At 46.8% G+C, this 119,383-nt stretch overlaps 8 protein-coding genes across 12 annotated transcripts; 3 read left to right on the top strand and 5 right to left on the bottom strand.

Annotated features, from left to right (window-relative positions):
* The first annotated feature begins 1,268 nt into the window (after nucleotides 1-1,268).
* On the top strand, nucleotides 1,269-6,663 carry LOC118080154 (vomeronasal type-2 receptor 26-like). The gene is made up of 5 exons (XM_060272211.1): nucleotides 1,269-1,550; nucleotides 1,650-1,819; nucleotides 3,798-4,008; nucleotides 4,751-4,877; nucleotides 5,765-6,663. The coding sequence occupies exons 1-5, from the start codon at nucleotides 1,269-1,271 to the stop codon at nucleotides 6,661-6,663; spliced, it is 1,689 nt and encodes a 562-aa protein (XP_060128194.1).
* A 7,048-nt stretch (nucleotides 6,664-13,711) lies between these two features.
* On the bottom strand, nucleotides 13,712-17,460 carry LOC118080151 (vomeronasal type-2 receptor 26-like; the record flags this gene model as incomplete). Its single annotated transcript, XM_060272210.1, has 2 exons — nucleotides 13,712-13,750; nucleotides 16,993-17,460. Coding segments are annotated over 2 exons (507 nt in total), but the record flags the coding sequence as incomplete, so codon positions are not given.
* An 18,347-nt stretch (nucleotides 17,461-35,807) lies between these two features.
* Nucleotides 35,808-53,650, bottom strand: LOC132591784 (vomeronasal type-2 receptor 26-like). Its single transcript, XM_060272209.1, has 5 exons — nucleotides 53,594-53,650; nucleotides 40,995-41,237; nucleotides 40,726-40,895; nucleotides 37,280-37,389; nucleotides 35,808-36,706 (listed from the first exon to the last, which is right to left on the bottom strand). Exons 1-5 carry the CDS (start codon nucleotides 53,648-53,650, stop codon nucleotides 35,808-35,810), a joined length of 1,479 nt encoding a protein of 492 aa, XP_060128192.1.
* On the top strand, nucleotides 48,601-58,817 carry LOC118080150 (oocyte zinc finger protein XlCOF6-like). The gene is made up of 2 exons (XM_035105080.2): nucleotides 48,601-48,663; nucleotides 55,827-58,817. Exon 2 carries the CDS (start codon nucleotides 55,860-55,862, stop codon nucleotides 57,423-57,425), a length of 1,566 nt encoding a protein of 521 aa, XP_034960971.2. The 5' UTR covers nucleotides 48,601-48,663; nucleotides 55,827-55,859; the 3' UTR covers nucleotides 57,426-58,817.
* Nucleotides 58,818-60,176: 1,359 nt separating this feature from the next.
* LOC132591201 (oocyte zinc finger protein XlCOF6-like) lies at nucleotides 60,177-79,533 on the top strand. 2 transcript variants are annotated; one of them, XM_060268533.1, is made up of 2 exons: nucleotides 60,177-62,636; nucleotides 73,564-79,533. In XM_060268533.1, the coding sequence occupies exon 2, from the start codon at nucleotides 73,677-73,679 to the stop codon at nucleotides 76,068-76,070; it is 2,394 nt and encodes a 797-aa protein (XP_060124516.1). In that variant the 5' UTR covers nucleotides 60,177-62,636; nucleotides 73,564-73,676; the 3' UTR covers nucleotides 76,071-79,533. The 2 variants fall into 2 exon arrangements, with proteins under 2 accessions (XP_060124516.1, XP_060124512.1); XM_060268529.1 differs by lacking the exon at nucleotides 60,177-62,636 and adding an exon at nucleotides 66,150-66,211.
* Nucleotides 79,395-89,114, bottom strand: LOC118080149 (vomeronasal type-2 receptor 26-like). The gene is made up of 6 exons (XM_035105079.2): nucleotides 88,897-89,114; nucleotides 86,818-87,112; nucleotides 85,716-86,537; nucleotides 84,273-84,500; nucleotides 82,754-82,880; nucleotides 79,395-80,293 (listed from the first exon to the last, which is right to left on the bottom strand). Exons 1-6 carry the CDS (start codon nucleotides 89,112-89,114, stop codon nucleotides 79,395-79,397), a joined length of 2,589 nt encoding a protein of 862 aa, XP_034960970.2.
* Nucleotides 89,115-94,365: 5,251 nt separating this feature from the next.
* Nucleotides 94,366-105,601, bottom strand: LOC118081126 (tigger transposable element-derived protein 1-like). Of its 4 annotated transcripts, XM_060268455.1 has the most exons (6): nucleotides 105,489-105,601; nucleotides 102,984-103,420; nucleotides 102,259-102,382; nucleotides 101,526-101,611; nucleotides 101,236-101,362; nucleotides 94,366-98,227 (listed from the first exon to the last, which is right to left on the bottom strand). In XM_060268455.1, the coding sequence occupies exons 2-6, from the start codon at nucleotides 103,383-103,385 to the stop codon at nucleotides 95,940-95,942; spliced, it is 3,027 nt and encodes a 1,008-aa protein (XP_060124438.1). In that variant the 5' UTR covers nucleotides 103,386-103,420; nucleotides 105,489-105,601; the 3' UTR covers nucleotides 94,366-95,939. The 4 variants fall into 4 exon arrangements, with proteins under 4 accessions (XP_060124438.1, XP_060124428.1, XP_060124431.1 ...); XM_060268445.1 differs by lacking the exon at nucleotides 105,489-105,601 and having other exon boundaries at nucleotides 102,984-104,358; XM_060268448.1 differs by lacking the exon at nucleotides 105,489-105,601 and having other exon boundaries at nucleotides 94,366-98,224; nucleotides 102,984-104,358.
* A 3,666-nt stretch (nucleotides 105,602-109,267) lies between these two features.
* On the bottom strand, nucleotides 109,268-118,664 carry LOC118081189 (zinc finger protein 154). The gene is made up of 6 exons (XM_035107490.2): nucleotides 118,536-118,664; nucleotides 115,217-115,897; nucleotides 114,640-114,754; nucleotides 114,430-114,509; nucleotides 112,662-112,788; nucleotides 109,268-111,659 (listed from the first exon to the last, which is right to left on the bottom strand). The coding sequence occupies exons 2-6, from the start codon at nucleotides 115,697-115,699 to the stop codon at nucleotides 110,455-110,457; spliced, it is 2,010 nt and encodes a 669-aa protein (XP_034963381.2). The 5' UTR covers nucleotides 115,700-115,897; nucleotides 118,536-118,664; the 3' UTR covers nucleotides 109,268-110,454.
* Nucleotides 118,665-119,383: the final 719 nt, after the last annotated feature.

Raw genomic sequence — 119,383 nt, 5'->3', positions numbered from 1 at the left:
GCTTAATCAAAGCACTAGCACTTTTTTGACATCGTATCCAGATCCTGCAAGGAGCTACAACATCCAAAACGTCTTTGCAATTTTCCTTAAGATTGGAGCGCAAGTACACGAAAAGGCTGCTCTGATGTTTAAAATCTCAACACTGGAAAATGTAATCCGGGGTGGTTAGCCAGAAGCCATAAGAAGTGATAACAATAGTAAAAAACCCTTTCACTCTAACAATTCTGTTAGCAGTTAGGCAGCGGCCTCTTTACTGGCCACACACACAGAGAGAATATCTCCCTGACCACTAGTCACTGGCTATGCTGCCTGGGGGCTGTTGGAAACTGGAGTCCTGCCACATATAGAGGGCCACAGGTTCCCCACACACCTGTCCTGTTTCCCCTTGTCATCCCTGCTGTGTTGCTTGCTCAAAGGAATCTGATCAGGGATGAAAAGGATGCGTTGAGGTGAGGGAAGAAGATGCCAGGACTGGATGTGGTGGTGGTGGGGATAGACTTGTAGGCTGAGCTCTCCATTTCAGCAACTGGGCATATATGCAGGAAGACAAGGAGACCCCCAAAGCAACTGCAACCTTGGCTACAAGGCCCCCCACATTTCACGAACCTTCAAAAAATAATGTCTTCATTCAGTTTTTTTAAAAAGCTGTGTGTTTTTCTTTTTCTTTTAAAAAAATATTTATTGAAATTTTGTAACACAAAATACAAAAACATACAAAATACAAACCACAAAAAACTACACAATACAAAACTACAAAAATATCAAAATACAAAAATACATACAAAACAAAAACTCTTACATTACAATCTTAATTATAATCTAATTCTGATGGCTTCCTCATTCCTCTTACTGTGTTTCAATATAATTCACCTTTAGTAATTTCTTATTCTTATACAACATCTAATTTTATTTAAAACAATCTTAATTCTATATTGATTATATCTTTAAATTTTACCATCTCTACCATTTCTTTTTTTAAACTCACTTAAACCTATTTCTAACAATACTTAATTCTCAACATTGTACTATCTACAACCTAAAGCTGTATGTTTTTCTGCTTCTGCAATGAAGAGAGTACACCTTACCATTTTTATTCTGAAGCGTGATGAAATCGATTTTCACCTTAAAGCAAGAATAGGACTCTTCTCACCCTTCACCAGAAACATACAAGTTGTTCTTTGGTTATCAAATCATAGTTTTTTTCATTAAATGGTGAAGCAGTTTCACATTGTTATTATTAATCTGTTTATTGCAGTGTGTCAGATAGGATGTACTGGCACATCTTATCCTTCCTGTTCACTATCCAGGAGATCAACCGTGACCCTGGACTCTTACCCAACATCACCCTGGGCTACAACCTCTATGAGAACTTTTTCGATGCAAGGATGACTTCCGATGTCATGCTAGACCTGCTTTCGGGTGGGGAAAGCAACATCCCAAACTATACCTGTGGAAAAGGGAATAATAACCTACTGGCTGTTCTTGAAGGAGCCAGTTCTGTAATCTCAAAACAGATTTCGACCATGTCAAGCATCTACAAAATTCCACAGGTATGAAGGACAGTATAAAACCCCACTTTTTCTCCAAGGGAGTCAAGATTCTTATATTGAGACCAAAACAAATCACTAATCTCTCCCTTCTCTCACTAGACCAGCCATGGCTTTAATGCTCAGGCTATGGATGATAAATCCCAGTTCCCTTTTGTCTACCGGATGCTCCCCAAAGAAGATACTCAGTCCCAGGGGATTGTCAAGCTGCTCCTGCATTTTGGGTGGATGTGGGTTGGCCTCTTTGCTCCAGAAAATGAGAATGGAGAAAGGTTTGTGGGTGCCCTGACATCTCTGATGATCCACAGTGGAATCTGTGTCGCCTTCACACATAGGATAGCAGAAAGCAATCCATATCGATCACTTGTGCCAAATGTGCCAGTTATGATATGGAGACAAGTCAATGTATTTCTTTACTATGAGAACACTTACTTGGGATGGATACCAATCATGGCCCTACAACAAAGCTACAATAAAGAAGGTGGGGCAAGAGTTTGGATCACAACAGATTTTCAGGACATCAACTTTAATTTGCTTATGGGTTCAGAGTTTTTCCAGCCCATCCATGGTTCCTTCTCCTTTGTAATGAAGACCAAAAAAAGAACCATACATGGCTACTATACGCCATCTTCATATCTCCTTTATTGGTTTTGGAGGAAAGCATTTAATTGCTTATATTCAAAGCATACCTTGTCTGTGAAAGGTCGGACAAGATGCACCGAGAAGGAGAAGCTGGAGACTCTGCCCCAGGAAGAGCTGGAGAGATCTCTGTCCCAAGACAGCTACAGCACTTACTTCCATGTCCAAGTTGTTGCACACGCTTTACATGCTGCATGTTCATCGAGATCAAAACGGATGCCGAGGATGAGTGGAACAGACAGTTTGGGATGTCAACGTCTACAGCCATGGCAGGTATTTCCTTTCCCTTTTTGCAAACTTCAACCCATCTTCCCAACTGTGGAATAAAAATCTAGTAGCGAGACAAATAATTTGTCCTTTACTGAGGCAAATCCAATTGATGAGGTTCTTGTGCAGATGAACATTTCTTCCCACCATGGGGATTTCATAAGAAGACCCTCCCACTTTCTGATGGTTTACTCCTTAGTGCTCTGAGAGAAACCCAGACATCTTGGCTGAAGTTGGGCTGTCTTCATCTCCTCCTCTGCCTCTGCTGGCCTTTGGTCTGCCCGACAATGCTGACGTGTACTGTCATTGAACCTTTTCTATTTTCATGTTTATATGCTTGTGTGTGTGTGTGTGTGTGTGTGTGTGTGTGTGTGTGTGTGTGTAAACACTGGTTGGTTTATAATATATCAACAGAACAGAATTATAAAAAGTGCTGAAAGTTTCAAAACAGTACCAACCAACTGTGCATAGTATAAAACAGAAGACGAAAAGAATAGCCATAGCAGGGACCTTTTCCTCATGCTGAAAATGTTTATTGAAAGCAAAGATGTTAAATATTTGGAACTCTCTAACTTTGTGTCCAATTATTTAACACCTTTGCTTTCAATAAACATTTTCAGCATGAGGAAAAGGTCCCTGCTATGGCTATTCTTTTCATTTTCTGTTTCATAATTGGAACTTTCTAACTGGGACGCGGGTCTGGGACGCGGGTCTGGGATGCGGGTGACGCTGTGGTCTAAACCACTGAGCCTAGGGCTTGCCGATCGGAAGGTCAGCGGTTCAAATGCCCATGACGGGATGAGCTCCCATTACTCGGTCCCAGCTCCTGCCAACCTAGCACTTTGAAAGCATGTCAAAGTGCAAGTAGATAAATAAGTACTGCTACAATGGGAAGGTAAGTGGCGTTACTGTGTGCTGCTCTGGTTCGCCAGAAGCGGCTTAGTCATGCTGGCCACATGACCCGGAAAAACTGTCTGCGGACAAACATCGGCTCCCTCGGCCAGTAAAGTGAGATGAGTGCTGCAACCCCAGAGTCGTTAACAACTGGACTTAACTGTCAGGGGTCCTTTACCTTTACCTTTTTAAACTTTGTGTCTATGTGCAGAAATTAGCACCAGGGGTGTAACCAGGCAGTGATTGTTTCTGTTCTTCTACAATGTTTCATTTCTACTAAGATGTATACTGGGATGGAATGACTGGCTCTCAAATTGATCTAGGTCAGTGGTTCCCACTTGGAGTCCCTGTAACCCACCCAGGAAGTCTGTGGCACCATTCACATAATAAAAGCAGTCTGCCCGCCTGTGACTCCCAGCAACTTTCATTCCAGCTTCCTCCCTTCTTAAGAGCAATCCAGTTTTCTAATACCTCCATGGGTGGAATGCATTTGGATGAGAATGGGGTGCTGCCAGGCAACTATGACATTGTAAACTGGGTGATGTTTCCCAACGAGTCTCGTGCCAGAGTGAAAGTTGGGAGTATCGAAAGAGAGACATCCGCTGACACAAAGTTCACTATCAACCCAGATGCTATTTTGTGGCCCCAGAGGTTTAACCAGGTGGGGGTACACTTTTTCTGTATGGTATCTGTTGATATACATTAATTTCTGAATACACAGAACTTGGATTACACTCCTTTGCCCAGTGAAGGGGTGGGAGCTGACATCCAAGGGTGTCCCCCTCATACCGTGAGCCCCATATCCATGAAGTGGACATGGAATAGCCACATTCCATTTTGAAATCCGGAAATTTGGGGTTGACAGTGACACCATATATAGGAATAGAAAGGAGGAACAATGGGGATAAATACAAGAGATATGTGCAAGGATATACTAAAGGTTTTATGTCTATGGCAGCTTTTGAGTGATCTTGGTTTACTGAATGAGAAGGGACTAATGGGATAAAATGTAAGAATGTAATAGATAAAAGCTAGAGAATAGAGGAATGAAGTTGGGTACATTGAAAGTAAAAATTAAAATATGCAAAGGGATTAGACAGGAAGTCAGGTAGGAGGATTTTTGTTAGTAATCTTTTCTGGTAATTTTTGTTAAGAATTGAACAGAATTTGGTAAAAGAATATGGATAAAGTTTTTGTTTACAAGTATAAGTATGTAAGAAAGACAAACACGGGTTTTTCATTTTTTCATTATGTTTATTATTATTTATTTACTTTTTGAAAAAACAGCTGGAATTTCAGGGTTAGTGGTCCATGAGATGCTGTTGGCTCCATTCCAAACTCTATCAACCACTTCCATAGACAGAATTTGTCCCCTTGATGCACCTTCCTCTCTTTGTGTGTAGACTGTGCCTTGCTCCAGATGCACCGATAGCTGCCACCCTGGATATTTCAAGGTGATTCAAGAAGGAGAGCCGGTTTGCTGCTATGCTTGTTCTCCATGTGCAGATGGGACCATCTCCACTCAGAAAGGTGGGTGAGGGCATTCATGGCTGAAGGTACACTCAGACATTTTCTGTTGAGATCCGAGAGCAATTTCTCAACAGGAATCTAGGGTTGGATCTAGACATATTAAAAAAAAGTTGCGGGAAAACGTATTGTAAACATAATGGGAAATCACTCTACAGCAGAGGCAAGGAACCTTTTTCAGCTGTGGGCCGGTCCACCATCCCTCAGACCATGTGGGGGCCGGATTATATTTTGAAAAAAATATGAATGAATTCCTATGCCCCACAAATAACCCAGAGATGCATTTTAAATAAAAGCACACATTCTACTCATGTAAAAACACCAGGTAGACCCCACAAATAACCCAGAGATGCATTTAAATAAAAGGACACATTCTACTTATGTAAAAACATGGTGATTCCTGGACCGTCCGCAGGCCGGATTGTCAAGTCGATTGGGCCGCATCTGGCCCACGGGCCTTAGATTGCCTACCCCTGCCCTACAGTGTCATCTGGTGTCACAATGTTATAAAGCATTTTTAATGTTTTTATTTTTAACCACTGCAGCTGAGTCCCTAGTTTGGCTTCAGAGTTTGTCATCATCTCCCACAAAACAAAATACCTTAACTGCCAAAGCTGAAGGTACATAAATGTGTCTTCACCAGGCAAAGAGAGCGGGACAATGAAGAAGGCAGGGACACCTCTGGAGGGAAGTCATTGCCTCCCAGTTTACCTACATCCCAAGGGAATGAAAAGTGAGGAAAATTTTGTATACACAGATAAAACTATATCTTTCACATTGTAATTTCCTAACTTCCAGAAGATCAGCACCCCCCCTCAAAAAAAAGTATTAGAAGCTACGTGATTATGGATGCAAGGAATACTAAAGCCGCTCTTTTTCTCAATTCTCAGATGCAACACACTGCACCAAATGTCCAGAAGATCAGTATCCAAACAAGGACCAAGATCAATGTATTCCCAAGATTATCAACTTCCTAGACTACGAAGAGTATTGGGGAATCCTCTTGGCTTCCCTTGCTCTCTTCTTATCCTTAAGCACAGGCTTTGTGTTAGGAATCTTCATTAAATACAAAGAAACTCCCATAGTCAAAGCCAACAATCGGGACCTCTCCTACATCCTCCTCATCTCTTTATTGCTCTCCTTTTTGTCCTCCTTCCTCTTCATTGGACGGCCAAGGAAAGTGACCTGCCTTCTCCGACAGACAACCTTCAGCCTCATCTTCTCAGTTGCCGTCTCTTCTGTCTTGGCAAAAACCATCACGGTGGTGCTGGCCTTCCTGGCTACTAAGCCAGGGAACAGGGTGAGGAGATGGCTGGGGAAGAGCTTGGCCCACTCCATTGTAATTTCCTGCTCTAGTGTCCAAGTTCTTATCTGCATCACCTGGCTGGGACTTTCTCCTCCATTCCCAGAATTTGACAAGAGCTCCCAGCTTGGAGAGATCATTGTCCAATGCAACGAAGGCTCTGTTGCCATGTTTTACACTGCCCTCGGCTACATGGGCTTCCTGGCTGCCATCTGCTTCACGGTGGCTTTTCTAGCCAGGAAGCTGCCTGGGGCTTTCAATGAAGCCAAGCTGATCACCTTCAGCATGCTGGTCTTCTGCAGTGTTTGGGTGTCCTTTGTGCCCACTTACTTGAGCACCAAGGGGAAATACATGGTAGCCGTGCAGGTCTTTTCCATCTTAGTCTCCTGTGCTGGGCTTTTGGGCTGCATCTTCATGCCCAAGTGCTACATTATTTTACTGAGGCATGATCTGAACACAAAGGAGCATCTGACTACAAAACACTAAAGACAACATTGGATCTGTAATAGGGTGGAACTCTAATAAATAGTTTGAAGCAGTCCCCTGCAGAATTGAACTCCAGTGTGGTGTAGTGGTTAAGAGCAGTAGACTCGTAATCTGGGGAACCGGGTTCGCATCCCCGCTCTTCCACATGCAGCTGCTGGGTGACCTTGGGCTAGTCACACTTCTCTGAAGTCTCTCAGCCCCACTCACCTCACAGAGTGTTTGTTGTGGGGGAGAAAGGGAATGGAGAATGTTAGCTGCTTTGAGACTCCTTAGGGTAATGATAAAGCGGGATATCAAATCCAAACTCTCTCTCTCTCTCTCTCTCTTGTACAGGTTTGGAAGAAGACAGAGTATCTCCTTCCCCTGTCACCTTCTCAACCATCTATTTAATTAGGCTTAATTTGGGGCTAGATCCAGGGGGGTATGCCCCGAATTGGCCTGGATTGGGTGGAGGAGGAGCTGTATGCTACCTCTTAGTATAAGTGAAATACTTACTAAAATACTTCCTACAGCAGAATCTGGATCAGAACCATGGCTTCCTGTTGGGACGAAAAACCATTTCTGGATAGGATCCATTCTACAAATCTGTTATGGTGCAGAAATATGGGGATTTCTAAAATGAAAGAAATAAAGAAAAAAGAACTTGGAAATACCCTGGAATAAATATAGTTGTGTTAATTTTTTGTTAGGGATCAGATCTCCCTCCACCACTGAAAAACGGATTGTTTTGCTTTCAAAGTGGCAATATTAAGGAGAAAAGTTTGTGGGGTTTATGTTAGATTCTTCAGAGGAGCAAACCCTTCCCTGAGATAATTCCTGGTTTCAATATTTATTTTAACTGTGTAATGCATTTTATTCTGTTTTAATTTTTTGTCTCTTGTAACGGCTTCAGCCACACAAATAAATAATATACATATTTATATTTGGATGGGAACCAAGGCTTGTGGCCTTCTAATTCACTTCTTTTTCCACAGCAGAATTAATTACTTATTTCAAACTTCCATACGTCATACTATTTTGTTCTCTTTGGAATGGTTCTAATTGTTTAATTATTGTAACAGTTTGTTATTGTTGTTTTAATTATTGTAATCCATCCTGGAGCTTTATGACAAAGAGCAAGTGAAAAATCTTAAAGAAATAAGTAAAAATACAGAGAGTGTGAAATTATTTGTCCGTCTTTTGGTTTGTATTCAAAGCATCGTCCATAATTTTCAGCAGGCAGTGTAGAGTTCTAGTGTTTCTCCAAGAAGTTCAGAACTTGATTTAATTCTAGCTTCTCTCTACTGAAAAACCAAAATAAACACATCAGTCTGTCCTCACATGCTCCAAGCTTTTTATTATTCCAGGAATCTTTTCTTGTGCCTGCCGCTTCCCTGAAATACTTTTTGAGAAGTAATTTGAATGGCAGACAGCGTCCTTAATATCTTTGTAGCAAAGATATTGGCTTACTAAAGGACAATGATGATTTTGCTACCATTGGTATTTTTTTATCTGTGGCCAGCAGGTGTTGCATGGCGCACAGCAAGTAGGCAGAGCAGGCTGGGCAACATCAAGAGGACTCTGTCTTCCTTGAATGGTGGTGCAGAGGCAGAAGACCATGGCTGCGTCGAGCCCAGCGCCAGATGCTTGGCAGTCACTTGCCCCACACTTAGCCTAGCCAACAGCCAGGCAGCCACAGAGTGTAAAGAGGCAATGCCCAAGCCTAAAGTTCCAGCGCAATATCTCAAAGTCTTATTCTTAGAGTTATAAGTCACTGAAGAAGAGGTAAGGTAAAGGTAAAGGGACCCCTGGTACAAAGAGTTACAAAGCAGTGACAGTAAGAGCTGTTCGGCAGTGAAATTTGCTGCCAAGGAGTGTGGTGGAGTCTCCTTCTTTGGAGGTATTAAGCAGAGGCTTGACAGGCATATAGAATCATAGAATCAAAGAGTTGGAAGAGACCACAAGGGCCATCCAGTCCAACCCCCTGCCAGCAGGAAACACCATCAAAGCATTCTTGACATATGCCTGTCAAGCCTCTGCTTAAAGACCTCCAAAGAAGGAGACTCCACCACACTCCTTGGTAGCAAATTCCACTGCCGAACAGCTCTTACTGTCAGGAAGTTCTTCCTAATGTTTAGGTGGAATCTTCTTTCTTGTAGCTTGAATCCATTGCTCCGTGTCCGCTTCTCTGGAGCAGCAGAAAACAACCTTTCTCCCTCCTCTATATGACATCCTTTTATATATTTGAACATGGCTATCATATCACCCCTTAACCTTCTCTTATGTCAGGAATGCTTTGATGGTGTTTCCTGCTTGGAAGGGGGTTGGACTGGATGGCATTCTATGATTATAAGCACAATTTATTCATTGCAAAACAAAAGCAACCTTTTAAAAAAAACTTTCCACTGATAAAATAAGTTAATACAAAAATGATCTACAAATCTTTCCCCCCAAAAAACCTCCTAGAGTTCAGAAGCTATCCTTACACCTGTTCCTAACAAATGGAGCTAAACTACTTGAATCATATAGAAGACTTTGCTAAACCAAGATGCTGAGATATGGTCCTCTGTAATTGCTAAGCTGTTGAGTTATACTATACAGAAATATGTATATCCACACAAAACCAGCTTTATAAGAATATAGGAAACTGTGAGAGAACAAAAAAAGATTTATCGACTGCTTCAGATTCAGTGAATTTAACATTTTAGAATATTTGAGTTGTGGAGAGTAGGCAAAAAAAGGCAAGTTGATAGTTAATAATGTCCTGACGGAGAATTATGAAACAACTAAAGGAACAAAATAAGGTTGCCTATTGTCACCTTTGTTGTTTATAATAGTTTTAGAAGTATTGGCACAAAGAATAAGATGTAATCAAGACATTAAAGGTATCTTCTTTTTTGGAGATCACTCGTAGCTGAGTAAAATTGTCTCGCATAAACACGGTTTTAACAATGAGTCCATAAGTAAGAGTGAGACAGAGGCAATATAAATTTAAAGCATTTGCAGACGATGTGGTGATATACAACAACAACAACAACAACAACAACAATTTATTATACATCTGGCTGGTTTTGGTTTTCCCCAGCCACTCTGTAGAACAGGGGTGTCAAACTCAAATTCATCGGGGGCCGCATCAGCAGTTTGGTCACCCTCAAAGGGCCGGTTGTATCTGTAGGACTATGTGTCCACTCTTTATTATCATAAATTATTGTCACTGCATTCAATTATTACTGTTTTTTGTAATAATGTAAGTACGGTAGTAACTAGCTCTGAAAGCAGAAACATAGTCAGAATAATGGCAAGTAGATATTCAAATGTACAATTATTGTACAATTTATTGAAAAATGATTTTTGGTAACTGCACTGGGTGGTGGAGGCTCGCTAGGGTTTCATGCAGGAGCTTTGCAGAGCTACTGGTACCTGGAGATGCTGGGGTCCTTCTGCATGCAGGACAGATGTTCTGCCAGTGAGCCACCACCCTTCACCAAAGGGACTGGCTGAGGTTGACTCACTGGAGCTGCTCTCCTGGTTCCAGGGTTTAAGGGCCAGAAGTATAAAGCAGCATCCTATGTTTCTGAGGAGAGGGAGGGGAGGGAGGGAGGAAGAAAAGAGGGAGTGGGAGGGAGAGAGGAAGGAAGGAAGGAAGGAAGGAAAGGGGAGAGAAAGAAGAGTAGGAAATAAGGAAGGGAATAAAGAAGGAAAGAAAAGAAAGAGGGAGAGAAGACGGAAAGGGAGAAATAAGGAAGGAAGTAGAGGGAAAGAAAGAATAAGAATGGGGGAGAGGAAGAAAGATGGGAAGGGCAGAAGGAAGGAAGGAAGGAAGAAAAGAGGGAGCAGGAGGGAGAGAGGAAGGAAAGAGGTGAGAGAAAGAAGAGTAGGAAAGAAGGAATAAAGAAGGAAAGAAAAAGAGGGAGAGAAGACAGAGATAAAGAAGGAAGGAGAGGGAAAGAAAGAATAAGAACGAGAGAGAGGAAGAAAGAAAGGGAAGGGGGGGTCGCCGCCTTGATTCAGCGCCAGAAAAGAGCGCGAAGGGACCCAGGGGCAAAAAGCATTTCCCGTGCAGCGTGAGGCAGCAGATGTCCGTTTTAGGAGAAGTGCATAAAGCCTCAGAGTTGCACGTTCGTGAGGCTGAGCCGCTGCTGAGCTCACGTTCATGAGGCTGAGCCACGGCAGGAGGAGGAGGTGAGGCAAGAGGAGGAGGAGGAGGAGGAGGCTTGCCGGGTCAGTGCCCGGCAGCGCCGTGCGGAGAGTCCCGAGCCTCTGGGACGCAGCAGTGCTCTGTAGCACTTTGAATCCTCCTCCTCCTCCACGCGGCGCTGCTGGGTGCTTTGTCTGTGCTTCAGCAGCAGCAGCAGCAGCAGCCGTTTCCAGGCACCGAGCCGTGGCAGGAGGAGGATTCAAAGTGCTACAGAGCACTGCTGCATCGCAGAGGCTCGGGACTCTCCATGCGCCGCTGCTCCGGCCACCTTTCTACCCCCCCGCCCGGCCCCAGCTCTTTGTCGGCGCTTTGTCAGCGTGGCGCTTCAGCAGCAAGGTCCCGCTGCTGGGTCCCGCTGGCTGGGGCGCTCGGCGGGCCACATGACGAGGTCTGGCAGGCCGGATTTGGCCCCCGGGCCTTGTGTTTGACACCCGTGCTGTAGAAGAACCAATAGAGTCAATCCCAAAAGTATCACAAGAGATAAAATGTTTTTGGTGAGGAAGCAGGTCTTAAGTTTAATAAACATAAAACTATTGGTTAACAATATAAATGATGAGAGGAAAAAATAAATTACAAGACCTGTCTGCTGGGAGCTATAATCAAACAAAATCTGGAGGACACCATATTAGTGCCCCTCTATCTACAATAACCGCAACAGGGTGAGCTCCCATGGCTTGTTCCCTGCTCTAGGCCTGGGCTGGGTGGCGCGGGGTGCCAGGGCGCCTGGCCATCAGGGGCGCTGAAGGGGCGCCGAACGGGCTGGCTGGTGTCTGGGAGCAGCCGCTGCTGGTGCCCATGGCGGTGGCAGCCAGCTTCCTCTCCTCCTCTTCTTGCCCATGAAGGAGAATCAGCGAGACTTCTGCCTAGAGTGGCACCATGCGTCTGCTGCCACTCTAGACAGGAGTCTCACTGATTCTGCTTAATGGCAAGAAGAGGAGGAGAGGAAGCTCAATGGCCACGCTGGGAGCAGCTGCTGCTGGCGCCCACGGTATCCTGGTATCCTGCCATTCACTCTCCTCTTTCCCCATTGCTTTTCTCTTTCCTCCTACCCAGGCAGGTCCGTTCAGTTCCTCTGGGGCCACTTGCATGCATTCTGACACCACACCCGGGTCACCCCTAAGACGCCCCAACCCCATGCAGGCTGTGGCCGCTGAATTGGGGGGGGCATGCCAGTTGTTGGGCATCACATGTAGGGAAAGGGCTGAGACACTGACCCCTTCCTTGTGGCCTTCCCTTTGGGGCACCTGGTTGTCCATTTTGAGAAGAAGATGCTGGAGTTTCAGGGCCCTTCACCTGATGCAGTTTCAGGGCTCTTCTGATGTCAATCATGTTCAGCCAAACTCAACTTTCTCCCTCCTTGCACCTTGTCAGTCTCTTGAGTCAACATGTTTTTCTCCTGCTCTGCACCTGCTCCTAGAGACCTTTCTCCCCCTTACAATTATCTGAACCACAGAGATCTATTCTTATCCCCCATGAACACCCTTCAAATGTTGCCTTTGGGAACAATAACACAAACATCAAGATCAAGAGCAGCAGGAGGTTATTTCCTCCACCATGCCTGAAAAGTTTGATATATAAAATATATTGTGTGCCACAGAGTCCTTGCAGTCAAGATAGAAGTCAGGTGAGGGTTGCAGGAGATAAGTCCTTGTGAAACTTAATCAGAACGTAGGAAGCTGCCTTCTAGCTTAGTACTATCTACTACTGACTGGTAGCAGCTCTCCAAGTAGAGGACATCCTTAGCCCTACCTGGAACAGTTAGGAGAGGTTGAACCTACCTGGCACTTTGGGGTGCAAAAAAATGCTCTACCACTCAGCTATACCCTTTCCTCTTTGTATCTGAAGCCAGAGCTGGACACATCTTTACAAGAGTTTAGGCTTCTTCTACTTAGCTGGCGGGGACGCAGGTGGCGCTGTGGTCTAAACCACTGAGCCGTTTGGATCCCTGCAACAGGGTGAGCTTCCATTGCTCGGTCCCAGCTCCTGCCACCTAGCAGTTTGAAAGCATGTCAAAGTGCAAGTAGATAAATAGGTACCGCTCCGGCGGGAAGGTAAACGGCGTTTCCATGTGCTACTCTGGTTTCACCAGAAGCGGCTTAGTCATGCTGGCCACATGACCTGGAAAAACTATCTGCGGACAAACGTCAGCTCCCTCGGTCAGTAAATCGAGATGAGCGCCACAACCCCAGAGTCATTCGTGACTGGACTTAACCGTCAGGGGTCCCTTTACCTTTACCTTACTTAGCTGGCTATGGAGTTGAGAGGAACAGTCAATAGGGAACAGCAGGAGGGATTCAGAATAACACTGTTCTTGGTGTTCCCTCTTGTAACCTGCGGGATGCAGCAGAAGGCAAAATGCTCACTGAATGTGACCAGCAATTTCAATTATGCTGTGAATTATTACAGGCCAGGAAACCATCTTATTAGTGGAATCATATCTTCAAAATACATTGGAAATCGTTTGCCCATCACCTTCTCCTGGGCCCCCTTTAACTGGGTTGATGCGTGAGTAATGTATTGTGGTTCTGCTACAATCCAGTTCCCTTGATGCACCTGGGTGGGTCTCTTCTCGAGGTCTATGGGGTCCTGGAGGTCTATGGGTTGTGCCTGTTGCAGGTTTTCTGTAGTTAGTAGGGTTGCCAGACTCAATAGTGGACAGGACTTCTGTGCCTTTAATTGCCCTGCTCTCTGGTAACCTTAAAGAGAAACCAGCAGACCCTTTGCTTGGAAAGGCACAGAAGTCCTGTCCACTATTGAGTCTGGCAACCCTAGTAGTTAGCCAAATGAAATTCATTCTCTCATTGTGTCTGATGGAACCTTAGAGCATTTCTTGGCATGAAAACTCTCAACCAAATAAAATCCTCTAGAAGTTTATGAATTAGTGCCCCAGGACTGAGCCACTATCCTCACCTGGAGAAGAATGAGAGATTGGTTCGCTGACTCATAAAATTGAATGTTGAAAGGCAGGCTTGTCCTTTATGTTGTTGTTGCTTAGTCGTTTAGTTGTGTCCGACTCTTCGTGACCCCCCATGTACCAGAGCACGCCAGGCACTCCTGTCTTCCACTGCCTCCCGCAGTTTGGTCAAACTCATGTTTGTAGCTTCAAGAACACTGTCCAACCATCTCGTCCTCTGTCGTCTCCTTCTTGTGCCCTCCATCTAGAACCGTAGAATTTTGGAGTTGGAAGGGAAACCTGAGGATCCTCTAGTCCATCCTGAGGACTGGGAAACTTCACCCATTTCGCTAAGATTCCTGCATTGTACGGGGTGGGACTAGATGTCCCTCAGGGTCCAACCTTACAGTTTACTATCATTATTTTTAAACTACAGCATTTTTTTCATTTTAAAAGATCAGTGTAATTGAACAACACATAATAATAATAATAAACGTGATCCACCTGGAGAAGGAACTGGCAAGCCACTCCAGTATCCCTGCCAAGAAAACTCCATGGACAAAGACAATAATAATAATAATAATAATAATAATAATAATAATAATAATAATAATACACTAAATCATTATAAGAGTTAACATTTCCAATTCCATTTATACTTAACTAATGTCTAGGTGATATTATTATCCAAAAACATATATTGATTCTTCACTTACTATATTTGGCATAAATGCCTTCCAACTCTACAACTCCTTCTGATAATTTTATAATGGCCCTGTAGCGGATCCCACCTCAAGCCTCCCACTAATAAAGCCGCATTATGTCCCTGCTAACGACCCCCAATTAAATATAGCGGAACCCATTCAATGAATTTCTGCCATTGACCACAGCCTGTCTTGGGTGAGGGGAAACAGTGATTTAGAGTCTTGGGCAGAAGCTGAACAGAGAATAAAAGTCCTATTTTCCAAGAAAAAGCTGGTGTCAGGAGGAGACGGGTTCTTTCAAGCAGAAGTCAACTTATTGCTCCAACTTGGAGGCTGTCAGGGCATTAATTGCAGAAGTCCAGGTGCAGCTTTTCTTCGTTGTTCCCTTTCAGTTCGATGTTCCACTTTCCAGACATGGGGGTCCAATGTTTCCCTCACTTTCTGCCCTCCCCTCTTCCCTCTCCTTCCTGGACTGAGTTGTGACAGGTGTCACTCACCATTCAAGGCTCTGGTGGATTTAGACTTGAGGGGCCCTTTTTTCCCTCCGCTCCCCCCTCTCTCAGCCCCTCCGGAGGGAGGGATTCCCAGTCAGCCCCACAGACCCAGGGGGTCCCCTTCTTCTGGGTTGGGGTGTGTGCGTCTCCTTTCCCTCGAATCTCTCTCTGCCTCCCCACAGCTTCTCCCCTTGAACTCCCGCCTGACTCCTTCCTCTGGCCAGAGAGATTCTCCTCCCCACCTTCCCCTCCAAGGTCCCCCCTCAGACCACCCCTCTCCCCATCCCCCCTTTCTCCCTCCCTCAGAAAAGAAGCCTTTCATTTTCCCTCCAAAAGGGCTGGCTCCGCCCCCGCTGGCTTGGCAGCCAATCAGAGCGAGGCTCCAGCTCCCTGGGGGAATTTCGGAGGGACTAAATCCGCTGACTGGTCTGGCTCTGCTGTCCATCACAGGCCCAAACAAGGGGGGCATTCAGCAGGTATCAGTATCTATAGTTGAAACAAAAAATAAAATTAAAAAATTCCTTCCAGTAGCGCCTTAGAGACTGACCAACTAAGTTTGTCATTTGTATGAGCTTTCATCAGCATAAGCTTAGTTGGTCTCTAAGGTGCTGCTGGAAGGAATTTTTTTATTTTATTTTTTGTGTCGACTATGTCAGAAGGTTACCTACCTGTAACCAATATCCATAGATCATAGATCTTTAAATTACCTATCTATTTTAAACTCTTAGGGTTTAAGGTCATTTGAAACAACTGTGCTGGGTGCCAGAGCCCCCCAAGGCCTAGGTGTAGTGTAGTGGGCATAGCTGCCAAGTCTCCCGTATTCCCCGGGAAACCCCCGTTTTTCTAGCTGTTCTCAGCTGAAAAAAACGGATTTTTTTGTTTTCCCCCGGTTTATTCTGGTGCGGTGGCCATTTTGGAACTGGGCGGAGCATGCTCAGAAGCGACTTTTGATGCAGCTCTGCCCAGTTCCAAAATGGCTGCAGTGTGACTTCTGGCGCGGTGGCCATTTTGGAACTGGGCAAAGCAGCATCAAAAGTCACTTCTGAGCATGCTCCGCCCAGTTCCAAAATGGCGACAGCGCTAATTCCAGTCTGCTACTTCCGGTCCGGTCCCTTATTTCTCCCACAGAAACGTGGTAGGTATGGTAGTGGGTCTTCAGTGATTTCAGCTCAGTGCAAATAAGAAACAGGAGGCGAGGATCTGGTACAACATCTCTTTACTTCAAAGAACAGGTAAGAGCCAGAACGCAGGGAATAGGGAAAACTGGGGCTTGTATAGTAACAGAGAACTAGCAGGGGAAAGATACATTTTGGCGGGAACCAATGGCAAGGATTCCCTCCAGCAGAAACCAATCCGGCAGTGGATCCAAATCCTGCGCTCTGAACCAGCAAATGATAGACATTCCCGCTGGGACTTGTACATTCAAATAAACTCTGTAATACACTACAATAAACTCTATATTACAGTACATACTTGGCTGTGCTATTACTTTAATACACAACACCCCCCCACACACTTAGTGAGAATTGCACACGAAGTCTTTCAGGGACTGTGGCTTCCTGCGACTTCTACTAGATCGTCTCACTTCAGGTGTTGTGACACTAGGGGTTTGAGGCTGAGGGGTCTCCTCAGGAGTATCGGCTACAGCTGTCCCTCCTAAAGCCCCCCCCCCAACTCATTATCTTCTGCCAGCTCAGTATTCCCAGCAGGGAGCACACCTTCTGACTGCCCTGGTGGGTCATGAATCAGTGCAGGCATCTCCACCTGACTCGGGGACAGCAACTCTTCATTTAATGTGGGGTGTTTGGTCCCTCGTCATCACTCCTGCTGGGTATCCTGTGCCTCAGCTAATCCACATGCCTACGCCAGACCTGACCCTCTCTCTCTCTCTGTTTATATTTTTGCCATCAGGTACTCCTTCGTGTTCAGTTCGGGCTTCAGAATAATAATGTAGCACATGGGTATGAAGATACATCCCAAAAGCCCAGCACTAGAGGCCAAGATAGAGAAGACTTGCACAGCTACCATGTATTTCCCCTTGGTGCTCAGGTAGGTGGGCACAAAGGACACCCAAACACTGCAGAAGACCAGCATGCTGAAGGTGATCAGCTTGGCTTCATTGAAGGCCCCAGGCAATTTCCTTGCTAGGAAAGCCACCGTGAAGCAGATGGCAGCCAGGAAGCCCATGTAGCCAAGGGCAGAATAAAACATAGTAACAGACCCTTCGTTGCATTGCAAGATGATCTCTCCAGGTAGGGAGCTCATGTCAGAGTCCGGGAATGGGGGAGAAAGTCCTAGCCAGGTGATGCAAATGACAACTTGGACAGTGGAACAGGAAATGACAATGGAGTTGGCCAGACTCTTCCCCAGCCATTTCCTCAGCCTGTTCCCAGGTTGGGTGGCCAAGAAGGCCAACACCACAGTGATGGTTTTTGCCAACACAGAAGAGATGGCAGATGAGAAAACAATGGTGAAGACCATTTGTCGGAGAAGACAGGTGACTTTCCTTGGCTGGCCGATGAAGAGGAAAGAGGACAAAAAGCAGAGCAGGAGGGAGAAGAGGAGGATGTAGGAGAGGTCCCGGTTGTTGGCTTTGACTATGGGAGTTTCATTGTATTTCATGAAGATTCCCAAAACAAAGCCTGTGGTTGAGGAAAAGAGTATGGCAAAGGAAGCCAGGAGTTTCCCCAAAAAATCTTCATAGGACAAGAAGGTGATTGCTTTGGGGACACATTGATCTTGCTCCTTGTTTGGATGCTGATCTTCTGGACATTTGGTGCATTCGTTGGCATCTGCACAGAGAAAAAGAGACTTCAGTATGCTAACAGTCTTACCCCCAGAACAGTCTGAATGCTGTTAACATTGTGAGGAATGGTTGGCATATGAGATCAAGAAAGGACACTGTGTTCACTGGTAGAGAAGTTTCAATCCATGGTTTCTTTCCACTGATGTTGTGTCTTACCTTCCTGAGTGGAGACTGTCCCTTCTGAGCAGGGAGCACAGTCATAGCAGCACGGAGGCTTCCCTTCCTGAATCTTCTTGGCATATCCAGGGCAACAACTCTTTGTGCATCTTGCATGAGGTGTGGTCTGGAAATCAATAGAAGGAGGAGCATCAAGGCTCTAGGAAATGGATTGTTCAGTATTGGAAGGATCCCCGGAATAACACTAACACTGAAACATTAAAAGCATCTTTACTTCCAATGGCCCAAAGTGAGCTCAGGCCCCAATTAGGAGTGATTTCTTTTTAGCTTTTTGTAGAGCAGCATAGCTGTGAAATCTCTTTAGTGTTTCTGCTTCTTCCCTTTAACATTGATAAACTGCACTTTTCTATACATACTGTCAGGGGACGCCCAGCACAGGGAGCCTCCGTCCACCCTCCACACCAGCACCTCGACCAGTGAGATCAGCAGCAGCGGGTCAGGTGGGGGAAATGAGGAAGTTAGCGGGGTGGAGCAGTTAAGGCTCAGCGATGTAGGAGAGCCCCTGCACCGCCCTGATCAACAGGTGGAGGGGAACAGGCAGCCGCTTCTGATTTAAGGTGCGCGCCGAAGCGTAAGGTCAGGGGGGGCATTTTGGGGTTCCCAAGCTCTTATGCTAGATGCGTAACAGGAGGCGTCCACTCCCAGATTCCGCGAGTGACTGAGAGGTCATGTTTTTGCTATCTCTGCACTGTAAATACTATGCAAAATAGAACTCTTAAAGACAGAGCAGACTAGGATGTTGTTACTCAAGAGTAGCCGCAACAGCACCCTTACACATACAGACAATCCAGGTAGCATGGAGGAGCCTAACGGCAATGCTAGGATAAAAATAAGAACAAACATGAGAATTGAACCAGCCATCATAAAAAAATTCCTACAAAGTGCTGCACTAAAACAACTCCTGGTACAGTTACCATCACATCCGCTATGTGTTTGTGCAGTTGTGAAATAAGTCCGGACTGACTGATTTCTGCTTTGCTCCAAAGGCTAAATGGCATTGTTGAGGTTGGCATGAAGGCGGCACCCTGTTTGCTCGTGAGGCATATCTGCACTTCCAATTTTCATTTTAGGAAGCTTTCCCAACTAGATTAATAAATATTTGTTACAGCTGTTCGTTTTGCAATTCATTTTGTAAGCCTCTTATTCATTGTCAGATTTTGTAAGCCTCTTATTCATTGTCAGATTTTATACGTGCTTATTCAACAGTGAGATCCATTAAGCTCATTGTTATTTAGCGCCAAGGAAGTGTTAATGACTGCAATAAAAGCCTCATAAGTAATGTTCAACAAGCTGTTAGGATGTAGAATATACCATAGATATTAACATTTATCCTACCTTCTTACACAGTGTGGGCCATACTATTGATTCTGGGTTAATGGTGAACTTTAAATTTGAGGACTTCTGTCTCTCTATGCTCCCAATTTTCACACCAGCATGAGAATTATTAGGAAACAGCACCCAATTCACAATATCAAAGTCAATGGCCAGTGCCTCATTCTCATCCAAGTGCTGTGAATCAGTTGAAGTATTAGAAGACAGATGGACTTCTTTCAAGAATGAATGAAGCTAGAACAAAAGAGAAAGCCATGTTGGGTGGCATATATTGATTTTAAAGATATTTGGAGGTGGAAATCATTGGTTGGATATTCATTCACTTGTTATATGGGGACATGGCTGCTGTGCGCACATGAGAAGAAAATGAGCTGTCCCAGTTTTCCCAAGACACCTGTAGAGTATGTTATATTCCTATTTTGATTATTCCAGCGTTTGAAAATAAATCACAATCTTCAAAAAGCGAGAGGCCATTTCTGTAACCTACCCCCCACTCTTTAACCCATATCTAATTCTACCCTTCCTTCCCCACCCATCACACTTTATGTCAGCGCAACTTAGTAGGTTTGATAGAAAATACAAGGTGAGAGACATAGGGCAACCCAAATTAGATAAGCAAGATGGCTAGCCTAAAAGCAATTACATTAAATGTGAGGGGGTTGGGAAACCCCATCATAAGAAAATGCATCACCTCGTATGCAAACACCATGAAACCACACATTCCTTTCCTACAGGAAATACACAACCCACCCAAAGGAAGCAAATTCCTGAGTGATCCCTGCTTCAGTCAACAATGGATTGCACCAGGTTCAGGAAAGGCCCGCAGAGTAGCCATAATACTCAGTAGAGACCTGAAGTTCAAAGCCACGAGACAGTGCTAAAACACAAAAGATGCAGATTCATTTTCGCTAAAGGGACACTAGATGGCAAAGCTAAACTGTCAATTGGCTCCATATATGCCCTAAACTCAAAACAACTCGAGTTCATCCAGAAAACTCTAAACAAGTTCCTCTCCTTCTCCAAAGGGGAAGCAGTCCTTGGAGTGTGACCTCAACCTAAATATGAGAAGCATCTTCCTGAAAGACACCCACCCTACAACACCATGGGCAACCTTCCTCTGAAGGCAACCCCAAACAATTAGGGACTCTTACAAATGGCTCTTCTCGGGAGAAAAGCAATGACAAACCTAGACAGCATCTTAAAAAGCAGAGACATCACCTTGCCTACAAAGGTCCGTATAGTTAGAGCTATGGTTTTCCCAGTAGTGATGTATGGAAGTGAGAGCTGGACCATAAAGAAGGCTGATCGCCGAAGAATTGATGCTTTTGAATTATGGTGCTGGAGGAGACTCTTGAGAGTCCCATGGACTGCAAGAAGATCAAACCTATCCATTCTTAAGGAAATCAGCCCTGAGTGCTCCCTGGAAGGACAGATCGTGAAGCTGAGGCTCCAATACTTTGGCCACCTCATGAGAAGAGAAGAATCCTTGGAAAAGACCCTGATGTTGGGAAAGATGGAGGGCACTAGGAGAAGGGGACGACAGAGGACAAGATGGTTGGACAGTGTTCTCGCAGCTACGAACATGAGTTTGACCAAACTGCGGGAGGCAGTGCAAGACAGGAGTGCCTGGCGTGCTATGGTCCATGGGGTCACGAAGAGTCGGACACGACTAAACGACTAAACAACAACAACAAATGGCTAAAAAACACAGGGGTCTCTATGACATATGGGGTGAAGAAAACCTGGGATACACCGGCTACACATTCCATTCCAGGCACCACAGCACAGTCCAGACTAGATAGCATTCTGCTCACACCAGCATTGATCCCCTTGGTTGAATCAACAAACAAGTAGAAGTTAGGAGAAGAAACACAAACCACCCCATCATGGTCCTTCAGTCCCGTCCCAAACACAAATAAGCTAATTAGAGGGATTAGAGGGACTCTCACAAAAACTCTCCAAAACTACTTGAAAGAAAATGATGTAGATAGACAATATAACAACCCCCCTCCTTTGAGATGAAATGAAAGCGATCACAAGAGGAGCTTGCATAAAAGAGAAAGCATCCCTTAAAAAAACAAACCTCTTAAAAAATGAGCAAAATAGAACAAGACATCACGGCCCTCTCATCACGCTACAAAAGGAGGAACACTAGAAAGGAGCTAGAAAACGCCTTAAACTTATAGAACAAAAAAGGAGGGTACTAGACTCACTAGAAATCAACAACAACAAAAAAGATCAACATGTTATATGCAAAACAAGAATACACTGTATCACCAAAAAAGACGGCAACATAACATTCTCCCCCAAAGAAATAACTCAATAATCCATGGAATTTTACTCCAACCTATACACCTCTCACACAACCCGCCCAAGGAGGATATCCGAAGATTCCTAGCAGGACTGAGCATGACAACCTTAACTGACGAGGAACAGGAATTCATGGACAGTCCTATCACCCCGGAGGAAATGGATACGATCCTCAAAAACCTTGTGGTCAAAGCATTCTTGACATATGCCTGTCAAGCCTCTGCTTAAAGACCTCCAAAGAAGGAGACTCCACCACACTCCTTGGCAGCAAATTCCACTGCCGAACAGCTCTTACTGTCAGGAAGTTCTTCCTAATGTTTAGGTGGAATCTTCTTTCTTGTAGCTTGAATCCATTGCTCCGTGTCTGCTTCTTTGGAGCAGCAGAAGACAACCTTTCTCCCTCTTCTAGATGACATCCTTTTATATGGCTATCATATCACCCCTTAATCTTCTCTTCTCCAGGCTAAACATACCCAGCTCCCTAAGCTGTTCCTCATAAGGCATTGTTTCCAGGCCTTTGATCTAGATGCTATACTCCTCTTGATGCAGCCCAGAATTGCATTGGCTTTTTTAGCTGCTGCATCACACTGTTGACATGTACTGCTCTCAAGCCAGATATCCCCCCATCCTGTATTTGTGCCTTTCATTTCAAAAACAGCCTGTTACTGTCACGGCTAAAAATTGGACAAACGGTATCAAAAAAGTATGGGAAACAGCCTTACTAGAAAAACTAACCAATAAGCTGAAACTGACACGGGGACAAATAGAAGAAGACACCTTCACCCCAGTATGGTTCCCCTTTATCACATACATAGCCCAACAAGAGAATGACAAGAATCCGCTGACAGCATACAAATTACTCTGGCTAACATGATCAAAAAATACACACACACCCCACTCACACACAAAACCAAATCTCACTGCACAATCAACCACACCTAAGCCGTGCCCAACCTCTCTCACACCATTCCTCCTCCCCCTATTTCCCCCTCTTTTCTTCCTAAACTAACCCTGTATGTAACACTAATGTCTCACACCAAATGAAACCAATCTGTGCAAGCAGAACCTGAAAAAAGACAATGCATGTATTTTTGTAAACTAATAAATGTAAACTAATAAATTGAAGCTGAGGCTCCAATACTTTGGCCACCTCATGAGAAGAGAAGAATCCTTGGAAAAGACCCTGATGTTGGGAAAGATTGAGGGCACTAGGAGAAGGGGACGTCAGAGGACAAGATGGTTGGACAGTGTTCTCGAAGCTACGAACATGAGTTTGACCAAACTGCGGGAGGCAGTGCAAGACAGGAGTGCCTGGCGTGCTATGGTCCATGGGGTCACGAAGAGTCGGACACGACTAAACGACTAAACAACAACAATAAATTGTGTGTGTGTGTGTGTGTGTGTGTGTGTGTGTGTGTGTGTTGAGTGGCCATACCTGCCATGGTTGTAGACTTTGAAGTTTCCTCTCATCTCCTGCACCCACCATCAACCTCCGCTTTGATCTGAATGAATAGGCTGCATTCAAGGCCTGAGCCACAACTTGGACACTGTAGTAAGTGATATAACTGTCTTGGGAGTGGATTCCTTCAATCTCCTCCTGGGGCAGCAGCATCTGATTCTCCTTCTCCCAGCATCTTTCCCAACCTCTCACAGATAAGGCATGCTTTGAATCTGAACATACAAATGCTTCCAGCCAATGAGCAGAAGCTATTGGCTCATAGTGGTTCTTTTTTGCCCCTTTTAGGGACTTCGTTACAAATGACAAAAAACCATGGGCATATCGGAAGGCTTCCGTCTCATAAAACAAGATGTTGTCCTGAAGATCACCTGTGGTGATCCAGACTTTCCCCCTGGTTTGTGTCCTTTCAAAGAAAGATTGTACCTCTATGACAACAAAAAATCCATACTGAGAGTCTGCATAGTAAACAAATACATTGACTTGTCTCCATATGGCAGATGGTTCATGGGGAAACCACAAGGACGTTTCCCGTTGTACTCTTTCAGTGAAGGCAACACAAATTTCCCTTTTGCTCATCAGAGGTGTCAATGTGCTCAGGAACCTTTCTCCATTGTCATTGTCTGAAGCAAAGAGGCCGACCCATGTCCATCTGAAGTGCAGAAGGAGTTGGACCACCCCCTGGTACTGAGCTTCTTCATTTGGGACCATCAAGTTGACAAAAGGGGACTGTCTTTTATCATGAAGAACAAAGCCAGAACTGAGCTGGTGAGAGAAGAGAGACTGATGCTTTGCTTTCCAGGACAAATATTGGATGACAAATTTAATTATCAACCTCAAACTTATTTGAAATAAATAAATTTATTTGTATTTTTTGCAATGTATAAACCACTTAAAAGCTTAGCAATTACACAGGACCATATCTTAGCATCAAAGGAGGTGTTCTATATTATTCAGCTGGTTTAGGTCCATTTGTTAGGAATAGATATAATTATAGCTTCTGAACGCTAGGAGGTTTTTTTTGAGGGGTGGAAGATTTGTAGATCCTTGTTGTATTAACTTGTTATCAGTGTAAAGTTTATAAAGGGACATAATCATAAGTCATAGGGTGGATTTCAGTTTTAGTCATCTTTGTTAATGGGCATGAAGCAAATAGAGAAAATCTCAATGGAAATATGAATTGTGGACATGAGAATAGAAAGTGAGGTCCTTATCAGTAGGATTTTAGAATCTCCAAATATCTATTAAGCTATTTTCTTCCATTATTCTTTAAAGGTCTTGGCTAGATTGCCTTTTTTGAGATATGTCAATCGTAGATGAAATCATACCATTATGATTATATTATCATCCAAGTATTATTTCACCTTTAGCATGGTTTTTTATTACACTATTTGTAGATTTCACAAGGAAAAAGATCAGTTATTTATTGGTGCGTAAATGCACATTAAAGAATATTTATATAGAAGCAGTTGTACATTTAGCATTATGTCCCTTTATTACTATCATTTTGCTCAATTTATTTATTAAAATGGTTATAGTATCCTCAGCATAATTTATTGTTTCATGAGATGGCAAAGCCCATTCTTACTTGTGGGATTTTGTAAATTCCCAATATGCTGGCAATGTGCATGGAGATGTCGGATTCACCCCGTTCAAGAACAGCCAGTAACCTTTTCTGCCTTCCACAGGTGTAGTTTGGAATATTGATTTTCCCACCAGCAAGCAGATCTGTCAGAGCATCAGAAGTGGTTCTTCCATCAAAATAGGTCTCATACATGCTGTAGCCCAGGGTGATGTTGGGTAGGAGCCTGGGGTTATGATTGACATCCTGAACGGCCAGCAAGAAGCTGAGAATTTGCCATCCCCTCTTATTCACAGAACTGCAAAAAGAATTATGCCACATAGTGACATTTGATTCAGTGAAATTGAAAGTCACATTCTTTTTTGTATAAATCAAACCCAATGGGAAAGGAGCCCAGTCAGCAGAGAACAGTAGGACAATGTCCATGATATCTTTGCAGGAGAGGGGAATGGAGAAAAAAGCAGGACACAAATTAGGGGTTTGGGCTGGATGTTCATCAGTATGCAAATTATACCCAGCTCTACCTCTCATTTAAATCAGAACCAGTAAAAGCGGTGAATGTCCTGTGTGAGTGTCTAGAAGCAGTTGGAGGATGGATGGTGGCTAACAGATTGACGTTGAAATAAATAAATTTTGTCCAGTAGCACCTTAAAGGTAAATGCAAAGGGACCCCTTGACCATTAGGTCCAGTCATGACCGACTCTGGGGTTGCAGCACTCATCTCGCTTTATTGGCCGTGGGAGCCGGTATACAGCTTCCAGGTCATGTGGCCAGCATGATTAAGCCACTTCTGGCAAACCAGAAGTAAATGCTGTTTACCTTCCCGCTGTTTACCTATTTATCTATTTGCACTTTTGACGTGCTTTCAAACTGCTAGGTTGGCAGGAGCTGGGACCGAGCAATGGGAGCTCACCCCGTTGCAGGAATTCGAACCGCCGACCTTCTGATCAGCAAGCTCAGTGGTTTAACCCACAGTTGATAGAAATAAATAAATTTTGTCCAGTAGCACCTTTGAGACTAACTAAGTTTGTTCTGCGTATAAGCTTTTGTGTGCATGCACGAAAGAAAAAGTTTGCACGCACACAAAAGCTTATACCCAGTACAAACTTAGTTGGTCTCTAAGGTGCTACTGGACAAAATTTATTTATTTCTATCAACTGTGTCAGACCAACACAGCTACCTACCTGAATCTAGATTGAGGTTGGATCCTGACAAGACAGAAGTACTGTTTTGGTGGGGACAGCGGGAGGGCAGTTGTGGGGAACTCTCTGGTCCTGAATGGAGTATTTGTGTCGCTGAAGGACCAGGTGCGCAGCCTGGGAGTCATTTTGGACTCACAGCTGTCCATGGAGGCGCAGGTCCATTTTGTGTCCAGGGCAGCTGTCTACCATCTCCATCTAGTACGCTGGCTGAAAACTTGCCCTTAGACTGCCTCAGCAGAGTGGTGCATGCTCTGGTTATCTCCCGCTACATGGAGCTACCTTTGAAGGTGACTCAGAAACTGCAACTAATCCAAAAAGTGACAAAGGGTGAACTCTCTCAAAATGAACATTATCCCCATATTTATTTATATCCTGAGAAGACTTCCAGTTTTAATATCCCAAACATATTTCCAAAATATAAATTTCCTGGTTAGGAAATGTCTTTGGAGGTCAAATGTACTCAGAATATCATTGCAGAAAGTGCCATTACAAATTAAGGAAGGTGGCTTTGGAATTCCAAATCTGGAATTATATTATCATGCTTATTGATTGACAAGTATCAGACACTGGAGACCTGCTGGTGGTCTTAATCTCCCGAGTTGGGCAACTTTAGAGAATACATATGTACAGTAAAGCCTTTGGTTAGGTGGGCAGTACTGGGATACATTTCCACATGTTAACCTTACCCTGTGGGGAAATCCTACTTTATACATGTATCTTTTTACAAATGAAAAGCTTCCATTTTTTTTTGTTTCAATCTCTCACACTCAGCAGCTTTTCACAGCTTGTAATCCACCACCCCATGAGGGCAGGGAGGAAGCCCAGCTCCGCTTTGTCCAGTGATCAGTAGCTACCACTGTCTCTAAGGTCTTCTCCAGGCATTCTATATCTCACAAACATTGCTTCCCATAAAAGGGTTGGCATATTTGGAATCAAAGCATGAGAAGAGCACCTGCCTAAGCATAAGAGAGAGTTAGATTTTTTTTCAGTTGCATAGATTGCTTTGTGCCTGGGGAAAATAATTGTGCATTGAAAATTGTGCTCCCCATCTATCATTGCACTGAGCTATAAACAACAAGCTTGTCTTTCAACTTCCACTTTTCTGAATGAGAGAACCAATCTCTCATTCATCTCTAGGTGAGGGTAGTGGCTCAGTCCTGGGACACTAATTCGTAAATTTCTAGAGGATTTTATTGGGTTGAAAGTTGGAGGAATTCACAGTTTTCGTGCCAAAAAATGCTCCCGGGTTCCATGAGACACAATGAGAGAATGAATGTCAATTTGCTGACTACTGAAGACCTGCAACAGCCACACCCCATATACCTCCATAAACCTCCAGGACCCCATAGTCCTCCAGGAGAGACCCACCCTAACTTCAGTCGCTTTCATCTCAGAGGGGCTGACCCACGTGCATCAAGAGAACGCGAGTGTAGAAGAAACACATCAACACATTACTCACGTATCAACAGAGTTAAAGGGGGTGCTGTAGAAGGTAAAGGGCAAACGATCTCCAAGGAATCTTGAAGATAAGATTCCACTAATGAGATGGTTTCCTGGCCTGTAAAAATTCACAGCATAATTGAAATCCCTGATCAGATTCAGTGAGCATTTCGCCTTCTGCTGCATCCCACAGGTTACAAGAGGGAGCAACAAGAGCAGTGTTATCATTCTGAATCCACCTGCTACACTTCCTTTCTGACTGCTCCTCTCAACTCCACAGCCAGCTCAGAAGAAGCCTAAACTCTTGCAAATAACCTCCTGCTCCTCTTGATTTGAAGGGTATGCATGGGGGACAAAATAGATCACTGTGGTTCTGATAATTATAAGGGGAAGAAAGGTCTCCTCTAGGAGCAGGTGCAGAGCAGGAGAAAAACATGTTGACTCAAGAGACTGACAAGTTTCTAGGAGGGAGAAAGTTGAGTTTGGCTGAACATGATTGACATCAGAAGAGCCCTGAAACTCATAGCTGCCAAGTTCTCCCTTTTTTAAAGGGAAATTCCCTTATGAATAGGCTTCCTCGCGAGAAAAGGGAAAACTTGGCAGCTATGTTGAAACTGGATCAGGTGAAGGGCCCTGAAACTCCAGCATCTTCTTCTCAAAATGGACAGCCAGTTGCCCCAAAGGGAGCCCCACAAGGAAGGAGTCAGTGCAGCAGCTCATATTCATAAGGGCTAGTAGCTGTTTATAGCCTTATCCATCTCCATGATGTTGCCTAAATCTCTATTTTTCTTTTAAACAAAATTCACAGACCACTTTATTGTAGATAGAAGATTACATAACAAACCACAAAAATAAAAAAATAAAAAATCTAGGGAGAAGACAATATAAAAACTGATGTATTTAGAAATCCAAAATATTGTTAAGTAAAAAATGAAGCTAAAGATAGACTAAAGAACAACTCAACTTCTACACTGAACAGTTATCCCTCAATAAAAATTGTTTTCCCAGGCACTGAAAAGAATACAGTGAAGCTGTCATTGTGTGGCACCAGCAGTGCTTTTCTCTGGGCGGACTCAACGGTACACAGTAGTGGCACCTCCCCCAAAAAAATATTCAAGGTGTGGCATGAAGTAACACCTTACCTTCCAAGTCCCGGACTGCAGAATCCAGGACCGGCAGCTGCGTGACACCGGAAGTTGCGTCGACGCAACTTCCGGTGTCGCTCCGCCCATCTATGGGCACCAAAAATGGCCGCCACCGCCACCGCCACCGGAAGTCGCGTCTATGCCCTTCTGGACATGCGTAGATGTGACTTTTGAAGCCGCCGGCGGCCATTTTTGGTGCCCATAGAAGGGCAAACCGGAAAGAAAAAAATGGCCGCCGGCAGGAGAAAAGAACGGAGAAAAACGGGAGACGAAGTGATACGGGGGACCACCGGGAAAAGGTAAGTAAAAACGGGGGTTTCCCGGGGAAAACGGGGTACTTGGCAGCTATGAGTAACACTTCATGGTGAGTACCAGCAACTTTTTCTTTTCTTTTTCTTTTTCAAAAAACACTAGGCACCAGCAATTGTGCCAGTTTTTCAACCTAAAGCAGATAAGTGGACACATATGGAATAAGGCAATTCCTCCAACCAACTCTTCCCAAGCTGTTAGGAGCTTTGGTAAAACCTTGAACTTGGCTCAGTAACAAAGGAGCCACCACTGAAGATCTCGGAGCAGGGTTGTGATCTGCTGATGAAGTCCCAGTCCAGCGCAGTGACAACCTCTGCATGGCTGTGGTCCTCCAACACCAGGCCAGAGACCCCAACTGCCGAGTGTTGTACCTGGGTGTGTAGACCATAAGGTGTGAGTCTATGCTTTCTCAGGTAGAGGCCTATTCTCCCCAAGATACATCACTGTGAGAAATGAGTCATAAAAGTCTTTCTGTTATAAAGGTTCTTAAAAATCATTTCTCTGAGTCTCTTTTCCCTGCTAAAGAGATAATGAGGGACGCTGAGAAATGTTTTGACAGCCAGTATCCTTGTTTACATAAGCCACCTGGTAGAAACTTCTCCTTTCCAGAATGTTTTGTTCCTAAGTTGGTAGGACGCCCGGGACTTTATGATGAGGAGAAGGACATTCTTGGAAATAGGCTTTGGGTAAATATAAATGTCTGTACGTGTCTCTTGCCTTTTAGCCAGGGCTAATAATAATAATAATAATAATAATAATAATAATAATAATAATAATTTATTATTTATACCCCGCCCATCTGGCCGGGTTCCCCCAGCCACTCTGGGCGGCTTCCAACAAAATATTAAAATACATAAATCCATCAAACATTAAAAGTTTATGCTTTGAATGTATCAATTAACCATTTTGTCTTTCTGTATTGATTATTGTATTGCTTTTTCTGTATACCAATGATTGTCTGTAACTGTATTGGAAATAGGGATGTACCTAGGTTGGAGCTTTACCTAGCTTGTCTCTATAGAGGTTGAACGCTGGACGTGAGCTTATACAGAGAAAGGAGGGGTTTGGAAACCCAAGGAAACTGAATGCTGATAACTAGGACAGAGGTTTCAGTATGTGTGGTATAAAGGTTGTACCTCTTGCAAATTCACTATGCCTAATAAGGATAGGATGCGCTCATCCTGTGTGGCCATTCCGGATGCCCCATATTTGGTTCAAGGTGGAAAAGCGGAAGGCTCATGCCTGAAAATCATTGGTTCTTCTTTGTTTGAAACTGACCAATCTAATGAATTGTTTTATGATGTAAGGTTTATTCCTAAGGTATAAAATTTGATGCAAAACTGTGTTCTGGGCCAGCTCTTTGGAAAACCAAAGCTGAGTCAAATATTGTTTATTGCAAGCCTGCAATGAATAATTTTTTTCACTTTCAAATACTCCACGTCTCTGAGCGTCCTTCGCAGCTGCCTAACTTTTCAATCCCGAGCTCAGATACAACACTAAGAGTGATTTCAGTGGATGGAGTGGAAGTGACTTTGCCTTGTGCCAATGTGAAGCATTGGGACAGACACAAGGTGTGCTCATGTCAGCCTGTCTCTCATTTTTAAGTAGGGCAGAGTTCTTATTTTAAATCCTTACTCCCAACCAAGCTTTTTCATTTTTCCAAATGTTTTTAATGTTTACCATTCTAGAACAGGGGTCACTAACTGACGCACAGTGTAAATAAGTAACACAGTCTTTTTCAGTAGAAGAATAAAGCTTTACTGAGTTAAAATAAACTCGTTTGCGAATTACAGCATAGTGGACAGAAGATTAAACTAGCTTCAGAGCATACACAGAGTTACTGAGTCACACGGAGCCTCAATTGAGAGCACAGGCTTCGCAGAGCACAGGCTCCACCACACACACACACACACACAAGAGAGAGAGAGAGAGAGAGAGAGAGAGAGAGAGAGAGAGAGAGAGAGAGAGAGAGAGAGACTGAGTCTGCCTGCAAGCATTTACAATCCTTATACAGAGAAAGAGTCATCTTCAAGATGAGTCACAGTGATTCAGCATGCTAAATGATTCTGCAGCTTTTCAGCATTTCACAACATTTCTAGACTCCTTTACTGCTTCCTTTATGGCTTCTGCTCTCAAATACATTTGTCACATGACACTCCCCTAAAGGTTTGAAGAGCAGAAGTATATAAAGATAAAAAATTAATTTATTCACATACTTTATCCACAAGATTCAGTCTTACAATTAAATTAACATGTTGCACTCTATCTGAAGAAGTGTGCATGCACACGAAAGCTCATACCAAAATAAAAACTTAGTTGGTCTTTAAGGTGCTACTGAAGGATTTTTTTTATTTTTCTAGGAAAAGCTTTAGTAAATGAATCTGAAAGATTTTCCTGTGATTGACAATAAACAAGCTTAAAAACCTTGTGTTGTACATAATGTTTAATGTTGAAAAACTTTATTACCACGTTTTACACGTGCTGTAGTGTTCCCTGAACTAGCAATTGCAAATACAAGCCTGATTATCCTCATAGATTGTCACAGGCAATAGCACTCCATTCCCTAGGTCATTCAGTACCTGCATATACCATGTGATAACGCAGAATTTTTTTTTCAAATTATTTTTATTAGCATTTTAAACTTAAAATTCCCATTTGTTTCTTCATCTTATATCATAATATCATAATATCATAAAAACAAACATCAAAAAAGGGAAAGAGAGAGGGGAAAAAACAAAGAACAAAGGCAAAAAAAAAAGAAAAAAGAAAAAAAGAAGAACAAAAAAGCAAAAGACCAATCTAATATTCATACCGGTAACACTTTCATAGCTTTGACTTCCCCGCTCCCCCCATCCCGAGCCTAATTTTAGCCCCTAATTGGCAATTTTCCTGTTAAACAATTCTAAAAATCTAACATTATACCAAACATCAAAATTCCATATAACACATGAAAATTTCTTCTTACTCTGATTATTAATCCTCTAATTATTCCCCTTTAGCCTCTTAATTTTGCTAAAAATATTCTAACTTTTAAAATCTAAAATTCTTTCACCCCATTTCATAATTAGAACCTAAAATCCCCTCTCCTCCACCGGATGACAGTCCCCTGGATATCCCAACCAACTCCTGCGTACAATCCATTTCCAAACCATTTAATCAGTCCTTAAAATACGATAAACCTCTCATCCCACTCCATCTCTCACCCACTCCAGCCCAGCTTCTTCATTCCACCGGCCCATCTGCCAACCCCAGTCCAATTTTCCTTTCTCTTTGACGTCCCAATTGGCATAATCTTCGCCTGGTTCTTGCCTCCCCTCTCTCACTAGGGAGGTTCGAGTCCAGGCCATTTCTTTAGTCTTTGACACAGCTTGATTGTTTCCAGGAACTTGCTCTCCCTCTCTCACTGAGAGAAACAGTTCCTGGGCATCTCTATACAGTGTAGCTCTTTTTTTGCAACCTACGTCCCTGCAGTCTCTCCCACCGGTTGCACTTCGTTCAGTGTCTGGAGCTCCTCTTGGAGTTCTTCTCTCGAAAGATTAATGTTATTACTTTCAGTTGTTTCAGTCTGTGTCACAATGTCATCAGAAAGAGGTCGGTGTAGTGTTACAATGCATAACTTTGTGAGTCTTGCATATTCTTTAACTCCCGTCATCATCTCTTGGACTTTTCCCCACACACTTTGCATCATTTTCTCACACATCATGCCCGATTATTTTGACTAGCTCAGTCCTTTGTCTTCTCAAGTTGCAATATGGCGCATGGGCTGTTGTGACCAAGAGGAAATCCTTACTAGCTGGCCAGTACATCCAGGTTTCTGCCACCCCGCTACCGGAGAGCTCGTTCTTTTTTAAACCCAAGTTTTGCAGAGATCCAAACTGAACAGTCACTCACCTCCCTTTGGCTCCGCTACCACCAGGGAGGTATTTAAATGAATTTTTTGCAAAGTCCAAAGTCCCGTTCCAGCACTATGGCTGCAGGCTCGGCAATTGCAGATTAATTTCTCGGTGGGGGGGGGAACGACCTCCGTTTGCTTTTAAATTCCCCTCCTGAGTCCAAATTTCTTCCAAATTAAAAGATTTCCTTACTTACAAATCCAGATCATTGCTTTGAAGGTATCTAGCGCGCGTTGTTGCCGGCTCGGAGCTTAACGCCTCAGAGGTAGCGAATTGACCCAAGGCTCCGTCCCGCTCTGCCTGCGCACATCACCCCCTCGAAAAAGGAGGTTGTCGGGCGGCGAACGGGGCTTGAAGGAGCTCAGCTGGGTATCCAGGTCCCCAAAAAGCCAAATTTGGGGGTTCTCAGGGTGGCTGCTTCGCTCGAACGGCTCTACCCCCCCTCTGGGGCGCCAGGAACCTCGGAGCCCGAATATTCCCCGCCGGCTTTCAATGGCAGCTAGACCAGAAGTCCGATAACGCAGAAAATTTTGTTTCATATGTAGATGTGGCAACAAAACCTTGCTTTTTGGATTTCCAACCAATTAGTGAATTTCTGAACATGACCACTAGACCAACTGCTTGTTGATTTTCTAGTTGATGGACAATTTGTGAAATCACTGTCCACAAACACCTGTAAATCACTAGAATTAGATGCAGATAATTTTATACACTAGTTTTGCGTACCTTTCAGGTATCTAAGTATTCTTTGAACAGCATCCCAATAATTTATGCTAGGGTTACTCACTTTCCTGCTTTATGCTTTGAATACAAACCAAAAGAAGGACAAATAATTTCACACTGTATATTTTTATTTCTTTTTAAAAGATTTATTATCTGCTCTTTACCATAAAGTGTCAGGATGGATTACAACAATATATAATTGAAACAACAACAAACTGTTTCAATAATTAAACAATTAGAACCACTCCTGGGGTGCTCCAGTCTGAGTTTTTAACGGACTATGGTATGGGCCTGTCAGAGAAAGAGTGACGAGGCTTGGTGCTTGTGGTCAGCTGAAGGAGTGCTCAGGTAGGAGTATTCTCTTGGATCTAGACCTCCATCTGTCAGTCTTGTTGGGGCGAGTGAGTGTTCATTCTTTCCAGAACTAACTGAAAGTTTTGGAAAGTTCCAGAACACATTTTAGATTTATCTGGCAGGAGAAGAAACCAAGAATAGTTATAACGGATACTTAGAAGTGAGGTGGATTCTCACTGCCAGATTTCTGTTAGTACTATGAGGCAGCATGCCTCCGCTGACTAAAGGAGTGGATAATATTGAAAGCACTAATCTATTGGATTTAGAAGGTCATGAGAATAGGTTTTGTTGGAACGCTTATTTATGACTGGATATGGAACAACTGATTAGTTCAAAATTGGGAAAGGAGTACAACAAGGCTGTATATTGTCTCCCTGCTTATTTAACTTCTATGCAGAATTCATCATGCAAAAGGCTGGGCTGGATGAATCCCAAGCCGGAATTAAGATTGTCGGAAGAAATAACAACTTCAGATATGCAGATGGCACAACTTTGATGGCAGAAAGTGAAGAGGAATTAAAGAACCTTTTAATAAGGGTGAAAGAGGAGAGCACAAAATATGGCCTGAAGCTCAACAGCAAAAAAACTAAGTTCATGGCCACTGGTCCCATTACCTCCTGGCAAATAGAAAGGGAAGAAATGGAGGCAGTGAGAGATTTTACTTTCTTGGGCGCCATGATCACTGCAGATGGTGACAGCAGTCATGAAATTAAAAGACGCCTGCTTCTTGGGAGGAAAGCAATGACAAACCTAGATGGCATATTTAAAAGCAGAGACATCACCTTGTCGACAAAGGTCTGTATAGTTAAAGCTATGGTTTTCCCAGTAGTGATGTATGGAAGTGTGAGCTGGACCATAAAGAAGGCTGATCGCCGAAGAATTGATGCTTTTGAATTATGGTGCTGGAGGAGACTCTTGAGAGTCCCATGGACTGCAAGAAGATCAAACCTATCCATTCTGAAGGAAATCAGCCCTGAGTGCTCACTGGAAGGACAGATCGTGAAGCTGAGGCTCCAATACTTTGGCCACCTCATGAGAAGAGAAGAATCCTTGGAAAAGAACTTGATGTTGGGAAAGATTGAGGGCACAAGGAGAAGGGGATGACAGAGGACGAGATGGTTGGACAGTGTTCTCGAAGCTACGAACATGAGTTTGACCAAACTGCGGGAGGCAGTGCAAGACAGGAGTGCCTGGCGTGCTATGGTCCATGGGGTCACGAAGAGTCGGACACGACTAAACGACTAAACAACAACAACAATAGGTGCGGAACTACCTAAAGAAAATAAAAGACTGTTTATGTATTCAATGACAGAAGCAAGGAACTGCAGAACCACTCCAAAAACTGCAGAACCACTCCAAATAGAACAGAATAGTATGATGTATGGAAGTTTGAAATAAGTAACTATTGTGCTGTGGAAAAAGAAGCGAATTAGAAAGCCACACGCCTTGGATCCTATCCAAATATGAATATGAATATTATTTATTTGTATAGCTGAAGCCGTTTCAAGAAAGAAAAACTTAAAACACAATAAAATGCATTACACAGTTAAAATAATTATTGAAACCAGGAATTCTCTCAGGGAAGAGTTTGATCCCCTGAAGAATCTAACTTATCAACACCACAAACATTTCTCCTTAATATTGTCACTCAGATGGCAAAACAGGTCATTTTTGGGAGGTGGAGGGAGGTATGATGCCTAATAAAAAGTTAACACAACTCTATTTATTCTGGGGAATTTCTGTATTCTTTTTTCTTTATTTCTTTCATTTTAGAAATCCCCATATTTCTGCACCATAACATACTTGTGGAATGGATCCCATCCAGAAATGGTTTTTGTCCCAACAGGAAGCCATGGTTCTGGTTCAGATTCTGCTGAGGAAGTATTTATTAGTAAGTATTTTAGTAAGTATTTTACTTACTACTAAGGAGTAGTGCACAGCTCCTCCTCTACCCAACCCAGGCCAATTCGGGACATACCCCCCTGGATCTAGCCCCAAATTAAGCCTAATTAAATATATGGTTGAGAAGGTGACAGGAGGAGATACTCTGTTGCCTTCCAACACCTGAACAAGAGAGTTCAATTGGGCAGGGGGCTGCTTCAAACTCTTTATTAGAGTTCTGCCCTATTACAGATCCGATGTTGTCCTTAGTGTTTTGTTGTCAGATGCTCCTTCGTGTTCAGATCAGGCCTCAGTAAAATAATGTAGCATTTGGGCATGAAGATGCATCCCAGAAGCCCAGCACTGGAGACCAAGATGGAGAAGACCTGCACGGCTACCATGAATTTCCCCTTGGTGCTCAGGTAGGTGGGCACAAAGGACACCCAAACACTGCAGAAGACCAGCATGCTGAAGGTGATCAGCTTGGCTTCATTGAAGGCCCCAGGCAGCTTCCTGGCTAGAAAAGCCACCGTGAAGCAGATGGCAGCCAGGAAGCCCATGTAGCCAAGGGCAGTGTAAAACATGGCAACAGAGCCTTCGTTGCATTGGACAATGATCTCTCCAAGCTGGGAGCTCTTGTCAAATTCTGGGAATGGAGGAGAAAGTCCCAGCCAGGTGATGCAGATGACAACTTGGACACTGGAGCAGGAAATGACAATGGAGTGGGCCAAGTTCTTCCCCAGCCATCTCCTCACCCTGTTCCCTGGCTTAGTGGCCAGGAAGGCCAGCACCACAGTGATGGTTTTTGCTAAGACAGAAGAGACAGCAACTGAGAAGGTGATGTTGAAGACTGTTTGTCGGAGAAGGCAGGTCACTTTCCTTGGCTGGCCAATGAAGAGGAAGGAGGACAAAAAGCAGAGCAATAGAGAGATGAGGAGGATGTAGGAGAGGTCCCGGTTGTTGGCTTTGACTATGGGAGTTTCTAGGAATTTAATGAAGATTGTCAACACAAATGCTGCCACTAATGACAAGAAGAGGGAAAGGGAAGCCAAGAGGATTCCCCAATACTCTTCATAGTCTAGGAAGTTGATAATCTTGGGAATACATTGATCTTGGTCCTTGTTTGGATGCTGATCTTCTGGACATTTGGTACAGTGTGTTGCATCTGAGAATGAGAAAAAGAGTGCCTTTAGTATTCCTTGCATCTATAATGTTTTGTTAGTGTACTTATTTAATTTTCACTGTTGCATCCCTCCTTTCCTCCAAGGACATAGAGTTGACACACAAGATTTTTCTCACTTTTCATCCCCTTGGGATGTAGGTAAAGCTGAGCTGCAATGACCTCCCTCCAGAGGTATCTCAGAGGTATCTTCATTGTCCGGCTCTCTTTGCCTGGTTAAAACACATTTCTGTACCTTCACCTTGGCAGTGAAGGTGTGTTTTGTTTTGTTTTGTTTTTTGTTTTGTGGGAGATGAGTACAAACTCTGAAGCCGAACCAGGGACTCAGCTACAGTAGTAACATAACAAATAAAAAAGTGTTTTAAATGTGTTATAACACTGTGACACCAGATGGCACTGTAGAGTTCTGTCTTTTGGCAATGTGATTTCCCATTATGATGTTTACAACACGTTTTCCTGAAACTTTTTTTTTTTTTATGTCTAGATCCAGCCCTAGATTCCTGTTTAGAAATTGCTCTTGGATCTCAACAGAAAATGTCTGAGTGTATCTTCACCCACCTTTCTGAGTGGATATGGTCCCTTCTGCACATGGAGAACAAGCATAGCAGCAAACCGGCTCTCCTTCTTGAATCACCTTGAAATATCCAGGGTGGCAGCTATCGGTGCATCTGGAGCAAGGCACAGTCTAAGCACAAAGAGAGGAAGGTGCATCAAGGGGACAATTTCTGTCTATGGAAGTGGTTGATAGAGTTTGGAATGGAGCCAACAGCATCTCATGGACCACTAACCCTGCCAGGACTTTTGGTACGTTCCTCAAAAAAAACCTCTTTGGTGTGTCTCCTTGTTTGTTTCAACATTCATTCTCCTCCTTTCTATTCATATATATGGTGTCACTGTCAACCCCAAATTTCCGGATTTCAAAATGGAATGTGGCTATTCCATGTCCATGGATATGGGGCTCACGGTATGAGGGGGACACCCTTGGATATCAGCTCCCACCCCTTCACTGGGCAAAGGAGTGTAGTCCAAGTTCTGTGTAAATTATTAAGATTAAGATTAAGATATCTTTATTGTCATTGTCCCCTTGCGGAAACAACGAAATTACTCAGTTGCTACATCCACTCAGATAAAGCATTCCACATAATCCAAAATTACTACAAAACCTAATTAAAAACAGCAAATATAATACAAAATAACAAGTAAAATAAGATGACTTCAAAGTCCAGGCTTTCCATTTAAGGCCAAAATCGCTCTGGAGAAGAAACTGTTCCTGAGATGGCTTGTTCTTGCCTGCATTGTTCTGTATCTCCGTCCCGATGGCAGGAGCTCAAAGAAATGGTGACCAGGGTGCGTTGGATCTCTTGATATGTCTAGTGCTTTTCTATGGCACCTGGTGGTGTAGATTTGTTCTAAGGTGGAGAGTGAGCAGCCAATAATGCTTTCTGCTGTTTTAATAATTCTGGACAGCCCTGCTCTATCCTGAGAAGTACAGCTTCCATACCACACACATAAACCATACTTATTCCAGAAATTAATGTATATCAACAGATACCATACAGAAAAAGTGTCCCCCACCTGGTTAAACCTTTGGGGCCACAAAATAGCATCTGGGTTGATAGTGAACTTTGTGTCGACGGATGTCTCTCTCTCGATACTCCCAACTTTCACTCTGGCACGAGACTCGTTGGGAAACATCACCCAGTTGACAATGTCATAGTTGCCTGGCAGCTCCCCATTCTCATCCAAATGCATTCCACCCATGGAGGTATTAGAAAACTGGGTTGCTCTTAAGTAGGGATGAAGCTGGAATGAAACATATATATGGTGCCACAGACTCCAGTTACAGTTACAGGGACCCCCAGTGGGAACCACTGACCTACCGTAGTTCAATTTGAGAGCCAGTCATTCCATCCCAGTATACATCTTAGTAGAAGTGAAACATTGTAGAAGAACAGAAACAGTGCCAATTGTGACAAACACTGCCTTGTTACACCCATGGTGCTAATTTCTGCACAAGGTTAAAAAATGTAAAGGTAAAGGACCCCTGACAGTTAAGTCCAGTCGTGAACGACTCTGGGGTTGCAACACTCATTTTGCTTTACTGGCCGAGGGAGCCGATGTTTGCCCGCAGACAGTTTTTCCTGGTCATGTGGCCAGCATGACTAAGCTGCTTCTGGCGAAAACAAAGCAGTGCACAGAAATGCCGTTTACCTTCCTGCCGGAGTGGTACATATTCATCTACTTGCACTTTGACGTGCTTTTGAACTGCTAGGTTGGCAGGAGCTGGGACAGAGCAATGGGAGCTCACCCCGTCTGGGGATTTGAACCACTGACAGTGGAATTTGCTGCCAAGGAGTGTGGTGGGGTCTCCTTCGTTGGAGGTCTTTAAGCAGAGGCTTGACAGCCATATGTCAGGAATGCTTTGATGGAGTTTCCTGCTTGGCAGGGGGTTGGACTGGATGGCCCTTGTGGTCTCTTCCAACTCTATGATTCTATGATTCTATGACCTTCCAATCGGCAAGCCCTAGGCTCAATGGTTTTAGACCATAGCGCCACCCACATCCCAGACACAAAGTTAGGAAGTTCCAATTATTAAACAGAAAATGAAAAGAATAGCCATAACAGGGACCTTTTCCTCATGCTGAAAATGTTATTGAAAGCAAAGCTGTTAAATAATTGGACACAAAGTTAGAAAGTTCCAATTATTTTAAACATTTTCAGCACGAGAAAAAGGTCCCTGCTCTGGTTATTCTTTTTGTCTTCTGTTTTATACTGTACACAGTTGGTTGGTACTGTTTTGAAACTTTCAGCACTTTATATAATTCTGTTCTGTTGATATATTATAAACCAAGCAGCTTTCTCTCTCTCTCTCTCTCTCTCTCTCTCTCTCTCTCTCTCTCTCTCTCTCTCTCTCTCTCTCTCTCTCTCTCTCTCTCTCACACACACACACACACACACACACACAGAGAGAGAGAGAGAAGCATATAAACATTAAAATAGAAAAGGCTCAATTAGAAAACATCTCAGCATCATGGGGCCGACCTGTGTGACCAGGAGGCTTGTGTCCCTGCTCCATCTGTGTTGCAGCTGCTCACCGAAGGCCAGCAGAGGCAGAGGAGGAGATGAGGACAGACCAACTTCAGCCAAGATGTCTGGGTTTCTCTCAGAGCACTAAGGAGTAAACCATCGGAAAGTGGGAGGGTCTTCTTATGAAATCCCCATGGTGGGAAGAAATGTTGATCTGCACAAGAACCTCATCAATTGGATTTGCTTCAGAAAAGGACAAATTCTTTGTCTCGCTACTAGATTTTATTCCACAGTTGGGAAGATGGATTGAAGTTTGCAAAAAGGTTAAAGGAAATACCTGCCATGGCTGTAGACTTTGACATCCCAAACTGTCTGTTCCACTCATCCTCAGCATCCGTTTTGATCTCGATGAACATGCAGCATGTAAAGCGTGTGCAACAACATGGACATGGAAGTATGTGCTGTAGCTGTCTTGGGACAGAGATCTCTCCAGCTCTTCCTGGGGCAGAGTCTCCAGCTTCTCCTTCTGGGCGCATCTTGTCCGCCCTTTCACAGACAAGGTATGCTTTGAATATAAGCAATAAAATGCTTTCCTCCAAAACCAATAAAGGAGATATGAAGATGGTGTATAGTAATCACGTCTGGTCATTTTTTTGGTGTTCATTATAAATGAGAAGGAACCATGGATGTTCTGGAAATCCTTTGGATCCGAATGCAAATTCATGTTGATGTCCTGAAAATCTGTTGTGATCCAAACTCTTACCCCAACTTCTCCCATGATTATATTTTGTAGTGCCATGATTGGTCCCCATCCTGTGTAAGTGTTCTGATAGTAAACAAATACACTGACTTGTCTCCATATGATAAATGGCACCTTTGGTGAGAGTGATTGATACGGATTGCTTTCTGCTAGTCTATGTGTGAAGGCGACACAGATTCCACTGTGGATCATCAGAGATGTCAGGGCACCCACAAACCTTTCTCCATTCTCATTGTCTGAAGCATAGAGGCCAACCCACGTCCATCCAAAATGCAGGAGCAGCTTGACAATCCCCTGGGATTGAGTATCTTCTTTGGGGAGCATCCGGTAGACAAAAGGGAACTGGGATTTATCATCCATAGCCTGAGCATTAAAACCATGGCTGGTCTAGTGAGAGAAGGGAGAGATTAGTGATTTGTTTTGGTCTCAATATAAGAATCTTGACTCCCTTGGAGAAAAAGTGGGGTTTTATACTATCCTTCATACCTGTGGAATTTTGTAGATGCTTGACATGGTCGAAATCTGTTTTGAGATTACAGAATTGGCTCCTTCAAGAACAGCCAGCAGGTTATTATTCCCTTTTCCACAGGTATAGTTTGGGATGTTGCTTTCCCCACCCGAAAGCAGGTCTAGCATGACATCGGAAGTCATCCTTGCATCAAAATAGTTCTCATAGAGGTTGTAGCCCAGGGTGATGTTGGGTAAGAGCCTGGGGTCACCGTTGATCTCCTGGATGGTGAACAGGAAAGACAAGATGTGCCAGTAGTGTCTAGCTGATGGCAATAAACTGCAACAAACAGATTAATAAAACAATTTGAAACTGTTCTTCACCATTTAATGAAAATAACTCTGATTTGATCACCAAAGAATAGCTGTTATGTTTGTCGTGAGGGGTGTTTCAAGGTGAAAATCCATTTCCTGCTTCAGAATAAAAATGGTGCTATGCAAGTATTAGAAGTCACCCCAGAATTGGACTTACTAAACATCTTCCAATAAAATAATGCTCACCTACACCACAAAGAACTCATAATCCACCTACTTTCAGCAGCCAGAAACGCCATTACCAGACACTGGAAGAGACCTGTCAAGAATAAGCATGGACCAATGGCACCAAGTAATATGGAAAACAGCCTTACTAGAAAAACTAACCAATGAACTGAAACTGACATGGGGACAAATAGAAGTATTCTATCCACTGTATTCTGCTCTGGTCAGACCTCACCTGGAGTACTGTGTCCAGTTCTGGGCACCACAGTTCAAGAAGGATACTGACAAGCTGGAATGTGTCCAGAAGAGGGCATCCAAAATGGTCAAAGGCCTGGAAATGATGCCTTATGAGGAACGGCTTAGGGAGCTGGGTATGTTTAGCCTGGAGAAGAGAAGGTTAAGGGGTGATATGATAGCCATGTTCAAATATATAAAAGGATGTCATATAGAGGAGGGAGAAAGGTTGTTTTCTGCTGCTCCAGAGAAGCGGACACGGAGCAACGGATTCAAACTACAAGAAAGAAGATTCCACCTAAACATTAGGAATAACTTCCTGACAGTAAGAGCTGTTCGGCAGTGGAATTTGCTACCAAGGAGTGTGGTGGAGTCTCCTTCTTTGGAGGTCTTTAAGCAGAGGCTTGACAGGCATATGTCAAGAATGCTTTGATGGTGTTTCCTGCTTGGCAGGGGGTTGGACAGGATGGCCCTTGTGGTCTCTTCCAACTCTTTGATTCTATGATTCTAAGACCGCTTCAGCCTGGTATGGCTCCCCTTCATCACATACACAGCCCAACAGGACAACGACAAGAATCCACCAACAGCATATGAATCAGTATGGCTAATCTGATTCTAAAACACCCACCCCACTCGCACATGGAAACAAAATTCACCACAGCCAATCACAAACAAGCAACCCCACCCTAGGCCAACCCCACCTTCTCTCACCACCAAAGGAACACAAGCGAATAGCAAAGAGAACCTGCAGAAGCAATGCTGACACAAAGCACCACACATACATTAAGTGAAATAGAAACACCGTCACCTGACCCCAACCCCACTCACCATGGCCCCTCCCCCTCCCCTTTCTTCCTAATGTAACACTAATGTCTCAACAAATGAATCTTACCTGTAGAAAATGTAACTTGAAAAAAGAGACATTGCTCATACTTTTGTAAACCAAGAAATCTTTAATAAAAAATACATTTTAAAAAAAGGAATAAAAATTGTGAGGTGTACTCTCTCCATTGCAGAAGCAGAAAAACTCACAGCTTTCAAAAAACAAAACTGAATGAAGACATTATTTTTTGAAGGTTTGTGAAATGTGGGGGGCCTTGTTGCCAAGGTTGCAGTTGCTTTGGGGGTCTCCTTGTCTTCCTGCATATATGCCCAGTTGCTGAAATGGAGAGCTCAGCCTACAAGTCTATCCCCACCACCACCACCACCACATCCAGTCCTGGCATCTTCTTCCCTCACCTCATCGCATCCTTTCAATCCCTGACCAGATTCCTTTGAGCAAGCAACACAGCAGGGATGACAAGGGGAAACAGGACAGGTGTGTGGGGAACCTGTGGCCCTCCATATGTGGCAGGACTCCAATTCCCATCAACTGCCAGGTGGTGTATCATGATAAATGTTAATGTTAAAAGCATAAGTAACGAATATGGAAATGGAAATTTCTTTTCTTTTCTTTTTATTTGGATGAAATTTATGCAGATATAAAGCCATGATAAACGTTAATGTCAAAGGCATAAATCAGGCACCCCCAAACTTCGGCCCTCTAGATGTTTTGGACTACAATTCCCATCATCCCTGACCACTGTTCCTGTTAGCTAGGGATCATGGGAGTTGTAGGCTAAAACATCTGGAGGGCCGCAGTTTAGGGGTGCCTGGCATAAATAATGAATATATGAAAAATGGGAAAAAAACTTAATAATAATTATTGCGAAAAAACCAAACTGCCAGGTGGTTTAGCCAGTGACCAGGCGTCAGGGAGATGGAGTCCAGCAACATCATGATGGTCCCAGCCATGAATCATAGAGTCAATTTCCCTAATAAGTAAGGAGTGGGACTCTCTCTCTCTCTCTCTCTCTCTCTCTCTCTCTCTCTCTCTCTCTCTCTCTCTGTGTGTGTGTGTGTGTGTGTGTGTGTGTAAAGAAGCGTAAGAGACATCAGAATACAGTTACTTACTCATCAAACCTAGTAAATGGGGGCTGAGAAAAAACATATGGAAGTTGATCGAAGAATTGTTTTGGAGAGATCACCCCACTAACGAGGAAGTCTCCAGGCCGGAAGTAATTCTGTGCTCCCTTTTCTTCCCTGATCAGATTCAGGGGGCATTTTGCCTTTGGGTTTCCAAAGAGCCCATGAGGCATCAATAGGAGCAGCAGCAGCAGAAGAAGAAGAAGCAGAAGCAGGGATCCCATTCTGGCTGTAGCTCCTGCACCTCTCCTGTGAGCTTGTGCAAGGGGAAATCTCATGCAAGACCAAAGCTACAGTGTCGTCACCCATAGAGCTAGTGGCCACTGATGACTTCAGAGCTTTTAAAGACCACACACACATCTCCCCCACTTTCACCTGCTCTAAATCTTGACTCACTCTGCCTCTGACACAGATATTCTTCCCCCAGGAATGATGCAATGAGTAACCTCATGTTGGGCCTTGATTCTGAAGCCTGGGCAACATCCAGAAATCTCTCTTGGGATTCGGCTATAGAAAATCACCATGATTTCCGTAATTACAATAGGAAGAAAACTCATCTCTGCAACATCCTGGAGGCGTTGTGTGGTTTGAGGGGAAGCGTCAGAGCTGGAGAAAAACATGTTTGTGAAGGATGGCAGATGCAACTCTACATCTGACACCAGCCATGTGTTTGTGTGCAAGAGAGAGTTTGGCCTGAACTTTTTTGACAATACTGTAGTATTAAAAGAGCCCTACAAATGGCTCCCACGGCCTGTAAAGTGAGATGAGTGCCACAACCCCAGAGTTGTCCACAACTGGACCTAACGGCATAGCTGCCAAGTACCCCGTTTTCCCCGGGAAACCCCTGTTTTTACTTACCTTTTCCCAGCAGTCCCCCGTATCACTTCGTCTCCCGTTTTTCTCCATTATTTTTTCCTGCCGGCGGCCATTCCCCCCTCCCCTGATTTGCCCATCTATGGGCACCAAAAATGGCCGCCGGCGGCTTCGAAAGTCGCGTCTGCACATGTCCGGAAGTGCGTAGACATGACTTCTGGTGTCGGCGGCCATTTTTGGTGCCCATAGATGGGCAAAGCGACACTGGAAGTTGCGTCTATGCAACTTCCGGTGTCACGTGGCTGCCAGTCCCGGATTCTGCAGTCCGGGACTTGGCAGGTATGCCTAACGGTCAGGGGTCCCTTTACCTTTTTTACAAATGGGTCAGTCCAAACAGCCAGTGGACAAATGGGGCACTGCTAACGTGTCTGGACTCTGGTGGCCATCCAACCTTTTCTTTGAAACCTCAAATGAAGGAGAGTCTGTAGTAGTGAAATACAGAGAATCATACCATGCTCAGAAGGATTTGGTTGGTAACTGGAGGTGAAATCTAATCCTGCAATAAAATTATAGCAGATCACGAGGAAGCTCCTTTGTTTAAACTGGTAGTCAGTACACAGGCTTTCCACTGTGGCAATTTTAGAGCAATCACATGGGTTGGTGCCTTAAAAGGAAAATGGGGTGAGGTAAGCCCAGTGTTTGAATTGGATAGGAAATTTAAACTTAATTGAATTTGTGGAATGTGCTTTATTGATGTATAAAATGCTATGGAATGTGTTAGAATGGGGCCAGAGAATTTGGAAAGAAATTCCTCCTGGTCATTTCTGTAGAAAAATAAAATAAAATAAAATAAATTACAAGAAGACTCCTTCTCCATTCAATGACTCATGTGAGTATTTGCTATATCCATGAGACAGGGCAAGCTTTGTTTCTAACAAGTGCACCTCCTTCAAAGAAGTACCTGCTACTGCCAAAAAGCTCTTACTGGCAGAAAGCTACTCCTGATGTTTAGTCGAAAATTTATTTTTCATAGCTTGAAGCCATTGGTTCAGGTCCTACACTCCAGAGTGGGAGAAACCAGCTGGCTCCATCTTCCATGTGGCAGCTCTTTAGATATTTAATTAAATGTAATGAAAATCATGGTTGAATATAAACCATCAGTTAAACAAATACATATCGCTAGGAAGCAATATGTATGGATCGCCTTAACATTAAATGGCGCAGCTCAGGAAAACTGGGGGGAGAGGACTAAAATTAAGGAAGCAAAGCAACGTTCTTAGTGGGAGACATTTCTTGGAGGAAATGGCTCTCAGTGGCTAATAGCCCAGATGGCTTTTCTCTGCCTCCACAGCTGGAGGTGCTAATGCTTTCAAATGCCAGTTGCTGGAACCACAGGAGGGGAGTGTTGCTCTTGCGCTCAGATCTTGCTTGCGGGGGGGGGGGGGTTTCCCACAGGCATCTGGCTGGCCACTTTGAGAACAGGATTCTGCAGTAGATGGGCCATTAGACTGATCCAGCAGGCTCTTATGATGTTTCCCTTGCTTTGGTTCTGCATTTGTAGGTCTGTGAACATTTGCTGTGAAAGGATGTGAATGCTTATTGGCTTTTTGGTGCAAAATCAAAGAAATGCTTTTTGGAAATCTGTGCGTCTATTAATGAATAACTGGCCTTTGCCCCTCTCTGTCGCCCTGGATTCCACACAAACCTCATTTTTACCTGCAACACTGGGTTGGAATCTCACAGCCACTCCTAAAATCAAGAGAAGGCCTGGCGGGTGGAGTTCCTGCCCCACACATTGACAGCACTCTCCCCTGGACCTTCTGAGATCCTTCCAACTGCTAATGTGGAGGGTTCAACCCAGGGTCTTGCGCAGGAGAATTCACAGCCCCTATTCTCAAGGCTTGGAGTGTGAAAAGAGCTTCAGCTCAAGCCTTCCTTCACTTCGAAAAATACACACAGGGAAGACAAAACAATACAAATGGCAGCAAATCATGATTGTCCTTTAGAAAGCCAATCAGCTTGTGAAATACACCAAACAGCCCAATAATATATAAACCTTTATTGCAAAGATTAATTAAAGATGCTGTCTGCCATCCAGGTTACTTCTCAAAAACTATTTCTGGGAAACGAAAGGCTGAAAATGATGGTTGATACTTTGAATGCACACAAAAAGAAAGACAAATGATTCCACACTCACTATATTGTTTATTTCTTTAAGATTTCTCACCTGCTCTATACCATAAAGCCGCAGGATGGATTACAATGATATATAATTAAAATAATAATAATAATTTATTACAGTATTTATACCCCGCCCATCTGGCTGGGTCTCCCCCGCCACTAAACATTAAAATACATTAAATATCACAGATTAAAAACTTCCCTAAACAGGGCTGCCTTTAGGTATTTAGGTAGTTGTTTATCTCTCTGACCTCTGATGGGAGGGCATTCCACAGGGTGGGTGCCACTACCGAGAAGGCCCTCTGCCCGGCTCCCTGTAACTTTGCTTCTCACAGTGAGGGAACCGCCAGAAGCCCCTCGGTGCTGGATCTCAGTTTGGCAGGTCCCAAACTTAAGGGTCAACTTTCTACAAACCCACAAGCTGCCTGGAGGCAGGAGCCACCTCTGAGCATTGAGGCAGCCAACAGGAAGTTTCCTTTGAACGTCATAGGGGCACATGGACCTGGTGTGGCCACTTCTCAGGGCTCTTTCCAGGAACGGTTGAACTCATCCATTCACAAGTGCTCTCAACGGGGTGGGGAAGGGAGGGAGAGGCCCAAAGTCTCAGCCTCCTCCACACCCCCAGGGGTTTAGCCTGGATCTGGACCGCACCACTTCAGCCTGCAAGGAAGACCCTGTTTTCTGGGACACATTGATTCCACCACTTGGGGAGGCAAACCAAGTCAGTGGGGAGATGTCCAGCCAGGGCCCTCCTCCCTTGGGAAAATGGGTGCACTGGAGAGCAGTCCATCCTGTGAGCTGCCTCCCCTGCAGTCTGAGGCGGGACAGATCCTGCCCAGCCATAGAGATCCACTGCTCAGGAAAATGAGGACCGAGAATTTGGGCGCAACTTGCCCTATTAATACTCCCATGAGATTTCCTGTAACAGGAATAGCAGCTCCGCTGGGGCACGTCCTTGCATAACAAAACGAGTAACAGAATGAATTTCAACAGGGACAAATGTCAGGCCCTGCACTTAGGCAGGAAGAACCACCTGCACAAAGAGAGGATGGGGGACACCTGGCTTCCTAGCAGGACAGGTGAAAAGGATCTAGGGGTCTTGGTGGACCACTAGCTTAACATGAGTCCACAGGGTGAAGCAGCAACAACGAAAAGATAACTCTATTCTAGGCTGTAGGGTCTGACTCCAACCAATGGCTTCAAGTTGCAAGAAAGGAGATTCTGACAAACATTTGGAAAGCCTCTCTGACAGCAAGAGCTGCTTGGCAGGGGAACAGACTCCCATGAGAGGTTTTTCAGCAGAGGTTGGGGGGCCATCTGTCCTGGATGCTTTAGCTGAGATTCCTGCCTTGCAGGGGGTTGGTCTAGATGACTCTTCAGGCCCTTCCGGTTCTCAGATTCTGTGATGCTATGGCTCTTCAAAGGGGCAGTGGGGAGAAGGGGGAGAGCCCTGGATCTGGAGGTCGCCAGCCCATGGAGAGGAGGGGCGGTGGAATATCTCTTTGTTACGAATGGGGGGGGGCATTGTATTTCGTAAGTTACTATTCCAAGCCTCAAACGCGCATAACAACTCCAGTCTACTTTGCAGGGCTGTTGTAACGGGGACACCCTACGCCACGTTGGGAAATGGGTGGGGAAATGACCGGATCCCCATCTCCCCCCTCCCGGCAAGGGATTAAAAGAGATGAAGGGGGAATGTAACCTTCGTGAACCAGAGGACTTTTTCGGAGGTTGGGGGGGGGGGTCCTCATTCTCTGCCGCCTCCGGGGATCGAACCTGGGAGATTATCAGGAAAGAAACAGGATATTCAGAGCTTGTTTGGAAGGAGGAGAATTTGTGTCTTCTGGGAGGGAGGCGTCACTCATCCCCCCCCCAAGGGTCAGTGAGCTCCGCTTCCTAGAGAGGCTGGGAGGGGGAGGGGCGCCATTCACATTCCCGGAAGAGGAGCAGGTCTGCAGAGGAGGAAGAAAAAGAGGTGCAAAATATATTTATATATTGTTGGGGGCGGGGAGAAGGATGCGCTTTTTCTCCCCCTGAATCGGCAAACAGGGCAGCTGGGAAGGGAGGGCAGGATTGAGGGCGATGGGGAGGGATAAAAGGAAAGTATGCGAGTACTCCCCCTCCCCCTCCCTTCTGTGGAAGGGCTGAGACTTGAACCGAGGCCTCAATTCCGCGCCCCTCTGCGAATTCCGGGTTCCCCCTGGCAGAAATCCCTGGGGCGCTTTTGACCCCCACTGGGTGACAAGACGCGGCTTGGTGGGTCCCTTTTGTCTAGAGATGGGGAGTCCATGGAAGGGTTAAAGGAGGCGAGAGAGGCCTGGATAGAGACCCCCCCGTCTCCCTCCTCTCCCCCCTCCCTGCTCTTCTTGCGAGGCCCCTCCGGATGGAGAGGTGGCGGCGCTTGGGAGAGATTTGGCAGGCAGGGCGAAGGGTTAGCTGACATGGGGTGGCCTCTGGGCGAAGGAGAGACTCGGGGGTGGAGGGCTGAGGGAGGAAAGGAAGCATCCCTGGGGGAGGAATCGAAGCCATCTTGGAGAAAGAGAGAGAGACTTGGGGGCTGCCTGCCTTGACTTCGCCCTCCTGCCCAGGAATCTGCCATGACTTCAAGTCGACCAGGGAGAGATCCCTGAACAGGAGGCCTGATCCACCCACCCTCTCCTCCCTTGAAGCTCAGTCCTTGCCCTGCCATAAGTCCCAGATCAGCTGCTGCATGGGGCGCTGGGGGCTGTTATAGCGAGTCAAACCATTGGGGGGGGGGAGAGGAAAGGGAGGAAGCCCACTTTATTATTTCCGCCCTTTGAGGCTTTTGTCTTAGGAACTACAGTCTCGCCCACATTCCTGTGTTTCACTGGAGAAGCACCTAAAGGGTTCCTACCCAGAGATTGTTGTTGTTGTTTAGTCGTTTAGTCGTGTCCGACTCTTCGTGACCCCATGGACCAGAGCACGCCAGGCACTCCTGTCTTCCACTGCCTCCCGCAGTTTGGTCAAACTCATGTTCATAGCTTCGAGAACACTGTCCAACCATCTTGTCCTCTGTCGTCCCCTTCTCCTTGTGCCCTCAATCTTTCCCAACATCAGGGTCTTTTCCAGGGAGTCTTCTCATGAGGTGGCCAAAGTAGTGGAGCCTCAGCTTCAGGATCTGTCCTTCCAGTGAGCACTCAGGGCTGATTTCATTCAGAATGGAGAGGTTTGATCTTCTTGCAGTCCATGGGACTCTCAAGAGTCTCCTCCAGCACCAGAATTCAAAAGCATCAATTCTTTGGTGATCAGAGATACCTGTACCCAACTCCTCCCCATTCCACCAGCTTTCCATTATTCTCACTATTATCATTATGTTCCTGATAAGGGTGACACTTCAAGGTCTTCTTTGTTATGTTTCCTGTATTTTGGGGGCAGAGAGAAGGCTGTTCTCAGGACCTGCTCCACCGTGAGGGAGACTGAGGCAGCCCCCTCAGGCAGCAGATGCAGAGAGCGGCAAGGAGGGGACTGAGCTTGCCCCAGAGTCTTGCCCCTGGAAGAAGGCAGGTCTGTGATGAAGTCCATGGACACTACTTCCCATGGCCTGTGCGGTGTGGCTAATGGCTCCAGCAACCCTGCTGGTGCTGCTCTGACCACCTTTGCTCGCTGGCAGGTGTTACAGCCCCTTACATAGTCCCGAACATCCTCCCGCACCCCTGGCCACCAGAAGTGTCTCATGACTAGGTGAGTGGTTTTGTCCCTTCCAAAATGACCCGCCGTTGGGTTGTCGTGCATCTGCTTGAGGACCTTACCTCTGAGCTGGTTGGTGGGCAGGTACAGCGCTCCCCTGTAAAAAAGCAGTCCCCTCCTTTCCTCAAAGTCTGTTGCCTGCTCCCTCCCCCCTCGCAGCTCTCTGAAGATGCGGGTGGCGAACTCATCTGCTGCCGTCAGTGCTGCGAGTTCTGCCTCGCTCACCACTGCTGCTCCGCAGGACCATGCCGATGGGGGAAACACGTGTCGGGGTGCTAGTGGTAACTCCTCCTCCATGTACTCTGGTTTGCGGGAGAGGGCATCCGCCCTGACATTCTGCTCCCCCGGTATGTAGTGGATGGAGAAGTTGAAGTGCGAGAAGAACTCTGCCCACCGTATCTGCCGCTGGTTGAGCACCCTGACCGTTCTCCAGAACTCCAGGTTCTTGTGGTCCGTGCACACCTGAATGGGGTGCTTGGCGCCCACCAGGAAGTGTCTCCCGTGTTTGAACGCAGGCTGGATCGCCAAAAGTTCCTTATCAAACACCGTGTAGTTGCGCTCTGGCTGTGTCAGCTTTCTGGAGAAAAAGGCACAGGGTCTCCACTCTCTGTTGGCATCCAATTGCAGTAAGATCGCGCCCACCGCTCGGGCCGAAGCGTCTGTCTCGACTCGTAGGGGCGCGTGCTGTACCACGTGGAACAGGTTCTTGTCTGGGGCGAACACCCTCTTGAGGTCCTCGAACGCTGCTTGCGCCTCCGGTGTCCACCTGAACTTCTGCTTGCCTCTCAGGCAGTCCGTGATGGGAGCCGTAACGCGCGAGAAGTTCTTGATGAACTTCCTGTAGAAGTTGGCGAAGCCTAGTAGGCGTTGGGCATCTTTGCGCGTCCTGGGGCTGTGCCAGTCCAGGATGGCCTGCACCTTGTCCTTGTCCATGGCTAGCCCCTTGTCTGACAGCTTGTAGCCCAGGAAGTCCACCTCCTTGGTGTGAAACTTGCACTTCTCCAGCTTCACATACAGGTGGTGCTCCTTCAGGCGCTGCAACACCTCCCTGACATCCTTCACGTGCTGTACTGGGTCATTGGAGTAAATAAGGATGTCATCTAGGAAGACCAAGCAGTTCTTGAAGAGGAGGGACCCCAGGACGTGGTGCATGAAGGCCTGGAAGCATGCTGAGCCCCCTTGCAAACCGAAGGGCATCACCAGATATTCAAAAGAGCCCAGCAGTGTGAACATCGTGGTCTTCCACTCATCGCCTTCCCGGATCCTGATCAAGTTGTACGCCCCCCTCAGGTCAAGCTTGGTGAAGATCTTGCCCCTGCGTGCCGCTGTCAGCAAATCGTCCACTCTGGGCATTGGGAAAGCCACCGGTTCCGTCATGCTGTTGAGCCTTCTGAAATCAACCACCAGACGGCGCTGTTGCGTGTCTTTCTTGTCCACCCAGAAGACCGGGCTGCCCCCTGCTGCCTTGCTTTCTCTGATGAACCCCCTCTTGAGGTTCTTGTCGATGAAAGCGCGCAGATCCTCCAGTTCCTGATCTGACATGGAGTACAGCTTGGCTGGGGGTAGCGTGGCTCCTGGCACCAGGTTGATCTGGCAGTCAAAGGACCTGTGGGGAGGTAGGTGGTCGGATTCCGCTTCGCTGAAGACCTCCTGCAGGTCCCAGTACGGTTTGGGTATTGCCTCACCCCCCTTGACATGCATGGTGGCCACCGTGGCTATCGGAGGCCCCTCCCCTGGTTGGTGCTGCATGCAATGTTCCAGACAAAAGTCCGATCCAAACGTGATGCATCTCTGGTGCCAACTGATGGAGGGGTCATGGCGCGCCAGCCAGCTCATGCCCAAGACGATGGGGGGGGTCTGAGATGGTGGTGACGTTGAATGCCAGTGTCTCTGAGTGTCGTCCCACTGTCATTCTCATGGGGGGGTCTGGTGGGTGATGGCCCCTCCCAGCAACTCCCTGCCGTCAATGGTGGAGACGTGCAGGGGAAAATCCAGCTGCAGAAGTTGGATCTGGTGCGCTTCTGCAAAGTTCCTCAAAAAGAAGTTCGCCGAAGCCCCCGAGTCGATTAAAGCTAAGACCGTCAGGGGATACCCATTAGGGAGCGTTAGCGTCACTTCTAGAACCACCCCTGCTCTGGGGGGTGGGGGTGGGCTGGTGCTGCTCCTCGCTGTGCGGGTGGGTGGGTTGGGGCTGTTGTCTGCTGATTGCGCCTGGCTGCTGCCCCTTGTCTCCTGCAGCCAGGCTGCCTCGTTTCCCTGCTGTGGTGCTGCGTCAGTGGGGGAGGGCACAACCGTTCCCGCCTTTCCTTGCCACTCCCTGCGATGTGGGCAGTCTCTGACGAGATGCTGAGGGGAGTTGCAGAGAAAGCAGTTTCTGCCCCTTCCCTCCTTGCGTCTTGGCGCCGCTGGGGTTTGAAAAGCCCCCCCCCGCGCACGCTATCAATTTGCATGGGTTCCTGGTCTGGGCTGGCCCCAGGCGTGGCCTGGGAGGGCTGTTGGGGGAGTGGCTTCTCCTGTGACCGTGGGAACCAAGCCCGCTTTGCGCGCGTTGTCTGCTTGTCGTTCCACCGGGATTCCTGTCTCACCCCCACCGCCAGAGCCGCTTTGCTAAGCTCATCCATATTATTGGGCTTTGGACCTCTCAAGAGCTCATCCTTGACATCCTCATGCAACCCCAAATAGAACGCAGCTTCCATCGGAGGCGTGTGAAGATCCCACCCCAGTCTGTGCACCAGCATGGTGAATTTAGACCAATATTCGCGAACTGTCATTTTTCCCTGGCGCAAATTATGCAGTTCCTCTTTGGTATGGTCCAGATGGCTATCACTCGAATACATTACTTTTAAAGCTTCTAGAAACAGTTTGACATTCTTCATGCACGGATTTTTTGCCGCTATTAACGGTCTAAGCCACTCCCTGGCTGCCCCGGTAAGGTGTTCCACTATAAACACTACTCTGTGCGCATCATCAGGGAACTCATCATGGTGCAGTTCGAGGGCATACAAGATCTCAGTCTCAAAGCCATGATACTCCCTCGGATCTCCGTTGAACTTGCTTACTAGGGTCCCCGCTCTCCTTCCTGGCAGCACTTGGAGTTGGGGCCCCCCTCCTCCCTTGTTTTTCTCTGCATCCAACTTGTTCTGGAGGTCTACCGCTACCGCCCGTAACTGCTGCTCTTTCTCCTGTAGCGCTCTCACCTGTTCAGCAAGGTTCTGCCTGTCCTCCTTGACCTTCTCCGTTTCTTCTTTAGCCATCTTTAATTCTCCCTGTGCCTGCAACGCCAGTTGCTGCAGGTCCTGCTGGGCTTTCTCCGCGATCTGCCGCCATTTCTCCGCTTCTGGCGCGCTCATCCCGGCAACTCCAAAGTAGCCCAAAAAAAGATTCGGAGGTTGCTGTCACAGTGGCCTGGGTGGGCTACTTCAGAGTAACGACTCCACACGGCTCTGCATTTTATCTTTTTATTGGTGCTGCGTATTTACAGTGCTAAAGGCAGTACTATTTACAGAGACACATCTTATCCGCTTGAGTCAGAACCTCCGAATGGCGTTTGGCGCGTTTTTCTCCAACATAACAACTTGGGGAGACCCAGCCTCTTCCCCCTACGTTTTCTGCGCAATTCCGGAGTTGGGGGGATAGGTCTGCCCCCCTTGCTTCCCCCTTCCTGTCCCACCTGGGACGATGGCTCCGCTACCTTGCCTGAGCCTCGGACACCACTTCCTGCTTCCCCACTTGAGTCGGAACTCTCCCTGCTTTCCCCGGCGCTCGGGGATGGGCTGGAACTCAGGAGGGGAGGGACTTCGCGATATCCCCTGTCCCTCACAGGTGGGTTCCTGTGTTCCCCCCTCAAGAGCCTGCATTATTATTATTGCAATTGTTGTTATTTATTTATTCAACCTATTAGTTGTTGTTCTTGTTCCTGTTGTTGTTATGTTCCACGGTGATACTCTAAGGTCATTATCATTATCATTATGTTCCTGATAAGGGTGACACTTCAAGGTCTTCTTTGTTATGTTTCCTGTATTTTGGGGGCAGAGAGAAGGCTGTTTTCAGGGCCTGCTCCACCGTGAGGGAGACTGAGGCAGCCCCCTCAGGCAGCAGATGCAGAGAGCGGCAAGGAGGGGACTGAGCTGAGTGCCATTTGGCCTGCCCTGATTTCACCCTCTATCCTCTCATCCAGTGGAAGGTGCTGTCTCATTGCCAGTGTCCTAGACAAAATCCAGCAGCCTCGGGAAGTCAGTGGTGCAGGATGATTTAGGAATGTGTGCAGTTGGACTGTATCAGGAAGATACTGGAGATCATGGAAGAAGGAGGAAGTGAAATACAGATATTCAGCATTTTCAGAAGAGGGGGAAGAAGGGGAAAGTGCATCGCACTAGATAAGACTCCCATCATCCCTGGCCATATGCCCTCTTTCTTTGGGATGATAGCACTTTGTGCCCAACCACATCTGGAGGGCCAGAGATGTCTCACCTCAGCATACAAGGTTTCCCCTACGGCAGTGATGTCCAAACTTTTTTTCAAAGAGGGCCAGATTTGATGAAGTGAAGGGCCCTGAGGGCCGATCAAAGGGCCAACCAAAGTTGTTGACCTTTTTTTAGACTTTTACCACAGGAAATAAGCTGCCACAGGGGCCGAATTAGGCCCCCGAAGTTGGAACTGGATCTTAAGGGATCTTATAAATCCAAGGTGTCCACACTCAGCAGCGTAGAAACCCCTGCCGGCACCTGGGGAAGAGCTTTTTAAAGGAAAGTATTCATCCCCAAAGTTGCTTGCTTAAGAAGGTACAGTGGGTTCCGCCAACCTGCAGCACCAGAGCTGCCCCTCCCCCCGCCCTGCCTTGTTCTGCTGCTGCCCACACTAAAGGTGTATCTGGATGAAATCCCAAAAGATTTCTGGCTCCTATTCAAAAGAGGTCCAGTTGATACTCCAGAAGAACGTTTGGCTAAGATTATGAATCACAATTGTAGATGAGAAATACTTCCTTTCTCCAGAGTCATCGTCTTTCTTTTCTTTCCCACAATCGGTGTTATTCACCTTTAATTTTCACCTTTTCCAGTGTCGTGCATGTTTTTATCTTGTGATATTCAGATGAAGAGAGGTATACAAATTTAATAAATAATTCCCAGTAGGAGCAGAGATAGTATATCCAGAAGCCCTTGGCCACCCACTGCAAAGGAGGAAGCAGCTGGAGCCTGAATCCTGGGAAGGCCAAATTAAAACATGCAACCCAATTATTATTTGCTATAATTATATGCCACCTGATCTCGCACCCGCCTCCTGACACTGGACTATCTTACTGGAGATTCCCTAGTCCAGTGTCAGGAGGCAGGTGCAACTGGGAACATATGAGGACAGGAGAAAATGTACAAGATGTCAAAATAAGAGCAGGTCCTAATGGATGTGTGTAATATTCCTTTGTTCTCTTCCTAGATTTCCTCCCCGTCGAAAGAAGAAAATGGAATAATGGAGAAACTATTTAAATTCATGGAGTTTGGAAAGAGAGAGGAGAAGCAATTTGAAAGTATGGAGTATGGGAAGAGCTTTACTGAAAGTGGAGCACTAAGGAAACACCAACAGACTGACACTGGGGAGAAACCATTTAAATGCATGGAGTGTGGAAAGAGCTTTGGTTGGAGTTCAAACCTTCGTATACACAAACACACTCACACAGGGGAGAAACCATATAAATGTATGGCGTGTGGAAAAAGCTTCAGTCAGATTGGACACCTTAAAAACCATCAACGGACCCACACAGGGGAAAAACCATATCAATGTATGGAGTGTGGAAAGAGCTTCACTGATAGTGGAACATTTGGAAAACATCAACGGACCCACACAGGCGAGAAACCTTTCGAATGCATGGAGTGTGGAAAGAGTTTCAGTCAGCGTGGAAACCTTAGAAGCCATCAACGGTTTCACACAGGGGAGAAACCATTTAAATGTATTGAGTGTGGAAAGAGCTTCAGTCAGAGTGGAAAGCTGAAGTTACATCATCGAACTCACACAGGAGAGAAACCATTTAAATGTATGCTGTGTGGTAAGAGCTTCACTGATAACCGAGGACTTAGAATCCATCATCGATCACACACAAGGGAAACACCATATAAATGTATGGATTGTGGAAAGAACTTCACTTATAGTGGAACACTAAGAAAACATCAACGGACTCACACAGGGGAGAAACCATTTAAATGCATGGAATGTGGAAAGAGCTTTATTAATGGTAGAGCACTTACTATCCATCATCAGACTCACACAGGGGAAAAACCATTTGAATGTATGGAGTGTGGAAAGAGCTTCAGTGACAGTGGAACACTTCGAAAACATCAACAGACTCACACTGGGGAGAAACCATTTAATTGCCTGGAGTGTGGTAAGAGCTTCACTGATCGTAGAACACTTAGAATCCACCATCGAAATCACACAGGGGAAAAACCATATAAATGTATGGAATGTGGAAAGAGCTTTACTTATCGTGGAGCAGTGAGAAGACATCAACGGACTCACACAGGGGAGAAACCATTTAAATGCATGGAATGTGGAAAGAGCTTTAGTGATAGTAGAGCAGTGAGAATCCATCATCGAACACACACAGGGGAAAAACCATTTGAATGTATTGAGTGTGGAAAGCGCTTCACTTGTACTGGAACACTTAGAAATCATCAACGGACTCACACTGGGGAAAAACCATTTAAATGCATGGAATGTGGAAAGTGCTTCAGTCACAGTGGACTCCTGAATTCACATAATCAAACTCACACGGGGGAGAAACCATTCAAATGCACGGAGTGCGGAAAGAGCTTCAGTCGCAGTGGAGACCTTAGAAAACATCAATGGACTCACACAGGGGAGAAACCATTTAAATGTAAGGAGTGTGGAAAGGGCTTCACTATTATTGGAGACCTTAGAAGACATCAACGGACTCACACAGGGGAGAAACCATTTAAATGCATGGAGTGTGGAAAGAGATTCAGTCAGAGTGGACACCTTAGAAGACATCAACGGAGTCACACGGGATTAACCATTTAAATTTATGCAGTGTTGAAAGAGTTTCTTTCAGAGTGGAGCCCTAAATTCACACACAGGACACTTAGAAGACATCAACAGACTCACTCGGGGACAAGCAAATAAATGCATGGCGTGTGGAAAGAGCAATAATAATAATAATAATAATAATAATAATAATAATAATTTATTATTTATACCCCGCCCATCTGGCTGGGTTCCCCCAGCCACAATAGAAGTGGAAACCTTAGCAAATACCAGCGAACTCAAAAAGGGAAACCACTTACTTATATGGAACGTACTTATATGGAACTTCAGCCCTGATGTTCTTACAAAACATCAATGGACTCGCAAGGAGGAAAAGCTTTAAGAGTTGAAACCCTACAATCCACAATCCACAAACTGAAAAATCATAAACAGTTTGAATGGAATGAGTGCGGGAAGTGCTTCCAGTGCTTTACAGATACCGTATATATAATTTTATTTATATGCTAGCTGGCCCAGCCACGCGTTGCTGTGGGTCATTCCTGTGATTCCCCCCCACCCTGTCCCAATCCATGACGTATCCCGCCCCTCCTCCCTCCAACCCCCTGGCTCATCCCTGTGTTTTGGTAGGATACCCTTCCCTCTGTTTTCCCCGGGGAGTGTTGTCCCCTCCCCCCTGTATCTCCATACATTGGCCCCTGCGCACGCATCGTGAACATTTTTATATATTTAGATTTAAAATTTTTGAAATAAGAACATGAGAAACAGAAGTTATTATTGTTTAATTTTATTTTTTGGGTTGTCATTTATTTTGGTGGGTATTGTATGATTTGGGCGTTGTTGTGTGTTTTGGGGGCTTTTGTGGGTTTTTTAAAAATTTTATTTGGATTTTCTAATTTTGGAGTAGGTGACCTAGAGAACTACTTTAATAATCCCGACCGGGGGGTGGGGTGGAATCAAATAGTGAAGACTCACAGCCCCATAGCAACAGAAGGTGAGTTCTGAAGTGCCCGAGCTGTTCAGTTCCATTAAAAATCCATTATCCCCCCCCGGGGCCTAGTGGGGGCCTGGCGGCCTGGTAGGGGCCTACATAAAACAAAGGCCGTGCTGCAGTCTGCGATCCGGGCGCTCACCCTCCCCCCCCCGGGCCTAGTGGGGGCCTAGCAGCCTGGCAGGGGCCTAGGGGTCTGGTAATGGCCGCCTTGGTGGTTTCAGTTGCTTGGTTGATGATGTCATTATTTGGCACCACCCTTCAGAGCTTTTGCTGGTAACAGCGTGCAATCTGCCTTTCTATTGGATGCTGCTGGAGTCTTCAGAGCTTTTGCTGGTGATGTCTAATTAGTGCACCACATTTTTTTTTACGTTTAATCACTATTTAAGGTATGAAAGCTGTGCTTTTTGGGGGAGGGAATTATGCCAGATCAGGGGCGTACCCAGGATCAAAACTGGGGGGGGGGCAAGCCATGGTCGTTCAGGGGCGGGGACAAGGCACAGGAGGGGAGGGGCCACAAAGTGGGAATGTGGGCGGGGCTACAGGGCCAGCGGGCCCGACGACTCTGCGGCGGCGGCTGCAGCCGCTAAATGAACTCCCTAAACTCTCTCACATGAAATCCCCCTGCTCTGAAGCAGGGCCATCTCTAGGCCCGGGTCCGGTGGCGCGGGGCGCCAGGCCACCAGGGGCGCCGCTGTGCCCGCTGAGAGGCGCGGCGGAGGCCGCCCCAGGCGCGCCTCTCAGCTGTTCATCGGCTTCAGGCTGCTTTCCGGAGGCGTGCGGGCCTGGGGCCGCCGCGCACAGGGGCATCGCAACAGGGGGCGGGCAGCACCCCCTGGCCCAGGGCAGGCCCTACGGCCAGGCTGGGTTGCGCAGGGCTTCGGCCCTCCAGGCGGCAGCCGCGCAGTGAGCTGTGCCCGCCGTGCCGGGAAACGGGGCGGGGTGGGGGCACCAGAGGGATCCGTCACACCACGGTGCCAGGGCACCAGGTATGCTTAAGACAGCCCTGCTCTGAAAACACCGCTCCCATCCATTTACGGCTAGCCACCCCCCTGAAAAACCCCTTTGGGCCCCGCTTTCCCTCCTCCAGGTCCCCCCCGAAGCCTTGCCAGTTCCCACCCTATATATCTGGGATGGGGAAGGAGCTCAGAGGTCTGCTAGTCCTGGGGGGCCATCCCCCCGTGGCCTGGGAGGATACTGGGGACCCCCCCCCGCCAAGCTGAGACCCTCAAAGAAGAAGAAGCTGCCACCGCCGCCTCCCCATCGCAAGGGAGCAAAAGATGGGAAAGGTGGGGTGGCGCAGTGCAGGCAAGTGAGTGAGCCCCCAGCTGCGACCTGGCGGCGGCTCCCCCGCCCTCAACGCCCCTCTCTCAGCAGGGGCAGCAAGGGAGAGCGGCTGGGGGGGCGCATTGCAAAGAAGGAAACAGCAGCCAATGCCCGGAGAGGGCAATGCACGCAGGAGGAAGCGGAGAGCTGTGCTGCCCCCCAAGGCAGCTCCTTTCCTATTGCCGGGGGTGGGGGGCAGCGAGGAAGGGTCACTGCCGCTGGGCTACTCCTGCCGCTGGCAATCCGGCGCAAACGCCCCCATGCAGCTTCCTTGCAGCAGCCATGACCACCGCCTTCGGGCGCCACCCCCCACTCCTCCTTTGCGGGCTTCTGCCCGCCGAGGCTGAACTGGCTCCTGTCGGTGCACTTCCTCTCCCGGCCCAGGAGGAGTCTCAGTAGCAACTCCTAACTCAGGGGGGGTAGGGGGGTGCAGAGGGGGGAAGGGGGCGATTCCCAGCCCGCGGCGCCGACGGTCGCAGTGCAGCCTACCGGGAGGCAGAGCGCGGCAGCAGCTGCAACCATTGCAGGGACCCGCATCTCCTTCGCTTGCCAGCCCAGCAGAACTCTTAGGAAGGAGAGGTTGCCGCCCGGCAGGGCTTTCCATTGGGAGGCGCGAAGGCTTTAGTGGGCGGGAATTGGTGCAAATATAGGCAGGGCGGGCACCAGCAGCGTGCACAAGCAGCGTTTCCTCCCCCTCTCCCCTCCCGTGTCAACAAGCGAGGCGCCTGCGCAGGGTATTTGCTTCCCTAGTCGGGCCCGCAGTTTGGTCTTCTAGGGGGGCAGCTGCACCCCCTTGCTGGGTACACCCATGTGCCAGATCCCTCACTGATGGGCAAGGTACACTTTGTCCTAATTTGATGCAATTTGGTTCAGCAGTTACGGAGAAAGGCTGTGACCTCTGCGCGCGCAATGCCTACATTTTTATATATATAGATAATTTTATAATTTTATTTACAAATTGCGTTTGAAAATGGAAGCATTCACTTCCAGGTTGTTGGTGTTTGAAAGCCTTGCAGAATTTTAAGCATAACCTTTCTAGCATGTGAAATGAGCGCAATTGTGCGGTAGTTGGAGCATTCTTTGGCACTGCCCTTCTTTGGGATTGGGATGTAGACTGATCTTCAATCCTCTGGCCACTGCTGAGTTTTCCAAACTTGCTGGCATACTGGGTGTAGCACCTTAACAGCATCATCTTTTAAATTTTTAAATAGTTCAGCTGGAATATCATCACTTCCACTGGCCTTGTTATTAGCAGTGCTTTCCAAGGCCCATTTGACTTCACTCTGCAAGATGTCTGGCTCAAGGTCAGCAACCACACTACCTGGGGTGTATGAGACCTCCATATCTTTCTGGTATAATTCCTCTGTGTATTGTTGCCACCTCTTCTTGATGTCTTGTGCTTCTGTTAGGTCCTTACCACTTTTGTCCTTTATTATGGTAATCTTTGTAGGACATGTTCCTTTCCTATCTCCAATTTTCTTGAACAGATCTCTGGTTTTCCCCATTCTATTGTTTTCCTCTATTTCTTTGCATTGCTCATTTAAGAAGACCCTCTTGTCTCTCCTTGCTATTTTTTGGAAATCTGCATTCAGTTTCCTGTATCTTTCCCTATTTCCCTTGCATTTTGCTTGCCTCCTCTCCCCCGCTATTTGTAAGGCCTCGTTGGACAGCCATTTTGCTTTCTTCCATTTCCTTTTCCTTTGAAAAACAATTTTTGGAATTACTTTTGGACTTTAGAGATAAGATGCGTAAGCACAATGGAAAAGTACCAATCCCAACAGGGAATGAAGAGAACAAAGTTGAAATACCATCAGACTTGAATCATGAAATACTTAAAGAAGAAGAAGAGGCATGGATCATTGTTCCTCCAGTGGGAGGGGGGGAACAGGATCCATGTTTGAACCAAAAGACCTTCAGAGAAGAACCAGCATGGAAAGATGCCCGTCCAGTGAGAGGGTGGGGGCAGGATGCATGCTGGGGACAGAGTTTGAGGGGAACAAATTATGGAAGAGGGTTGAAATGTGGAAATACAATTGGATGGTCTTCATGGGGTCACAAAGGGTCGGACATGACTAAACGACTAAACAACACAACAACAACAGTTGGATGGTATTGTGCAACAGTTAAAGAATTGGGGAGACAGCAGGGGACGAAGAGGGTAGAGCAGTGGTTGGAATGGGTCAGAGTGGGAGTGGGGTGAAAGCTTTCAATATATGATTTTCTCTGATTGATTAAGATGGTTCGAATCTGGAATGATTTAAGGAGCTAGCTGTGTCTTCTGGAGACACTGATTCCAAAGGGGGGGTGTGTGAACTAGATTTAAATGTTTACTTGTGATTAGATGAAATAGTATCTGTTTATATGGATATTTTTGGGAATGAAATAAGGGCTTTGGGGAGAAATAAAAGTTAAAGGGATTAGTTGTTATGTTTTTTTAGAATTAGGTTAATTGATCTGGGAATGATATTTGCAGGTGAATATGAAATTAGAAATGATTTAAGTATAGGTTAAGATGTATTACGAAATTGTTCAAGGTTAAGGAAAAAATATGTTGAATGATATAAGATATAATGAGAAATTGTTTAAGGTTTCTAAAAATATATTAGAATGATTCAAGATATAAATGAAAACTGCTTAGTTTGGTTATAAAAATGAACTCACTGAGGGAGATGTGAGGAAGTCTACAATGTTAATAAACTAGATTTTAAATTATTTTTCCCCCTTTTATTTTCTATGTCCTGTAATTTTTCTTTATTGTTTCATTTTTTCTGTTTTGTATTTTTGTATTTTGATTTATTTGAAAATGAATAAAAAGGATACTGACAAGCTGGAAGGATACTGACAAACAAGAAGGATACTGACAAGCTGGAATGTGTCCAGAGGAGGGCAACCAAAATGGTCAAAGGCCGTATGTTTAGCCTGGAGAAGAGAAGGTAAGGGGTGATATGATAGCCATGTTCAAATATATAAAAGGATGTCATACAGAAGAGGGTGAAAGGTTGTTTTCTGCAGCTCCACAGAAGCGGACATGGAGCAATGGATTCAAACTACAAGAAAGAAGATTCCACCTAAACATTAGGAAAAACTTCCTGAGAGTAAGAGCTGTTCGGCAGTGGAATTTGCTGCCAAGGAGTGTGGTGGAGTCTGCTTCTTTGGAGGTCTTTAAGTGGAGGCTTGACAGCCATCTGTCAGGAATGCTTTGATGGTGTTTCCTACTTGGCAGGGGGTTGGACGATGGCCCTTGTGGTCTCTTCCAACTCTATGATTCTATGACCTCATGCGGCCTGATGAAGATTTATTATTATTCTTCCTGCGGGCATTTTAATTGAAGTTTGTTTTGATAGATGTACCTTCTTGCGTTTTTTCCTATTGACTCTTTTTTAACTGCTTATCTCACCAGCTCAGTTCTGGCTTTGTTCTTCATGATAAAAAACAGTCCCCTTTTGTCAACTTGATGGTCCCAAATGAAGAAGCTCATAACCAGGGGTTGGTCCAGCTCCTCCTGCACTTCAGATGGACATGGGTGGGCCTCTTTGCTTCAGACAATGACAATCAAGAAAGGTTCCTGAGCACCTTAAATGGGCCCTCAGAGTCCCCCTTCAGACCCCCCTGTAGGCCCCACTTTGGCTGAGTCTCTTAAATGGGCCCTCAGAGTCCCCCTTCAGACTCCTCTGTAGGCCCCACTGTGGTTTAGGTGGTGAGCTGGGGGGTGGGCGATTGATGGGGGTGGGCGATTGATGGGGAGGGCTCGATTGTGTAGGGGCCTTAACCTCGGAGGGCAGGGATCATGAATCAGGCGAGATGAGCGGAGGGTGTGGATTGTGGATCGGGTAGGAATCTGAAGGCCGAGACCTATGGGGGGGGATCTATTGGGAGTGGGGGGGGTGATGAGTTACACCGGCAAAGGGCCCCCAGACGTTTCATGATCTTTTGACCCAGTACCTCCCTCACCTCTATTCTTCTTTGCTGCCACCAACCAGTAAGTCTGTGTACTGGTACACATATATTGGAATCCAGTCAGGTATAAGGTGAACCAAACAATTAAGTTTATTTAGGTGATGATCTTACAAGCATATAAATGCTTCACGGTTTCTCAGGTACTTTTGCTTAAACTTAACTTTTAGTATTAGTTCCCCACTTTCCTCCCTGACTGTAGTTCCCTTATTAATTCTCTCTCAGATTCAGCACAACAGCTCACCTCACTAGCTTCTCTAACCCTCTCTATCTCAAATCCTCTCCACCTCTCTCATCAACTCCACTCCTCTCATCCCTGCCTGCTTCTCCGTAGATCCCCCTACTTCTGCCTGGAGAGCTCCTATTGGCTATTCACCTCCCTTACAACTTAACTCTTGCTGGTCCCCTAGAGGTGAAACGCCATAGGGAGTCTCTGGGGTAGTTACCTCCATGGCGGGAGGGTATCCTTGGGGATCGGGGTACTGTTGGGATGGGCTGGTCTCTGGCAGAGGTCTGGTCTGTTTCCCGGGGTGGTGGGGTGAATGGAGAGTGGCCGTTATCTTGCCAGTAGGTTGGATGTTGTTTGGTGGGGTGGATGGGGAGTGGGCAGGATTTTGCCACTATGTTGGATGTTGTTTGTTGGATGTCCACTGGAGGGGGCAATTTTTTAACCACAAATCCAGGTTTTTACCTGTGTTAGGTGTGTCAGCTGGTCAGTGTAAGTGCATGTTTACCTGCTCTCATGTGACTCTGAAGTTGTGGCCAAATTTCAGGGCGATTGGGTAAGTGCTTGTGGGAGAAAAGTGGGGAATAACACACATGCACCTTCACCATTTTTATACTGTATATGATAGATTGTGTTGCAATACCTCCTCATTCCTGGCTATGTCAAGGAGGAAGTGTTCAGATAAACATTATCTCTGGGGGCATCAGAAATAAATGGGCTGTTTAGCGGCATAACCAGGAAGGACTCGCCTCCTAGTTGCACATCTTGCCCTATGGATGTCTATAGTGTGCGTTTGGCAGGTCCCAAACTTAAGGGTAAACTTTCTACAAATCCACAAGCTGCCTGGAGGCCGACAGGAAGCTTCCTTTGAACGTCATAGGGGCACATGGACCTGGTGTGGCCACTTCTCAGGGCTCTTTCCAGGAACGGTTGAACCCATCATTCACAAGTGAGGCCTCCACACCCCCAGGGGTTTAGCCTGGATCTGGACTGCACCACTTCAGCCTGCAAAGAAGACCCTGTTTTCTGGGACACATTGGTTCCACCACTTGGGGAAGCAAACCAAGTCAGGCAGGACCCTCCTCCCTTGGGAAAAGGCGTGCACTGGAGAGCAGTCCATCCTGTGAGCTGCCTCCCCTGCAGTCTGAGGCGGGACAGATCCTGCCCAGCCATAGATCCACCGCTTGGGAAAATGAAGACTGAGAATTTGGGTGCAACTTGCGCTGTTAGTTTTCCCCTGATATTTCCTGTAACAGGAATAGCAGCTCTGCTGGGGCACCTCCTTGCATAACAAAATGAATTTCAACAGAGAGAAATGTCAGGCCCTGCACTTAGGCAGGAAGAACCACCTGCACAAAGAGAGGATGGGGGACACCTGGCTTACTAGCAGGACATGTGAAAAGGATCTAGGGGTCTTGGTGGACCACTGGCTTAACATGAGTCCACAGGGTGAAGCAGCAACAAAAAAAGATAACTCTATTTTATTATTATTATTATTATTATTATTATTAATTATTGAATTTATATACCGGCCTATACCTGGAGGTCTCAGAGCGGTTCACAGAATAAAATCAAAATATAAAACCACAAAATACACAAGCAAAATAAAAACAACAACCCAACCCCCCCCCCCGAAAAAAAAACATTTTACAAGGGCACAGGATGTCAATCAAATCAACCAAAGGCCTAGTTAAATGAGCAGAGGTTGGGGGGCCATCTGTCCTGGATGCTTTAGCTGAGATTCCTGCCTTGCAGGGGGTTGGTCTAGATGACTCTCCAGGCCCTTCCAGTTCTCAGATTCTGTGATGCTATGGTTCTGTATGTTATAATGTCAAGGGATAACACCATTTAGGGTTGTCGTAAATTCCTATTCCAAGCCTCAAACGCGCATAACAAGTCCAGTCTACTTTGCAGGGCTGTTGTAACGGGGACACCCTACGCCACGTTGGGAAATGGGTGTGGAAATGACCGGATCCCCATGTCCCCCCTCCCGGCAAGGGTTTAAAAGAGATGAAGGGGGAATGTAACCTTCGTGCCCCGGATGACTTTTTCGGAGGTTGGGGGGGGGGGTCTCTTTCCCTGCCGCCTCCGGGGATCGAACCTGGGAGATTATCAGGAAAGAAAAAGGATATTTAGAGCTTGTTTGGAAGGAGGAGAATTTGTGTCTTCTGGGAGGGAGGCGTCACTCATTCCTCCCCCCAAGGGTCAGTGAGCTCCACTTCCTAGAGAGGCAGGAAAGATTGGAGGGGGGAGCCAAGGGGGGAGGGGGAGGGGACGCCATTCACATTCCCAGAAGAGGAGCAGCTCTGCAGAGGAGGAAGAAAAAAGGTGCAAAAAATTTTGGGGGGGTGGGGGGAGATTTGAGGTTGTGGGGAGGGGGAGAAGGATGCGTTTTTCCTCCACCTGAATCTGCAAACAGGGCAGCTGGGAAGGGACTCGGGAGGGCAGACTTTTGGGCGAGGGGCGGATGAGAGGGAGTAAGGGAGTGCGGGGGAGTCGAGCGGAGGAGGGGCTGATTTGGGCCCTGCTGGGATAAAGGAGCCCCTCCCCCAGAGGGGGCGCATTCTTGGAGAGCCCCCAGCCCTTTAGATTGCGGCGGGAAGGGAAATAGGAGTAGAATAGCGAGCAAGGGAGGGGGAGCAGAGAGGACAAAGAGGTAGAGCTGCAGGGGGGGGAAGGGGGCGATGGGCGAGGAGAGAAAGGGACAGAGACCCCCACCCAAGAACAACTCCTTCCTGGGCGCTATCTGCAGAGGCCCCGATCCATGCAATCCTGCTGCAGATGGGGACCCTCCTTTCGCAGGGTTCGCATTGCAAGCCCCACCCCCAAAAAGAAATCCGCCTTCCTGCCTTTTACTATGGGAATTGCAGCGGGGTGGGGGTGCAGGGGGGGCCTTTCTGCAGAGGGAGCACCGGCAGGGTTTGCATTGCAAGATGCTCAGCTGTCAAGAGATGCTCAGCTCCCCTGCCCACCCCCAGGCGCCTTTGAGGGAATAGAAATGGGAAGCCCCACGAGGACCCCCATCCCCAAACTGAGGCCTCAATTCCGCGCCCCTCTGCATGTTCTGGGTTCCCCCTGGCAGGAATCCCTGGGGCGCTCCTGGCTCTGCCCGGGTACCAAGGCAAGGCTTGGTGGGTCCCTTTTATCTAGAGCAGGGGTGCCTGAACTTTTTTCAAAGAGGGCCAGATTTAATGAAGTGAACATGCATGAGGGCCGACCAAAGTTGTTGACCTTTTTTTACGATTTTACCCCAAAGTTGTAGACCTTTTTTAGAACGCAGAGAGAGTATGCAGATAGATTAGGTCCCCCAAACGCACTTTGGACATGCCTGGTCTAGAGAGGGAGTCCATGGAAGGGTTAATGGAGGCGAGATAGGGCTGGATAGAGACCCCCCCCCCTGCTCTCCCTCCTCTCCCCCTCCTTGCTCATCTGGCGAGGCCCCTCTGGATGGAGAGGTGGGAGTGCTTGGGAGCAATTTGGCACGAATGGTGAGCCTGCCAGGGAGGGCTCTGGGCAAAGGGGACCCTCAGGGGCGGAGGGAGGAGGGCAGAGGAAGTTAGGGGGTTGAGGGAGGGAGGGAAGCATCCCTGGGTGAGGAATCAAAGCCATCTTGGTGAAAGAGAGAGAGATTTGGGGGCTGCCTGCCTTGACTTCTCCCTCCTGCCCAGGAATCTCCTTGGGAGAGATCAGGGAGAGATCCCTGAACAGGAGGCCTGATCCACCCACCCTCTCCTCCCTTGAAGCTCAGTCCTTGCCCTGCCATAAGTCCCAGGTCAGCTCCTGCATGGGGTGCTGGGGGCTGTTATAGTGAGTCTAACCATTGGGAGAAAGAGGAAAGGGAGGAAGCCCACTTTATTATTTCCATCCTTTGAGGCTTTTGTCTTGTCAACTAACGTCTCACCCACATGCCTGTGTCTCTGTGGAGAAACATCTAAAGGGTTCCTAAAGGTAAAAGTAAAGGTAAAGTGACCCCTGACCATTCGGTCCAGTTGTGACCGACTCTGGGGTTGCAGCGCTCATTTGGCAGGAGCTGGGACCGAGCAACGGGAGATAACCCCATTGCAGGGATTTGAACCGCCGACCTTCTGATCCGCAAGCCCTAGGCTCTGTGGTTTATCCCACAGTGCCACCCGCATCCCTAAAGGGTTCCTACCCAGAGATACCTGTGCCCCACTCCTCTCAATTCCACCAGGTTTCCATTATTCCCACTATATCAGTTCTCACATCTGTGCGTACTTAACCCGAAGTATGAGTGTAATTGGTTCTGGAAGTCTGTACTTAACCTGAAGCGTACTTAACCTGAAGTGAACTTTCCCATTGAAAGTAATGGAAAGTGAATTAATCCATTCCAGATGGGTCTGCGCCGTTCGCAAACGGAGGTGGTTGTAAACCGAGGTATGAATGTATGGTTCTCCCAAAATGGTCAATATGCACCTCCTGAGGTCAAAGGGGAGTGTGCAGGTGATTAATAAAGATCTAGAGGTCAAAGGGGACAAAATATGGCCCAAAGGGTGGAGGATTATACTGCAGAGTATGAATAACTTCATGGTGACCTTAGGAACCTGATCAATAGTGGACAGGTTCATGGACATAGAGCAGCTCCCTTCCTCCCCCCAAATTTTTTTATTCCTTTTATAATAAGACATAATACAATAAAGACAGAAACTAAACAAATACATAACAGAAACATTTAACAAAATACAGACAAACATACAGTATTTTTTGCTCCATAGGACGCGCTTAGTTTTTAGAGGAGGAAAACAGGGGGGGGGAATATTCTGAATCAAATGTGGTACTAAACTATTTAATAAACAACCGGTACCATATATCAGCATAATATTTTAACACGTTTAAAAGGAATCTTATACGCTAGTCTTTTCTGCTTTATCATCCTTATCAGAATAGGGGAGGTTTTCTGCAGGAAAATATAGTGATATTACATATATTATAGCATATACATCATTTTGCTTCCTTGAATTGTCCTAGGCATAGCAGCCAACTCCTAGAGGCCTAGGTGCCTTCACCCTCCCCGCCAATTAAATACCGTATTTGAGAAAGTCACCCCCCATGTTGAGGGCATGTGCGGCGGGGCTTACCTGCCCGCTCCAATATTTTATTAAAGTTGGAAGAGGGGGGGGGAGGGAGGGAGGACTCACATTTGTGGGTGATGCTGTGACGCTGGAACTTCAGAGCAGCAGGAGGAGATCCCTGTAGAGGACAGGATCCCTGTAAGCAGCTCTCTCTCGCTCTCTGCTTGGTTCACAGAGAAGTGGGAGGAGGGGCAGAGGGGGACACCACCACTTTTGGAAACATTAATGTGCCTATCAAAGCTACAGCCCCGCCCCCCTTTCCTTTTTCAATTCCTTGTAGTAACTTTGCAGAGCCACCTCAGCCAAATGGAACGTCCGCACACCTCTTTAAACAGCCAATAGAACTCCTAATGCTCTCATTAGCAACTGATAGAACAAGAGGGTAAAGTGAGATGTCAGATCTTGCCTGAAAGGGGATACAAACGTATTGATCTGAAAATAAATAAAACTCTGAACCTCAAGGAAAACTTGTTGCGATTGGGTTATAAACTGTATGCATTTTTGTCTTGATTATTGGACACTGTATCCCTTCATTCCACTTTTTAAACTTCTGTCTCCCACAGTATGTGTTGTTGTTTAGTCTTTGTAACTTTCTCTGTACACCCACCAACTGGCCACCCCAATTTGTTTACATAAGAACTCACAGATCTGATACAGGAAAAGGGATTTTATTACTGAACAAATAAAGCTAGAGAAGTTGAGAGAATGGGAAATCTACATGCAAATGTTCAGTTAACCCTCTCTCCTCCCCTGCGTTGGATCCCCTTAAACTCTTTGTGTCCCGGTTCCCCACATGCCCATAATGCCGCTGCTGCTTGTGAGCCTCTTCCTCTCTCGGGGGATTCCCTGCCCGTGGCTAAGACAAGCAGCTCGCAATCCTCCGATACCCAAGCCTCTGTTCCTATATTTTTTGTCCCTGGGGAGGCGTCAGCTTGGTGCGTGCAGGGTTGGGGTGTGTGGTTCCAATTGTCCCTCTTGTTGTGTGGATCCAATCCCCCCTTAAGCCACAAGCACCTCGCTGCTGTTGTCGAATTACTGTGGCTCCTTTTAGGAGCCGACAGCTGAAGGGAATAAAAACAGCACGGGCGTTCGGTCCACGTGTTGTCTTTCCCTGTGCTGCCAGCCTTTAACCTTACTCAACACCCCCATTGTGTTTGTTTGCAATCGGTCCCTGTGGGCTCATTTTAACTGCCCTGCAGCTCAAAGGGACTGCTGTTTCACCTGGGGAGGATTTTAAAACGGTTTCTTGTTTGCTGTTCATTGCAGGAGGTTTGTTTTTTGTTTCTGTTAATTTGCCACAAGTTTAAAAAGCTGCTCAAGAGCTTTTCTTCTCTTTCTCGCTTTGACCTCCCACCTTCTGGGCTAGGATTCCGAGGATTTGCACAGGTGCTGCTATCTTTTCTCTTTCCTCCCTCGACCATCACAGGACCCCAAAATCATCATGTTGTGAAGGGAAGCGAGTCCCGCCCCTCCCTCCTGCCTGCTGCTTCTGCTTCTACCACTTTCTTCTTCTGTCCCCGGATTAGCTCACTTGTCCTTTAAAAACCCATTAGTTCCTCTTGCAAAATAATGTCGCCACCTTGCCTCGCTCTCTCCCCCACCTCCTATTATTGCGGAGAGCTGGCTTGGCTAAACAGCCTCGCCAGAAGGCTCCCGGGTGTTTTCACTGGGAAACTGGGTTACTTTTAAATGTTCCAGAGAGCGCTTCTGAGGCAGAGCTGAGGGGACAAAGTGTGCCAGGCAGGCAGGCAGGCACAAAGCAGCCCTCTCGACCCCCTCCCCTCTCCTGCCGGCTTTCCACCCTCAGCGTTCCAGGCTGAGGTCGGGAAGGAAAGGGCTGGGCAGTCTCAGGCAGGTGGGGGGAGTGAGCGCAGTGTGGCAGTGGGAGGGGGCGTTGCTTAGTATTGGGGTGGCGGCGGCGAGCAACACCAGGGCCACAGCCATGCTCGCCTTTACCAGCCCTCCGCAGGAGAAGGAGAGGGAGCGACTGCCGCCCGAAGAAGAGGGCAAGGAAACAGCCTCATGGCTTCGGCCCGCCTAATCTCTCTCCTGATCTTGCCGATCAGCTGCTGAGCAGCTTCCTTTAACACCCCCTTCATTTTTCTTTTTTTAAAAAAGCACAATGTGCTTTTCGCCCCTGGGCAATTTGGCTCCAGGGACCACACCTTCGCTCCATAAGACGCACAGAGATTTCCCCTTACTCTTGAGGAGGACAAAAGTGTGTCCTATGGAGCGAAAAATACGGTATCAATATTTTTGCCCTCATTTTTACTTCACATTGTTTTGTGGACTTCCTCAAATCCCACCCTTCTGATTTTCATTTTCAAAATTGTTTTTATCCTTTGCAGTTTTCATATATCAAAACTTCAACCCTTATCCTAGAGACAAAACATTATTTCAAACTAATCATATTTCTAAAACTTTCCCCTCTTATTTCTTTTTCACTTTTTATCCACCTCCTCCTATCCCCCCATCCCCGGGCCTCCTCCTGCCACAAGAAGGTCCCAGGATGAATGGACAGTTGGAGGTGGTCCTTTTTTAAAGTTAAGCTTCTCCCTACCACCCCCCTCCCCCCAGAGCCTCCCCCTGCCACCAAGAGGCTCCAGGGCGGAAAGAGGAACAGAAGCAGAAATCCGCTCAACTATCTAATTCCCTACAATTGCTATTTAACTATGCTAAACATATTTCTCAATTCACACATTACATTATCATAGTTTCCCTCCCTAGCCTAAATCTCCTCCAAGGAAGAAAACATAAATAAAAGATCCTACAATTAATCATTCCTTTTAATTTCACATATATCATCTACATTTTCTCCTTGAACTTCAGCCTCTTCCCCCCCCCTCCCCCCGGTCTCGTCTTCCTCAATCGATACAGCAAGTTCCATAATATAGCCCAAATTCAAAACCATTTTTATCCAATCCTATAAAACCACAATTTCCTTTTTCCCCTTCATCCTACTCCCATTCTTACCTCTGTTTTTAGCCCAAAATTCTGTCCTCCCCTCCCTCTGCCCTACTGATACCATAAAGACTCTCCCTTGCCAGTCATTAGTCATTTTCCTTAAGTCCCAATAATGGTTCTTGTTCTTCCGTTGCTGGGTTAAGAAAGTTCCATGATACTACTTTGTAGAGTTTTCTCTCCAGCTTGGAGCCTTCCTTCTTTTTTCCCTTTAAAATCTTTCACCTTGTCCCCTGGAACAAATTCTTCATTTTTTTCTTTTCTCCACTGTAATTTCTTGTAGTTCCAATCCATCTTCCTTGTCCTCCAATATTTTATTATTCCTTTCTCGTTGCAATAAGCCAAGTTGCAGGGAACTAGGCAGAGGGCCTTCTCGGTGGTGGCGCCTGCCCTGTGGAACGCCCTCCCAACAGATGTCGAAGAGGAAAACAACTACCAGACTTTTAGAAGACATCTGAAGGCAGCCCTGTTCAGGGAGGCTTTTAATGTTTAATAGATTATTCTGTTTTATTTTTCTGTTGGAAGCCGCCCAGAGTGGCAGGGGAAACGCAGCCAGATGGGCTTGTTATAAGTAAATAAATTATTATTATTATTATTCCAATATTTTATTATTCCTTTCCATCTGTAAACTGAGCCAGTGCACCACACATGTAAACTCCCATAACTTTTTTTAGCACTGTCTGTTGAAACCCAGGTGCTGCTCCGGATGTTGACATTCTTTCCAGCTTCAAGGGCAAAGCCGAGATTTGAGAACGAAGGATAATGGAGTCAGTTTCATAGAACCAAATTGGCTGAAAAGAACGTTTCCATACAAGTTCCTTTCAAAACTAAAGAGTTTTTATAACCATCCAGTAAAAGAACGATTGCAATTTTAATGACAGCTGTCAAACGTGATTATTTCTTTCTTGCAACAGTTCACCTCCTATTGATAATAAACACATTCCAATCCTTTATGACATCATAATGGTGTCTCGCTGCTTCTCCTGGGGTGCTGATTTCGGGGCAAAGCGAGGCTTTTCCTCAAGCCAGTTACAAATTTTTGCAGGGATTTTTTATTAACAAAAGGCTCTTCCCCCTTTACCCTGCTTCAGAGGGGAATATAAGGTTAGTGGTCTTTGCAGTTAGCGGTCTTTGTCCGTGCGCCGCAGCTCTACCTCTTCACTCTCGGGGGCTCAAAACAGAGCCGAACCGGGGAGGAGGGAGCCCGTAAATGGCGCCTACTGGACATTCAGCCCCCAAAACGCTCGTTTTGGGGTTTTTTGGGGGGTCCCCTGTACTGGAGTGCTTCCCCCCACCTCTTAAGCACCGAGGTCCGCTCCGCTGAACGGACCTCTGACTGGAGAAGATGGCGCAGTCAACCGGAAGTTCAGAGCAGCTCCCTTTCCTGTGAGAAACCTCTTTATTTAAAAAGTAAAGACCACAGTTCAACCATATTCTGAGATATTGCTGCTTCATTAATGATGATTAAGGGTTATAAAAGGTTGATGATGCATCACCATTATTTCACAATAGTTCATTTCCATTTTCCAAAAATGTGGAACATATGGGGGACAGGAGAGAATGTATGAGATGTTAAAATAAGAGCAGGTGCTGATTGATGTCTGTAATATTCCTTTCTTCTCTTCGTAGAAAACAAATAGGATTTCCTCCCCACTTCGCCCTCCAAACCAGACAATGAAGAAGGCAGTCAGAATTCTGTGGGGCCATGTTCAATATGAATAACGAAGAAGCCATTTAAATGCATGGAGTGTGGAAAGAGAAAGGAGAAACAATTTGAAAGTATGGAGTGTGGAAAGAGCTTCAATGACAGCGGAACACTGAAAAAGCATCAATTGACTCACAAGGGGGAGAAATCATTTAAATGCATGGAGTGTGGAAAGAGCTTCAGTCAGAGTGGAACACTTAGAATTCATCAACGGACTCACATAGGAGATAAACCGTTTAAATGCATGGAGTGTGGAAAGAGCTTCAGTCAGAGTGGAGACCTTAGAAAACATCAACGTATTCACACAGGAGAGAAACCATTTAAATGCATGGAATGTGGAAAGAGCTTCACTTGGGGTAGAACACTTAGAATTCATCAACGGACTCACACAGGAGAGAAACCATATAAATGCATGGAGTGCGGAAAGAGCTTCACTGTCAGTGGACAGCTTAAAATTCATCAACGGAGTCACACAGGAGAGAAACCATTTAAATGCATGGAGTGTGGAAAGAGATTCAGTCGCAGTTGGCACCTTAGAATTCATCAACGGACTCACACGGGGGAGAAACCATTTAAATGTATGGAGTGTGGAAAGAGATTCAGTCACAGTGGGCTCCGTAGAATTCATCAACGGACTCACATGGGGGAGAAGCCATTTAAATGCATGGAGTGTGGAAAGAGCTTCACTACTAGTGGAAACCTTAGAACACATCAATGGACTCACATGGGGGAGAAGCCATTTAAATGCATGGAGTGTGGAAAGAGCTTTAGTCACAGTGGAACACTTAGAATTCATCAACGGAGTCATACAGGAGAGAAACCATTTAAATGCATGCTATGTGCAAAGTGCTTCAGTAGGAGTGAAAAGCTTAGAAGTCATCAGCGGACTCACACAGGAGAGAAACCATTTAAATGCATGGAGTGTGGGAAGAGCTTCAGTAGAAGTGACAGCCTTAATTTACATAATCAAACTCACACAGGGGGAAAACCATTTGAATGTATGGAGTGTGGAAAGCGCTTCTGTCACAGTGGATACCTTAGAAAACATCAACGGTCTCACACAGGAGAGAAACGATTTAAATGCATGGAGTGTGGAAAGAGCTTCAGTCAGAGTGGAGACCTTAGAATTCATCAACGGAGTCACACGGGGGAGAAACCATTTAAATGCATGGAGTGCGGAAAGAGCTTCACTGACAGTGGACAGCTTAGAATTCATCAACGGAGTCATACAGGAGAGAAACCATTTAAATGCATGGAGTGTGCAAAGAGCTTCAGTCAGGGTGGACACCTTAGAAACCATCAACGGATTCACACAGGAGAGAAACCATTTAAATGCATGGAGTGTGGAAAGAGCTTCTGTCACAGTGGATACCTTAGAATTCATCAACGGAGTCACACGGGGGAGAAACCATTTAAATGCATGGAGTGTGGAAAGAGCTTCAGTCAGAGTGGATACCTTAGAATTCATCAACGGAGTCACATGGGGGAGAAACCATTTAAATGCATGGAGTGTGGAAAGAGCTTCAGTCAGAGTGAAAACCTTAGAAAACATCAACGTATCCACACAGGAGAGAAACCATTTAAATGTAAGGAATGTGGAAAGAGCTTCAGTAGAAGTGACAGCCTTAATTTACATAATCAAACTCACACAGGGGAAAAACCATTTGAATGTATGGAGTGTGGAAGGAGCTTCAGTCACAGTGGGCACCTTAGAATTCATAAACTGACTCACACAGGGGAGAAACCATTTAAATGCATGGAGTGTGGAAAGAGCTTCAGTCAGAGTGGATACCTTAGAATTCATCAACGGACTCACACAGGGGAGAAACCATTTCAATGCCTGGAGTGCGGAAAGAGCTTCACTCACAGTGGAAACCTTAGAAAACATCAACGGACTCACACGGGGGAGAAACCATTTAAATGCATGGAGTGTGGAAAGAGCTTCAGTCACAGTGGGCACCTTAGAATTCATCAACGGACTCACACAGGAGAGAAACCATTTAAATGCATGGAGTGTGGAAAGAGCTTCAGTAACAGTGGAGACCTTAGAAAACATCAACGGACTCACACGGGGGAGAAACCATTTAAATGCATGGAGTGCGGAAAGAGCTTCAGTCACAGTGGGCACCTTAGAATTCATCAACGGACTCACACAGGAGAGAAACCATTTAAATGCATGGAGTGTGGAAAGAGCTTCAGTAACAGTGGAGACCTTAGAAAACATCAGCGGACTCACACGGGGGAGAAGCCATATAAATGCATGGAGTGTGGAAAGAGCTTCAGTAACAGTGGAGACCTTAGAAAACATCAGCGGACTCACACGGGGGAGAAACCATTTAAATGCATGGAGTGTGGAAAGAGCTTCAGTCACAGTGGAAAGCTTAGAATTCATCAACAAACTCATACAGGGGAGAAGCCATATAAGTGCTAGGGAAGTCTATAGAGGTTCGGTTGTAGTGGAAGTCTTAGAAACCATCAAAAGACTCTGAGGGGTAAGAGTTATAAGGCTGGAAACTCTACAAGCCATCAATTAACTCAAATAAGAGAAATGGTTTAAATAGAAATAGTGTGGGATCTGCTGTGGTTATTATGGAATGCTTTTCCAAAACATCTACTGACTTCCATGGGGTGGAACCATTTAGAGTGTAGAACGTGTTTCTCTGAGTTGACACTTTATTTCACATCAACAACAGGAAATCATTCTTAAATGTATGCAGCGTATGTGAGTTTCTGTTGTTTGTATGTAACATTGTCTAGACATGTATATATATATATATAAAAGCAGAAACACATCAATACATTACTCATGGATCAACCCAGATAAATGGGCTCCTGTCAAAGGTGGAGGGAAATTGATCTCCAATGAATCTTGAAGATATGACACCACTAAGGAGATGGCCTCCTGGCCTGTAAAAATTCACAGCATAATTTGTATGCTTGATCCAATTCAGGGGGCATTTTGCCTTTTGCTCCATCCCACAGGTTACAAGAGGTAGCAACAGGAGCAGTGTTATCATTCTGAATCTGCCTGCTACAATTCCCTTCGGACTGTTTCTCTTAACTCCATAACCAGCTAATCAGAAGAAACCTAAACTCTTGCTGGGCAGAGGTTGCTGAGACTAGTCCAGCGAGCCAAAGAGGAAGGGCCATAGCTCAGTGGTAGAGCATTTCTTTTCCAGCCAGAAGGTGCCGGGTTCAACCTCTGCTGTCTGCTCCAGGTAGGGCTGAGGATGTCCTCTACCTGGAGAGCTTACAGTCAGTAGATAGTACTAAGCTGGAAGGCAGCTTTCTATGAACTGATTAAACTTTACGTGGACTTATCTCCTGCACCCTTTCACCTCCCCTAGAGCAAGGACTCTGGCACAAAATAGATTTTATATATCAAACTTTTCAGGCATGGTGGAGTAAATAACCTGCTGCTGCTCTTGATTTTGATGTTTGTGTTATTGTTCCCAAAGGCAACATTTGAAGGGTGTTCATGGGGGATAAGAACAGATCTCTGTGGTTCTGATAATTGTAAGCGGAAGAAAGGTCTCCTCTAGGAGCAGGTGCAGAGCAGGAGAAAAACATGTTGACTCAAGAGACTGACAAGGTGCAAGGAGGGAGAAAGTTGAGTTTGGCTGAACATGATTGACATCAGAAGAGCCCTGAAACTGGATCAGGTGAAGGGCCCTGAAACTCCAGCATCTTCTTCTCAAAATGCACAACCAGTTACCTCAAAGGGAAGGCCACAAGGAAGGGGTCAGTGTCTCAGCCCTTTCCCTACATGTGATACCCAACAACTGGCACTCAGAGTCTTCCTGCCTCAAACAGTGGAGGGAGTGTCATATTCTTAAGGGAAAGCTGGGTTTGACCTGGCCTTCAGCATTTTTAGAACAGGAGTCACCAACATGCTGCCCTTCAGATTTTGTTTAGGATTGAAATGTATTAACTTGATCCATGTCATAGATCCCCTATATCAGGCATGTCATGTCCAACAGTAGATCACTGAACGTCTGCAGTAGATCACTGGTAGATCATTGGTTCCCCCAAAGAAGCTGAACAACTGTGGCTCCCCTTAAAAAAGCTCAACATTTCACCTCCTCCTGGAAAAAACCTCAACAACTTTGACCCGAACCCCAAAAAAGGGGTAGATCACCCCCAGTTTTAAACTCTGTGAATAGATCGCAGTCTCTTGGGAGCTGGCCAACCCTGCACTATATAATCCAATAAAGGCTATAAAAAGCCCCATTCTAAACAATCAAAGGCTTTCTCCGCATCAAAAAAATAATATGCTATACTGTATAGTGCCCTCAATCGTTCCCAACATCAGGGTCTTTTCCAAGGATTCTTCTCTTCTCATCAGGCTCCAATACTTTGGCCACCTCATGAGAAGAGAAGAATCCTTGGGAAAGACCCTGATGTTGGGAAAGATTGAGGGCACTAGGAGAAGGGGACGACAGAGGACAAGATGGTTGGACAGTGTTCTCGAAGCTACGAACATGAGTCTTACCAAACTGCGGGAGGCAGTGGAAGACAGGAGTGCCTGGCGTGCTATGGTCCATGGGGTCACGAAGAGTCAGACACGACTAAACGACTAAACAACAACAACAAATACTGTATAGTTGTTTCACTTTATTGGTAACATGAATGAAATGTAGAACCTTACATATGTTTCAAGAGAGGTTATGTCCCATAATAAATCCAGTTTGATCTTCTGCTATATATTTATGTATTACTATATTTAATCTATTTGCTAGAATTGTGAAGCAAAGTCCTGATTCAGCAATGCTGTAGGACAGTATGACTGGACTTCATCTTTTTTAAATATGTGATCAATTTCTAGCCATTTGCCATGTTTTAGGAAAAACGGGACTTAGCATAATTTTATTAAATGTCACTTTCAAAGATTACTCTTAATTCATTCAATAATTTTTAATATTACTTGGCTGTGAAATTATCCAGTCTGGGGGCTTCATTGTATTTTAACACATTAACCATTCTGCAGAGTTTTGGGGAGCGTTATAGCAGATTGGAGCTTATCAGAACCAGATTGGGTTAGACATTGTATTTTTTATTATTTTTAGATATAAAAAGGCTTCAATAGCATCTTTTTGTGATAATCAGATGTATATGATTTCTTATTTTAAAAAATCAATTCATTTGTGATCCCATCAGATCTTGTTATCCTCTTTGATCTTTAATTGTTGAAAATGTATAAGTGTGTGTTTGTGTAAAAATGTGCTAACAATTTGCCAGCTTTGTTCCCTTTTTCAAATAAACACTTACAACCTTAGCTTTTTCTATCTTTCTGAGCAAATATTAAGAGATTGCTATCTAAGTAGCTCTGGTTTTCTATAATTTTTTTTAAGAGCAGGTAGTTTTAGGTTTTTAACAATTTATAATTTTTCAATTTCAACCTCATCATTCAGTGCTTTCTCCCTTGATGTTTTTTCTTCTTCTTTCAAATATGAAGCTTTTGAACTATTTGACCTCTCATTATTGCCTTTGAAGTCTCCCATATAGAATGTTTATCAACTCTACAGAATTATTGATATTTTCTTAATATAGATGTCAGATCCTGTGTGACATTTTCATTTCGTAATATAAAATTATCAATATGCCAGCAATTTTTGTTGTTGTTGTCCTTTCTATATTAATTGGAGCATAGAATGAAAACTCAGCATCATCTATTGAAAATGATTGACAATACCTTGAATACAGACAAATGGAAGGACAAATGATTTCACAGAGACTCTCTCTATATATAATTAGTTTAGTATTTTGCTGTCAGGTGCTCCTTCTTGTTCAGATCAGGTCTTAGTATAATAAGGTAGCATTTGGGAATGAAGATGCAGCCCAGGAGCCCAGCACTGGAGGCCAAGATAGAGAAGACCTGCACGGCTACCATGTATTTTCCCTTTGTGCTCAGGTAGGTGGGAACAAAGGACACCCAAACACTGCAGAAGACCAGCATGCTGAAGGTGATCAGCTTGGCTTCATTGAAGGCCCCAGGCAGCTTCCTAGCCAGGAAAGCCACCGTGAAGCAGATGGCAGCCAGAAAGCCCATGTAGCTGAGGGCAATGTAAAACATGGCCACAGAGCCTTCGTTGCACTTCAGGATGATCTCTCCAGGCTGGGAGCTCATGTCAGAGTCTGGGAACGGGGGTGAGATGCCCAACCAAATGGTACAAATGAGAACTTGGACAGTGGAACAGGAAATGACAATGGAGTGGGCCAAACTCTTCCCCAGCCATTTCCTCACCCTATTCTCTGGCTTGGTGGCCAGGAAGGCCAGCACCACAGTGATGGTTTTTGCCAAGACAGAAGAGACAGCAACTGAGAAGATGGTGCAGAAGGCTGTTTGTCGCAAAAGGCAGGTCACTTTCCTTGGCCGTCCAATGAAGAGGAAGGAGGACAAAAAGGAGAGAAGGAGGGAGATGAGGAGGATGTAGGAGAGGTCCCGATTGTTGGCTTTGACTATGGGAGTTTCTTTGTATTTAATGAAGATTGCCAACACAAAGCCTGTGGTTGAGGAGAAGAGTAGGGTAAAGGTAGTCAGGATGATCCCCAAATACCCTTCATAGGACAAGAAGGTGATAATCTTGGGAACACATTGATCTTGGTCTTTGTTTGGATGTTCATCTTCCAGACATTTGGTGCAGTGGCTGGCATCTGAGGAAGAGAAAACTGAAACTGTGACCTCTTTCCAGAGGTGCATCTGGAGTCTTCATTAGGGTTACCAGGCGTCCCCGGATTCACCAATCTGTCCCCGGACAAAATCTGTCCCTGGAATGTCCCCAGATTTTAATTGATGTCCCCGGATTTTTGCCTGGGGACTTCTGGTGAGGCAACATGGCGAGCGCCATGGCAGCAAGCAGCATCAGAGGTCCCAGCCAAGTCAAAGTTCCAGCCAGCCAATCTGCTGGCTTGGGGGGGGGGAGCTATTTAAACTAGTTGCGAGCCAGAGAGCTTCCTTCTGGCTCACTTCCTCGATCAACGCTTGCCCCGAACTCGCGCAAAGCCGCCCGCAGCAGAAGAGCCCGTGGTGCTCTTCTGCTGTGGGCTCTGCACACGTGAGGGGGGGGCAAGCGAGGCTCTGAGGCGGTGAAGAAGAGGAGGAGAAGCATAGAAAACTACCACTGTGGAGATGGTGAGTTTAACAAGGGGGCGAGGATGGCGCTGTGGCGCCCCTTGTCCCCAACGGTGCTGCGCTGCCTTCCTGCCGGGAGCAAGGAGCGGGGCACGGGGGTTGGAACGTTCTCGGGAGGCTGAGCCTCCCTCCCTCCCTCCTCCGGCACCAGCAGCCTCTCTTGTGAGGAGGGCTGTGTCCGAGTCCACTGTCCGTCCACGTCTGGTAATGAGACACCACCACCGCCAGTTAAATCTCCATAGAGACTGCACTCGCCCTCCGGCGGTCTCCCGGTTATGGGAAGCTGGTGCCTTGTGTGTGTGTGTTTTAATGCGTGTTTTCCCAAGACCAGCGTGAGCCTTTACTCGATCTCTCTCCTCCCCCCAACCTCTTTTTGGGGGGCGTCAGTGTGTTTGTAGATGGGCTTCTCTGCCTGCCTTGTGGTTCCGCTCCTTCCTCCTGGGCCGTGTTCAGAAAGTGGTGGTGGGGGATGAGTGTTCGGACCCCTGGGCTCTCACTTGTGGGGTGCCTCAGGGTTCTGTCCTCTCCCCCATGCTTTTTAACATCTACATGCAGCCACTGGGAGAGCTCATCAGGGGGTTTGGGCTGGGTGTTCATCAGTATGCGGACGATACCCAGCTCTACCTCTCTTTCAAATCAGAACCAGTGAAGGCAGTGAAGGTCTTGTGTGAGTGCCTGGAGGCGGTTGCAGGATGGATGGCGGCTAACAGATTGAGGTTGAATCCTGACAAGACAGAAGTACTGTTTGTGGGGGACAGGAGGCGGGCAGGTGTGGAGGACTCCCTGGTCCTGAATGGGGTAACTGTGCCCCTGAAGGACCAGATGCGCAGCCTGGGAGTCATTTTGGACTCACAGCTGTCCATGGAGGCACAGGTCAATTCTGTGTCCAGGGCAGCTGTCTATCAGTTCCACCTGGTACGCAGGCTGAGACCCTACCTGCCTGCAGACTGTCTCGCCAGAGTGGTGCATGCTCTAGTTATCTCCCGCTTGGACTACTGCAATGCGCTCTACGTGGGGCTACCTTTGAAGGTGACCCGGAAACTACAACTAATCCAGAATGCGGCAGCTAGACTAGTGACTGGGAGCGGCCGCCGAGACCACATAACACCGGACTTGAAAGATGTACATTGGCTCCCAGGACATTTCCGAGCACAGTTCAAAGTGTTGGTGCTGACCTTTAAAGCCCTAAACGGCCTTGGTCCAGTATACCTGAAGGAGCGTCTCCACCCCCATCGTTCTGCCCGGACACTGAGGTCCAGCTCCAATGGCCTTCTGGCGGTTCCCTCATTGCGAGAAGCCAAGCTGCAGGGAACCAGGCAGAGGGCCTTCTCGGTGGTGGTGCCTGCCCTGTGGAACGCCCTCCCATCAGATGTCAAAAAGGAAAACAGCTACCAGATTTTTAGAAGACATCTGAAGGCAGCCCTGTTTAGGGAGGCTTTTAATGTTTAACAAATTAGTGTATTTTAATGTTTCTGTTGGAAGCCGCCCAGAGTGGCTGGGGAAACCTGGCCAGATGGGCGGGGTATAAATAATAAATTATTATTATTGTTATTGTTATTGTTATTATTGTGTCAAGGTGCTCGCCTGACAGCTTTGGCGCCCCCCCCTAAAAAAAGGTAAAGAATTCTGGGCTACCCTTTCCTAAAATAATAAAGCATTAAAAAAATTTTTAACAAGTGTCCCCGGATTCCTTGAAAAAAAGCTGGTAACCATAGTCTTCATTGTACATCTTTCTCTGCATGCTGAAGACACATCTCTTAACCTTGGGCTTTCACAGGTAAAGTATTTTGTTTTGTGGGAGGTGTTTAAAAAACAAAAGCCGAAGCAAGAACCCTATTCAGTGACCCAGAATGGCTGGGGCAACCCAGTTAGATGGAATGCATATAATAAATTGATGCTGATGCTGAAATAGCTCCCAGTCCCTCCCAGAGTTTGTCTCTGAATCAATCTCTGCCATCTGCCCTTGATAAGGAGTCACTCACCTTTTCTAGTGGAGATGGTCCCTTCTGCACATGGGGAACAAGCATAGCAGCAAACTTGTTTTCCTTCCTGAACCGCCTTGGCATATCCAGGGTGACAGCTTTCAGTACACCTGGAGGGAGGCACAGCCTAATTGGTAATACAAGAAGGTGCAGTAAGGGGAAAGTGTTAGGTGTATACTGTATCTAGAATTGGTTCCTAGAGTTTGGAAAGGACCCTGGTACTGAATCCTGCTGAACTCTAAGGCAATCCCCACTGAGCGCCACTGAACCCCAAGGCCATTTTCTTTTGATGCATGCTATTTTGGTGTGTTTGTTTGTTTGCGTCTACATTTATTATTCCTCTTTTCTATGTCTTAGGGCTCATCCACACTTCCACTTCTCCTGTGTTTTCTTCTGCTTGTCCCCTTCCTCCTAGGCCTGGGTCTGAGAAGCTTTTCATTTGCCCCACCCCTTTCTCTGAGAAAAAGTGCTGTTTACCGCTGGTAATCAGAGTGAAGTCAATTCTCAGAAAACCCGACTGGCGTTTGTTATGATTCAGCAGTAAACAATGGGTTTTGAAATGAAAAAACTCTCAGACCTTTGCCTAGCAAAAGTGTGGAGGAGCTCCTACTAGGCTCAGGATACAGGACAAAAAGCACAAAATCCAAAGCCAAGAATAACAGCAACTACAAAACAAAACTTGGGTGATGAACAGCTATCTCAATGGGATGCACTTTTGTGGGTTGATTCTTATCATGTATTTTACCCCTTATTTAAGTGGCGGACTAACATTTCATAGTTCTGTAGGGCGGGGGGTTACATAATGGGTAATTTAACATGGTGGACAGCCACTGAGAATGGAAACCAGACACTGTTCCTGTTCAAAAGCGGTGCCACTGCCTGCTCAGTTGCTGAAGGTGCTCTCCAGGGTCCTGAAAAGGAGGGTGGTCAAGGGAGCAGAGCTGAGCCAGGCTGGTGAGGGAACCGTCTGAGGTGCTGGGGCCAATGGCTAACTGCTGTTGCTGTCAACTCTGAATTTCCACATTCCAAAATGGAATGTGGTTCATCCATGCCCCTTTCATGGATAAGAAGCTCGATGTATGAACATGAGACCCCTTTGATGCTGCTCCCATGTTGCACACTATTCTGTAAGTCTTGCTCCCTGGTAAGTGTTTAAAAGTTTGCAATCAAGTCCCATTTGCAGTCTTCAACAATTTTCTACATCTTAACAGGTGCCGCCGATCAGAAGGTCGGCGGTTCGAATCCCCATGACAGGGAGAGCTCCCGTTGCTCGGTCCCTGCTCTCGCCAACCTAGCAGTTTGAAAGCACGTCAAAGTGCAAGTAGATAAATACCTTCCAGCGGGAAGGTAAACGGCATTTCCGTGCGCTGCTCTGGTTCGCCAGAAGCGGCTTAGTCATGCTGGCCACATGACCCGGAAGCTGTACGCCAGCTCCCTCGGCCGATAAAGCAAGATGAGCGCTGCAACCCCAGAGTCGTGCGCGACTGGACCTAATGGTCAGGGGTCCCTTTACCTTTACCTTGTTAAACCGTTGGGGCCACACAATAGCTTTGGGGTTAATCTTGAACTTTATGTCAGTGGATGTCTCTCTCTCTATACTCCCAACTTTCACTCTGGCACGAGACTTGTTGGGAAACATCACCCAGTTCACAATATCATAACTGCCGGGCAGCTCCCCATTCTCATTCAAATACAGTTCATCTATTGAGGTATTAGAAAACCGGATTGCTCTCAAGAAAGGGTGAAGCTGGAATGACAAGGAAAACACCAGGATATAGAAAGCATACCGTATTAGACCTCTCAGCCCTGCTCCCTTTGAGCTCCCATGAAGTTTGGCAAGTGTAAAACTCAGCTAGTGTATATGCCCTGACAGACTTGTGTGACTAGAAGGCCTATGTGCCTGCTGCATCTATGTTCTATGGGACGTGGGTGTCGCTGTGGTCTAAACCACTGAGCCTCTTGGCCTTGCCAATCAGAAGGTCGGCAGTTCGAATCCCCGGGACAGGGTGAGCTCCCATTGCTCTGTCCCAGCTCCTATCAACCTAGCAGTTCAGAAGCATGCCAGTGCAAGTAGATAAATAGGTGGGAAGGTAAACAGCATTTCTCTGCGCTCTGGTTTCCGTCACGGTGTTCTGTTGCGCCAGAAGCAGTTTAGTCCTGCTGGCCACATGACCTGGAAAGCTGTCTGTGGACAAATGGTCTGAAAGTGAGATGAGCGCCGTAACCCCATAATCGCCTTTGACTGGACTTAACTGTCCAGGGGTCCTTTACCTTTTTTATGTTCTAGCTGCTTGCTGAGACTCAGCAGAGACAACTTCAGCTAAAATGGCTGGATCTCTCTCAGAGCACCAAGGAGGAACCACAGGAAGTTGGAAGGCCTCCACCAGATGCCTCACCAATTGCATTTCCCTTACAAATGGACATTTCCTTCCCCTCACTACCAAATGTCAGAAAATGTTTTTGTTTCCTTTTGCAATTTAATCATAAAGAAGAACTGCTACAAACACCTTGACTGCCCTTGCATTGCTCACCAACTAGAGCATTCAAAGTATCATGAATGAAAGCTAAAATGCATTGTCACATTGTGCAAACAGCATACATAAAGGCCACCATGAGGCTGTGTGGGAGCCCTTGTCTGTTCGTCCTGTCTCATGAAAGATATAAGCAGTTGTTGTGCTGTGGAAAGGAAGAGAGGCATTCCCTTCCCTTGGCTGTGTGGATTTGGCATGTTAGTTTTTCTGCTAGTGCTACTGACCAGACCCTTTGGTACCATGCTTCAATTTTTAGGCTTTTAGCCATTCACCAGCACCTGGCAGCTACTCACAGAAACAGAAGCATATCTTTATATACAGTAAGAAAGTTAGTGCCCTTCATTATCCCAAGTGCCAATGCTGGAAACACTAGTGTTAGATTCTATGGCTTGTAAAGTGCATTGCATTTTGCAAAGAGGGAAAGGGAATACCTGCCATGGCTGCAGCCTTTGATGTCCCAACCTGTCTCCCCCATCCGCCATCAGCATCCGTTTTGATCTTGATGAACATGCAGCATGTAAAGCGTGCGCCATGGCTTGGACATGGAAGTAAATGATGTAGCTGTCTTGGGACAGGGCTCTCTCCAGCTCCTCTCTGGGCAGAGTCTGCTGCTGCTGCTGCTGCTGCTCCTCCTCCTCCTCTGTGCATCTTATCTGACCTTTCACGGACAAGGCGTGCTTTGAATACGAACAACGATATGCCTCATCCCAAAACTGATGAAGAAGATAGGAATATGGTGCATAGTAGTCGTGTGTGGTCCTTTTTGGGGTCTTAAATATAAAGGAGAAAGAACCGTGGGTGTACCGAAAACCTTTGCCATGCAATACCACGTTGATGTCCTGAAAACCTGTTGTGATCCAGACCCTTGCTCCAACTTGTTCCTCAATCTTTTTTTGTAGTGTGATGATTGGCACCCATCCCATGCGAGTGTTTTCATAGTAAACAAGCACAGTGACTTGTCTCCATACGGCAGTGGGTACCCCGGATACGAACCCTTCATAGGGAGTACCTTCTGTTAGTCTTTTTGTGAAGGCAACACAGATTCCATGGTGGATCATCAGAGATGTCAGGGCATTCATGAACCTCTCTCCATTCTCGTTGTCTGGCGCAAAGAGGCCAACCCACGTCCATCCAAAATGCAGGAGCAGCTTGACAATCCCCCGGTACTGGGTATCCCCTTTGGGGAGCAACCGGTAGACAAAAGGGAACTGGGATTTGTCATCCGTAGCCTGAGCATTAAAACCATAACTGATCTAGTGAGGAAAGGAAGAGATCCGTGCTTCGCTTTGGTCTCAGGATAAGAACCAGACTTTTATTAACCTGAAATGATTAATATTGGACAAACTGGTGCTGGTCTGAAACATCAAGGGGTTGGGATGCCAGGTGGGCAGAGACTGAGTTCTGGAGAAAGAGCCTTGGATCCAATCTGCAGCGTTTTAACTTACTTTTGGATGCCCTGCCTTGATCTCCCTGGAGAGAAAGTGCCTCTGAATTTCTACTCTGTCCCTCCATGCTGCCCCTTCCCCTTCATACCTGTGGTACTTTGTAGATGCTTGACATGGTTGAAATGTGTTTGGAAATCACAGAATTGGCCCCTTCAAGAACAGCCAACAGGTTATGATTCCCTTTTCCACAGGTATAGTTTGGGATGTTGCTTTCCCCACCCGAAAGCAGGTCTAGCATGGCATCAGAAGTTATCCTTGCATTGAATAAGCTCTCATAGAGGTTGTAGCCCAGGGTGATGTTGGGTAAGAGCCCAGGGTCACCGTTGATCTCCTGGATGGTGAACAAGAAGGACAAGATGTGCCAGTACATCCTACCTGACAAACTGCAATAAAGAAAGACTTTTTTTTAAAAAATGTGAAACTGCTATTCACCATTCAGCTACTATAAAGTTGTTTTGATTCCCCGCATAATGGCCTGTACTTCTACAGTGAGGACTGAGAAAAATCATATCCTTGTTGCAAGATGAAAACCCATTTACCACTTAACAATAAAAGTTTTTACTTTGGTGGAAATAACTCAGGAACCCCACAGTTATCCCCTTGTATGTGATCCTACTTAGGTTAGGAGTTGCTTCAGGGTTCAATGATTCTTCAAAAGGCAACACAAGGGTCAAAAACAGAATATCACTGGTAATTAAAGGTAAAGGTAAAGGGGCCCCTGACCATCAGGTCCAGTCATGTCCGACTCTGGGGTTGCGGCGCTCATCTCGCTCTATAGGCTGAGGGAGCTGGTGTTTGTCCACAGACAGCTTCCGGGTCATGTGGCCAGCATGACAAAGCTGCTTCTGGCGAACCAGAGCAGCGCACGGAAACGCCATTTACCTTCCCACCGGAGCGGTCCCTATTTATCTACTTGCACTTTGATGTGCTTTCAAACTGCTAGGTGGGCAGGAGCTGGGACCGAGCAACGGGAGCTCACCCCGTTGCAGGGATTCAAACCGCTGACCTTCTGATCAGCAAGCCCTAGACTCTGTGGTTTAACCCACAGTGCCACCTGGGTCCCATCCCTGGTAATTAGGAAGCACCAAAACCATCAATACATCTTTACTTACGAATGAAGCCTAGTGGGTTGTTGTAGTTGTAGTTCAAAAAACTGAATAGTTGTTTCTCAAATTTTGGAGATTGGACACTGGTAATGAGGAGGTCCTATGACTTCCTGGCTTGCTTTTTTTTGTTTTTAAAATATTATTCATTTCATCAAAAGCTTTTTATCCTGCTCTTCCGCCAAACATGTCTCCCAGAGCAGGTTTAAAATGTCACTGTTACGAGGGCCCCTATCCTCAGGCTTATCGCCAAAAAAAGACACGACACAAAAGCAAAAGGTCTCAGGAGGCAGGATGGAAACCTAGGAAGGATTTGTGCCTGAGCTGCTGTACCAGGAAGAAACCTATGTGCACTCACACAGGCACAGGCACACACCCATAGAAGTTCTGGCATCTGTTTGCCCGTAGGAAATGGCATGACTTGGGTGACACCCTCGCTTCAATGCATCATTTTGCTGAGCAGGTTTACTTACATTCTTCAACAGGCAACACTGCATCATAGCAGCTAGAATCTCTTCCCAGGGATGACAAAGGGAACTAGAAAATAAGACAGGTATCCTCCGACCAGAGAAGAGTGGCAAATGCCAAAATTAACTGGGGAGCTCAGAAATCATGGGAAAGGTTTATAATTTATTTACGAGAGCATTGTAAGCAGGTTAAAACATTAGCCGGATTTTAATCACACTTGTAAAGTAACAAAAGTATGAATAATTTGAAAGGGTAAAAATTTGGACAGGTATTGATATGCAGTTGTAATTATTATTATTAGGACCCATGGAAGGGATGGGGGGAAGTCAGGAGATTCAGAGTAATCTCGATATATGGATTTTGAATGGTTTTTGTTATATGTTTATATTTTTAAAAAATCAAATAAAAAATATTTTAAAAAGAGAATGGGACAGATATCTTGGGAACCCCTCAAACTCCCATAAGCCCCCAGTCATCATGGCCAATGGTCAGGGATGATAGCCCAGTGACATTTGGGTGGTCCTCAGCCTTGATACATGGACAATTTCTGTTGTAAACTGGAGAAGTATAACTTCCATCTGCATATAACGACTTACCGGTCAAAGCTGGTTAGCGGGAGCTGAGAAAAGTTGTACAAGTTTTGCTTATAAGGATATTGTGGCGATATGATCCCGCTAATGAGGAAGTCTCCGGGCCGGAAGTAACTCCACGCTTCTTTTTCTATGACCAGGTTCAAGGGGCATTTTGCCTTCAGGTTCCCACAGACTCCGTGGGGTATCAATAGCAGAACCAGCAGAACCAGCAAGGGTACCATCCTGGCTCTGCCTCCTGCACCTGTCTCTCCTCCAGAGCCAGCTAATCAGAAGATGGCGAGAACTCTTGCCAGGCCAAACCCACAGCGGCTTCACCCGTACAGGTACATTCAGCTTCTAGGTTTCACCTGCTCTGTGTCTTCTCAGTTTGTGTCTCACGCAGGAGATACGTTGTGCACCAACTCCCCACCCTCCCCCTGGAAGAACACAGCAGATAACCTCACTAGCCTTTATTCCAGTGTCTAGGCGATCTCCAGAAATCTCTCTCGAGCTTTGGCAAGAATAAATCACTATGATTTGGATGTAATTGTAACTAGGAGGAAAGCTCATCCCCACAACATCCTGAAATCATTTGTGTGACTTGAGTGGCAGGTGCAGCACTGGAGGAAAATATGTTTGCGAGGGATTACAGATACAGCTCCAAATTTGGCATCGGTTGTGTGTGAGAGAGTGTTTTGCCCGAACTTTGGTGACAAGAGCATTAGAAAAGCAGTACACCTGGGTCAGACCAAACAGCCAGTGGAGGGTGGTCCATATGGGCCAGGGGGGCACTGCCCTACCAACCTGTCTGCCTCCACCCAGTTTCCACAAACAGACCAGGAGATGGTCCTCACTATCAGCTCCCACCTCCTGCTTAGTCTAGGGGGTTACCTGATGTCCCCGTTTCCCGGTGACAGTCCCCGGATTTGCGAATAAGTCCCCGGACAAATTCCATCCCTGGAATGTCCCCAGATTTCATCTAATGTCCCCGGGAAACGCAGCAGCAGCAGCAGTCTCAGCAGCCCAGAGCAGTTGGCTCTGACTGGCTTCAGGAGCTGCTTGGAAGTCCCCATGGATGGTGGTGCAGGGGCTCCAAGATGCAGCTTCCGGGCTGCCTCCACCTTCCCTGAGCTCAGCAACTAAGCTTTGAAGGGAGGCTTCATGCTGCCTATCGGAGCAGCCTCTCAACTCCTACTTGCGTGCAAGCAGGAGGGGGCAGGGATCTCAGTTAGGCAATGGGAAGCCTCCCTTCCCAGCTGAGGGATCCCCGCCCCCTCCTGCTTGCACGCAAGTAGGAATGGGATTGGGGCTGCCCCAATGGGAAGGGAGGCATTGTGCTGCCCGAGCCTTGTCGCCACCGCTCCCGACCCGCCTTCTCCACCTTCCATGCCTGATGCACTGCGCACCACTTCCCCACCACCACCACTGAAGAACCAACAACTCAGGGGCTGCCCAGGCTCATAGAGAAAGGAGATAGAAGCCTCAGAGGAAGGGGAAACATGGCGGTTGAGGTCAAGGCAGCGGCTGCCCCCCCCCCATCGCTGCAGCATCAACGTCCCGAACGTGTTGTTTTTTGCCTGATGCCTAAAGGTGTATAATGAAGGTGGCAGATGAACCTCCCTGGGGAGAGCATCCGACAAACGGGGAGCCACTGCAGAGAGGCCCCGTTCTCATGTTGTCACCCTCCAGAGCTCTCATGGAGGAGATGCACAAAGAAGGGCCTCAGAGGATGATCTGCAGGTCCAGGTAGGTTCATATGGAGAGAGGCGGTCCTTGAGGTATAATAATAATAATAATAATAATAATATATTATTTATACCCCGCCCATCTGGCTGGGTTTCCCCAGCCACTCTGGGCGGCTTCCAACAGAAAAATAAAACACAGTAATCTATTAAACATTAAAAGCCTCCCTGAACAGGGCTGCCTTCAGATGTCTTCTAAAAGTCTGGTACTGTAGTTGTTTTCCTCTTTGACATCTGTTGGGCGTTCCACGGGGCAAGCGCCACCACCGAGAAGGCCCTCTGCCTAGTTCCCTGCAACTTGGCTTCTCGCAACGAGGGAACCGCCAGAAGGCCCTCGGTGCTGGACCTCACTGTCCGGGCAGAATGATGGAGGTGGAGATGCTCCTTCAGGTATAGTGGACAGAGGCCATTTAGGGCTTTAAAGGTCAACACCAACACTTTGAATTGTGCTCGGAAACGTACTGGGAGCCAATGTAGATCTTTCAAGACTGGTGTTATGTGGTCTCAGCGGCCGCTCCCAGTCACCAGTCTAGCTGCCGCATTCTGGATTAGTTGTAGTTTCCGAGTCACCTTCAAAGGTAGCCCCATGTAGAGTTCATTGCAGTAGTCCAAGCGGGAGATAACTAGAGCATGCACCACTCTGGCGAGACAGTCCGTGGGCAGGTAGGGTCTGAGCCTGTGTACCAGATGGAGCTGATAGACAGCTGCCCTGGACACAGAATTAACCTGTGCCTCCATGGACAGCTGTGAGTCCAAAATGACTCCCAGGCTGCTCACCAGGTCCTTCAGGGGCACAGTTACCCCATTCAGGACCAGGGAATCCTCCACATCTGCCCGCCTCCTGTCCCCCCACGAACAGTACTTCTGTCTTGTCAGGAGTCAACCTCAATCTGTTAGCCACCATCCATCCTCCAACCGCCTCCAGGCACTGAGTATTGCGGTCCTGAGCCATTTAAAGTAGCGGTCCTGAGCAGTTCAACTTCTTCAATTGCCAGTTGTGGCTGGGATCTCTCCTGGCTGCACCTATATTCCCTTTCTTCTAAGGAACTCAAGGTGACCTATATGGTTCTACTCCTCCCACTTTATCCTCACAACAAGAACATCCCTGTGGGGTGAGTTAGGCTAAGGCACAGTGTCTGGCCACTAAATCCCCAGTATGGAGATTTAAGTCCTCTTCTCCCAAACCCTAGTGCAACACCTTAAAGACCAACTAAGTTTTTATTTTGGTATGAGCTTTCGTGTGCATGCACACTTCGTCAGATACACTGAAAACAGGAGCCACCAGACCCTTATGTATATTCAGAGGGTGGGGGTGGGGGTGATGGGAATGGGTGATGGGCTGATGGGAGCGGTAAACCTGTAGATGGCTGTTAACTGCAGATGACTGCAATTGGTCCTGGGGGGGAAAGCAAGGGCTGAGGCGCTAAAGAAAGCTTGATCATGCATAATGAGATAAGAATCCAATGTCTTTATTCATCCCAGGTGGCTCCATGGTTTTAAGCTTGGTAATGAGTTCCAATTCAGAAACTTCTCTTTCCAGTCTGTTCCTGAAATTTTTCTGTAATAAAACAGCTGCTTTGAGATCTTGTATAGAATGTCCTGGGAGATTGAAGTGTTCTCCTACTGGTTTCTCTGTCTTATGGTTCCTGATGTCAGATTTATGTCCATTTATCCTTTGGCGTAGGGTTTGGCCTGTTTGTCCAATATAGAGAGCTGAAGGGCACTGTTGGTATTTGATGGCATACACAATGTTAGAAGATGAGCAATTAGATAGTCCTGAGATGGTATGTTGGATGTTGTTGGGGCCAGTAATGATGTTGTCCGGGTGTATGTGGCAGCAAAGTTGGCATCTGGGTTTATTGCAGGCTCTGGTACCAGTGTCCATGTTAAGTCTGGTGGTTGTATTATTGTGGGTGAGGAGTTGTTTAAGATTGGGTGGCTGTCTGTAGGCAATGAAAGGTCTTCCTCCCAGAGCTTGAGAAAGGGAGCTGTCATTGTCCAGGAGAGGCTGTAGATCTCTGATGATGCGTTGTACTGTTTTAACAGCAGCACCATCATGTATGAAACTGCCTTATACTAAGTCAGGCCATCAAGACTAGCATTGTCTTTACTGAATGGCAGCAGCCATCCAGGATTTCAGACCAGGCTCTCTCCCAGATGCTAGGGATTGAGTCGGACTTTTCACACTCAAAAGTAGGTACTGAGCTTTGACCCTTCCACACAGGGCAAAATGGCTCTTTTGGCACTACCTTCCCAACTTCCCCAAGAAACATGGCTTTGGTGTACTGGGCAGGGGTACCATTCACCACGTGACATGCCTCTGCCTTCCTCTACCACCCAGCATGCTTCCTAGCCAACTCACAGGCAGGTGGTCCAGGGTGTGAAGGGAAGAGAAGAATCCCTTTCCCATCTTGCCCTCCCTCCAAGGTCCAAGTCTGACTCCATTGTGACTGGTAGGGCAGAAGGCAGGGAGCCCGACAGTAGATGGCACCACAGCATATAAAAACAATAAGCAAACGATGAATTTTAACAAGGAGAAATGTAAAGTACTACACTTGGGGGGGAAAGAACGAAAGGCACAAATACAGGATGGGAGACACCTGGCTTGAGAGCAGTACATGTGAAAAGGATCTAGGAGTCTTGGTAGACCACAAACTTGACATGAGTCAACATTGTGATGCAGCAGCTAAAAAAGCCAATGCAATTCTGGGCTGCATCAATAGGAGTATAGCATCTAGATCAAGGGAAGTAATAGTACCACTGTATTCTGCTCTGGTCAGACCTCACCTGGAGTACTGTGTCCAGTTCTGGGCACCTCAGTTCAAGAAGGATACTGACAAGCTGGAACGTGTCCAGAGGAGGGCAACCAAAATGGTCAAAGGCCTGGAAACAATGCATTATGAGGAACGGCTTAGGGAGCTGGGTATGTTTAGCCTGGAGAGGGGAGGTTAAGGGGTTATATGATAGCCATGTTCAAATATATAAAAAGATGTCATATGGAGGAGGGAGAAAGGTTGTTTTCTGCTGCTCCAGAGAAGCGGACACAGAGCAATGGATTCAAGCTACAAGAAAGAAGATTCCACCTAAACATTAGGAAGAACTTCCTGACAGTAAGAGCTGTTCGGCAGTGGAATTTGCTACCAAGGAGTGTGGTGGAGTCTCCTTCTTTGGAGGTCTTTAAGCAGAGGCTTGACAGGCCTATGTCAAGAATGCTTTGATGGTGTTTCCTGCTTGGCAGGGGGTTGGACTGGATCGCCCTTGTGGTCTCTTCCAACTCTATGATTCTATGATATTTACATTCGAAACACAAAGAATGAATTCCCAGCACCTTTAACAAACTGCCAGGATTTAGCCAGACAATCCAACCAAACTATCCCCCCCCCCCACTGTGGGCTGGGCAGGGATACTTGGCAGCAACTACAGGTGTGTGAGAGGCAGGAGATGTCCCCGGGTTGAAAATGCCACAAGCCCTTCACCTGGCTGGCCCCTCAGTGGTTCAGCTGGGCCTGACTCTGCGGGGCAAGAGCTACTATTGAATTGCACCTACCACAGATTGTTGTGGGGCCTGAGGAGGCTGCCTGCCTGTGGCGTCACAAAAGAAAAGGCAAGTGAGTGGATAGAGAGGTGGGCTTGTGAGGGCAGATGAGGGAGGAGGGGGCTGCTCTATTGACCGCTGCCTGGCCAAGGAAAAAGAGGTAAAGGAAGAGTTTCAGAATTCTCTGATCAGCTAAGTGATTTGTCCAGCTTAAAGTCGGTGTGGGAATACGATTTAGTAACAAATACTGAAGATTCCATCAGAAAAGGGCTGTGGTTGGCAAGTAAATCTGTGTTGGCAAATATTAGAAAACTCTCAAACAAAATATGGCATAGATGGTATGGGACATATATAGCCCAACTAGCACATATTACATCAGCTGTAATAAGCCTTATTTGTTGCCATGATTGAGATACTAAAGGGACCGGCTTTTGTCTATGGTGGAAGTTACCACTCATTCAAACATTCTGGTCCCCGATTCACAAAGAACTATTAGCAATACATAGAAACTTTGCTCCGGAACGTTCTTTTTAAACATCGTTTCATGGTAGAAATAAAGATTTAACGTTCAAACAATTTATCACCGTCTTAATATTTGCAGCTTAGTTGAGCTTTTGTACAGCACTGGGAGGAACTCAACAACTTGAATATATAAATGTGGTACAAGAATGCATAGAATATTGCAATTGGGGGGGGGATTTACATCAAAGTTAAGACTAGTTCCAGGTAAAGCACAGCCACAGGACTTCTTTTCGGTGTGGTGTGGGGTGGCTTCATGTAATATGCTAATGACAAAAAATCTATGTGACTTAATGCCACAAGTTAACAGAAATGTCTGGTTGTCATAAAAATCCTCTTAGGTTATTGTTTTGCTTACAAAAGGTTTGGTCCTTTTTCTCTCTCTTCTCTTTTCTTCTACCTTATTCCTACCCTCATTTTCCTCAACTTGGGTTTTTTAAGCAGTGTATGTTTTATCAGGTCACAGCAAACCTACAGCAAACAATATGAAACAACATACATTATATTTATCAGCACTGAAAAAATGTGCTCTTGTCTTTTGTATTTAGTTGGATATTTTGGAAAAATTACATGGGAAGCTAATTTTAAAAACCCATTATTTTTTAAAAGCACCCCTTTTAGTCCTGCCTGTTTTCCTGCAATGTAGATAAATGGGACTATATTCAACTAGCTTTTACTCAGAGTAGACCCATTAAAATTAATGGACCTAAGATAGTTATGGTCATTAGTGTCTATGAGTCTTCTTAGAGTAAAAGCTAGTTGAATACAACCATGGTTTGTGCTAACTGAAACATTTTCTGCAGACAATCATTTGAAGTCCCGCAAGATTCTCCTTCAGGACACGGGTGGCGTTGTGGGTTAAACCACAGAGCCTAGGGCTTGCCGATCAGAAGGTCGGTGGTTCGAATCCCTGCGACAGGGTGAGCTCCCATTGTTCGGTCCCAGCTCCTGCCAACCTAGCAGTTTGAAAGCACATCAAAGTGCAAGTAGATAAATAGGTACCACTCTGGCAGAAAGGTAAACGGCGTTTCTGTGTGCTGCTCTGGTTCACCAGAAGTGGCTTTGTCATGCTGGCCACATGACCTGGAAGCTGTACGCTGGCTCCCTCGGCCAGTAAAGCAAGATGAGCGCCACAACCCCAGAGTCGGTCACAACCGGACCTAATAGTCAGGGGTCCCTTTACTTTTTTAAGGTTCTCCTTATCCCAATCCTTAACAAGATTGTATTCAAGGCGATGGTGCATGGCAAGACAAACTCAACGAAATGGAAGACTACGAATCAGTTCTGTCTGCAGGTTCAGTTTCCATTTCTTCCGCGTTCACCTCAATGACCACGATCTCTTCCTTGATGGCAACTGCCTTTTCGGGAGGAACATAACCAGATGTGGAAGGCAAAGCTTCGAGATCAGAAGTGCTGTCTTTTGCTTGCCTATGAAAAGGATCGTGGACTGTGGGCTGCTTTGCCTCCCTCTGGTTTTTGTCACGGAGAAACGTGTAGGGCTCCATCAATTCATCGAGCATCCATTCTGCGTTTAGAGCACACTCGAAGTTGTTGTCATATTCCCCAGTCACGGACAGTAAGCCACCTTGCAGCGCCAACATTTGAGTTAGAGTTTTCATGCCAATAACTTTCTGTTCCGTTTCCTTGCCCTCACCCTCTTCCCTCTTCCCGCCAAAGCACTGCTCATCTAGCTGAATCAGCTCCTCGTTTGTAAGGCGTTCCGTGTGAGACGCAAGCACCTCTCGCACGTCCTCCTCATCCACACCCTCAAACCCAGCCTGTGCTGCCAGGGCCACAATAGTCTTATGTGCAGCGGGCAATTCCTTTGCCAGCGCTCTGTGATCACCAACATACTTGGGACATAAGCTTTTCCAGGCAGCGTTTAGAGTCTCTTTTGTAACCATTGACCAAGCTGTAGCAATAAAATCCACAGCCTTCCTTATGTTGAATTCTTTCCAGATGTCCCCGAGGCTTCTGTTGTTGTCTTCGGCACTCTTCGTGACTACGTGTTTCATGACAAGCTGGAGGTAGTAAGCCTTGAATTTGCCAGTGACACCTTGGTCCATAGGCTGCAATGATGAAGTCGTGTTGGCAGGCAGAAACACAACACGGACATTGTCGGAATAGTCATGGCTGCTGACAGGGTGGCCAGGGGCATTGTCCAACAGGAGAAGCACTTTGTTGTCCAGGTTGTTCTCCCGGCAATAGTCAGCTGCAAAAGGAGAAAAGTAGCTCCTGATATAGTCGCTGAAAACTTCGCGGGTGACCCATGCCTTTCTGTTGGAACGCCACAAAATGGGCAAAGCTGATTTGGGGGTCCCCTTCAGCGCCCTGGGATTCTCCGAGTGGTACACAAGAAGGGGTTTTAGCTTCGCATCACCCTCTAGATTACCCCCCAGCAGCAGCGTCAGCCGATCCTTTGAAACCTTGGGTCCCGGCGCCTTTGCCTCCTGGGTGGAAATGCATGTGCGAGAAGGCAGGCGCTTCCAGAACAGCCCCGTTTCATCCATGTTGAAGATCTGCTTCGGGTGGTAGCCGCCTTCCTCAATGATTTCCTGGAAATGTGTGGGATAGGCTGATGCGGCTGCCGTGTTGGCAGGAGCTGCCTCTCCCCTTAGCTTAACATTGTGAAGGTACGCCCTCCTCTTGAATCTGTCAAACCACCCCTTGCTCGCCTTGAACCCCATGCCCTCAGCACTCGCATCCCCCTTCTCTGCCTTCCTCCTCTTCAGGTCCTCAAACAAGGACAGTGCTTTCTCCTGAATGAGGAGGAAGGACAATGGGGCGTCCCGGTCGCAATGGCAGTCAATCCACTGAACCAGCAGCCTCTCCAGAGTTTCGTAAATTTCTGCTCGCCCTGTTGTCACCTTGGTTAACTTTTCGCTCTGCAGATTTTCAGCGCTTGCTTTTATTCTCTCGCGGTTGTTGAATATGGTACGGACTGTAGACTTCGACAAACCCATGGCTGAAGAGATGTCTTTGTTTCGTTCCCCCCGCTCTGCACGCTCCACCACCTCCAGCTTAACCTTCAGTGTGTGGGCAGTTCTAGCCCTCCTGCTCCTTGCCATGAGGGCCAATTTTTTCTCAGCTTTCTTCCTGTCTTTTGGGGACTTCCCAGTACACCTGAAGCACTTCCCACACATCGCACAGTCATCTGCTTTCTCTTTTGTGTGAGTTCCTAGAGGTTTAGCAAGTGATCTGCTATCGCCAAGGCTCTTTCCGCACTCGGCACATACAAATGGCTCCCAGCCTGAATGCATTCTTTCATTACTAAAATCCCCACTGGTGCAGGAGGTCTTTCCGCAAGCTATGCATTTATACAGTTTCTCCCCCATGTGGATTATTTCATGTGTAGCAAGGTCTCCTCTGTTGCTGAAGCTCTTTCCACACTCAACACACGTGTACGGTTTCTCCCCGGTCTGGATGCTTATATTGATTTGACAATGTCGCTTATTCGGACTGACGATTTCGGGTCCCCTTTGGTTTCCAAATGTCTCTTTCGACATTTTGTACTCTGCAGGTGATTGCAGGTAATTCTCGCTGGACTGACCACCTTCTGCTTGGGAAACGGAAGGAAAAGGAAAAGGAAATCCTGTTAGGATGACAAGGCAGAAACCAACGACCTCATCAGGGACAAGCCCAATTAGCTGCCTCTCTTTTATGTGCATGCAAGGCCCACCCCCAAACCCCCTGCAGGCACCAGCTCCCCTTCAGATCTTTCTGTATAGGGACAGGAGGTCTCAGTAGGGATTCTGAGCCCTTTTCAAAAGAACACTGTTAGAATCACGGAAGGAAGAATGCATTCGATGCACAGATCCTGAAAATAGGAAGGTGCCTTATACTGAGTGAGCTCATTGGTCGACAGCCAGCAGCTCTCCAGGGTTTCAGGCAACAGACCCACCCAGCCTATCTGGAGATGCTGGGGAGAAAAACCTGGGATTTTCCATCTGGAAAGCAGAAGCTCTATCCTTGAGCTATGGCCCTTCCCCCAGATTCTGTTGGTGCTAGCCCAGAGGAGCTTCAGGCACCTTCTGAAGGCATAGGAACACAGAAAGCTGCCTCCGTCTCTTGTTCCACCTAGCTCAGGCCAGGATCTCTCCCAGTCTACCTAGAGATGCCATTGGGGATTGAACCTGTTGCCTCCAGCACGCAATGTTCTACCTCTCAGCCACCTATTTATTTACCCAGTCATTTGGTTGAAATCTAGGAGAATATTTTTTCACCTAACCAAATGGTGTATTATTCTGAGGTTGCTGATCTCCCACCCTGGAATTTGTAAGCATGCTCTGAATTAAATAAGGTAAACAAATAAAATGAATCCTGCCTGCAAGTGGGGTCACCACTAGATCAGGGTTTGCAATTACAACTAAGAATTTAAGCAGGCTCACACAAACGCACTTAAGAGTCACTCTTCAGAATGAATGAATGAATCTTTATTTGCGTCAGCCATCGGCCATAGCAATAAAACAGCAATCTTCAGATCTTCCCTTTCAATGCCTCAGACCAGTAGACCTGAAGGAGCGTCCCCACCCCCACTGTGCAGCCCCAGACACTGAGGCCGGGCTCCGAGGGCCTTCTGGTGGTTCCATCCCTGCGAGAAGTGAGGTTACAGGGAACCAGGCAGGTCCTTCTTGGTGGTCTGACTTTTAGAAGACATCTGAAGGCATCCCTGTATAGGGAAGTTTTTAATGTTTGATGTTTTATCGTGTTTTTAATATTCTGTTGGGAGCCGCCCAGAGTGGCTGGGGAAACCCAGCCAGATGGGTGGGGTATAAAATTATTATTATTATTATTATTATTATTATTATTATTATTATTATCTGGAGCAGGGGTGGGACTTCTGCATTTGCCCTGTGTGAGGTTCTGGTATTTCCATACCTAGTATTTTATGTAATAGAAGCAGAATTAGAATATAAGAAAAATTAAATTAAATGTTAGATGGGGAGGGGGGTAGTGAGTTTGAATTGTTGGGTGGTGAGTGATGATTGGACGAGAGTTTGGGAGGGAGTTTGAATGTTGGGGGAGAAGCAATTGAGATTCATTGAATCATAGAATTGTGGAGCTGGAAGCAACCACCAATGGTCATCTAGTCCAACCCCATGTCAGGGAATGGTCTGAAGACAAGGACTGGGGAATGCATTCACAGGCAGATCAGCACCTCTCAGAAGAGGGGGGGGAATTGCCCCCCCCCCGCCTCCAGCATTTTCAGAAGCAGAGAGAGATATAGACGCAGACACAGTTACAGGTAGGTAGCCGTGTTGGTCTGCCATAGTGGAAACAAATTTTTTTAAAAAAAAATCATTCTTGTAGCACCTTAGAAACCAACTAAGTTTGTCATTGGTATGAGCTTTCGTGTGCATGCAGAACACATTCCCCCGGAGTTGCCTAGCTATGAGATAATGAGAGACGAGCAGGATCAGCTAGCAGATACATCATTGGAGAGTGTGGGGGGACCCTCCACCCCAAAATCTAGGCGGTCCAATCATATCAGAGAAGGCAGAGAGGGGGAGTAACTTCCCGTTGGCGCTCAGGATGCTGCTGGGGAAGTGGAAGGGAGGAGTTAGACTAGACAAATGCCCTCCTTACGGAGAGATGTGTGTTTTGCGCTTGCAACATGATGCTGTAATAAAAGGAATTAACTGCTTGTTAATTCTTATCTGTGAGGTTACCGGAGGGAGAGGAGTACTCTCCATGCCTAACACCCTGCAAGTTTGCGTTTAGTTCGCGTTGGATGTGAAGCAGGGCTAGTTCAGTACTGTGGGAGCAGCAGTATAGTAGCCATTCTTGTCGTTGTAATAAAGAAACAAATAAACGAAGACTTAAGCTATACACTGTAGAGGGGCCCCAAGGGTCATGATGATATACAACTAGAAGGCCCCTGAGAGGTGGCCACCCAACCGCTGTTTAAAAGCCTATAAAGAACGAGGGTCCACCACCTCATCTTCAAACATTCCTCAGGCTTGGCTATGCTCGGGCTGGAGAATTCCCAAAAATGTTATCTGTGGTGGCCGCAGAAGTAAAGGGGGTTAGCGAAACACGCATTAAAAAACCCAGCTGATGGCTTCACAGGTGGTGAAGTGGTTTTTTGTGTAGTGCCAAAAAACCACTTCACCACCTCAGAGTGAGGGAGGGAATGTGGACCCTACCCCACTATTACCCTACATAAAGGGACCCCTGACAATTGGGTCCAGTCGCGGATGACTGCGGGTTGCGGCACTCATCTCGCTTTATTGGCCGAGGGAGCTCGCGTACAGCTTCCAGGTCATGTGGCCAGCATGACAAAGCCGCTTCTGGCGAACCAGAGCAGCACATGGAAACGCCTTTTACCTTCCCGCTGTAGCGGTACCTATTTATCTACTTGCACTTTGAGGTGCTTTCGAACTGCTATGTTGACAGGTGCTGGGACAGAACAACGGGAGCTGCTCACCCCGTCGTGGGGATTTGAACCACCAACCTTCTGATTGGCAAGCCCTAGGCTCTGTGGTTTAACCCACAGCACCGCCCACGTCCCTATTACCTTACATAGGTTTCCCCAAACACCAGAAGAGAGCAAAGAGTGACCCTTACCCAGAGAGCTCAGGTTCCCACAGATCTCCTCCATGACTTCCCGGTGCAGAGCTCTCTGGCCCAGATCCAACAGTGCCCACTCCTCCTCCGTGAAGTGCACGGCCACCTCCTCAAGGATCACTGGGCTCTGAAAGAGGTAAGAAGAACCTATTTGCCCCCTCCCCCACACACAGGTAACAGCATCCGCATCCAAAGGCTTCCTATTGGGCAGCTGTGGAAGGTTCAAAAGGGGAACCCAGAGACACCCAGCCTGCCCCTTCCTCCAATCTCTCAAACCAGTCTCCTCTTACCTGATCCAGGGGCTTGGTAAGAACCGCTTCTGCTCCATGCCAAAGAGGAAAAGGGCCAGAAGGCCGCTCCAGGGTCATTTCGCCGCCTGGGAGGGACACAAAATGATGGGGTGATGGTTGAGCCTGTTAGCTGCCTGTTCGGGGCACTGGACCTTAGTAGCAAAGGCCCCAAATGGCCACTGCTAGCCTTCTTCTGAAGATTAGACAGATTTGAGAGACAATGAAGTGACCTCTGCGAGGCGCACGCCTGGGCAGTGTGTGTGGTGGTCCTGGGCTGCCTGGATGAGAAGACTGATGTGGTCCAAACGAAAGCAGAGCAAGACTTTGGGCACCAGCTTGGCGGCAGGAGTTGCCAGAAGGAGGCGGACAAGGCGCCATCCAACCACCCTAGGGGCTCCCCCCCAGGAGGATCTGCTCTACAAGAAACCAAAGCCATGGAAGAAAGACATTCTCATCCAGACACCTTTGACAGTTCAGCGCCTGTTCAGGGAAAAAAAGAACAACAACCCTCCCTTCTCACATCACACTTTGCTTCCTTTCAAAGTGATGGATTGGAGCTAAATAAGTTGTTGTTGTTTTTTAAGCTTCGGTCCATCTCCTTGAGTGAAAGCAAAGCTTTTGTAGGTGAGCACATCTTCATGAACTGTGGGAGGAGATGGAGTCAAATGTTTCTGCCCTGCCCCCCAACTCCAGTGGAACATGGAGAGATTCAAGATCACCTGTGGCCCCTCACCTGGCGAGGCAGTTCCTCCGTCACCCTCCAGCACGATCCACCTGAACTGTGGCCTCTGCATGGGGCCCAGGGTGTCCTCCTCTGCCTTGAGGGGACCTCTGACCACTTCTCTCCACCCCTCCACCTGAAAGAAGAAGAAGGACGAGGCATTAGAAGAGGAAGGAGGCAGCTAAAGGGAGGTCAAAAGGTGTGGATTTCAGAATCCTATGGATCATGCCATCCACCTGTCGGGGAATGGACTGAAGAGGAGGAGGAATGGTGGAGACCACCCACCCCTTCTCCTGTAGCTTCCAGAGAAGATGGCAGCATTGAATTACAGAAGGGTTTCAAGGAAGATCACAGCACAGAGGCAGACGAACAAATGAGTTGGGAGGTGAAGTGGGAGGGGAGGCAGAGCCAGCTGACACATTGTCACTGGACAACATAGCTGATCCCCTATCCCCTAGAACTCGGCGTTTGTTAAGAGCGCAAGAACAAAGGGCGCAGAAACAGTTGACCACGGCAGACACCGTAGAAACAGATGCTGTTGCTAGAAAGGGAGGGGGGAGGCGCTCAGTGTGAGCAGTGCCATTATTGAGGAATGACTGAATTTCTTTGTCTCTCACCACGATGACTGAATAAACTCTCTTTGTTTCCTCCCTTCTTCTTGCTGCCATCAGGGGAGGGAGAAAATTCCTCAAGCCTGACACCACCTTTTGGCCCTGCAAGGATTAAACAACTCTCACCTGCTTCTTCCCCTCCGCCTGGCTCAGGAGGATGCCTTCTGCCAGGGCCACCGCCTGGGAACAGGTCTCTGCTCCGCACTCCCTAACCCAGCTCTCCATCTCCGGGGGGAGGACAGCCAGGAACTGCTCCAGAACCACCAGGTCCAGCATTTGCGCCTTGGTGTGCCTTTTTGGCTTCAGCCACTGGCGGCAAAGACTGTAGAGTCGGCTGCAGACCACGCGGGGCCCCTCAGCCTCCTGGTAGCCAAACTTCCTGAAGCGCTGGCGCTGAGCGTCTGGGTTGGCATTGTCCTCATCGAGGGTCTTCTGTTGTGCCCTTTCCCAGAAGTCCCCACTGCTCCCAGCTTGGGTTAAATGGGGTCCTTTTCCAGCCTCACGCCCAGCTAACCCTTGCTCTTCCATCTTTGTTCTCTGCAGCAGCTGAGCTTCCAAGAAGACTTGAACAACAAGAACATGCATTCGTTTTAGATATTTACAAGTTGTCATTTGCCCAAACGCCCCAGCTTAGCACACAATTAAAACACTGGAACCGTATTTAACAAACGCATAAAGGTAATACAGGAAAGAATCAACAAAGTTGTAAAATTCAACACCTATCTTCTATGCGATTTAACATCTACATGAAACCACTGAGCGGGGTCATCCGGAGGTTTGGAGTACGCTGTAAGCACTATGCTGATGACCCTGAGGTCTTGCCTTGGTAATGGACTGGAAGTTGGTAGCGGGTTGGTACTTGGGGATCCTCCTCGATCCTTTGCTCATGTGGCCTTGGTGGCACAGAGTGCCTTCCATCAGCTTCAGCTGGTGGCCCAGCTATGCCCCTATCTGGACAGGGATACCCTAACTACTGTTGTCTATGCTCTGGTAAGATTACTGCAATGCGTAATATGTAGGGCTGCCTCTGAAGACGGTTTGGAAACTTCAGCTGGTGCAAAATTCAGCGGCCAGGTTGCTCACTGGAGCAAGATGGTTTGAGTTCATTACACCGATCCTGGTTCGACTGCACTGGCTACCAATTAGTTTCTGGACATAATTCCAAGTACAGGTTTTGTCTTATAAAGCATCAAATGGCTCAGGACTACAATGCCTCAAGGACCGCCTCTCTCCCTGTAAACTGGCCCGGACACTAATATAACCATCTGAGGCCCTTCTTCGTATGCCTCCTCCTCGAGAGGTCCAGAGGGTGGCAACATGAGAAAGGGCCTTTTCTGCAGTGGCTCCCCATTTGTGGAATGCTCTCCTCAAGGAGGTTCGGCTGGTGCCTTCATTATACATCTTTAGGTGCCAGGCAAAACTTTTCTCTACAACCAGGCTTTGGGCTCATTAACAGTCTGTTAATGGGCCTGTTCTGTTCTTACTAGCTGTTCCTGGCCACGCGTTGCTGTGGCAATCATTCCCCCCACCTTGCTCCGATCGCCCCATTCCTCCCCAATCCCCCACCCCTCCCTAAAGGCACGGCCCTCCTCCACTGAGCGCCCCCATTCCTCTCCACAGCCCCGTTCCTCACCCCAGACATCACGACACCTTTCTCTTTGGTTCCCCCGCTGCGTGCCGTCATCTTCCTCACGTGTGATGGAACCCGTCACCCCAACCCCTCTCTCTCCGCACACCCCATGTGCATCTTGGGCCTGGTCTGTCCCCCTGGCTAGGCAATGCTGGGCAATGCCATGTTATTGTGATGTCACAGATACTCTGCAGCCAATGTCAGCAGCTGAGACATCCTCAGCTGTGCTGCTTTGACATCCAGCAGGTGGTCATACAACTAAAGTTGGAGGGTGGTTTTTTTCTAAAAAAGAAGGTTACAGGTGAGACTTCTATATAAGCTAGGTATATAAAAACACTCGTGTACTGTGTGGCAACGTTGTGTCAAACTTCCGAAGCAATTGGTCAAGCACTTTCGGAGATTATCAATAGCAGTTTGGGGAGGCGTGATTCAGTGGAGAAGCCTGCAGGGGCTTGTGAGCACAGGATCGAGAGTGACAGGCGGAATTCTATCAGCAAAACTAACTCCATATAAAACTCTCATCTTGCAGAACTTGTACCCATAACTCTCAAGGTGTGGGGGGGGGGAGGTAACAAAAAATGAGGGAAAAGAAAAGATAGGTAAATCTGCTTAATCTTTGCCACGGGCTCACATTTTTTAAGGGAAAGAGTGGACTCACATAAAAAAAATGAGATTTATAGCCAAGCCAAAAAAAGAGATGAAAACAGATTAAAGGTCTTCTTAAACTGATGCCCTTATGCAGAGTTGTTTTGAGCCCAGTCATATTGGAAAGGATCGAAAAGCCTTCTGCACTAATGCTTCAGCATCTCTAAAAATGCTTTGAAAATCTTTATATGCTTTTGACCTCTGTTGCCTTTCTTCCTTTTAAAGCCTCCATTCACTGTTCAGATCTTTGCACCCAAATCCCGTCCCCCTTCGCGCCCCCCTCCCTGGCCCCGGGACGCCCCTTGAGCCCATGTTGTGGGGAAGTGGGATTTATTGGGGGGGCAGTTGTCACTCACCTCATCCAGGGACGCAACACCTGGGAAGATATTGTCTTTCTTTCCCACACGCGAAGCGGAGAGAGGAGAGCTCTTGCAGAAGCTCAGCTGCTCCTCTCCTCCTCCTTCCCCACAGCTGCCTCTCTAGGCATCCAGCCTCCTCTTTCTCAGTGGCTTCCCCCCTTTATTTTATTATTTTTTTGCAAAGGGAACGCACGCCCCCCAAGGGTTAAAAGGAATTGTTCGCAGCCCTAGAGAGGTCACTGGGAATAGTGGCTTCCTCCTCCCACATCTTGGTGGAAAAAGGGAGGGGTGGGGATGGGTGCGATTTGCAGGAAATCCTGCAGTGCTGGTGGGGGTTTCTCAAGGCAGCAAAGGGAGACCATGAAATCAGTTGCATGGGACCCCGAGGGGTCATCTAGCCCAACCCCCTGTGATGCAGAGCTCACAGCTAGATCATACGTGACAGGGGGCCCACCCAACCTCTGCTTAAAAGTCTCCCGTGAAGGACAGCCACGTCGGAGGCTGGAGCCTGGGAAGCTGCCTTATGCTGAGTCCTATTGCATGCACTGACTGGCAGCAGCAGCTCTCCCAAGATTTCAGATGAGGGGTGCCAAAGGTCCTGGGCGCTTAAAGTCCTGAATAGGCTCTGTCTGCCCAGGACGCAAGCGAAGCAAGCAAGTAAAAGGGGGCTCTGCCACCCTAAAATAAATATACGATGTGGACATGGCCGCAGTCAAAAATCAAAGAGAGGGAGAAAGAGTTCAGCTCCGGCAAGGGCGCAGAGAGGGAGGTGGAAGGAGGGCTCTTGGTTGTGAATGGTAGAGTTGGAAGGAGTCCTGAGGGTCATCTAGTCCAACCCCCTGCAGTTAAAGAACCCCAGACAGATGGACAGCCAACTCTGTGTTTTTTTAAAAAAAAACCTCTACTGAAGGAGAGTCCACCGCCTTCCGAGGGAGGAGTCTGTTCCACCCTTGAAGGGCTCTTACAGACAGAAAGTTCCTCTTGACATTTAGATGGCATCTCCTTTCTTGTAACTTGCACATCTGTAGTTTGCGGGGATGGAGAACAGCCCTTGGAACAATTTTGCCCTTCTGCCAAGTCGCAGGAATCAGGTGCAGCCCACGGTGCGATTTTCATAGAATCAAATATTCGGGGAGTTGGAAGGGGACACAAAGCGGTCATCTAGTCCAAACCCCCGGCAGGGCCAGAATCACAGCTAATTTTGCATCCTGAACCTGACCAGCATTTCTCCTCCCGCTAACCAGCCCCCTCCTTCCAAAGCTATTCCATGCTTTGCTCCCTCATTCCTGCTCTGTTAGGAGTGAATAAAAACAAACTTTTAAGGATTTGCAAACCCCGATTGAGAAAAAGAGTGTGTGCGACTGAACAGTTTAAAAGCTCAAAATGCTATTATCATTATTTATGTTTTGAAAGTGGGGAAAATAAGCCTATTTCTGTCGCAGTTTGAGATCTTGTGCTTGTAGTGGCACCCGCCCTGTGGAACGCCCTCTTTTTCAAAGAGAAAAACAACTACCAGACTTTTAGAAGGCATCTGAAGGCAGCCCTGTTTAGGGAAGCTTTTAATGTTTAATAGATTATTGCATTTTAATGTTATGTTCTGTTGGAAGCCGCCCAGAGTGGTTGGGGAAACTCAGCCAGATGGGTGGGGTAATAATAATAATAATAATAATAATAATAATAATAATAATAATAATAATAATAATAGAAAGGTTGTTTTCTGCTGCTCGAGAGAAGCGGACATGGAGCAATGGATTCAAACTACAAGAAAGAAGATTCCACCTAAACATTAGGAAGAACTTCCTGACAGTAAGAGCTGTTCGGCAGTGGAATTTGCTACCAATGAGTGTGGTGGAGTCTCCTTCTTTGGAGGTCTTTAAGCAGAGGCTTGACAGGCATATGTCAAGAATGCTTTGATGGTGTTTCCTTCTCGGCAGGGGGTTGGACTGAATGGCCTTGGACGAGGGCATTTTCAGGATACTGCCAAAGAGAACAGCTGGCTGTGAATTGCAAGAAAACTAAAGTTTCAAGAAATGATAGGGCCCATAGATGATATAGGGATAATCAGTTTATCAGCAGTCACGTTGATGCTGATTGGTCTGGGACGGAACGCAACAAGACTCTGATTGGCCAGCAAAGAAAAGGGAGTTGACTAACAGCTGGCAGAAATAGTGACAGTTGGGAATGTCAGTTGGTGAGGGAAGGTGTGAGGCAAAGAGCTGAGAGGAAGCTGAGGGCTGGATATGAGGGCTGCCATTAGGGCCAGTTAAGGGGAGCTGGCAGCTGTGCCAGGCCGAGGCTGCGCTGCGTAAAAAAAAGGCCTTAAGTTAAAGATTTCAACAAAGCAAGTTTTAAAGAGATTGGCCAAGCTGGTCAAGCAGCCAGAAATACAACCAAAGGAGCTTTGGGGGCGGAACGGTCAGAGGCAGGAGCACCAGCTTGGCCTAGCGGCTGTGGGTGCCCGGGGCCGTAGTTGCCATGCAATGTGCATGGCCCTGGCACCAAAATTTGTGGGTGCCCAGCCCCTTCATGCAGAATTTTGTTGGGTACTCACATACCCAGGGCCCCAGGGAGTTGGCACCTATGGCCAGAGGCAGATTGTCCCCAGTAGCTAAACCGGGTTGTGAGCATACATGGCCAAGGTGGAGGTTTAGGGTCTTTGGCCTGAGGTAAATTTGCCTTTTAGAGGCTGGGGTCAGCAACTGCCATCGAGTCCACAGAAACGGTCACTGAGCACATCAAAAGCCACCAAGTCGGTACCAGTATCCTCTTGATGGTATTCATGTGCCTTTAAAAAACAGTCTTGGTTAATGGTTCGTTCTCTCCAGTGTTAGATTTGGCCACCGTGAGAACAGGATGCTGGACCAGATGGGCCACTTGGCCTGATCCAGCAGGGTTTATTTAAAGGTGGGCCCGAAGGAAATTTTTATGTGGTGATAGTTGAGGGAAGAATTTTCCACACAGAAGAAGAAGAGTTTGGATTTGATATCCCGCTTTATCACTACCCGAAGGAGTCTCAAAGCGGCTAACAATCTCCTTTCCCTTCCTCTCCCACAACAAACACTCTGTGAGGTGAGTGGGGCTCAGAGACTTCAGAGAAGTGTGACTAGCCCCAAGGTCACCCAGCAGCTGCACGTGGAGGAGCGGGGAATCAAACCCAGTTCACCAATTACGAGTCTATTGCTCTTAACCACTACAACACACTGGCTCTCTCGGTGGTCATTTGAAGGCCTTGTGGGCTGTAGGCCCCTGAAGTTTGTCCCCATATGCCAGACCTGACTGCAACACAGAGCCAGTGAAGTAATTCTTCCTCAGAATGTGGAGTTTGAGACCTTTCACATTAAAAAGGGCTCTTCTAGATGGATGTGTCCTGTCCCCCCGTCTCCCGGTGAGTGAGGGGGATGGTGTCAACAAAACCATACCTCTTTATCCATTCTAGTCAATTCTCACAAATAATTTAACCAAGTCTTCCTGGGACTTTAGAGAGCTTGGAGGACTACCTCAGGAGGTGGTAGACTCTTCTTCCTCGAAGGTTTTTAAACGGAGCTTGGATAGCCACTTGTCAGAGATTCTTCAATCCCTGCATTGCAAGGTGTTGGACTAGATGCGCCCTATGTACTCTATGAGGGACGCGGGTGGCGCTGTGCGTTAAATCACAGATCCTAGGGCAGGCATCCCCAAACTTCGTCCCTCCAGATGTTTTGGACTACAATTCCCATCATCCCTGACCACTGCTCCAGTTAGCTAGGGATCATGGGAGTTGTAGGCCAAAACATCTGGAGGGCCACAGTTTGAGGGTGCCTGGCCTAGGGCTTGCCGATCAGAAGGCTGGTGGTTCGGATCCCCGCGACAGGGTGAGCTCCCGTTGCTGGGTCCCAGCTCCTGCCAAACTAGCAGTTCGAAAGCATGTCAATTGCAAGTAGATAAATAGGTACCGCTCCGGTGGGAAGGTAAACGGCATTTCTGTGTGCTGCTCTGGTTCGCCAGAAGTGGCTTAATCATTCTGACCACATGACCCGGAAGCTGTACGCCGGCTCCCTCGGGCAGTAAAGCGAGGCGAGTGCCGCAACCCCAGAGTCGTCCACGACTGGACCTAACGGTCAGGGGTTCCTTTACCTTTACCTATGTGCTCTGTGATTCTATGGATTGTAGGCCACCACATCTGGTGTAGCCTAGGCCAGGGTTGGATTTGGCTGGAGCCTCCCATTTTTGGCATTATCGATGGCTGTACCATAAAAGTCACATCCTGCAAGCTTCTGTTTGATGAACATCTGTACTCAGGAACCACTTCCAGGGTCTGGAATGGATACGGAACACCCAGACATCCCACAAGAATCCTGGGACTACTCAGACCCAAACAAGGAAGCAGCGACTCTAAAATTAGCTAAACATGTTTTAATGTGCATTGACTACAAAAGGCCGGGGCAGTCAGAAATCCAGGCCAATGGAGAGAAATAGTTTGCATCAAATGTATGTATATACAGTATACTGTATATTCATCATAATCACACACACACACACACACACACACACACACACACACACACACTAAGGCACAGGGGAAATAGAAGGAAACTTCATGCAAACCAGTCAAGAAATAATAACAGGACCCAGTAAGGCGTAAAAACATGCATTGTAGCAGCCTCCCTCAGAGGTTTTGGGACTGCAGTGGCCGTACTAGTGTGCGGCTGATGGGTGCTGTAGTCCGAAATCACCAGAAGGATGCCATAGGCTATAATATACCCAAGTAAATAAATGTGGGGCCTACTCTTTTTTTTCTCAGAAAGGAGGGTGACAGCTACCAGCATCAGTCTGTGTCTGCATTGATGTTTGGCCGGCCACTGTGAGAACAGGATGCTGGATTAGGTGGGCTCCCTAATCCTAAAAGTCTGCATATTTATATACCGTAGCTTGCTCCCTTTCCACACCCCAAATATTTATTTGGGGGAACTAGGAGGAGCCTCTCCTATGTGGATTCATCAATGACCAACAAGGGGTGATTCAGCAGCATCTCGGGGGTGACGTACTGGCTTTCCTGGGTGAATTCTCTGATAGGACGCAAGACCGACACCCCCTCCGAAGGCATTTCAACGTTCCAGGAAATTATGGGGTTCCCTGCCCCGACATGTATCCTCTGGTGCCTGTTTAGATCGGCTTTCCTATAGAACCTCTTTCCGCATTCCAGGCACTGGTACGGCTTCTCCCCCGTGTGGATTCTCTGATGGGAAGTGAGGTCCGTGTGCTGGCGAAAGTACTTCCCGCACTCCAGGCACTGATAAGGTTTCTCACCGGTGTGGATGCTCTGGTGGCAAGTCAGGTTCTTCTTCTGACTGAAGCTCTTCCCGCACTCCAGGCACTTGTACCGCTTCTCCCCAGTGTGGATTCTTTGGTGGGTGAGGAGGTTGGATTTGTCGTAGAAGCTCTTCCCGCAGTGGGAGCACATGAAGGGCCTCTCCCCTGTGTGGATTCTCTGGTGGGATGTGTAGCTCGTGATCTGGCTGAAGCTCTTCCCGCACACCAGGCATTTGTATGGCTTCTCCCCGGTGTGGACTCTTTGGTGCCTAGTGAGGTGCGGCTTGTCGTAGAAGCCCTTCCCGCAGTACGAGCAGACGTAGGGCTTCTCCCCTGTGTGGATCCTCTGGTGAGAGGTGAGGCCAAAGCTCTGGTGGAAGCTCTTTCCACACACCAAGCACTGATACGGCTTCTCCCCCGTGTGGATTCTTTGGTGGATAGCGAGGCTCGATTTGTCGTAGAAGCCCTTTCCGCACTCGGCGCATTTGTACGGCCTCTCCCCCGTGTGGATTCTTTGATGCAACGCAAGGTTTGCGCGCTGGGTGAAGCTCTTGCCACATTCCAGGCATTTAAACGGCTTCTCTCCTGTGTGGATTCGCCAGTGAACGTTAAGGTCCGATTTGTGACTGAACCCTTTCCCGCACACCGGGCAGACGTTCCTCTTTGCTCCTTTCTGCTTTTCTTGCTGAATAGGAACTTTGGGGAAGCTGCTGCCCTGCCAAGTAACTGATTCGTTCACCCACACCTCCAGCTGATTCCCCTCCTGATTTTTTGGCCCTTCGTGATTTCTGATTTCCTCTTCTGTCTCTTGATACTTGCTCCTTTCTGATGACTCTCCGGATGATCCCTCCTCATCCTTACTGGGCCACCCATCACCTTCTGGAATAAAGGAGAGGAGCCTGGTTAGAAAGGGCGGAAAGCTTTTCATCAAACCAGATTCACTCCCATAGAGAAGAGGCTGCACACATGTGGTTTACTCAAGGCCCACCAGGTTTATCCAAACCAATAGATTCAAGGTACTAAAAAGGAGATTCCGACTAAACCTCAGGAAGAACTTTCTGACAGTAAGAGTGGTTTGACTGTGGAACGGTTTCCCTCAGGAGGTGGTGGGCTCTCCTTCCTTGGAGGTTTTTAAGTAGAAGTTGGGTGGCCATCTGTCATGGATGCTTTGGCTGATATTCCCGCACTGCTGGGGGTTGGACTAGAGGACCCTTGTGGTCCTTTCCAACATTCAAGCTTCCTCAAATGAATCCTGGGAACCATAGTTTATCAAGGGTGCTGGCAACTGTAACTCTGTCAGAATGTTCTCAGGATTCGAGGGAAGTCATGTGTTTTGAATGCACATTTTCAATGGATCTGCCCTTAGAGGTGTTGAAGCAATTCAATTATTGCTTTAATAAAATGAGAAGTACATCTTCATGCAACACATAGTTGAACTATGGAGCTTGTTCCCACAGGAGGCAGTGATGCCCATCAATGTGGATGGCTTTGTGGAGGTAAAGGCTATCAATGGCTACTTGCCATGATGCTGCTGCTTCTAAGTACTGTACTAGCTGCTGGAAACGGCAGAGGGCGAGAGTGCTCTTGGACTCAGGTTGGTTCTGCTTATGAGTTTCCCACAGGCATCTGGTTGGCCACTGCTACAACAGGATGCTGAACTAGATGGACCATTGGCTGGATCCAGCAGCCTTTCCTTATGTTCTTCCCCAGCTACCTAAACTCAGAGCAAAGATTGAACCTTTAAGTGAATTCTTAATTCACCATTTTAACTAATTATTTGAATCTTCCCTGAACTGCATTTCTTGTACACAGATTATAGACTCATGCACTTAAGGCAATATCGAAACTGCTAAAGTAAAATAATAATACGAAATCCTTTACCCAGCAAGGCCACATTCCGGGAATTCTCCAGCATGACTTCTCTGTACAATGTTCTTTGGCCTGGATCCAGCAGAGACCACTCATCCTCGGTGAAACACACAGCCACCTCCTCAAAGGACAGGGGACCCTGGAAGAGGAGGAGGAGGAGGAGGAGGAGGAGGAGGAGGAGGAGGAGGAGGAGGAGGAGGAGAAAGAGAAAGAACATGGTGTTCCCCTGTTAACAGGCAAGTTAAAGGAGAATTCCCTGCTTCACTCCCAAATGCGGAGAGAGATGTTTGATGTGTGCAAGGGAAGGTAATTTCCCTGCAGGGGGGATTTAATATAATATAAAAAAATATTCTGCTTTTCCAACAATAAATGCTGGTGTCAAAGCAGTTCATTAATAATAAAATAATAACAATACCCCACCCATCTGGCTGGGTTTCCCCAGCCACTCTGGGTGGCTCCCAACAAAATAATAAAGGTAAAGGTACCCCTGACAGTTAGGTCCAGTCGCGGACGACTGGGGTTGCAGCGCTCATCTCGCTCTATAGGCCGAGGGAACCTGCGTTTGTCCACAGCTTCTGGGTCATGTGGCCAGCATGACTAAGCCACTCTGGCGAACCAGAGCAGCGTACGGAAACACCGTATACCTTCCCACCGGAGCGGTACCTATTTATCTACTTGCCCTTTGACATGCTTTCAAACTGCTAGGTGGGCAGGAGCTGGGACTGAACAACAGGAGTTCACCCCATCACAGGCATTTGAACTGCCGACCTGATCAGCAAGTCCTAGGCATTAAACATTAAACACTTCCCTAAACAGGTTTGCCTTCAGATGTCAGATAACAACAGCACTTAAAATTAGAAAACATTCCAGTGACTATAAGCAAAAACGCAGTAGCGTATAAATAAAGCAAAAAAGAGAAAATGAATAGAGATTTTAGCTTCTGCTTGGTGGACATGTCTGGAGCAAAGTAGGTTCTCAGGGTCTGTGACATTTAATCCTGCTTTAGATGTGGTAGGTTAAAAAAAAAGTCACTGCAATCTGCCCTAGGCATACTCAGAGGCACAGCAGATTTCTATGAGTCTTCACTAGCCTGAACATAAGAAGAGCCTTCTGGATCAGGCCAAAGGGAGCCCACCTAATCCAGCATCCTGTTCTCACAGTGGCCGGCCAGATGCTCTGTTGGGAAGCCCACAAATGAACCCGAGCACAAGAGCAGTTCTCCCATTATACCTGAAGGAGCATCTCCATTCCCATCGTTCAGCCCAGACACTGAGGTCCAGCTCTGAGGGCCTTCTGGCGGTTCCCTCCCTGCAAGAAGTGAGTTACAGGGAACCAGGCAGTGGGCCTTCTTGGTTGTGGTGCCCGCCCTGTGGAACGCCCTCGTGTCAGATGTCAAGGAAATGAACAACTATCTGACTTTTAGGAGACATCTGAAGGCAGCCCTCTTTAGGGAAGTTTTTAATGTTTGATGTTTTAGCGTGTTTTTAATATTCTGTTCGGAGCCACCCAGAGTGGGCAGGGTATAAATATATTATTATTATTATTATTATTATTATTATTATTATTATTACTATTACTACTACTACTACCACTACTCCCCTCTCCTCCAGGTTGGTGAAGGCTGCCGTCTCCTCACTCCCTTTCTCTAGCTCTCACCTGGGCAGGTAAAGATGGCCACTCCTCTAATAAGTCCCACATAGACACGGACACACACAGAGAGTTTTGATATCAATCAGTCTCTCCCTGCCTTGCAAATGTTTTTCAATGATCCTTTCCTTACCTGAGCTGGTTGCACAGCAGCTGCTTCTGCTCTGCCGTTAAGAGACATTTCAGGGGGTGGCGGTGGTGTCATCCCGTTCCCTGTGAAGAAGTGGTGGAGACAAAATGTGGAAAGCAGTAGTATGTCAGCAAACTGTGGGTTCGAGGAGAAGGGAAGCTGGACTTTCTCCTGAGAACTTCACACCCCCACCAAGAAGGGATCCTCCCTTACCCAGTAACATGTTCCATGGACGATCCTCTTGGTTGATTACCCCAAATAACGGGATATGACAGGTACTGGGCAGGCCAAACTCTGCCTTGGGGGAATCGATGATCACTTCCAGCACCTGAAACAGAAGTAAGGATCCCATCCAGGGAAATGGGGGGGAGTTGAGAGAAACAACACTGACCGAGGGACGGATTCACGCCTCCCTCCCCTAAGTCTCTGCAAAACCCTGCTGAAATCAATGGGGCAGGCAGAATGTCTGGGCCTCCCCACCCCACCCAGCACATTGTGGATAACCATCTGGCAATCCATGGTGGCCATGCTCTGCCCTCCACAGTTGCAGCCAGAAGTGGTTCCGGAAACCAGCTGCTGGAAACCTCAGGGGAGGAGAGGGCTCTTGTGCCTGTGTCCTGCTTGCAGGTTTGCCACAGGCAAAGTCAGATGGCCTTGTCAGACCAGCGGAACAATCGGCCTCTAGAGGTAGTGAAATCTCTCCATTGCAAGGGACTGCATGTCAAAATATAACCTCTCCTTGAGTACAATCCCAGCTCCTTAGAACTATCAGGGTGCTCAACTTTCTCACCTGATCCTCTTCCTGCTTTCTGTCTTCCTCCTGACTCAGGAGGAAACCTTCGGCCAGGGCCACCGCTTGGGAACTGGTCTCTGGCCCACACTCCCTGACCCAGCTCTCCATCTCCGGAGGGAGGACAGCCAGGAGCTGCTCCAGGATCACTAGATCCAGCATCTGAGCCTTGGTGTGCCTTTCTGGCTTCAGCCACTGACGGCAGAGACGGTGGAGTCGACTGCAGACCACGCGGGGGCCCTCGGCCTCCTGGTAGCGGAAATGCCTGAAGCGCCGGCAGAGAGTGTTTGAACTAACTGCTTCTTTATCCAGGATCTTCTGCCCTCTTCTTTTTTGGAATTCCCCAGAGTTCTCAGTTACAAATGAGTCAGGGCCTTTTCCTGATGCCTCCCTTGCTGGGCCTGGAAGACACATTTTACCTCTGAGATCCATCTCAGGTCCCTTCCAGACCAAAAAGTCCTCTTGCTGCAAAGTTCCTTCCATTCCCAGGACAAAAACTGTATGAAGAGGCCCCTGATTAGACCTAAAAGGGTGGAATCCTATATGCTGGACTCCTGGGAGTGGAGTCCTGTTGAAATCAGGGGGGCTTACATCTGAGTAGACACACGAAGGAAATGCACTGCTGGTCTACAGGCAAGCAGGTGAGTTTTAGCCAAAACAGCAGTCAGTTCAAGATTCTCCCTTTGGAAAAGAAAACAAGAATGAGAGATTGTGTCATGTACCGATGGAGTTCCACAGTTAAACTCTGCGCTGTGTGAAAAAGGGCTTCCTTTTATCTGTCCCGAATCTCCCAACATTCACCTTCATTGGACGTCCACGAGTTCTAGTGTTATGAGAGGAAGAACTCATTTTCTCCTTTTCCACTTTCTCATCAGTTTATAAGCTTCTATCACATCTCCTCTGACTCGCCTTTTCTCCAGACTAAAAAGTCCCAAAGGCTGCAACCTTTCCTTATGTCGCTCCATCCCCTTGAACATTTGAGCCTGCCCTTTTCTGAACCTTTCCCAACTCTGCGATATCCTTTTGGAGGTGAGGTGTGACCAGAACCATACACAGGATTACAAACACGGTTGCACCATGTATCTGTACAATGGCAAGTCCACTCAGAAGAAAGTGTCTTGTATAATCGCTTCTAGATTGCCCTGAGAGTTCTACCACCAATTTAACAGGTCAGTAACTTGATTTTTTTTTAAAATTCCTATTACATTTCTAACCCACCTTTTCTCCAAAGAGCTCAAGGGGATGTGCACACTTTGCCCGCTCTCAATTTTTTAACCTCACAACAACCCTGTGAGGTAGGTCAGCCTGAGAGTCACCCAGTGGGCTTTGTGGGTGAGCAGGTATTTGAATCCTGGTCTCCTATGTCCTAGTCCAGCACACTAACCACTACTCCGCGCTGCCTCTCAGGCAGTGCGGTGTGAGCACTCCCTAAGTCCAAGAAAATTATTTATACAGTGGTACCTTGGTTCTCAAAAGCCTTGGTTCCCAAACACCAAAAACCTGGAAGTGTTCCGGTTTTCGAACATTTTTCAGAAGCTGAATGTCCGATGCGGCTGTCAGCCATTGTTTCCGGGGCGCATGCACCAATTTTGAGGCTTTTCCGGTTAATTTGTTTTTTGACTGTGTGGAACCCAGTTCAGCTACTGATTGAGTGATTGGGTGACTGCGGAAATGGATAAAAGCTATCATTGATGCAGGTAAGGAATTTTTTTAAAAAAAAATTATCATCTGCAATACTGTCTTATTTTTATAGTACAGTACATTGATTATTGCTTTCATTTTATGGATCAGTGGTCTCGTTAGATAGTAAAATTCATGTTAAATTGCTGCTTTAGGGGTTGTTTTTAAAAGTATGGAACGGATTAATCTGTTTTTCATTACTTTTTATGGAAAAGCATGCCTTGGTTTTGGAATGCTTTAGTTCTGAAACGGACTCCTGGAAAGGATTAAGTTTCAGAACCAAGGTACCACTGTATACTGACTCAGCTTATGAAGGATGTCCCCGAAATTTGGAGGATGTCCCCAAGCAGCCTTCACCAATCGTAGTCCAGCTACCTGGAAGCACTTTTAACTGCAATGATCCCAGTCCTCATGGTTCCCCAACGCTGGTGTGGTCTGGACAGGAGCAAAGGAACACACACCGATACCAAGCCAGACCTTTTGCACTGAAAACAGGAGCAACGATCCACCGGAAGCTGCTTTATACCAACTCAGTCCACCCATCTATTTATCTCAGTATTGCCTCCACTGGCCAGCAAAGGCTCCCCAGAGTTTCAGAGAGGGATTCTCTCCCAACCCCCCTGTTTCCCCTATTTTAAGATGTAGTCATAAAATAAGCCATAGCAGGATTTTTAAGCATTCAAGGAATATAAGCCATACCCCGAAAATAAGACATAGTGATAGGCGCAGCAGCAATGCCGGCTGCGGCAGGAGAAGGAGGAGGAAAAAGTAAGACATCCCCTGAAAATAAGCCATAGTGTGTTTTTTTTGAGGGGGGAAATATAAGACGGTGTCTTATTTTTGGAGAAATACGGTACCTGGAGATGCCAGGTATCGAACCTGGGACCTTCTGCAAGCATAGCACATGCTCTGCCACTGAGCTACAGTCTTAGCTGCTTCCCCACAAAATATAATAATAATAATAATAATAATAATAATAATAATAATGTAAGGTTCCAGTCCTCATTGATGTGGGATAATTTAAACAGGAGCACAGGAACCCACACTTCATACCAAAGCACTGAACTGTGGTCCTTCTCCCCAAATATTATGTCCCAGTGCTCATGGTTCGCAGTAAAAGGAGAATTAAAACAGGAAAATAGGGACACACTTATACCAAGTCAATCCAGTTTAATTGCTCCGCCACTGAGCTAGAGTAACCCCCCCTCTGCTGCCATCGCAAGATAAGGTTCTAGTCCACCTGGTTCTCCAATAAAGGAATGGTTCAAGTAAGAGCCGTTTGAGAGAGGAACGGGCTAACTCTCTTTCGCCCACATGCCTGGGATTCTCCGCCTGGGATTCCTGCGGGGGGTTGGACTGGATGGCCCCTGGGGGTCCCTTACAGCTCTATGGAAGGTTTAAACGCGCAAAGGAAGAGCCGCCCTGCAAAGCGGGTCCTTCCCCAAAATGCTTGCATGGCAGAGTGCCCTTCTCAAGAAGGGTGAGATGGGGGTGTGTCTTTTCCCGGGGAGAGGGAGAGCTGGAAAGACTTTCCCCTTCTCAACTTGCTTCCCAAAGAACCCTTCCCCACCCCCACCCCGGCAACCCCACCCCCATCATTTCAACCCCCCTCCAAAAAAACCTCACATTGCAAACTCACCATAGACCTCCCACCTCTTCCTCTTCCTCTCTCTCTCTCTCTCTGCCTCTGTTTCTCTCTTTGAGTTGGGGAGGGAGGAGGGGGGTGAATGAGGAAGTGACGTAACCATATTTCATTTCTTCCTCTTCTCCCGACCCCCCCCCCCACACAGCTTCTCTATGACTTTGCAGCACGTGGCTTTAACCCTTGCAGGGGCGACCAGCAAAGTGGTCTGTGCCTGTGCAAATTACCCTTTTATTTTGTGCTTCTCCTGGTAGCTTTTTTTGTGGGGGGTGGGGAGGTGCAAACCAAGGGTTACGCCAGCATTTCCTAAAACTTTTCCACCGTCCTGGGTGCCCCGAAAGCCTTTTTCAGGATAGTGGTTTGCAAGAGAATAGCACAAGGAAATTTAAGAGTAGCAGCAGCAGCAGCAATTAATTGCACATTTATCTGAAATCCAATTTAAATTATTTGGTTTAATGCAACAAAACGGATGAACTACTACTGTTCAGAAGTGGAAGACGACATCACAGGAGACTGATAGTGGGCTATAGTGGGGTAAGGTCTGGGGTATGTATGCCATATACAGAAAAGGCTTGCAGAGCATGGAATTCTCTTGTCCGGTAGGACTAAGCCGGAAGCCTTTGGGAAGTTTTGGAGACATCTCATTTAATATAGTAACAGGGCACAGCTGCCACACATCTTGAAAGCAGCCTCGGTAGACGCATGGAATATGTGAAAACAGTGCCAGTGTTATTATTTATGCTTCCCGTTTCGCCGGGGGTGGGGAGGAGGCAGCTCCCTCACCTAAAGCAAGTAAAAAAAATAAAAACGCTTAACTAAAAGTAGAAAACGCAAAAAGATTTTGA

This window comes from Zootoca vivipara, chromosome 2, assembly GCF_963506605.1.
Source record: "Zootoca vivipara chromosome 2, rZooViv1.1, whole genome shotgun sequence".
Taxonomy (NCBI): Eukaryota; Metazoa; Chordata; class Lepidosauria; order Squamata; family Lacertidae; genus Zootoca; species Zootoca vivipara.
This window is presented reverse-complemented; position numbering and strand designations above follow the sequence as displayed.

What these genes read in the sequence shown, in the direction of transcription:
- LOC118080149 (XM_035105079.2), bottom strand. Translation starts at nt 89,114, where the DNA reads ATGGTACCCTTGCTGGTTCTGCTGGTTCTGCTATTGATACCCCACGGA. An exon ending in AAAGGCTGCAGCCATGGCAG is followed by an intron (nt 84,501 to 85,715) that starts GTATTCCCTTTC and finishes TTGTCATTCCAG; the next exon opens with CTTCACCCTTTCTTGAGAGC. An exon ending in GACCATCTCCACTAGAAAAG is followed by an intron (nt 80,294 to 82,753) that starts GTGAGTGACTCC and finishes TCTCTTCCTCAG; the next exon opens with ATGCCAGCCACTGCACCAAA.
- LOC118081126 (XM_060268445.1), bottom strand. Translation starts at nt 103,469, where the DNA reads ATGACAACTTGTAAATATCTAAAACGAATGCATGTTCTTGTTGTTCAA. An exon ending in CGGAGGAACTGCCTCGCCAG is followed by an intron (nt 101,612 to 102,258) that starts GTGAGGGGCCAC and finishes TGTCCCTCCCAG; the next exon opens with GCGGCGAAATGACCCTGGAG. An exon ending in TGGGAACCTGAGCTCTCTGG is followed by an intron (nt 98,228 to 101,235) that starts GTAAGGGTCACT and finishes CCGTTTCCCAAG; the next exon opens with CAGAAGGTGGTCAGTCCAGC.
- LOC118081189 (XM_035107490.2), bottom strand. Translation starts at nt 115,699, where the DNA reads ATGGAAGGAACTTTGCAGCAAGAGGACTTTTTGGTCTGGAAGGGACCT. An exon ending in GAAAGCAGGAAGAGGATCAG is followed by an intron (nt 114,755 to 115,216) that starts GTGAGAAAGTTG and finishes CTTCTGTTTCAG; the next exon opens with GTGCTGGAAGTGATCATCGA. An exon ending in CCGGAATGTGGCCTTGCTGG is followed by an intron (nt 111,660 to 112,661) that starts GTAAAGGATTTC and finishes CCTTTATTCCAG; the next exon opens with AAGGTGATGGGTGGCCCAGT.
- LOC132591784 (XM_060272209.1), bottom strand. Translation starts at nt 53,650, where the DNA reads ATGGCTAAAGAAGAAACGGAGAAGGTCAAGGAGGACAGGCAGAACCTT. An exon ending in GGCAGAACCTTGCTGAACAG is followed by an intron (nt 41,238 to 53,593) that starts GTGAGAGCGCTA and finishes TTCACCATCCAG; the next exon opens with GAGATCAACGGTGACCCCAG. An exon ending in GACCATATCCACTCAGAAAG is followed by an intron (nt 36,707 to 37,279) that starts GTGGGTGAAGAT and finishes TCTCATTCTCAG; the next exon opens with ATGCAACACACTGTACCAAA.
- LOC132591201 (XM_060268533.1), top strand. Translation starts at nt 73,677, where the DNA reads ATGGAGTGTGGAAAGAGAAAGGAGAAACAATTTGAAAGTATGGAGTGT.
- LOC118080150 (XM_035105080.2), top strand. Translation starts at nt 55,860, where the DNA reads ATGGAGAAACTATTTAAATTCATGGAGTTTGGAAAGAGAGAGGAGAAG.
- LOC118080154 (XM_060272211.1), top strand. Translation starts at nt 1,269, where the DNA reads ATGTACTGGCACATCTTATCCTTCCTGTTCACTATCCAGGAGATCAAC. An exon ending in GCATCTACAAAATTCCACAG is followed by an intron (nt 1,551 to 1,649) that starts GTATGAAGGACA and finishes TTCTCTCACTAG; the next exon opens with ACCAGCCATGGCTTTAATGC. An exon ending in GACCATCTCCACTCAGAAAG is followed by an intron (nt 4,878 to 5,764) that starts GTGGGTGAGGGC and finishes CTCAATTCTCAG; the next exon opens with ATGCAACACACTGCACCAAA.